The sequence below is a fragment of the Theropithecus gelada genome, chromosome 2, assembly GCF_003255815.1.
Source record: "Theropithecus gelada isolate Dixy chromosome 2, Tgel_1.0, whole genome shotgun sequence".
Lineage (NCBI taxonomy): Eukaryota > Metazoa > Chordata > Mammalia > Primates > Cercopithecidae > Theropithecus > Theropithecus gelada.
Window position 1 is genome coordinate 166,367,597 of NC_037669.1, and position 116,263 is coordinate 166,483,859.

Here is a 116,263-nt window from a genome sequence, read left to right on the forward strand (position 1 = left end):
GGGTGACAGAGTGAGACCCTGCCAAAAAAAAAAAAAAAAAACACTTTAAATTAACTTCAGTATTGGTGATATCTTTCTTTTAATAATCAACAGCTAAATAACAAAAAGTTTTAACGAAATACTATCTTACTTACAGACTTCAACAACAAAAGGGTTCACTGTGTTTATTACTAACTCAACTTACCCCATTGCCTAACCCCTTTGTAGATAGAAGGTCAACTCAAAGCACTCTATTAGGACAAAATGTGGGCCAGGTGCTGTGGCTCACACCTGTAATCCCAGCATTTTGGGAGGCTAAGGTGGGCGGATCACGAGGTCAGGAGCTTAAGACCAGCCTGGCCAAGAGACCAGCCTGGCCAATATGGTGAAATCCTGTCTCTACTAAAAATACAAAAATTAGCTGGGTGTGGTGGCAGGTGCCTATAATCCCAGCTACTCGGGAGGCTGAGGTAGGAGAATTGCTTGAACCCGGAAGGCGGAGGTTGCAGTGAGCCAAGATCACACCATTGCACTCCAGCACGGGCGACAGAGCGAGACTCTGACTCAAAAAAATAAAAAAGATAAAAGAAACAATGTATTCTTCCCTTAAAATTCTACATAAATTTTTTGCTCCTTTTTTTTCCTTGGAGATACAACCGAAACATAGATAGTTAGATCTATTTCCCTAGTCTGTGATTTCATGACTTGCTTGTGATTGAAAGCTTTCCAGAAATCATTTGGGCCTCTGTGCATCACTCCAATAACCACACATTAACCCTAGTAACTAGACTGCAGTAACATACCTCACACCTGTGTTTCCCCTGCCGCCAGTCTTTTCACACCCACAGCTTATTACCAAAGCAATTTAAAGAACTGTATTCTGAAAAGAAAAAAAAAATCTTTGTATTATTTTTTACTTCTGAATTTCTGGATTGAGCTGGATGAGAAATGTTTGCATTGGTCTCTCCTGACCAGGCTAATTGCCCTCTTGTGCTGCCCCATCTTTTTAAGAGTATATTCTATTGTCCCATTTGTTAGCCTGTAGTTGCAGTTATTCACTGACATGTCTATTGCTGCCCCCAAAGAGTTTAAGGAAAGGATTATTGCTGTGTCTCCCCAAAATTCATATAGTGAGCCTGTAAACCCCAAGGTGACGATATCTGGAGATAGGAGGTAATTTGAGGTAAATGAATTGGAGCCCTCATGATTGAATTAGTGCCCTTACAAGAAGAGACACCAAAGTGCTTGCTCTCTCTCTCTCTCTCTCTGTCTATCTCTCTCTGTCTATCTCTCTCCCCCGATGCATGAAGAAGAGGTCTGTGCTGTGTGCACACAGCAAGATGGCAGCTGCCTGTAAGCCAAGAGAAGAGACCACAGAATAAAACATACCTTGCCTACTCCTTGATCTTGGACTTCCTAGCCTCTAGAACTGTTAGAAATAAATTTCTGTTTCTTAAGCCTCAAGTCTATAGCATCTTGTTATGGTAGCCAGAGCTGACTATGCCAATCATCTCTCATATGTTTCTAAATCCCTAGTCATCTGACACAATGCCTGGCCCCCAAGAAATGCTTAAAAGTTTGTGTTAAATGAATGCACAACCTATACTACATACTGTCCAGTAAGTAAAACCATGTTTGATACATAGTATTTTCAAATCATCTTTGTTATTTTGAACTTTAATTGCAATATGCCTAAATATGGACATAAAATACATATTTATATTGCTCACTGGGCCCTTTCTGTCTTTTGTTCTGGGAAATTACTTTTACTTCTCCAAGTATATGTTTCATTCCATTTCTGATTCCACTGAATTCTCTCTCACTAGCAGGGGGAATGAGTAAGGAAAGATGGCTCTAAGGTTTTTCATCCCATCTATCCAGATAGGTCGATAAACTAAGGCCCACAAAAACCAAATGACTTGTGGAAGGTCTATTATCTCGACTAAACCTTAAAGGTATTTGGGAATTAGACAGGGTTATAAGATGACAATGTTAAGTCAAGGGACTTGGAAACAATCAAATCCTATCTTAGACCAACTAATTCTTTCCATCAAACTACCTTAGGAAAATATATCAACATAGAATAATCAGTGGTTATTCTTAGGCCTTGGCCCCCAATACCCAATACGGAAATATTTTGGCTGAGATTTTGGTAGCCATAAGTCTAGAACCAAAGTTGGCTAAGCTTACAGTCTCAAAATGTCTCCCCATGAGATACTTACTAACTACAAAATGGAAAATAGTCACCCTTCAGTGTTGAAATCTAGCAAGCATGACTTCAACCAAGTGGTCAAAGTTAACATCACAAAAATAAAATATTATTATTATATATCTCCTGACATGATGTGCTGAGAAAAATACATCACCTCTGTGGTTTACCTGATAAAAATATATAACCTAATTAAAACATGAGAAAACATGAAACAAGCACCAATTGAGAGATATTTTATGAAATAACTGACCAGGAATCCACAAAAGTGCAAGGTCATGAAATACAAAAAGAGACTAAGGAATTGTCAGAGATTGGAGGATTAAGGAGATAAAATAAACGAAAAGTAATTTGGAATCCTGAATTGGATTCTGGACCAGAAAAAGGACATTGGTGGAACAAGAGACAAATTCAAGTAAGGTCTATAAGTTAGTTGATATTGCAGCTATGTTATTTTCCTGATCAAGAGCATTGCACTGTGGTTATGTAACATATTAACAGGAAAATCTCAGTGAAGAACAGGAAAATCTCAATAAAGATCAGAAAAAAACTTTTTGAACTTTCTAAAAAAATTAAATAAAAATTACACGTTTAAAGTTGTACAAAGTGATGTTTTGATTACATATATGTAGATAGAGATACATGGTGAAATGATCACTACAGTCAAGCTAATTAACATACTCATCATCTTACATAGTTGCCTTGTGTTTTCAGGTGGGAGAGCAGTTGTAGTGAAAACATTGGAGATCTAGGCCGGGCACAGTGGCTCATGTCTATAATTCCAGCACTTTAGAAGGCCAGGGCCAGCGAATCACTTGAGCCCAGGAGTTGGAGACCAGCCTGAGCAACATGGTGAAATCCCATCCCTACAAAAAATACAAAATTAGCTGGGCGTGGTAGAGCACACCTACAGTGCAGCTACTTGGGTGACTGAAGTGGGATGACTGTTTGAGCCTGGAAGGTGGAGGTTGCAGTGAGTTGAGATCATACCACTGCACTCCAGCCTGGGCAACAAAGTGAGACCCTGTCTCAAAAACTAAAAATAAAGAAAGAAAACACTGGAGATATACTCTTAGCAAATTCCAAGTATACTCTACAGCATGATTAACTATAGTCACTATGCTATACATTAGCTCTCTAGAACTTATTTACCCTATGTAATTAAAACTTTGTATCCTTTGTCCAACATCTACCCATTTCCCCTACCCACCTCTTGTAACCACCATTCTACTCTCTTCTTCTATGAATTCAACTTTTTTAGATTCCATATATAAGTAAGACCATGCAGTATTTTCCTTTCTGTGTCTGGCTTATTTCACTGAGTAGCATATCTTCCAAGTTCATCTATGTTGTTGTAAATGGCAGGATTTTTCTTCTTTTGTAAGGCTTTACAGTGTCACATAAATCCTACAGGTTTTCTTCACTCTTTCATTATATTTTTTCCTTTCCTCCTCAGTCTGGACAATTTCAAGTTTACATATTCTTTCTTCTGCTTAACCAAATCTGCTGCTAAAGCTCTTTGTTGCCTTTTTTAATTTTAGTCATTGCATTCTTCAGCTCCAGAATTCCTGTTTGGTTCTTTTTTATGATTTTTATCTGTTTATTAAACTTCTCATTTTGTTCTTGTATTGTCTTTCTGATCTCATTGAGCCATCTATGTTCTGTTGTAGCCTGCTGAGTGTTTAAAACAATTATTTTGAATTCTTTGTTTGGCAACTCATAGATCTCCATTTATATGGGGTGGTTACTGGAGAGATGTTCCTTTGGTGGTGTCATGTTTCTCTGGTTTCTTATGTTGCTATAGCCTTATATTGTCACCTTTGATTCAAAGAAGGGATCACCCCTTCCAAACTTCAAGGACTGGCCTAGGTAGGGAAAGACTTCTTCCCATGGGTAGCTGTGAGAGTGCCAGCTGGGCAAAGTGCACAGTGGCTCCAGGTCTGGTTCTGTGTCTGGAGACATCAGTTCCAAGGACATGCAGGGGTTGGGTCTGCTGGGCTCATGAGCACACACATGGTTGTAGTAGAAGCCTTGTCCAGTAGGTCCACAGGCGTGCATGCACACTGTGGCAGTTGGGGCACAAGGGTTCAGTCTGCTGGGTAGCAGGTAGAGCTGCAGCATATGCCTGATTCTATAGGCATACATACTCAGCTTTGGCAGGTGCCTGGTCCTGTAGTTGTGCATGCACAGCTATGGTAGGCACCTAGTCCACTGGGCATATGGACACATGCATGGTGGCACTGGTGGGCACCAGGACCAGTGCACAGGAATGTGCTTGGTGGTAAGTGCCCATCTCCAGGTGCAGGCATGAATAGCCTGACCAGGATAAGGGTGAAGTAGCAGCTCTGACTCCAGAGGTGGGAAGTGGCAGCACTTGGAGGCTCTGATTTCACAGGACACAGCAGCTCTGGCTCTGGACAGCTCCAACAGCTGGGGTCCACATCAGCAAAAACCCAAAGAGTCCTCTGCAGCAGTGGTTAGGGCTGCTGGGATCCTCAATGGCACAGGTTGCTGAGGTGCCCTACTATCCTTCTTACCCTACATGAATTACTCATGGCCAAGGGAATTCCTTTTGATATCATGCTGGCCCAGGAGATGGACCACACAGGCAGAATTCTTCCTCACCCTTTCTCTGTGGCCATCCCCATTCTCTGTGCTCCTCTGGTCTACTGCAGCCCCCTAACTGCACTTCTAGGCTCTCACAAAGCTATCCTCATCTGTGGGTAGTTGATTTGATAATTGTTTTTGTGTAGGAGTGAGGGCTGGAATTTCCTAATCTGCCATCTTGCTCTCTCTGAACTATTTTTATAACATTTTATAAGTCTCAAGTTGTTTGAAAATATAAATTTAAACATATATATTCTAAGCAACTCAGAACCTAGTCTGAGTTTGTTTCCCCACATGAAATAGGCTAGTCCTTAGCTGCTTTGGAAACTAGTAAAGTTATGCATTGAATGTTAGCATGAATTAGGAGAGAAAAAAACAAAAAGTATGAACTTTGGAATAAAGCCAACTAGGATACCAATCTTAATGAGCCTAAATTATATTCCTATTCTGTGACTTAACAAGTAGTCTTTGTATGAAATCCCTCGTCTATAAATTGGAGATGACAAAAACTACTCAGCAGAGTTATACACAGAGGAGATATGATCTGTGTAAGAAACTAAAAAGGTTGCTTAATTCATAATGAACACTCTCAATAAGTGATTGCCCAGTTAGTTACAATAATCTTTCAACAAACTAGTGTTCTATTACTCAGAAAAAGACTATAACCGGACTTTTCTTCCACTTTTAAACATTCATTCCTATCTTTAGCTACGACTTAAGGCTTCCTATGGCAGTAATGTTTACAAACCAAGAGATATATATTGTGCTAATTTCCATACTGGGCATATTCTCTCTGTAGGGTCTAGAATGGAGGTTTAGATTATTTAAAGACTGGTAAAGAATTTCCAGGTAATTAGGTAATTACCTGCTACTCAATGGCATTTATTAGAGCACCTAGAAGAATAAAGATAGCTAGAAAAATCCAACACAACTGAAGTTTAGAAAATACTTTAGCAGATTTTCAAATGCTGGCTTAAATTCACTGGCAAAGTATCTCTGTGTAAATACTTCAATTAAGTTTATAAATTTAGATTACAAAAATGAGCACCACAAAGGAAAGGTATATATAGATTCTTGAACATGCTGGATATGTTTACGGAAGGCTGCATAGGGAACCAGTCACCACGGTTGCCTCTAAGAAAAAAGACAGCCACAGAGATCAGGAGCAGGAAAGAAAAACTTTTCACTGACTTCTGTGATGTTTTAAGCCATATTCATGTATTATCTGTTCAAACAAATTATTATATATATGTAATTTGAAAGAAATAAAAATATTTTCATAAGTATTAACAGTTCCATAAAGCAGCTAGGCAGATGAAGAGCCATTCCAGAGAAGGAAAGGGGTCATTGTTTAATCCCACGATCTTTCAGGGAAGAATTCTAGCTTCTACATACATAAATGCAGCTACTGTTTTATCTTATCTTGTATAACAAACTAAATAACTGGACTAATATTCAGGGTACTTCTAGTGTGTTTCTGCAACATCCTTTCTGCCATGTGCACGTGAGAAGATGCTGCCTTACAAACCAGTCATTTCAATATAAAAAAGAGTGTGCTGTACAAAGAGACGGTACATTTTATTCAAATGCCAATTTGTGACTGGAAATAATTGAAAACCTCCAGGATAATGCCAGTAGAGGTGAAAATAACAGAATAAAAATAGAAGATTGAGCACTGAAATTGGCTTCCAAGGGTGGTAAAAGAGTGTTTGCCTTTGGGAGGACATTAAATGGGCAGTGACTATCTGTGTGCTGTTCTGTCTGTAGTTTCTGTGGTTATGGCTCTTGTGAAGGTGGTGATTAAAGTCTACGTGAGATGCCTCAAAGCGGTCATCACTGAGGCCATCAAGAAAGACTTCAAATGAACGGAAGTCAAGACCTCCAATAGACAACTAGTTCTATGATACCAACGCCCTCTTCCCACCTAGGGCACAGAATCCCAACCTCTCCCAGCCTACTAAGGAAAAAACTGTTGCAAAGATCTAAGTTTCTTCTCCTCACCCCTGATGTTTACTGAGTGCTTGATGCAAATCATTTTGCATGGCGTTTAGTCCTATTTTAAGAATTAATCATACTCTTCCAATTCTGGTATTATAATTCTATGTTTATTATTTTCTGTAAATTAGCATTTCAGATGAGATAGATTCATAAAAGGAAAAAAAATACTTCAGGATGCAAACTTCCAGTTGCTCCTGGGAATTTGGAGCCTAAGGCCTTATCTTCAGATGTTGACTATAACATTAATCACCTGCCACAGTCTTCTCTGATGAGGGAATCTTTAAAAAATTACATTATAAGACACATAAAGTGTAAAGATCTGAAGTATACAACCTCGTCTACAGCATACCATCCTGAGTGCACCAGATCTGTCTGAAGTGTACCACCTGATGATTTTTCACATATGTATCCACCTGCATAACCACCACCCAGGTAAAGTTCTGATTTCTATGGCCAAAGAATCCACACTTTCCATTTAAACAATGTGAAAGAACAGAAAAAAATTAATACACTCATATAATCACCATCCAGATCAAAATAGAGAATGTTTCCAACATCTTAGATGGTTCCCTCTTGCATCATACTGGTTAATACTGTCTCTCAGAGGTAAGTGTGACTCTAACTCCATAGATTGCTTTTGCCTATTATTGAAATTCATGTACATGGAATCATACAGTATGAACCATTTGTGGCTGTGATTCATTTGTGCTGTTGCATGCATCAGTAGGCTGGTGGCTCACACCTGTAATCCCAGTACTTTGCAAGGCCAAGGCGGGCAGATCGCTTGAGCTCAGGAGTGCTCTGAGACCAGCCTGGCCAACATGGTGAAATCCCATCTCTAAGGAAATACAAAAAAGTAGCTGGGCATCGTGGCAGGTACCTGTGGTCCCAGCTACTTGGGACCCTGGGAGGCAAAGGTTGCAGTAAGCTGAGATCTCACTACTGCCCTCCAGCCTGGGTGACAGAGCAGGACCTTATCTCAAAAAAATTAAAAATAAATAAATATTAAGTATTTTTAGCAAAGAAAGGAGCCAAATGATGCTGTTCAGCTACAGAGATCAGGCTTTCAGGGGTAACACACCACAGAAAAGTGTGCCTAACCCACAAACTTGAAACTTCATCCTGCTACAACTTCAAATGTCCCAGTTGCCTACAAGTCCTTAAGGTACCCCTTCCTCCATTCCTCTATTCCCATGTTTCTGATACATGCAAACCAGGTTTTTCCTAAACTCTAACACCATTACGACAATTACTAATGCAAAAGAAGACTTCTGTCACCAAATATGTGGGGGGTTTTCCTCAAACACCAAGCAGTGGACATCAGCTGGGTGTCCTCCAATTTAATTCCAACACATCTACCTAGAGACAGGGTCAGATTGCACAGGGTGAGGGCTCAGTCCCCAGGACTGCACCCCACACCCCCAGACACCAGTCACAAGTCCGAGACTCCAGAACTTCTGACCGGCTTTAAATTGGGGGCTCTCCATTCCCTTCTTTGGGTTTGATTAATTTGCTGGAGTGGCTCACAGAACTCAGGGAAACACTTACTTACGTTTACCAATTTATTATAGAGGATGTTGCAAAAGATACAGATGAAGAGATGCACAGGGAGAGAACGGGGGAAGTGGCTCGGGGCTTCCATGACCCCGCGGGGTGTGCTGCCCTCCAAGAACCTCCACGTGTTTAGCCATTCAGAAGCTCGGCCAACCCTGTCCTCTTGGGTTTTTGTGGAGGCTTCATTACATAGGCGTGATTGATTAAGCCACAAAGTCAGCCTGCTAGAAATGTGAGGAAAAGAACAGGGCCACATTTTGCTACGTTTTACTTCTAAATGATTGGAAAAGCTCTGCAATTAGTCTCAAACAGTGGCTTTCAATTCTTGGTTGAGATCAGTAGCCAAAAAAAAAAAAAAAAAAAAAAAGTCTATACACATATACACACGTATATATGTAATAGAGAATATATTAATATATGTAATAGAGAATATAGTAAATGCATTTTTATATATATAATTTTTTACTATAAACCTTGACTTGGAAATGTCCCTAGGAAAAATACTCAGCAGCAAATAGTCCCTTAAAAGCCATTACATTTTAACAGGAGCCTTTTGGTACCAAGCAGGAAATTTAACTATATGACATACCTGGAATAAATCAAAAAAGAAATGGAATAAAATGAACTAAAATAGAAAATATCAGTGCATTCTACATCGTTAAAGGTTAGTATTGCTTTGTGAAATCTTTGCATCATTCATATGAGTGCGTTTGCTGCCTCTCAACATAAAATGTATTTTGTTCTTGGGCACCACAATTTAAAAAGTTTGAAAGGATTATTTAAAGCGTAGTTGTAGGACTTCTCCAGTCACTAAGCAGCAAGCTATATGTCTGAAACTTCAAGTGGGTGATCTAAAGCCATCAATTATTCTTTACAATAGAATCAGGGCATGTGAAGCTCTCTCTATCAATATGTTCATGAAATTAAACTGCCCTACCAAGAAGGTATCTTTGCTCTTTCCACCACTAACATCAACATTTTGTCTGACAGTAAACAAAACCTGTATGTCTCATCAAGAATGGAATCCAAGCATCCCAGATCATTTCATTTTTAAAAATGTGTAATATAAAGACGCTGGTTTCTTCGAATTTTTCAAAGAATATGAAAAAAAATTTGCTATCTATGAAAACTCTTTGTCCTCTTCTCTTGTAATTAAAATAAATTCAACCAATATTTTTCAGGATTTTTTTCTTAGATTTCTTATTAGTTTAAATCAATCCTGCTACACAGCGTAGCATGATTTTGAAGTCCCACTATGTCCTATTATAATACGTTCTCTGTAGAAAAATACATCCTCCCTGTACTCATTGCAACTTCTATTGGTTACTAACATGGTAAACATACACTTTGATTTCCCCTAATACCAAACTACAATCTTTTTTAAAAAAGAAAACTTTCATTTTAAATTCAGGTGTACATGTGTAACATGTTTGTTATATAGGCAAACTTGTGTCACGGGGGTTTGCTGTATGAATTATTTTTTCACTCAGGTATTGGTGACACTAAGCCTAGTACCCAACAGCCAAACTACGTACACATTCCTTTGAACTTTGAATACATAGACACAGTTCATTTAGCAGAAATGGAATTCTTCCACCAAAAGGTTTTTAACCTAGAGTTGGTCCACAAATTAAACAGAAACAAAAACATGCTCTTATTCTTACAATTAACAGAAGTTTAATACTTCCTTCAATTAGGAATACAGGCAACACACCTCAATACCATTTGCAGTACCTAAGACTGTTACAAATAGAAGCATAGATATTTTCACATCACATTAGAGGTGTTTCAGTATCTCAAAATATCATCTATGTTCATCTTTACTTTAAAATATGACAGTTATTTGACCTAGCATTGTTTTTTCATTTAATGTGTTATTAAAAATCATATACTTTATATCACAATATCATACCTAATAAATTTATTTCAACATGTTTGCTTTACTTTATAAACCTATATATTCTATTTTACACACTTAAAAACATTATTTTCAGAAGAAATCTACCGTATTCACCATATTTCTAAAGTTTACCAATGGCTTAGAATAGTGCCTAGCTTATATAGCACTGCATAAGTTTTAACTAAATATATAAGAATAATTAGATGGGCTACTGGGCTGACAGGGCAGATATGGCATCATGGACTAAGAAGGATAGGTGATGGAGGGAAGCAAGCTTTAAAAAATGGAAAAAAATTCACTGAATAAAACCTTACTGTGGATGATACAGTGCCATTAATCAATTTTATATTATTTTATGCTAATTTTAAAGCCAATTTAAAAAACCCAAAGAGGGGCAGGCATGGTGACTCATGCCTGTAATCTCAGAACTTTGGGAGGCCAACACAGGAGAATCACTTGAGCCCAGGAGTTTGAGACCAGCCTGGGCGGCATAGTGGGACTCTGTCTCTACAAAAAAAATAAATAAAATCAGAATGAACATGGTGGCTCACGCCTGTGGTACCAGCTACTCTGAAGGCTCAGGTGGGAGGATTGCTTAAGCCCAGAAGATTCAATCTGCAGTGAACCAAGATCACACTATTGCACTCTACCTTCAGCAACAGAGCAAGATCCTGTCTCAAAAAATAATAAAATGAAATAAAAATAAATTTTAAACAAAAAGCAAATTTTTTAAATCTCTGGTAGGTATTAGAAGTCACTTTTTTGTATTTTTATTAATATATCAAACTTGTACATATTTTAAATGTGATATTTTGATACATGTATACAATGTGTAACAAATCAGGGTAACTGGGCCAAGCACGGAGACGCCTGTAATCCCAGCACTTTGGGAAGCCAACGCAGGTGGATCACCTGAGGTCAGGAGTTCGAGACCAGCCTGACCAATATGATGAAACTCCATCTCTACTAAAAATACAAAAATTTGCCAGGTGAGGTGGCATGCACCTGTAGTCCCAGCTATTCAGGAGGCTGACACAGGAGAATAACTTGAACCCGGAGGTAGAGGTTGCACTGCACTTCTACCTGAGAGACAGAACGAGACTCTGTCACACACACACACACACACACACACACAAAAATCAGGGTAATTGCGATATCCATCACCTCAAATATTTATCTTTTCTTTTTTTTTTTTTTTTGAGGCAGAGTTTCACTCTTGTTGCCCAGGCTGGAGTGCAATGGCACGATCTTGGCTCACTGCAACCTCCGCCTCCCAGGTTCAAGCAATTCTCCTGCCTCAGCCTCCCTAGTAGCTGGGATTATAGGCATGTGCCACCAGGCCCAGCTAATTTTGTATTTTTAGTAGAAACAGGGTTTCTCTATGTTGGTCAGGCTGGTTTCGAACTCCCGACCTCAGGTGATCCACCCGCCTTGGCCTCCCAAAGTGCTGGGATTACAGGCGTGAGCCACTGCGCCCGGCAAATATTTATCTTTTCTTTGTGTTGGGAACATTACATTTTTATCTTCTAGCTATTTTGAAATGTACAATAAATTGTTATAAATTTTTAAATAAATGTGTGTTATAAATTGATAAGTAAATTTAAAATTTATGTTATAAATCATGCTATTGTTTACTGTAATTTCCCTAATTTCAAATACTAGAACTTATTTCTTCTATCTAACAGTATTTTTGCACGCATTAATCAACTTCTCTTCATCCCCTTACATTCCCTTCCCAGTCTCTGGTAACCACAATTTTACTCTCTATTGCCAAGAGATCTACTTGTTTAGCTCCCACATATGAGTGAGAACATGCAATATTTGTCTTTCTGTTCCTGGCTCATTTAATTTAAACTAGTGACCTCCAGTTCCATCCAGGTTGTGGCAGATGATAGGATTTCATTCTTCTTATGGCTGAATATCATTCCATTATATTTTTGGTTTTGCTACTGAGTTATTTGACTTCCTTATATACTGTGGCTGTTAGTCTTTTGTCAAATGGATAGCTTGTAAATATTTCCTCCCATTTGGTCTGTTTCCTCTTCGCTTTGTTGTTTCCTTTGCTGTGCAGAAGCTCTTCTAGCTTGCCATAATCCTATTTGTCTACTTTTGTTATTCTTGCCTATGCTTTTGAAGTCTTATGCAAAAAAAAACTCTTTGCTCAAACCAATGTCTTGCAGCATTTCCCCAATGTTTTCTTTCAGTGATTTCATAGTTTCAGGTCTTTAATCAATTTTGAGTTGATTTTTGTATATGATGTATATGATGAAAGATGGAGATCTAGTTTCATTATTCTGCATGTGGATATTCCACCTTCCCAGCATTCATTAAAGAGACTGTCCTAGATTCATTAAAGATACTGTCTTTTCCCCAATGTACGTTATTGGCACCGTTGTCAAAAATAAGTTGGCTGTAAGTACATGGATTTATTTTTGGGTTCTCTATCCTGTTCTATTGGTCTGTGTCTCTGTTTTTATGCCGGTACGGTACTGTTTCAGTTACAATCGTTTTGTAGTGTAATTTGAAATCTAGTAGTGTGATGCCTCCAGCTTTTTTCTTTTTGCTTAAGATTGCTTTGGCTATTTGGGGTCTTTTGTGAGCCCACACAAATTCTAGGATTGCTCTTCCTAATTCTGTGAAGAATGACATTGGTAGTTTGATAGGAATCGTTTTGAGTCTGTAGATCACTTCTGGTACTACAGATATTTTAATGACAATTCTTCCAATAAGTTTTTTCTTTTTTTCATTTTTTGTGTCCTCTTCAATTTCTCTCATCAGTATTTTACAGTTTTCCTTGAAGAGATCTTTTACTTCTTTTGTTAAATATATTCCCATGTTGTATTTTTTGTAGCTGCAGCAAATGGGATTGCTTCCTTGATATCTCTTTCACATTGATTGCTTAAGCATACAGATTTTTTGAGTTACCACTGCTGATTTTGTGTGTTGATTTTGTATCCTGCAACTTTACTAATTCATTTATCAGTTCTAAAAGTTTTTTGGTGGAGTCCTTAGGTTTTTGTAAATATAAGATCCTGTCATCTGCAAACAAGGATAATTTGACTTCTTCCTTTCCAATTTGGATACTTTTGCTTCTTTATTTTATCCAATTGCTCTGGCTAAGACTTCCAGTACTATGTTGAATAACAGTGGTGACAGTGGGCATCCTTGACTTGCTTCAGTTCTTAGAAGAGCTTTTGACTTTTCCCCATTCAGTATGATATTAGCTATGAGTTTGTCACATATGACCTTTGTTGTATTGAGATATGTTCCTTATATACCCAATTTGTTGAGGGTTTTTTATCATGAGGGGATGTTGAATTTTTGAATATTGAATATTGAATTTTGAATTTTGAGTTTTGAATGCTTTTTCTGCATCTATTGAAATGGTCATCTGATTTTTATCCTTGATTCTGCTCATGTGTTGCATCACATTTGTTAATTTGCATATGTTGAATTATTTTTGCATCCTGAGGATGAATCCCGCTTGATCATGGTGACTGATCTTTTTAATTTGTTATTTAATTTGGTTTGCTAGTATTTTGTTGAGGATATTTGCATCGATGTTTCATCAGGTATATTGGCCTAGAGTTTCGTTTCATTTTTTTGTGGTGTCTTTGTCTGGTTTGGTATCAGGGTAATATTGGCTTCATAGAATAAATTTGGAAGTGATATCTCTTCTTCAATTTTGTAAATTGTTTGAGAATAATTAGTATTATTTCCTCTGCAAATGTTTGGTAGAATTCAGCAGTGACTCCATCAGGTCCTGGAGTTTTCTTTAATGGGAGACTTTTTATTACTGCCTTGATCTTATTTTTCAATATTGATCTGCTCAGGTTTTCTATATCTTCATGGTTTGATCTTGGTAGGTTGTATGTGTCCAGGAATTTATTCATTTCTTCTTGGTTTTCAAATTTTTGGCATGTAGTTCTTCATAATAGCCTCTAATGATCCTTTGTATTTCTGTGGTATCAGTTGTAATGTTTCCTTTTTCATTTCTGATTTACTTATTTGATCTTCTCCCTTATTTTATTAGTCTAGCTAACGGTTTGTCAACTTTGTTTATCTTTTCAGAAAACAACTGTTCATTTTCCTAAACTTTTGTATTTTTTATCTCAATCTCATTTACTTCTACTCTGATTTTTATTATTCCTACTAATTTGAGGTTTGATTTGTTCTTGCTTTTTTATTTCCTTGTACCTTGTTAGATTGTTTATATCAAGTCTGCTTTTTCATGTAGGCATTTGTTGCTATAAACTTCTTCCCTCTTAGTACCACTTTTGCTCTATCACATAGGTCTTGGTATGTTGTGTTCCGTTTTCATTTGCTTTAAGACATGTCTACCTTTTCTACTTAATTTATTTATTGAACCATTGGTTGTTCAGCAGCATATTGTTTAATTTCCACATATTTGTACATGGAAATTAAAGTTTCCAAAGTTTATTTTGTTATTGATTTCTAGTTTTATTCCATTGTGATCAGAAAAGATTCTGGTAATTTTGACATTTTTTAACTTTTTGAAACCATTTTGTGGCCTAACATATAGTCTATCCTGGAGAGTGTTCCATGTGCTGATGAAAAGAATGTGTATTCTGCAGCTGTTGGATGAAATATTCTATAAATGTCTGTTAGGTCCATTTGTAAGTCACTCTTTTTGACACTATATTTAGAGTTTAAGAATAAAATACTCCTGAGAAATTTTAAAAGCCAGATACAGGGCATCTGCAAAAAGATCAACCATAGAAAATTCAATCACTGAGACAGCATCCTACCTTTCTCTTACTGTAAAAACCAGACCTAGTCATTGAATTTCAGTAGGTTTTTATTTTAAAATAAGACAGGTGGGAATTTAAAGAAACCATTATCATCTGTTCTATAAAAATATCATTCAAAAACATGGCTTTTTAGCTGCTCACTTAAGGACGAAAAAGTGGCAAGCAATGTCTTATAAAATATATTACAAAAATGCCAAAATGCTACCTTTAGGATCTACCAGTGACCTGCTGGCACATTGACACTCTGGACTCTCAATACCTGAGGACTGTTCAGATAGTCAAGTCCAAAGTGGGCCTCAGTCTTTCTGGGATATCCTTATTGCAAAGAAGAGAGCCTTCACTAAGGATTAAATGTAAGCATCACACACTAAACTTCCATTCACTTTCAATTTCTTTTCCTTACTGTACTCAAAATCATTATTTCTAAACTAAGATATGATTCTCTCAAACTCCTTCTCCATCCTAAAATATATGAGGCTACCCATTTCTGTTAGAATCTGGACAAAACTATTTCACATGACCTACAAGTCCCTGTGAGGGCTCACCTTGGCCCACCTCTTAAGTTTCACCACCACCATGCTCCCTTCTTCTATGTTCCAGCTATGCCAGTGCCCTCCAGTTCCCTGTACTTTGTGTTTCCCCCTTCTCAGGCCCTTTGCATGTGTTTGTGCCTTTGGCTGGAATGTTCTTCCCACCCTCTTCATTAAGGTAAGGCCAGCATCTTTCAGATCTCAACCTCAATCCAAGCATCACTGTGTCACCTTCCTATCACATTTTATCATGTCAATGATGCAAGTTTCTTCATACTTTAGGAGCTTTGGAATTACAATGTGTCTTATAAGTAAATGGAGTCTCACAGTCACTGTTAGCCTGGATCAAAGTCATATTATTCCAGCAAGATTTTGGAAGCCAGCAACGGGGCCAGCAGCAGGTCTGCACCTCCCTGTGACAAAGCTCCCAGAGAAAGGGACAGGCTGCCACTTGTGCTGTTTTGTAGCCTTCACTAGTGACACCACCAGGTTCTGGAAGATCCGAGGTGATTTGGGACTGGAGTGGATCCCAGGCATACCACAGCAGCCCTATGAAAATTGGCTAGACTGTTACATGGGTGGCTGTTCCCATATCTTGTCACTGGGCAGGTCCTCCAGGCCTGGGCCTCCAGCCACCCACCATAAGAGCTTCAGAGCCAGTACCAACTCAGCAACTTTCTGGACAGAGCCTCCACGGGCAACTGGAAGCCTCTTTGCCACTGCCTCTGCAGTTGAACTGCCCTTGCCACCCTTGAACTAACAAAGGAACTAACATCCTAAGTGCTTTATCCAAACCTCCAACAAGTTGCAATCAACCCGAGGAGAGGAGGCCAATCCAGCTCACATGGGTCCCACATACCCCCCATGGCTTATCACCAGAAAGGGAATCCCTGGCTTGGGCCCACAGTACAAACTCTTCATCTTGAGCTGATGGCACTGAGTGATTGCTAACCTGCATCTCTCTGGGATGGAGCCCCCAGCAGTCAAGCAAACAACCGTCAGCAATAATCACTACTAAGATCTCTTTCTCTGCTGCTGCTAAGCTGGGGAAAGAACATAGACACTGAGATCTCCCTAAAGCTGCAGTGGGAAGCCCAAGAGTGCCAAGTCATGAACTACAGCCAGTACTCAAGAGGGAGACAAGGCCACACCTTCAGAGCACTGAGAAGGAACATGGCTGCAACTGTGAGGAAACATATGGAAGCCACACAACCAAACAAGAGTCTACCAACTGGCCAATAGCTGAAATGTTACCTGCTGGATCACACCCCAAAGCTTCAACACCAAAAATACCTCACTAGCATACCCTCATCTAAAACCAGAGACAAGAAGTCAACTTCAAATAAAACCCTATACAAAGTTTTGGCCCAGTGAAAACATCAAGAAAAGAAGTCTATTGACGGTACTCAATCTACACTGCAGTTAAAGAAACAGCCACAGACATAGACAAGAACCAGCACAAGAACTCTGATAACTCAAATGGCCAGAATATCATATGTCTTCCAAATGACTACACAAGTTCTCTAACAAGAGTTCTTAACCAGGCCAAACTGGCTGGAAAGACAGAAAAAGAATTCAGAATATGGATCGAGATGAAGATCACTGACATTCAGGAGGACTGGAAAACCCAATCCAAGAAAAATAAGAATCACAGTAAAGTGATACAGCAACTGAAGGATGAAATAGTTAGTACAAAAAAGAACCTAATGGGTCTGACAGAGCTGAATAACATAAGAACTTTACAATGTAATCAAGTATTAACAGCAAAATAAACCAAACTAAAGAAAGAATATCAGAACTTGAAGACTGGTTCTCTGAAATAAGACAGTCAGACAAAAAATAAATTTAAAAAAAGAATGAACAAAACCTCTGAGAACTATAGGATTATATAAATAGGTCAAATCTAGGAATCATTGGCATCCAGGAAAGGGAAAGGGAGAAAGCAAACAACTTGGAAAATGTATTTCAAGATATAGCCCATGAAAAGTTCCCCAACATTGCTGGAGGGGCCAAAAGTCAAATTCAGAAAATACAGAGAACCCTTACAATATTTACATAAGGTCAACCCCAAGACACATAATCATCAGATTTTCCAAGGTCAAAATGAAAGAAAGAATGTTAAAGGCAGCTAGAGAGAAAGGGTAGGTCACCTACAAAGAAATTCCCATCAGGCTCAGCGCAGACCACTCAGCTGAAACCCTACAAGCCAGAAGAGATTGGGGTTTACATTCAACACTCTTAAAGAAAAAAAAAATTCTATCAAAAGTTTAATATCCAGCCAAACTAAGATTCTTAAGTGAAGGAGAAATAAGATCCTTTTCAGATAAGCAAATGTTGAAGGACTTCATTACCAACAGACCTGACTTATAAGAGATCTTGAAAGGAGCAGTAAATATAGAAAGAAAAGACCACTACCTGATATTAATAATACAAACACACACTTGAACACATAGAGCAATGTCACTGTAAAACAACCATATAAACAAGCCAAACTAATAACCAGCTAACAGCACAATGGCAAGATTAAATCTGCAAATATCAATACTAACCTTAAATGTAAATGAGCTAAATGCCCTCACTTAACAGGCACAGAGTAGCAAGCTGGATGAAAAACCAAGACCCAGTGATATGCTGTCTTCAAGAGATCCAGCTCATACAAAATGACACACAAAGGCTCAAAAAAAAAAGATGGAGAAAAATCTACTAAGCAAATAGAAAACAGACAAAAGAAGGGATTGCAATCCTAATTTCAGTCAAAACAGGTTTCAAACCAACGAAGTTGAAAAAAAAAAAAAGACAAGGAAGGGCATCACATAATAGTAAAGGGTTCAAATGAAGCAGAAGACCTAACTATTCTAAATATATGCGCAACCAACACAGAAGCAGCCAGATTCATAAACCAAGTTCTTAGAGACCTACAAAGGGACACAGACTCCCACAAAATAATAGTGGGAGACTTCACCATTCCACTGACAATATTAGACAGGTCATCAAGGCAGAAAATTAACAGATATTCAGGACCTAAACTCAGCATTGGAACAAATGGATCTGATAGACCTTTACAGAAGTCTCCACCCAGAAACAACAGAATATATATTTCTTTCATTGCCACATAGCACATACTGTAAAATTGACCACATAATTAGGCATAAAACAACCCTCAACAAATGTGAAAGAACCAAAATTACACCAAACACACTCTCAGATCATAGCAAAATAAAAAAGGAAGTCAACACAGTGAAAATCGCTCAAAACTATACAATTACATTCAAATTAAACAACATGCTCCTGAATGACATTTAGGTAGATAATGAAATTAAGGCAGAAATCAAGAAGTTCTTTGAAAATAATGAGAACAAAGATACAACATACCAGAATTTCTGGGACACAGCTAAGCCAGTGTTAAGAGGGAAACTCACACACTAAAATGCCCATATCAAAAAGTTAGAAATATCTCAAATTAACAACCTAAATTCACAATTGAAAGAATTAGAGAACCAAAAACATTTCAAACACAAAGCTAGGATAAGACAAAAAAATAACAAAAATTAGAGCAAAACTGAAGGAAACTGAGACACAAAAAACCATTCAAAAGACCAATAAGGCCAAAGCAGGTGAATCACGAGGTCAAGAGATCAAGACCATCCTGGCCAACACAGTGAAACCCGTCTCTATTAAAAACACAAAAATTGACCAGGTGCAGTGGCTCATGCCTATAATCCCAGCACTTTGGGAGGCCGAGGCAGGTGGATCACTTGAGGTCAGGAATTCGAGACTAGCCTGACCAACATGGAGAAACCCTGTCTCCACTAAAAATACAAAATTAGCTGGGCGTGGTGGCGCATGCCTGCAATCCCAGCTACTCGGGAGGCTGAGGCAGGAGAATCGCTTGAACCTGGGAGGCAGAGGTTGCAGTAAGCCAAGATGGCACCATTGCACTCCAGCTTGGGGGACAAGAATGAAACTCAGTCTCAAAAAAAAAAATACAAAAATTAGCTGAGCATGGTGACATGTGCCTGTAGTCCCAGATACTCAGGAGGCTGAGGAAGGAGAATCACTTGAACCCGGGAGGTGGAGGTTGCAATGAGCCAAGATGGCACCACTGCATTCCAGCCTGGAGACAAAATAAATAAATAAATAAATCCAAGAGTTGGTTTTTTGTAAAAATTAATAAAATAGGCCACTAGCTAGACTAATTAAGAAGAAAAGAGAAAAGAGACAAACACAATTAGAAATGATGATGGGAATGTTACTACTGACCCCACAGAAATAAAAACAACCATCAGAAACTACTATGAGCAACTCTACAAACACAAACTAGAAAACCTGGAAGAAATGGATGAATTCCTGGACACATATATGCTCTCAACACTGAGCCAGGGAGAAACTGACTCCCTGAACAGACCAATAATGAGCTCTGAAATTGAATCAGTAATAATAAATAGTCTAGCAACTGAAAAAAAAAGCCCAGGACCTGATTCACAGTCAAATTCTACCAGATGTAGGAAGAGCTAGTACCATTCCTACAGAAACTATTCAAAATAATTGAAGTGGAAGGATTTCTCCCCAACCCATTCTGAGGCCAGCATCATCTTGATACCAAAACCTGGCAGAGAAACAACAAAAAAAATGTCAGGCCAGGGCGCCCCACTGTCTGGGAAGTAAGCAGTGCCTCTGCCCAGCTGCCACCCTGTCTGGGAAATGAGGAGCACCTCTGCCTGGATGATGCACCGCACCATCTGGTAAGTGAGGAGCATTTCTCCCTGGCCACCCCAACATCTGGGAAGTGCGGAGCGCCCCTGCCCTGCCACCCACCATCTGGGAAGTGAGGAGTGCCTCTGCCCTGCCCCCGCCCACTCTAGGAAGTGAGGTGCACCTCTGCCCAGCCGCCCCACTGTCTGGGAAGTGAGGAAACCCTCTGCCTGGCTGCTTTGCAACCCTCCAAGTGTGAAGTGGCAGCCTTGTGTGTGATCTTTCTGCCCTCCCCAAGTTTACATTTTTGACATTAAAGTTTACTTTTAAATTAAAAAAAAAAAAGTCAGGCCAATATCCTTGATGAACATGAATGCAAAACTCCTCAACAAAATACTTGCAAACTGTATCCAGCAGCACATCAAAAAGCTAATCCACCATGATTAGCTAGGCTCATCCTTGAGATATAAGGGTGGTTCAACATACAAAAAGCAATAAATGTCATTCATCAAATAAACAGAACTAAAGACAAAAACCAAATGATTGTCTTAGAAAATACCGAAAAGGCTGAGATATGAAATCAACTTACGTGTCAAACAACAGATAAATGGGATTTGTATTTTTTTTTTTTTGTAAATCCTATTACACTACTGTTTTTCTAAATAGTTTTCTTCTTTTTTTATTATTATACGTTAAGTTCTGGGATACATGTGCAGAACATCTGGGTTTCTTACATAAGTACACATGTGCCATGGTGGTTTGATGCACCCATCAACCCATAATCTACATTAAGTATTTCTCCTAATGCTATCCCTCCCCATGCCCTCCACCCCTCAACAGCCCCTCGTGTGTGATGTTCTTCTCAGTGTGCCCATATGTTCTCATTGTTCAACTCCCACTTCTGAGTGAGAACATCTAGTGTTTGGTTTTCTGAGTTTTATTAGTTTGCTGAGAATGATGGCTTCATCCATGTTTCTGCAAAGGGCATGACCTCATTCTCTTTCATGGCTGCATAGTATTCCACAGTGTATCTGTGTCACATTTTCTTTATCCAGTCTATCCTTGATGGGCATTTGGGTTTGTTCCAAGTCTTTGCTATTGTAAATAGTGCCACAGTAAACATACGTGAGCATGTCTTTGTAGTAAAACGATTTCTAATCCTTTGGGTATATTCCCAGTAATGGGATTGCTGGTATTTCTAGTTCTAGATCCTTGAGGAATCACCACACTGTTTTCCACAATGGTTGAACTAATTTACATTCCCAGCAACAGTGTAAAAGCATTCCTTTTTCTCCACATCACCTCCAGCATCTGTTGCTTCCTGACTTTTTAATGATCATCATTCTAACTGGCATCAGATGGTATCTCATTGTGGTTTTGATTTGCATTTCTCTAATGACCAGTGATGACGAGTTTTTTTTCATATGTTTGTTGGCTGCAATTAAATGTCTTCTTTTGAGCAGGTTCTGTTCAAATCCTTTGACCACTTTTTGATGGGGTTGTTTGTTTTTTCTGGTAAATTTGTTTAAGTTCCTTGTAGATTCTGGATATTAGCCCTTTATCAGATGGATAGATTGGAAAAATTTTCTACCATTCTGTAGGTTGCCTGTTTGCTCTGATGATGTTTCTTTTGCTGTGCAGAAGCTCTTTAGTTTAATTAAATCCCATTTGTCAATTTTGGCTTTTGTTGCCATTGCTTTTATTGTTTTACTCATGAAGTCTTTGCCCATGCCTATGTCCTGAATGGTATTGCCTAGGTTTTCTTCTAGAGTTTTTATGGTTTTAGGTGTTACATTTAAATCTTTAATCCATCTTGAGTTAATTTTTGTATAAGGTGTAAGGAAGGGGTCCAGTTTCAGTTTTCTGCATCTAGCTAAATAGTTTTCCCAATACCATTTATTAAATAGGGAATCCTTTCCCCATTGCTTGTTTTGTCAGGTTTGTCAAAGTTCAGATGGTTGTAGATGTGTAGTGTTATTTCTGAGGTCTCTGTTCTGTTCCATTGGTCTATATATGTGTTTTGGTACCAGTACCATGCTGTTTTGGTTACTGTAGACTTGTAGTATAGTTTAAAGTCAGGTAGTGTGACGCCTCCAACTTTGTTCTTTTTGCCTAGGATTGTCTTGGCTACACGGGCTCTCTTTTGGTTCCATATGAAATTTAAAGTACTTTTTTCCATTTCTGTGAAGAAAGTCAGTGGTAGCTTGATGGGAATAGCATTGAATCTATAAATTACTTGGGCAGTATGGCCATTTTCACGCTATTGATTCCTCCTATTCATGAGCATGGAATTTTGTGTGTGTGTGTGTATCCTCTTATTTCCTTGAGCAGTGGTTTGTAGTTCTTGAAGAGGTCCTTCGCATCTCTTGTAAGTTGTATTCCTAGATACTTAATGCTCTTTGTAGCAATTGTGAATGGCGTTCACTTTTGATTTGGCTCTCTCTCTATTACTGATGTATAGGAATGCTTGTGATTTTTGCACATTGATTTTGTATCCTGAGACTTTGCTGAAGTTGCTTATCAGCTTAAGGAGGTTTGGGGCTCAGGCTATGGGGTTTTCTAATTATATAATCACGTCATCTGCGAACAGAGGTAATTTGACTTCCTCTTTTCCTATTTGAATACCCTTTATTTCTTTCTCTTGCCTGATTTCCCTGGCCAGAACTTCCAATACTATGTCAAATAGGAGTGGTGAAAGAGGGCATCCTTGTCTTGTGCCGGTTTCCAAAGGGAATGCTTCCAGCTTTTGCTCATTCAGTATGATATTGGCTATAGGTCTGTCATAAATAACTCTTATTATTTTGAGATACGTTCCATCAATACTTAGTTTACTGAGTGTTTTTAGCATGGAGGGGTCTTGAATTTTATCTAAGGCTTTTTGTGCATCTATTGAGATAATCACGTGGTTCCGTTTATGCGATGGATTACATTCATTGATTTGCATATGTTGAACCACCCTTGCATCTTGGGGATGAAGCTGACTTGATGGTGGTGCATAAGCTTTTTGATGTGCTGCTGGATTCGGTTTGCAAGTATTTTATTGAGGATTTTCACATCAATGTTCATCAGGGATATTGGCCTGAAATTTTTCTTTTTCTTTTTTTTTGGTACTATTTAAGTTCTGGGGTATATGTGCAGAACGTGCAGGTTTGTTACATAGGTATATGTGCAGAACTTTCAGGTTTGTTACATAGGTATACACGTGCCATGGTAGTTTGCTGTACCCATCAACCTGTCATCTACATTAGGTATTTCACCTAATGCTATCACTCCCATAGCCCCCCAACCCCTGACAGGCCCTGGTGCATGATGTTCACATCCCTGTGCCCATGTGTTCTCATTGTTCAACTCCCACTTATGAGTAAGAACATGCGGTGCTTGGTTTTCTGTTCTTGTGTTAGTTTGCTGAGAGTGATGGTTTCCAGCTTCATCCATGTCCCTGCAAAAGACATGAACTCATCCTTTTTTAGGGCTGCATAGTATTCCATGGTGTATATGTGCCACATTTTCTTTATCCAGTCTATCATTACTGGGCATTTGTGTTGGTTCCAAGTCTTTGCTATTGTGAACAGTGCCACAATAAACATGCATGTGCATGTGTCTTTATAATAGAATGATTTATAATCCTTTGGGTATATACCCAGTAATGGGATCACTGGGTCAAATGGTATTTCTAGTTCTAGATCCTTCAGGAATCACCACACTGTCTTCCACAATGATTGAACTAATTTACACTACCACTTTGTTGTTGTTGTTGTTGTTGTGTCTCTCCCAAGTTTTTGTATCAGGATGATGCTGGCCTCATAACCTGAGTTAGGGAGGGGTCCCTCTTTTTCTATTGTTTGGAAGAGTTTTAGAAGGAATGGTACCAGCTCCTCTTTGTACCTCTGGTAGAATTTGGCTGTGAATCCATCTGGTCCTGGACTTTTTTTTTGGTTGGCAGGGTATTAATTACTGCCTCAATTTCAAAACTTGTTATTGGTCTATTCAGGGATTTGACTTCTTCCTGGTTTAGTGTTGGGAGGGTGTATTTGTCCAGGAATTTATCCATTTCTCCTAAATTTTCTAGTTTATTTGTGTATAGGTGTTTATAGTATTCTCTGACGGTAGTTTGTACTTCTGTGGGCTTAATGGTGATATCCCCTTTATTATTTTTATTGTGTCTATTTGACTCTTCTCTCTTTTCTTCTTTATTAGTCTAGCTAGCAGTCTATTTTGTTAATATTTAAAAAAAAAAAAAAAAAAAAAAAAAACCAGCTCCAGGATTCATTGATTTTTTGAAGGGTTTTTTTGTGTCTCTATCTCCTTCAGTCCTGCTCTGATCTTAGTTATTTCTTGTCTTCTGCTAGCTTTTGAATTTGTTTGCCTTTCTTCTCTAGTTCTTTTAAGTGTGATGTTAGGGTGTCAATTTTAGATCTTTCCCACTTTCTCATGTGGATATTTAGTGGTATAAATTTCCCTCTAAACACTGCTTTAGCTGTGTCCCAGAGATTCTGGTACATTGTGTCTTTGTTCTCATTGGTTTCAAGGAACTTATTTATTGCTGCCTTAATTTTGCTATTTACCCAGTAGTCATTCAGAAGCAGGTTGTTCAGTTTCCCTGTAGTTGTGTGGTTTTGAGTTAGTTCTTAATCCTGAGTTCTAATTTATTGTACTGTGGTCTGAGAAATTGTTTGTTATGATGTTCATTCTTTTGCTGAGCAGTGTTTTACTTCAAATTATGTGGTCAATTTTAGAGTAAGTGCTATGTGGTGCTGAAAAGAATGTATATTCTGTTGGTTTGGGGTGGAGAGCTCTATAGATGTCTATTAGGCCTGCTTGGTCCAGAGCTGAGTTCAAGTCCTGAATATTGATTTTGTTAATTTTCTGTCCTGTCCTATTGATGTGTCTAATATTGACAGTGGGGTGTTAAAGTCTCCCACTATTATTGTGTGGGAGCCTAAGTCTCTTTGTAGGTCTCTAAGATCTTTCTTTATGAATCTGGGTGCTCCTGTGTTGGGTGCATATATATTTAGGATAGTTAGTTCTTCTTGTTTCATTGATCCCTTTACCATTATGTAATGACCTTCTTTGTCTTTTTTTTTAATCTTTGTTGGTTTAAAATCTGTTTTATCAGAGACTAGGATTGCAACCCTTGCTTGTTTTTTTTTTCTTTTGCTTTACATTTGCTTGGTAAATATTCCTCCATCCCTTTATTTTGAGCCTATGTGTGTCTGCACGTGAGATGGTTCTCCTGAATACAGCACACTAATGGCTCTTGACTCTATCCAATTTGCCAGTCTGTGTCTTTTAATTGGGGCATTTAGCCCATTTACATTTAAGGTTAATATTTTTATATGTGAATTTGATCCTGTCATTATGATGTAAGCTGGTTGTTTTCCCCATTCGTTGATGCTGTTTCTTCATAGTGTCAATGGTCTTACATTTTGGTATGTTTTTGTAGTGGCTGATACCTGTTTTTCCTTTCCATATTTAATGCTTCCTTCAGGAGCTCTCGTAAAGCAGGCCTGGTGGTGACAAAATCTCTCAGCTTTTGCTTGTCTGTAAAGGATTTTATTTCTCCTTCACAAATGAAGCTTAATTTGGCTGGATATGAAATTCTCAGTTGAAAATTCTTTTCTTTAAGTATGTTAAATATTGGCCTCCACTCTCTTCTGGCTTGTAGGGTTTCTGCAGAGAGATCCACTGTTAGTCTGATGGGCTTCCCTTTGTGGGTAACCCAACCTTTCTCTCTGGCTGCACTTAACATTTTTTCCTTCATTTCAACCTTGGTGAATCTGACAACTATGTGTCTTGGAGTTGCTTTTCTCAAGGAGTATCTTTGTAGTGTTCTCTGCATTTCCTGAATTTGAATGTTGACCAGTCTTGCTAGGTTGGGGAAGTTCCTGAAGTGTGTTTTCTAGCTTGGTTCCATTCTCCCCGTCACTTTCAGGTACATCAATCAAACGTAGGTTTGGTCTTTTCACATAGTCCCATATTTCTTGGAGGCTTTGTTTTTTCCTTTTTATTCTTTTTTCTCTAATGTTGTCTTCATGCTTTATTTCACTAAGTTGATCTTCAATCTCTGATATCCTTTCTTCTGCTTGATGGATTCGGCTATTGATACTTGTATGTGCTTCACGAAGTTTTCGTGCTGTGTTTTTCAGATCCATCAGGTCATTTATGTTCTTCTCTAAACTGGTTATTCCAGTTAGAAGTTCCTGTTACTTTTTATCAAGGTTCTTAGCTTCCTTGCATTGGGTTAGAACACGTTCCTTTAGCTCAGAGGATTTTATTATTACCCACCTCTGAAGCCTACTTCTGTCAATTCATCAAACTCCTTCTTCATCCAGTTTTGTTCTGTTGCTGGTGAGGAGATGTTATCCTTTGGAGGAGAAGAGGCATTCTGGTTTTTGGAATTTTTGGCCTTTTTGTGCTGGTTTTTCCTCATCTTCATGGATTTATCTACCTTTGGTCTTTGATGTTGGTCACCTTCAGATGGGGTATTTGCGTGGTTGCTTGTTGTTGTTGTTGATGTTGATGCTATTGATTTCTGTTTGTTAGTTTTCCTTGTAATAGTCAGGGCCCTCTTCTGCAGGTCTGCTGGAGTTTTCTGGAGGTCCACTCCAGACCCTGTTTGCCTGAGTATCACCAGCAGAGGCTGAAGAACAGCAAAGATTTCTACTTGCTGCTTCCTCTGGAGCTTTGTCCCAGATGAGCACCCGCCAGATGCCAGCCGGAGCTCTCCTGTATGAGCTGTCTGTCGACCCTTACTGGGAGGTGTCTCCCCGTCAGGAGGCACGGGGGTCAGGGACCCACTTGAGGAGGCAGTCTGTCCCTTAGCAGAGCTCGAGCACTGTGTTGGAAGATCCACTGCTCTCTTCGGAATTGGCAGGCAGGAACATTTAAGTCAGCTAAATCTGCACCACAGCCACCCTTTCATCCAGGTGTTCTGTCCCAGGGAGATGGGAGTTTTATCTATAAGCCCCTGACTCTGGTTGCTGCCTTTCTTTTAGAGATGCTCTGCCCAGAGAGGAGGAATCTAGAGTAAATGGATTTTTTAAAGTGGTATATAATACACACACACAATTGAATACTATTCCACCATTAAAAAAGAATAAAATCCTGTCATTCATGGCAATATGGATGGAACTGGAGGATATTATGTTAAGTCAAGTAAGCCAGAATTACTAAGACAGGTGGGCCTATAAAGTAATAATAAGGCCAGACACAATGGCTCATATCTGTAATCCCAGCATTTTCAGAGGTCAAAGTGGGAGGATCACTTGAACGCAGGAGTTTGAGACCAGCCTGGGCAACACAGGGAGACCCTGTCTCTACAAAAGACAGGGTGGCCAGGCCTTGTGGTGCATACCTATAGTCCTATCTACTACTCAGGAGGCTAAAGTATGAGGACTGCTTAAACCCAGGAGGTTGAGGCTATAGTGAACTGTAATCACACCACTGTACTCCAGCCTAAGTGACAGAGTGAGGTCCTGTCTTAAATAATAATAATAATCATCATCATCATTATCAACATCATCATCATCATCTAGGAACAGAAAATTGAACACTGTGGATTTTTACTCATGTATGGAAGCTTAAAAAGGTTGATTTCATATAAGTTAAAAGTAGAACAGAGGATACTAAAGTTTGGGAAGAGTAGGGAGAAGGGAGGGATAGGGAGAGGTTTTTTAGGGATACAATTACAGTGAGATAGGAGGAATAAGTGTCAGTATTCTATTCCACTGTATTACTATAGGTAACAATACATTACTATGCCATTTCAAATAGCTACAAGTACAACATTGTACATTGCCAAAACAAAGAAATGATAAATGTTTGAGATGATAAATATGCTAATTACTCTTATCTGATTACTATACACTATATGTATTGAAATATCACTGTTTCCCATGAATATGTACAATGGTTGTCAATGAAAAAAATTAAAATATTACATGAATAAATAAAATGTTCTTTAATATTATAAAATGTAATATTATAAATGAATGTTTTTTAGTAAATATAATGTTATTTAATATTCTTTTAAAAACTGGAAGCAACAAAGATAGCCTTCAATAGGTGAAAATGTGGTACATCCAGACAATGGAATGTTATTCATCAATAAAAAGAAATGAACAAAAAAGCTGGCTGGGCGCAGTGGCTCATGCCTGTAATTCTAGCACACTGGGAGGCCAAGGTGGGTGGATCACCTGAAGTCAGGAGTTTGAGACCAACGTGGTCAACATAGTGAAACCCTGTCTCTACTAAAAATACAATAATCAGCTGGCTGGGTGGTGGGTACTGTAATCTCAGCTACTCAGGAAGCTAAGGCAGGAGAATCACTTGAACCTGGGAGGTGGAGGTTGCAGTGAGCCAAGATTTCATTTCAACCTGGGTGACAGAGTGAGACTCTGTCTCAAAAAAAATTAAAAAATAATGCAGGATATGGATGAAAAATCTCCAGAGAAATAGATATTATAAATAGAAAACAATCACAACTTCTGGAAATGAAATACACACTTAGAGAAAGGCAAAATATACTGGAAAGTTTCAAAAATAGAAGCCAACAAATAGAAGAAAGAACTTCAGAGCTCAAAGACATGGCTTTCAAATTAATCCAATCTGACAAAGCCAAAAAAAAGAAAAACTTTAAAAAAAAATGAGTGAAGCCTCTAAGAAGTGTGGAGTTACGTTAAACAAGTAAACCTAAGAATAATTGGTGTTCCTGAGGAAGAAGAGAAATCTTAAAGTTTGGTAAATGTCTTTGAGGGAATAATCAAGGAAACCTTCCCTGGCCTTGCTGCAGATCTAGACATCCAAATACAAGAAGCTCAAAGAACACCTGGGAAATTCATCACAAAAAGATCATCACCTAGGTACATAGTCATCAGGTTATTTAAGGTAAACATGAAAGAGAGAGTCTTAGAGCTGTGAGGCAAAAGCATCAGGTAACCTATAAAGGGAAACCTATCAGATTAACAGTAGATTTCTCAGCAGAAACCCTACAGGCTAGAAGGAATTGGCGTTCTATCTTTAACCACCTTAAACAAAATAATTATCAGCCAAGAATGTTGTATCCAGCAAAACCAAGCTTCATAAATAAAGGAGGAACAAAGTCTTTTTCAGAAAAACAAATGCTGAGAGAATTCACCACTACCAAAGTCAGCACTACAAGAAATGCTAAAAGAAGTTCCAAATCTTGAAAGAAAAGTTCAAAACACACCAAAATAAAACTACCTTAAAGCATAAATCTCGGCCAGGCACGGTGGCTCAAGCCTGTAATCCCAGCACTTTGGGAGGCCGAGGCGGGTGGATCACGAGGTCAGGAGATCGAGACCATCCTGGCTAACATGGTGAAACCCCGTCTCTACTAAAAAATACAAAAAACTAGCCGGGCGTGGTGGCGGGCGCCTGTAGTCCCAGCTACTCGGAGGCTGAGGCGGGAGAATGGCGTGAACCCGGGAGGCGGAGCTTGCAGTGAGCCGAGATCGCGCCACTGCACTCCAGCCTGGGCGACACAGCGAGACTCCGTCTCAGAAAAAAAAAAAAAAGCATAAATCTCACAGGGCCTATAAAACAATAACACAATGGAAAAAGAAAAACAAAATGTTCAGGCAACAACTAGCATGATGAATAGAAGAGCATCTCAAATCTCAATACTAACATTGAATGGAAATGGCTTAAATGCTCCACTTAAAAGATATAGAATGGCAAAATGGATAAGAATTCACCAACCAAGTGTCTGCTTTCTTCAAGAGACTCACCTGACACATGACTCACATAAATGTAAGAGAAAGGGGAGGAAAAGATATTCCATGCAAATGGACACCAAAAGTGAGAAGGAGTAGCTAGTCAATGTAAGACAAAACAGACTTCAAAGCAATAATAGTTAAAAAACAAAACATTAAAATTAAAAATTAAAAAGCAACAACAGTTAAAAAGACAAATATAATGATAAAAGGATTAGACCAACAGGAAAATATCACAATCTTTCACCTAACACTAGAGCTCCCAAATTAATAAAACACATATGCATCTAACACTGGAGCTCCCAAATTTGTAAAGCAATTACTACTAGGCATAAGAAATAAGATAGACAGCAACACAATAATAGTGGGGGGACTTCAATGCTCCACTGACAACACTAGACAGGTCATAAAGACGGAAAGTCAACAAAGAACCAATGGACTTAAACTATACCTTAGAACAAATGGACTTAACAGTTATTTACAGAATACTTTACCCAACAACTGCAGAATGTATTCATCAGCACATGGAATATTCTCCAAGATAGATGATATAATAGGCCACAGAACAAACCTTAATAAATTTAAGAAAATCAGAATTATATCAAGTACTCCCTCAGACCCCAGTGGAATAAAACTGGAAATCAACTTCAGAAGGAACCCTCAATATCATGCAAATACATGGAAATTAAATGATCTGTTCCTGAATGATCTTTGGGTCAGCAATGAAAACAAGATGAAAATTTAAAAATTCTTCAAACTGAATGATAGTAGTGACACAACCTATCAAAACCTCTGGGATACAGCAAAAGCAGTGCTAAGAGGAAAGTTCATAGCATTAAACACCTACATCAAAAAATCTGAAGGAGCACAAATTGACAATCTAAGGTCACACCTCAAGGAACTAGAGAAACAAGGACAAACCAAACCCAAACCCAGCAGAAGAAAATAAATAAAGATCAAAGCAGAAATAAATAAAATTGAAACAAAACAAACAATACAAAAGATAAATGAAATGAAAACCTGCTTCCTTGAAAAGATAAATAAAACTGATAGACCATTACCGACATTAACCAAGAAAAGAAGAGAGAAGATCTAAATAAGCTTTATTAGAAATGAAACTGGAGATACTACAACTGATACCACAGAAACACAAAAGATCATTCAAAGCTGCTATGAATACCTTTATGCACACAAACTAGAAAACCTAAAGGTGCTGGATAAATTCCTGGAAATATACAACCCCCTAGATTAAGCCAAGAAGAAATAGAAACTCTCAACAGACCAATAACCAGCAGTGAGATTGAAATGGTAATAAATAAAAAAATTTATGTGTCTGTTGGCTCATCATCACTGGCCATCAGAGAAATGCAAATCAAAACCACAATGAGATACCATCTCACACCAGTTAGAATGGCAATCATTAAAAAGTCAGGAAACAACAGGTGCTAGAGAGGATGTGGAGAAATAGCAACACTTTTACACTGTTGGTGGGATTGTAAACTAGTTCAACCATTATGGAAAACAGTATGGCGATTCCTCAAGGATCTAGAACTGGAAGTAACATATGACCCAGCCATCCCATTACTGGGTATATACCCAAAGGATTATATAAATCATGCTGCTATAAAGACACATGCACACGTATGTTCATTGTGGCACTATTCACAATAGCAAAGACTTGGAATCAACCCAAATGTCCATCCGTGACAGACTGGATTAAGAAAATGTGGCACATATACACCATGGAATACTATGCAGCCATAAAAAAGGATGAGTTTGTGTCCTTTGTAGGGACATGGATGCAGCTGGAAACCATCATTCTCAGCAAACTACCACAAGAACAGAAAACCAAACATCACATGTTCTCACTCATAGGTGGGAATTGAACAATGAGATCACTTGGACTCTGGAAGGGGAACATCACACACCGGGGGCTATTATGGGGAGGGGGGAGGGAGGAGGGATGGCATTGGGAGTTATACCTGATGTAAATGACGAGTCGATGGGCGCTGACGAGTTGATGGGTGCAGCACACCAATATGGCACAAGTATACATATGTAACAAACCTGCACGTTATGCACATGTACCCTAGAACTTAAAGTATAATAATAAAAATAAATAAATAAATAAATAAATAAATAAATTTTTTTTAAAAAACTGCCAACAAAAGAAAGTCCAGGGCCAGATGGATTCACAGCTGAATTCGATCAGACAATAAAGGAAGAGTTGGTGCTACTGAAACTATTCCAAAAAATACAGGGAGAATCCTCCCTAAATCATTATATAAACCCATATTATCCTAATACCAAGACCAGGAAAGGACATAACAACAAAAAGAACAAAACAAAACAAAACAAAACAAAAACTACAGACCAATATCCTTGATGAACTTAAATGCAAAAATCCTTAACAAAATACTAGCTAAACAAATCCAACAGCATATCAAAAAGATAATTCACGATGATCAAATGGGTTTTATACCAGGGATGCAAGGATGGTTTAATGTACTCAAGTCAATAAATGTGACACACCACATAAATAGAATTAAAAAAAAAAATTATGTGATCATCCCAACAGATGCAGAAAAAACAGTTGACAAAATCCAGCATCGCTTTGTGATTAAAACCCTCAGCAAAATTAGCAGAGTGGGGCATACCCTAACGTAATAAAAGCCATCTATGACAAACCCATAGCCAACATTATGCTCAATGGGAAAAGTTGAAAGCATTCTCCCTGAAAAATGGAATAAAACAAGAATGCCAACTTTCACCACTTCTATTCAACATAGTAATGGAAGTCCTCACCAGAACAATCAGACTAGAGAAAAAAAATAAAGGGCATCCACATCAGTAAAGAGGAAGTCAATCTGCTGCTGTTTGCCAATGATATGATTGTATACCTAGAAAACTCTCAAGACTCATCCAAAAAGCTCCTAGATCTGATAAATAAATTCAGTAAAGTTTCAGAATACAAAATTGATGTAATCAGTAGCACTGCTATACATCAACAGCAACCAAGTTGAGAATCAAATCAGGAACTTATCCCCTTTAACAATAGCTGCAAAAAAAAAAAAAACAAAAAAAAAAAACTTATGAATATACCTAACCAAGGAGGTGAAAGACCTCTAGGAGGAAAACTACAAACACTGCTGAAAGAAATCATAGATGGGTTTTTTAAGCAAATCAAACACATCCCATACTCATGGATGGGTAGAATTAATATTGTGAAAATGACCATACTGCCAAAAGCAATCTACAAAATATCATTATCATTCTTCACAGATCTAGAAAAAGTAACCCTAAAATTCATATGGAACCAAAAATGAGCCTGCATAGCCAAAGCAAGACTAAGCAAAAAGAATAAATCTGGAGGCATCACATTACCTGACTTCAAACTATACTGCAAGGCTATAGTCACCAAAACAGCATGGTGCTGGTATAAAAATAGGCACATAGACCAATGGAACAGAATAGAGAACTGAGAAATAAAGCCAAATACTTACAGCCAACTGATCATCAACAAAGTAAGCAGAAATATAAAGTGGGGAAAGGACACCCTATTCAACAAATGGTGCTGGATATTTGGCAAGCCCCATGTAGAAGAAGGAAACTGATACTCATCTCTCATCTTACACAAAAATTAACTCGAGATGAATCAAAGACTTAAATCTAAAACCTGAAACCATAAAAATTCTAGAAGATAACTTTGGAAAAACTCTTCTAGACCTTGGCTTAGGCAAAGACTTCAGGACCAAGAACCCAAAAACAAATGCAACAAAAACAAAGATAAATAGATGGGACTTAATTAAACTAAAAAGCTTCTGCACAGAAAAAGAAAGAAGCATCAGAGTAAACACACAACCCACAGAGTGGGAGAAACTATTCACAAACAATGTGTCTGACAAAAGACTAACATCCAGAATCTACAAAGAACTCAAATAAATTAGCAAGAAAAAAACAACGCTACAAAAAGTGGGCAAAGGACGTGAATAGACAATTCTCAAAAGAAGATATACAAATGGAAACATATGAAAAAATGCTCAACATGGCCATAAATTTAAAAATCAAAAAATAATAGATGTTGATGTGAATGTGGTAGAAAGGGAACACTATTACTGCAGCAAACTTTTGCCTGGGCATCCATGCGTTTCCATGAATATTCTGAAATCTAGGTGGAGGTTCCCAAACCTCAATTCTTGACTTTTGTGTACCCGCAGGCTCAACACCACATGGAAGCTGCCAACGCTTGAGGCTTCCGCCCTCTGAAGTCACAGCCCGGGCTGTATGTTGGCCCCTCTCAGTCATGGCTGGAGCAGCTGGGACACAGGGCACCAGGTCCCTAGGTTGCACACAGCATGGGGACCTTGGGCCCAGCTCACAAAACCAATTTTCTTCCAGACATCCAGGCCTGTGATGGGAGAGGCTGCTGTGAAGATCTCTCACATGCCTGGTAATATTTTCTCCATGATATTGAGAATTAACATTAGGCTCCTTGAAATAGGAATGCTTTTACACTGTTGGTGGGACTTCAACCATTGTGGAAGACAGTGTGGCAATTCCTCAAGGATCTAGAACTAGAAATACCATTTGACCCAGTCATCCCATTACTGGGCTATATACCCGAAGGATTATAAATCATGCTGCTATAAAGACACATGCACACATATGTTTATTGCGGGACTATTCACAATAGCAAAGACTTGGAACCAACCCAAATGTCCATCAATGACAGACTGGATTAAGAAAATGTAGCACATATACGCCATGGAATACTATGCAGCCATAAAAAAGGGTGAGTTCATGTCCTTTGTAGGGACATGGATGAAGCTGGAAACCATCATTCTCAGCAAACTATCACAAGGACAGAAAACCAAACACCACATGTTCTCACTCATAGGTGGGAATTGAACAATGAGAACACTTGGATACAGGGTGGGGAATATCACACACCAGGGACTGTAGTGGGGTGGGGGCAGTGGGGAGGGATAGCATTAGGAGATATACCTAATGTAAATGACAAGTTAATGGGTACAGCACACCAACATGGCACATATATACATATGTAACAAACCTGCACATTGTGCACATGTACCCTAGAACTTAAAATATAATAATAATAACAATAAGAAGAAGAAGAACAACAACAACAACAACATTACGCTCCTTGCTACTTACGCCAATTTCTGCAGCCAGCTTGAATTTCTCCCCAGAAAATGGGATTTTCTTTTCTATCGCACAGACAGGCTGCACAGTTTCTGGGCTTTTATGCACTGCTTTCCTTATAAAACTAATGCTTTTAACACACCCAAGTCACCTCTTGAATGTTTTGCTGCTTAGAAATTTCTTCCACCAGATACCCTAAATCATCTTTCTCAAGTTCAAATTTCCACAAATCTCTAGGGCAGGGGCAAAATGTCACCAATCTCTTTGCTAAAACTTAACAAGAGTCATCTTTACTCCAGTTCCTAACAAGTTCCTTATCTCCATCTGAGACCACCTCAGCCTGAACCTTATTGTCCATATCGCTATCAGCATTTTGGGCAAAGCCATTCAACAAGTCAGGAAGTTCCACAGTTTCCCACATTTTCCTATCTTCTTCTGAGCCCTCCAAATTGTTCCAACAGCTGCCTGTTACCCAGTTCCAAAGTCACTTCCACATTTTTGGGTGTCTTTTCAGCAATGCTCCACTCTACTGGTACAAATATCTGTATTAGGGTTCTCTTGGAGGGACAGAACTAATAGAATAGATGAAAGATAGATAGATAGATAGATAGATAGATAGATAGATAGATAGATAGATAGATAGATAGATAGATAGATGATAGATAGATAATTAAGTATTAACTTACATGATCACAAGGTCCCACAACAAGCTGTCTGCAAGCTGAGGCGTCCGAGTCCCAAAACTGAAGAACTTGGAGTCCGATGTTCGAGCTCAGGAAACATCCAGCATGGGAGAAAGATGTAGGCTGGGAGGCTAGGCCCGTCTCTCCTTTTCACGTTTTTCTGCCTGCTTTACATTTGCTGGCAGCTGATTCGATTTTACTCACCAGATTAAGGGTGGATTTGCCTTTCCCAGCCCACTGATCAAAGGTTAATCTCTTTTGACAACACCTTCACAGACACACCCAGGATCAATACTTTGTATCCTTCAAGCCAATCAAGTTGACTCTCACTATTAACCATCACAAGTGTGAATAATTGTGAACATAGTCACATAAATGTTACAAAGCTTAAAGCCTTGTCGCTCAAAGTGAGATCCCTGAGCAGCTGCATCATATCACCTGGAAGCTTTGGAAATGCATAATCTCAGGCTCCACCCTGGCCATACTGAATCAGAATCTGCATTTTAACAAGATCTACAGGTGATTTATATGTACATTAAAATTTAAAACACACTAACTGAAAGGATATCAAATATAAATTTATTCATCCCCTATTGTCCCCAATTCACATTTCCTCCTAGCGAAATGTTTATATCTGTAAATCTTTTTTAAGTTTTTGCTATTCTTTTTCATTAATGGATGTGCTAGTCTATTTGTAAATCTCAGTAACTCAGATAGGTATACTTACTGCAGGAGTTGATTAATTTACCACTGACCAAAAATTCTAATCACGAAAATATTTCTAATGGGGCAAACTACAGGCTGAATCTCTGGACAAAGAGAGCATTCTTAGTCAGGCTAAATTACTACTTCACCACCACCTAACAACTGAGAGACTAGGTATGGGGAGTGCCTTTTTAAAAAGATAAGCGTATGTTAATCACTTCAGGGTATTAATATATATATAATTTACTCTGAGAGAATGAAAAAGACTTCTCCTCTGCTCAGGTGAAGGTGTGTTCACCTCTATATACAGAGTAGAAAATCTGGCAGAGTAATTACAGGTGGAATAAGAGCTATACGCTCCAGATTACTCTCAGGAAACATTTCTTAGTCTAAACGCACTTTTTAATTAGTTCTTCCAATAGCATCATGCTAATTGGCTAATTTGGGAATGATATGAGACCCCATGTGCTTTAAAGAAAATCTGTTTGTTGATATATCTATTTGCAAGTGAGTCTGTCTTATTGCTGGCAGTACAGATATTATTAAAACAGAATCACCTGCTTATTTTAACCAGGTTTTTTTTTTTTTCATGAACACACATGAATTGGATTATCCCTAGGGTTTCAGGAGGAAGTATTAGCATTTTGAGTGATGGGAAATTGCCACTTAGCTGGGAAATAAATGAGCTTTAAATAGATCCCATTATTTTTTACAAGGTTATTACTGTAAATGTTTTATAATAGAAGAAATGCCTTTCAAGTCTATCCTCATTGTTGGTTTATGACTGGGGTGTTAACCTCTAACTAGCCCAGCTCTTCACGTCAAGCCATGGTGAGCTTTCATAAGTGGTTATTACATAAAATAAAATTACCCTTTATTGGCCCATATAATATTTCCAACAAGTTCCTTGGTTAACCATGTTGTGAACAAAATGCATTAAGTTTATTTGCCTGAGCTAGGAAACAGTACTTTAAAACATTTTATAGGTTCAATATATTCTACTATTAACGAGACTATCCTGAACACTATGGAAACATAGTTTAAGTGAGAACATGGTGATATATTTGAATATTTATTTATATCTCACCTGACTATTTCACACTGTTTTACTTGTTTGTCTGAGAGATGACACTTGATGATCCAAGCAAACCTCCTCTCTAGGTTACTAGTACTGTGTAAAATGCGCCTTTTCAGCCTAATTACTGCCACTAAATAATAATTTTTAAAAAGAAAGTGCATAAATCATCCTGGATTTTGCAAAGTGTTGTGGTAGACTTCTTCTTCCAGCTTAACATCCTCTTTTCAGCTGCTGCTATTTCACACAGTTGGCTAAGGTTCATCGCTAAGTTTGGAAATGCTAGGGTGCCCCCTACCGTCAAAATGGGAAATCACGTTTCTTAGACACGCCATTCAAAGAACAAGATTCTCCCAAAAAGGATATTTAACCAAAGCACAGATAAGCAACAATTAGTCACACCAACGGATGGGTGGGTGGGTGGGTGGATGGATGGATGGATGGATGGATGGGAGACAGAGGCAGATAGTAAATCTACCTAAGGATAAATTTGAAATTTTGGAGTTAGAAGCTACTTGAATATTCACCTGGTCTAGAGATCTATCTATGGAGGATACGGTGACTGAATATCACAGGGTCAAAAGTATATGTGTATATGCATTTTTCTAAAATAATAGTGTGTATAGCTTTCATCATTATTTCAAATGTATATATAACCTGGGTCATTATCTCTCTGCTACCTTCCCTGTCATTAGTTGATTCTAAATCTAATTTAAAAACGAATCATTAGTTAATTCTAAAACTAATAAAAGCAAAGTAGCTAGAACAACCAAAATAATTCCAAATAAAGAACAAAGAGGATTCACACTGATTCTAAGACGTATTCTAAAGTTATAGTAATGAAGACAGTGTGGTATTGGTGAAAGTGTAAACACATAAATCAATAGAACAAAATAGTGAGTCTATAAATAGACTCATACAAATATAACCAATTGATTTATGGCCTAGGTACAAAGGCAATTAATTCAATGTAAGAATAACTGCTTCAAAAAATAGTGCTAACTCAACATTCACAAAAAAACTTTGAGATTTTGAATTAAGCTAATCTTTCATAGAGAAGACATCATGACCTATTAATGAAAATAATGAAAAATCGGGCTTCATCAAAATTTAAAACTTCTATTCTTTGAAAGACACTGTTAAGAAAATAAAAATCCAAGCTAAAGACAGGAGAAAATATCTGCAAAGCATATATCTGATAAATGACTTGTATCCAGAATACATAAATATTTCTCAAAACTCAGTAATAGGAAAATAAACAAGCCAATTTTAAAAATTGGCAAAATACTAAGATAGAAACTTTACCAAAGAAGACACATGCATGGCCAATAAGCTTATGAAAAGACATTCAACATCATTAGTCATTACAGAAATGCACATTAAAACTACTGTGTGCTATTATTGCATACCTATAGAATGACTTAAAACATTTTTTTAACTGATAATATGTGACAATACCACATGCTGGCAAGGATGTACTGGAATACTCATGAATTGCTGGTGAAAATGCAAAATGATGCAGCTGTTTTGGAAAACAGTCTTTTAATTTCTTATAAAGTTAACATATAGCCCAGCAATCCTACCTGATAGGTATTTTTTCAAGAGAAATGAAAAGTTATGGTCATACCAAACATATACATGAGAGTTCATAGCTGCTTTATTCAGAATTCCTCAAAATTTGAAGCAACCCAAGCGTCTTTAAATGGTAAGTAGATGAACAAATTGTAGTATATCTATGCAGTGAAATACTACTCAGCAATAAAAAGAATGTATGTATGTATGTAACCCATGCAATCACATGGTGTATCTTGAAAACATGTACTGAGTGAAAGAAGCCTGTCTCAAAAGGCTACACACTCCATGATTCCATTTATATGAGCTTCTTTTTAAGGCAAAACAATAGGAACAGAAAACAGATCATGGTTATGAGAGGCTGGGGTGGGGAAGAAGAGATATTTACTGCAAAAGAGCACAAGAGAATTTTAGAGAGTGATGGAACAGTCCTCTATTTTGTTTGTGATGGTAGTTACACAATCCATATGCATTTGTCAACACTCATAGAATTGCACACTAAAAAGGGTCCTTTTTACTGTGTGTAGATGATACCTCAATAACCCTATTTAAAAATTGATACGCAATTTTTAAATTTGTCACAACATCAAAAACATACCTAGGAATAAATCTAATGCAAGAGGTACAATATCTCAACATGGAAAACTAAAAAGCAATAAAGAAAAGCTAAATAAATGTATACGTGTACCATATTTAGTGTTTGGAAGTCAAAACATTGTTAAAAAAAAAAAAAAGCCAACTTCCCCAAATTGATCTGTGGATTCAATGCAATCACAATAAAAATCCTAGCAGATTGTGTGCATGCTTAAAAAACAAATAGAATGAGAGGCTGTGCTTAAAGTCTGAAACAAGTGATAGAAATGCCGTGATAGCAATAAGTCAATGGGAATTGTCAAATCTATCAAAATCAACAAAGGACAACCAATTAAGAAAAACAGGAATTATGGAGACGAGAAAAAAAAAACAAGAAGAGGTCAATACAATGCTTCTATAAATAGATGGAGAAACACTATTACTTAGAAGTGGCTGAGATGAGCCAAGACCTAAACTAGGCGCCTTGATTAATATTTACTAAGCTAAACGGGTGCTAGTTACTTATATATCCATTATCTCCATAACCATTGAAACAAACTTACAAGTTGAAAAGGCAGCCATTATCTCCATTTTATAAATACAAAAGACACAGTTTTGTAAGGTTAGATGTCTTTATAAGGTTGTAAGTGCAGTGAATGACAAATTTATTACTCACATCTAATGCTCTCAGTTTGCTTCTCAGGAGGGGTCCGATTGGTGATCTATAATTACTAAGCACTTTGCAGTTTGACTGAGTAAAATATGAGGGCTGAAAGACTGCATCATGCTAGGAACTACAACTTTTGCAAATGGGAATCAAGAAATCAGCATTACTTATATGATGTAATACAATTTGGGAAGGAGGTATCATAGCAAATAGAAAAAAAGTAAATGATGAATTAGAAATCACTGAAGCATGAAACTTGATTGAAATTACAGTTCTTCAGACTTTATTAACACAGCCAAAGGTAAGAAATGTACATGACAAGATGTTAATATTCTATGTGAAAAAAAAGTTGCTAGCATCATGCACCTTGCAACATCCTTAGCACCATGTTGAGACATACAACTTTTTTTTTTTAGTCTATGTGGTGCAATGCATCTGGTTTCACAGACCACTGACTTTTTGCTGAGCCGCACTCAAGGATGACTGTGGCTATGGTAGCTAGGTTCACACGTTGAAGGCTGCTTCTTCCGTAACAGGACGGTGTATGTAAATAGCATCAAGCAAACAGCAGAGATGCTGGCCTTAACGAAAGATAAGCTGGAAAGCTACCAATTGCTCAGACATTAGGAAAGACAACCTTCAAAAAGATCCAAGAGGGCTTTGGTGAAGTTCTCAGGCAGACATCTAGCAGCCAATGCCAGCCAGCAGGCCTATAATAGGCATAGGAGACCTCTGGGTGCTGCCTGCTCCAACTTAACTGTAAATTGCAGCTAGAGCACTAGGCATACTCTGTGGATGGCAGTGATCTGAGCTAATGGCTGGCTGCCATGACCCAGTAAAAAGTAACTGAGGCAAAAATCTGATTTTAGAGAAGAGAGTATTTCCATGTATCCAAATCTTCTAGACACTAAGAGGCAAAGCTTTTAAATGATGCCAGTTCAGCTACCCTAATTTTTATTAAAAGGCTCAAACTTTTTTTTTTTTTTTTTTTTTGAGACAGAGTCTGGCTGTATCGCCCAGGCTGGAGTGCAGCGGCGCGATCTCAGCTCACTGCAAGCTCCGCCTCTCGGGTTCACGCCATTCTCCTGCCTCAGCCTCCTGAGTAGCTGGGACTACAGGGGCCCGCCACCACACCCGGCTAATTTTTTGAATATTTAGTAGAGACACGGTTTCACTGTGTTAGCCACGATGGTCTCCATCTCCTGACCTCGTGATCTGCCCGCTTCGGCCTCCCAAAGAAAAGGTTCAAACTTTTAAACCGGGTTTGCCCAAATAAGCAGCACTAGGTCCCTTGCCCCAAAGCCATTCTGCATTCAGGGCAGGGAGCTAACCCCTCAGTCAGCTAAACTGGAATTCGTGTGGCTCAAGGATCACCTCCATCACATGTGCCACTTTGATTCCAGCTGGTTTAACTCACAGAAGAAACCTTAACAGGAGGTAGGTTTCTGAATCCTAGGCAATTCCAAAACAAGAAGCAATGGAAGCAGCTCCTAGGCACAGAATTGAAGGGGTGCACTTAAAAAGAATATTGACAATAGGCTGCTAAATAGCACCTGCACTCTATTCAGTCCCTAGCACCTCAAAGAATAATGAAAAGTATAAAATAGGCTGAGTGGGGAAGAGAGATACTTCATAATAACAAGTAATGACCAGCCAGGCACAGTAGTTCACACCTGTAATCCCACCACCTTGGGAGGTCAAGGCGGTGGATCACCTGAGGTCAGGAGTTTAAGACCAATCTGGCCAATATAGTGAAACCCCATACCTACGAAAAATACAAAAAATTAGCCCATCATGGTGGCACACGCCTGTGAGGCACAAGAATCACTTGAACCTGGGAGGGAGAGGTGAGCTGAGATCGCACTACTGCACTCCAGCCACGGCAACAGAGTGAGACTCCATATTAAAAAAATAATAATAATAATAATAATAATAATGACTGGGCTGCTGTCCAAAATTTCTAAATTGCAAGAAGGAAATAATGTTTTAAATGTCATGCCCCAAAAAGAGAAGACAGTATACATAAAGTAGATTTTTAGGCCAGATATAGTAAATGCATAGTATCAAAATTAACTTCATTTCTCCCAAATTAGTTTAAGTCCATAGGTCATAAATTCTAGCTAATGCACACATATGAGCATCTTGGTAAGGCTCAAATCAAGATTTTCTCCATCTCCCTCCTTCACTCAGATACCATGTAATTTCTTCTGTGGCTTCGGTGACATAGAGATACTGGGTTGTAGAAACACAATTTTTGCTGAGAAAATTGCTCTGAGATAACTGCTTTCAGAGCTAAGCATTGGCTTATTTCCTAAATTTGGTGGAAGCTGTGAAATCTTGTATATCTTGTTACATCTTTGACTTCCTAAAATTGAAGCTCAGCGGAGGCTTCAGTTAAGCGACTATGACTTTAAGAGCCAGGATGGAATTGTTGTCTTCCCAGTGAGAAGCAGCTTGAGACGCAGCTGCTTAAAGGAACCACACCTCTCCCCAGGTCTTCCAAACACCTTGGCTGAAACTCGGCAGAAGCAGAAAAAAGGGAGACATAATTTCCTTGGATTTTTAACTCACTGGACACTAGATAATTTGATTTCAGTCTTGAATTACTTTGAATTTTATCTTCAGATTTTAACTGGCAGGGAAATTTAACATTTGGGTATTATTTATTCCTGTGAATTTGACACTAGAAAGTTTATTCAAATTTTATCATCTTCATGTTTATCATCTTTATGCTGGCATTTTATTACCAGCGTATCTTATTTATTCTCATTCTAGAATTCTCATTGTAGAATCCCTTATACACCATGTTGGACAACGTGGCTGGGCATAAGTTGGAATGTGAGATAGAATAAAAAGATAACTTTTTTATTTGTCAATGGAGTTTCCTTGAAGTTGAAAATGTACAGTTCTGACCCATTTTATAGCCTACCGGGGACAAAATATAAAGAACCCACCAGAGATAAGAGGAGGATACACAACAGAACCTCAATTGGTACTTTCAGAGTAGATTTTGGAAAGTGGATCAGGACCATCCCGAATGATGTCTTACCTCCTCCCTTAGGGGTAATGGCCCCATGCCTGCTTGACCATAGTTCAATGACTTAAGCCAAATGTGTTAAGAAAGCATGAGTTTAGAGATCATTTGGAAAAGATTGCTTATTCCCCAAACCTTATAATGTTTTCTTTTGTCTTGTTTTTGCTGTCTTAAAAGCTTTAAATTTGTGGTTTTTAATATATGCAAAGAGCTCCTCTAGCTGTATTCTTCATTTGTTCTTTTAAAGAATTAGTTTTTAAAAGACAAGTAACTTTTCAATTAAAAAGGAAATGTAAGGAAGTTAAGACTGCTTTTTTTTTTTTTTTTCCTTAAAATTTTTCACCTGTAGCCAGGCGCAGTGGCTCACGCCTGTAATCCCAGCACTTTGGGAGGCTGAGGGAGGCAGATCACGAGGTCAGGAGATCGAGACCAGCCTGGCTAACGCGGTGAAACCCCATCTCTATGAAAAATATGAAAAATTAGCCTGGCATGGTGGCGGGTGCCTATAGTCCCAGCTACTCAGGAAGCTGAGGCAGGAGAATCGCTTGAACCCAGGAGGTAAAAGTTGCAGTGAGCCAACATTGCGCCACTGCACTCCAGCCTGGACAACAGAGTGAGACTCTGTCTCAAAAAAAAAAAAAAAAATTCACCTGTAGTTCCATGCACAAGAGCCAGCTTTTAGTCCACTACACAAACATGAATCTCTCTACTCTTGGTGTGTTACGACATTTTAATCACCTGTGACAGAAACTGCAGCCCAAGTTGGCTTAACCAACAAAGAAAATTAAACTTGGCATCACAAATCACACTACGAATTCGGACGGCCCACTAAAATGGATGGAATTCTTAGGCCTACAAAACTTCTAATATCATTCTGAACTATGTCTTCGCTGGGGCTGCATGTTAACCCTTCAATCACTTGTCAAGCTCTTAGGTGCTTTATGGAAAACAATAAATTTTAAAATCCAAAATCTAATTTATTAGCAACACATACAGGCATATGAGTCTTACCACTGTGATTGCTGAACTCTAACGTAATAGCTAAAGCCAGAATGGACTGAACATTTTAGATAAACACAGTTAATAATTCTTTTGCTTGAATGAAGGAAGTCCAAAAATATCACATGGGTGTTTTACACTTGATCCTGTCTGCATGCCGCAGCTCATCTAGAACATTTCTGATGTTCTCAACACAAACTTCTCCTCTGTGATGCTTTTTTGATGCAAGATTCCATACATTTTCAAATTCTTCATCAGAAAGCTTGACACCAATGTTACACAATATCTCTGCAATCTAGAAAAAGGCATTTAAAATAAATAGGTCATTATTTATATGTTTTAAAATTTGTAATGAAAACTACCTTTATAATATCTAAGACTATGGATTTTTTTCCAAAAAAGTATGTGTGTGTATATATTTGTGTGTGTGCATGTGCTTGTGTGTATATATATATATATATAAAAAATAAGGAAATATCAAAATTCTAATGCTGTCAGCTCACAAATAATTTTGTTATTATAAACATGAGGGTGTTCAAATACACTAGCCAATATATAAAGTTACTTTCAACTTTAAATGTCTCAGTATTTTAAGGAGAGGTAGCAAAATTCAAGTAAAAAGGGTGAAAAAAGTAAAGAAGACTTGCTAGGTTTGAGTTTCATTTCAATCATTTATTGTCATTTTGGTCTTGTGTATGTCACCTAAGCCACTTGAACATTAGTTTTGTTTGTTTATTTATTTATTTATTTATTTTTGAGACAGAGTCTCACTCTGTTGCCCAGGCTGGAGTGCAGTGGCGTGATCTTGGCTCACTGCAGCCTCTGCCTCCTGGGTACAAGTGATTCTCCTGCATCAGCCTCCTGAGTAGCTGGGATTACAGGTGTGTGCTACCACACCTGGTCAATTTTTTTCTATTTTTAGTAGAGATGAAGTTACACCATGCTGGCCAGGCTGGTCTTGAACTCCCGACCTCAGATGATCCACCCACCTCAGCCTCCCAAAGTGCTGGGATTACAGGCATGAGCCACTAGGCGTGGCCAAGTTTTATATTCTTTATAATACGAACATTTATAAAATGTATCTAACTGGCCTGTTGGAACTTTAACTACGTGTGCAAATGGCAGACAGATAGTGTACTCATGATTAAGAGAGTACACTAAAAGCGGAGCACACTGAAAACCAACAACCTTTGGTTACTAATAATCCCTCTACAGTGATAATTATTAAAACAGATGAAGGTGGGGAAAAACATGCTTCTTATGTCTTAAGAAAAATATCAGAAAAGAAAGTAAGAACTAGTAGTGGGAATAAAATATGTGAAAACAAAATTTTTAAATGAAACTAAATTTAAAAGAAGAAGCATTTACTATGAAGCATTCAGGAAAAAAAAGGGGGGAGGGGAATGAAAAGGTTAGACAGCGAATAGCCAAAGAAATAAAATAGTTGCCGAATACATTTATTAAACAGAATCTCAACAATTAAAAAATCCCCTAGAAATGATGTACCCTTGTGGGAAATTAGTGTAATTAAATACAAATTAAGTACTATTCAAATACAAATCAAATTCTGAAATTCAGAAGAGCAGAGCTGCTAGCAACTGCAGCTATAAAGCAAAAACACAATACCCTATGCATAGCTGGTAGTTCCCCACCCACTGGTAGTTTAAAAAGGCCCCTGCAGAGTGAGCTCCGGAATGGTTTGAGTCAGTCTTGAGCATCCCCTACCTTCTCCTCTGCTTTCTCCCCTACTCCTTGGGAAACTTTGCTCCAGTGGTTTGGCATTCTATCAGTAGTATGCTGACTACCTAACACGTCTACTGAAATCTATCCATCCTCAAGTCAACGTTATTATTCCAAGCAGGTCTTTGACTTCTTACTTTTTGCCTAGAATTGTGGGATAAAGGATGACTTCCTAGTTAAAAGAATGTTTAGGCATTATGAAACAAGCAGGAGATTTCTGTTTCTTTTGGAAACCCTAAAGTTCTATTTCATAGGCCTTTTAGAGTGATTGAGGGAAGTGAAAACACAATCAGGAGGTTTTCTTCTTCGATCCGCAGGAAGGATACCGGGTTCCTCCTTTGGAGCCAGGCATCAGCCTCTGTCTCCCCTTCCTCTCTGCCCTGCCTCCATGTGAAAGAATTGCTGGAATGCGTCTGCCATTAATTTGGTTAGTATTTAATAAGTTTCCGAGCCATCAATCCTTCATCTGAAGTCCGAGAAGGCATCGTATGTCTTTTCCTATATCATTTCTAGCTCCAGCTATGAAGGTTCTGAAGAAGCAAGTACTCCCTGAATTACACCTGCTTTCCATAAGCACAGATGTAGACAGGCTAGTCTAACTGAGCACTGCTATAAATCTCTAGCCCTCAGCACCCCAGTGGCTATTCAGACCTAGCCGGTTGTATAACCCTGGCTTTATAACCCATCTACAAAGAGGATCATCTCGGATATGGCATCATGTTTTCTGAGTCATAAATAAATAAATAAATAAATAAGACAGATGTATGACTACCTGGGGTGTGGCAACAAGACAGAATATTTTAAATCAATGCTTGTCACAGATAATCTGAGACATATGATACCAGTGGACAAGAAGGGTGGCAGAGTGACCATCTTCATGCCCACTCTTAGTTCTAGAGGCCCAAGGCCATCAGGATGCTTACATAAGGAAGGGATTGATCCTGTTCCTTTTCTCAACTAGAATAGTATCAAATGTTTTAGAAAAATATTTTTCTTCTTTACATGGACCATATTGAATGTACAATATGAATTTACTATTCCTATCACAGTCTAAATTCTACCTCAAGAATTGTACCAGATGTCACAACCAAGTTGAGCATTATTCATCAAGAATCCTATACTTGGGGATCCTGTAGACTTTTGTAAATATAAAAACCCAAGTTTTGAAAAGTCTAAAATAGTAGTCGTTGATAGATAAAACATTTCCATTTTTGTATGCTCATATGTTATACCTCTTCTTTTGATCTGGTCTTGAAGAAGTCTCTTTCAAACACTCCTTTCTGGGCAAAGATGGTAGGATATAATAGTGAATACGCACTACCTTCTTCACCATAATTAGTTCTGTCACTGATGCGACGAATTCGGGGAGCAGGAATGTCAGATCGAATGGTTGGAACTCCACAAATGGGGTAACCTAGGTCATTGATGAGGAAAGAAAACCGACATTCTAAAACAAAGCTGTGTAATACAGCCACCAGTCACATGTGCATACTGAGCACTTAAAACGTGGCTAGGAAGAATTTTGGTGTAATCCAAATGTAAAATTCAAACATCTTAGTACAAAAAAGCAAAATATTTAATAATTTTATATTGATTAGTTATTGAAATAATATTTTGAATATATATAGTATTAAAATAAATTTCACCTGTTTCTTTTTTTTTTAACATGGCTTTTTTTTTTTTTTTTCTTTTTCTTTTTCTTTTTTGAGGCAGAGTCTTACTCTGTCACCCAGGTTAGAATGCAGTGGCCTGATCACAGCTCACTGCAGCCTTGAACTCCTGGACTCAAGTGATCCTCCCACCTCAGCCTCCCAGGTTGCTGAGACTACAGGAGTTTGCCACCATGCCCAGCTAATTTTTGTAATTTTTGTAATTTTTCTAGAGACAGAGTCTCACTATGTTGCCCAGGCTGGTCTTGAACTCCTCACCTCAAGTGATCCTCCCACCTTGGCCTCCCAAGGTGCTGGGATTACAGGCATGAGCCACCATGCCCAGCATGATTTTCTTTAATGCTAAAAAGTTTGTAAATGCACAGATGACTTCAATTTTATTTCTACTGGACAACACAGTGTAAAGAGAGTAACAAGATTTCATTACTCTAGAATATATAGCATGTCTATAAAAATCCAGTTGAGAAAAATATGTAAATCCTCAGTCATGTCCTTATTCCAATGATGTGATCTTGATCAACATAAAATAGTTTTTCTAAATCACCAATATTCATCATGCTTCATATTGATATATGGATGTTATAGGTTGAATTGTCTCCTCCCAAAACATATATGGTGAAGTCCTAACCTCCACTACCTCAGAGTGTGACGTTATTTGGAAATAAGGTCATTTCAGGTGTAATTAATTAAGATGACGTCACACTGGAGTATGGTGGGCCCCTAACCTAATATGGCTAGAGTTCTTGTAAAACGGAGAAATTTGGACACAGACATGAAAATGGGGAGAACACCACGTGAAGATGAAGGCAGAGATCAGGGTGATGCTGAAGGAGCCAAGTGGTGCCAAAGACTGCTAGTAAATCATCAGAAACCAGGGGAGAGGCATGGACAGATTCTCCTTTACAGTCCACCAGAGGAACCAATCCTACTGACACCTTGCATTTCAAGCCTCCAGAACTGTGAGACCATAAAATTCTGTTAAGACACCGGTTTGTGGTGCTGTGATATAGCAGCTCCAGCAAACTAACATGGGGAATGAATATGCAGAGAAATGTTATGTAAAAGCTCTTTAAATATTTGAAGGCAGATATGTATGGAGCTAAGAATCATATGGTTTTAAAATCATCTAATATTAATACTTGGTGGAATCTGAATTACTACGATGTATAACATTTGATGTTCTGATCTATAATGGTTTCCATTTCATTAATATGCAAAGAATCGTTTTACTTTGGTCATCATTGGCAATTCAGTTCAATCAACATTTATATGTGGGCCTCTCCTCCCCAGGTAGTTAGAATACGAATTAAATGCAAGGTACAAGGCTTTAAGAAACTTAGTCTAAGGAGAAAGGCAGGGGACAATGCAAGGACAAAGGACAGTTTGCTTCCACGTTTGTTGATGCTTTTAAAACTTGACAAATAAGTGACATACAAGTAGCAGGAACGGCTCCTACAACTGCATTGATCTCAGAAGAAGTTGTCTTATAGTAGTTGGAAACTTTATCACTTGGTCTCAGAAGTGTCTGAAGAGTCTTTTCTGTGCTCCCTGGTTCTTTTAAGACAATATCTTCTGGCTTTATGAGGAGAGCTGGTTCAGGTTCTTCAACATTAGCCTCAGTAGGGTTTACACAATCTGGTTTTCTACCTTTAAGAAAAAAAAAAAAAGGAAAGAAAAAATGCAGGAATACATTACTACTTAGTGCTTGCTGCTCTGCAACAGGATAAGTTTTCCCATCTAGTTTCCTCTTGCAAATGGAAACAGCTGGCATGACCCCTCCACTGACCCAACACCCAACTGTGGAAGAGTAAGTTCAGGCCAATGTCATACACCAAGAAATCTGAACATGGCCTAATGTTTTCTTCTGCCACTCTACTCACTTTATTCTAGAATAAAGCTTTGAAATATGAGAGACCAAATGTAAACATAGAATCCATTCATTTCTTTTCTTAAAAAAAAAAAAAATAGAGCAGGCGGGCATGGTGGCCCACACCTGTAATCCCAACACTGTGGGAGGCCGGGGGGGGGGGGGCGGGGCAGATCACCTGAGGTCAGGAGTTCGAGACCAGCCTGGCCAACATGATGAAACCCTGTCTCTACTAAAAATATAAAAATTAGCCGGACGTGGTGGCGGGCGCCTGTAATCCCAGCTACTCGGGAGGCTGAGACAGGAGAATTGCTTGAATCCGGGAGGTGGAGGTTGCAGTGAGCCGAGATTACGCCATTGCACTCCAGCCTGAGGGACAAGAGCGAGACTTCGTCTCAAAAAAAAAAAAAAAAAAAAAGTATATTTTAATATTTAACTTGAACTACAGAGTTTTTCCTAGCACTATGCCCTAGGGAGAAATAAGACAAGACATGCTTGTAGTTGAAAATTCCACACGTACTTGACTGGGGGGAGCGTGCATTACAACATCGAGATGATAAGAACTCACTATGAGCTCAAGAACTGTTTCTACAACTAATTCCTGACAAGTCAGTGTACAAAAGAAAACCCTGAGATAGAACTGAAGTTGTAAGACTCTGTCCTCCTTTGCAGATTTGCTTTGCTGAGTCAATTCTGAAATTTAGGAATAAATTCCTGCAATCTTTTTCCGATCTGGTTACTACATATGTACCACTAGAGAGCGCTGTGGTGTTTCCATCTTCAGAAAAATTCTAAAGGTTCTGGGGGAGCCCAAGTAAGGGTTGCAAAGGCAAGTGGCCTGCTGGTATTAGAGAAGGGTGGATACCCTGGCAAACTAGAAAAGACTTACCTCTCTGAAGAACGCATTCTTCCCCACAACCCCACCTCTCCCCACACTCAGTTCCTGCCAACGGCTGCTATGAAAATGCTCAGGCCTACCGTTCCAGATCCTCTAATCCTCCCCCTCACCAAAAGTGGAAATCTGGACAAAGTTTGAAAAAGAATTTCTCAAAAAAATTGAAAGATTACTTACCCATTTTTCTTCAAAAGTCAACAGTAAGATAGAATTTGGTATCAGAAAAATTTTGGCAGAACATTCCTGGGCCCCCTCTAGACCTAGTGACCACAAACTTAACAGTTTCTACCCTAAAATCATACAAGATGAAAATCCTCAAAAACTCTATTGAAAATGGCTGAAGAAATTAGGATCCAAAAACCAGAAACAATTCGAAGAATTATCTGGTCTGAAATAAGCTTTTCGTTCTACCATTACTTCATGAGTTGTGCCAAGAAGGAAGCTCTGTCAGCCCGTTTATGAAAGAGTCGGAGTACAGCTGTTTTCTATAAAAAGCTTCATTAGGTAGGGAAGATTCTGATGCCTTCCTAGTGGATAGAATAGAAAGGCTAACCCATAAGGGCTCGCATCATCAGGAGAGACCAAAATTTGGTTTTGACTTCACAGAAAGGCATGACTCAAGAGTAAAAGTGAAAATAGTAGTTATCTCCACTTTTTAGAAAAGAGACATCCCAAGAGGAAATAAAAATGTAAACATCTTTTTAAAAAGTTGAACCTCTAATAATTAAGATACAAAAATTAGGGTAGGCCGGGTGCAGTGGCTCATGCCTGTAATCCCAGCATATTGGGAGGCCGAGGAGGGAAGATCCCTCAAGTCAGGAGTTTACAACCAGCATGGGCAACACAGCCACTCAAGAGGCTGAGGCAGGAGAATCACCTGAGCCCAGGAGTTCAAGGCTGCAGTCAGCTATGATTGCACCACTGCACTCCAGCCTGGGCAAGTAGAGTGAGACATTGTCTCAAAAAAAAAAAAAAAAAAAAAAAAAGGTAAGGCAAATGAGGTATTATTATAAACCAACTGAAGTACAAGAATGTAAGAATGTTTGACATAACACTCAATGGTAGTGAGATTGGAGTAAAACCTCACAGACTTAGCTGATAAAATTGCAAATCAGTAAAATCATTTAGAAAAGCAAAATGAAAATAGAGTTACTTCTGAGACAATAATAACGGTCATAAGAAATGAGAAATAAAAAGCTTTTTGAGATATGATCATTATAACATTGTGCATACTACTTTTAAAATATCTAGAAACAGCCTAAATTTCAGAAAGTGAAGAAATGGCTTAGTAAATCATAATATATCAGCATGAGGGAACTGAAATGTAGTTCATAGAAACCAAAAAAGCATTTCTTCATTCCTTAGAAATATGAAAGCTGGCTGGGCATGTTGGCTCATGTCGGTCATCCTAGCACTTTGGGAGGCCAAGACAGGAGGATCACTTGAGGCCAGGAGTTCAAGGCCAGCCTAGGCAACATGGTGAAACCCTGTCTCTGCTAAAAATACAAAAAAATTAGCCAGGCATGGTGGCACGCACCTCCCATAATCCCAGCTACTCTGGAGGCTGAGGCACAAGAATCACTTGAGCCCGGGAGGCAGAGAGTGCAGTGAACCGAGATCACACCACTGCACTCCAGCCTGGGTAACAGAGCAAGACCCTGTCAAAAAAAAAAAAAAAAAAAAAAAGAAAGAAAGAAGAAGAAGAGAAATGTGAAAGCTAAATTTTAAAAAGCCTTATATAGTACGTTCAGTGTTATTTTACACATGCTTAAAATATGTACATGTACACGTATGTATATATGTATATCTATACATGTAATGATACAAGAAGATAAAATGTAGGCCAGAGGTATCCAACCATTTGCCTTCCCTGGGCCTCACTGGAAGAAGAAGACTTGTCTTGGGCCACACATAAAATACATTAACAGTAAGGACAGCTGATGAGCTGAAAAAAAAACTGCAAAAAAACTCACAGCGTTTTAAGAGAGTTTACAAATGTGTGTCGGGCAGCATTCAAAGCTGTCTTGAACCACGGGTTAGGCAAGCTTGACGTCAACATCATAATATTTGAATCAAAAGTAAAGATTATGCTGTTTTTCCTTTTTATACAAAATTTTTAAAATCTAATTTTGTGTCAAATTCTGTGTTTCTGGGGAAAGGGAACTAATTACTCAGATAATCATTTTTAAACAGGTTTCTGAGAAACTGTCTTTCATATTTTGAGCTTCAGTGTAAGTTTTGTGCTTTTAATGTTTTTGAATAAATAATACATGGTTCCAAACTCAAAAGATACAAAAACATAGGTTAAAAAGTGAGTCTCATTGCCACCCTGTCCCTCAGCCATCCAACTGCCTCTTCCTGGAAATAATAAATGTTATTGATTCTTTCCTACACTACCACAGATAGTCTATGCACAAACAAGCAAATAAACACTATGTATATGTGTATATTTTTATTTTTCATATAATATTAAAGTTGAATATAGCTGAGCTCCTAGCAAAATTAAAATACAGAAGTCCATTTAAGAATTCAGTAAATGGCTAAGCATGCTGGCTCACACCAATAATCCCAGCCCTTTGGGAGGCCAAAGCAAGAGAATCCCTTGAACCCAGGAGTTTGAGACCAGCCTGGGCAACATAGTGAGACCTCGTCTGTATTAAAAATAATAATAATAAACTTTCAATTATTTTGAAAAAATAATTCATCAAACCTTCAAGAATTAAATACCTTTAATAATGACCCTCTCTTCATACTCTTTAAGAAGCATTTTGTCTTTCCAGTTAAGAAAATTTGCAAATTCCAGATAGTTAATGAAGCCATCATTATCCACATCACAGTAGTCAAATAGCTGGTCCAGGAGCTTGTCATCTAAACTCAAGTTGGCCTGGTCACAAGCTTCCCGCAGCTCGGCTTTATCGATCATCCCATCTCCCTTCTGTTACACAGGAAGCAAAAGAACAGAAAATGGGAGTTGTCTTCAAGAGCAGAGTGGGCAACATTATTTAGTTTAAGAAAAAATCTGTTTCATCACATACATTCAAATTTGTCCCAATTTTCACAGAAGAGGAGTCAAATATGCTGTTTAGACCGTGGTAGAGCAGTGTTACCATGATAAGGGCTTGACGTTTCATGTGACCAATGGGTGTGTACTTTTGACAGCTCTCTACAATTGTTTATCCTTACAAAGTTTTTAACACCTTCTGTGTTTTCACCCGGCAGTAAATGGTCCTTCATTTCACTGCCTGTTATTGAGGAGAAATTGGGGAGATAGTTGCAGGACAAGTTCACGGAGGTGGGTTCAAAGACAGTTGTCTGGTTTTGATAACACTCCTATGGGCAAGAGGGACAGGCTCCCAGTCTGATGGTCAGCCCCACTGTAACAAGTAACACAAAGATTCATCCTGGTAAGTAGGGGGAGGAGGGTGGAGGGAAAAAGTCTCATCTCTTTTCAGACAGCATTTAAAGGCAGAAGTACCCACACTGAGTATGAACAGAGGGAAAGGTATAAGGGCTCTCAGCAGAAACTGGCTGATTCACTTGGGAGATGAAGGGGCAGAGCACACAATGCTTGTTAAGGAAGAATGTTAACAACTGGGACATCTTAGCACTCAGCCCCTCCTACAGTCTATCAAGCCAACCTTAAACCCATTCAGAGATGATGGCAAGGTCCCAGTTTTCTTGTTTGTTTCTGCAGTGGATTCTGGCTGCTATAGGGGAGCTTTGGCCCCCACGAAGAGACTTCCCTGAGAGGAAATAACTCCCAAGAGAAATCATAAATGAGTCACTGCATAGTATTTAAGCTCTTACTGCCCAGGACTGGATTTACAATGCTGATGGAGGCAATCCCCTGGAGAATGAGAAACTGACTTGATGAATTATAAATTCTTGCAGTCAGACCCTGGAAAACTTCCCTACTTAACCCTTGTATTCAAACAGAATGAGAACTTAAAACATATGGTCTTGACAATAGAGCTGCAAATGCCCTGGATTAAAGTAGACTCCTTTATAAAAGTTTCTACTACAGGCCAGGTGCAGTGGCTCACGCCTGTAATCCCAGCACTTTGGAAGCCTGACCAACATGGAGAAACCCTGTCTCTACTGAAAATACAAAATTAGCCAGGCATGGTGGCGCATGCCTGTAATCCTAGCTACTCAGGAGGCTGAGGCAGGAGAATCGCTTGAACCCAGGAGGCAGAGGTTGCAGTGAGCCGAGATCACACCATTGCACTCCAGACTGGGCAACAAGAGCGAAACTCCGTCTCAAAAACAAACAAACAAAAGTCTCTACTACAACCAAAATGCAAACCCACACTCATCCCTAGCTGAAAAGCAATGTGGGATGTGGTCGTTGAATCAAGAGACCTCCAAAACTGAAACAGATGCTGTCAATGATAACTTACTGCCTAATACGCAGGGCTTTGTGCACACTGAGGACACTGGTGGTTTGTTTCATGGAGCTACCATGCCACCATCACGCCACTCAAAATCAAAGTAAATATTTCTTATTTACTGGTGCAAAGCCATTAATCCCTCCCTCCCACAAGCTCTGATCTCAACTGCTTTAGGAAGAAAGATGATTAGAAGTAGGACCAAGGGCTCCAGGTCTTCAAGAGGGATGCATCTGTTCAGTGGGGTGAGATTCTTACATTTTTATGGTTTGGATACAGTTCCGGAAATCGTCATCATAGCCAGTCCTGGGAGAGGGTGGTAGGGAGGGATGTCCGAATTCTATTAATGGGGTTTGGGCAGAGGTTGCAGAGACGAATTAAAGATAACAATGTATTATTGCTATGGCTTCCCAGGCTGAATGTTTAATTGGTATTGATGTTTTCCATGTCTGTATAGTGAATGTTCATACGTGACAGAGGGGATTATCCTGATCAAGAAGAGCCATGTATAGACAATTGTTAGTACCTTTGGGACCCCACAGCCCTAATGACTCCTTTGAGTTATGAGTCTACAACCGGTGGTTTTGCCAATTAGAGCCTCTGGAAAAGAAAGGCAACCTTCACTTGGAGGTGCACCATGAAGTTTAGAACTCATCGCCTCCCTAACTTAGTTACCAGGTAGACCTGTTTTGAAAAGCGGCTACTAGCCTGTCACTGAGCTCTTCTGGAAACCGAACACTAGACCCATGGAGGCCTTCTGACTCGCCAGCCGATAATCATTTTGAGGTGGGCCAACTTGGACTCAATGACTAACAGAATGAAAAAGGAGCAAACAAGCCTCTATGTCAAATGGAAATGGCATATTGAAGAACACAGCCACCCCAACTCCAGTAACATCTCAGCTTTACATGTAAAAGGGTAGCAATATTTTTGTTGTTGTTATTGCTGCTGCTGCTCCTGAGACAGGCTTCAATCTGTTGTCCAGGCTGGAGTGCAGTGGCATGATCATAATTCACTGTAGCCTCAAACTCCTGGGCTCAGGTGATCCTCCTGCCTCAGCCTACCGAGTAGCTGGCACTACCCCTCCTGGCTAATTATTTTTGTTTACTTATAGAGATGGGGTCTCACTATGTTACCCAGGCCAGTTTCAAACTCCCAGCCTCAAACTATCCTCCTGCCTCAGCCTCCCAAAATGCTAGAATTGTAGATGTGAGCCACAACACTCAGTTGAGAAGTGATCCCTTAGAAATAAAAAAACAAAACTTATTCAACACTCTGTCACCTGAAGCAAAGCCACTGGCTCAAGAGGGCCCTCAATTCACAGAACCTCCTCTAAATGCCTGCGCCTGGTTCACTTATAATTTGGCTAAGCTGAAACCTGGTGGTCTTCACTGAGCTAAACTAAAGGCCATTCTCACGGCTCTGGCCAATACTCCCCTTGATAAACCTGTTATATTTTTACTGACTCTCGGGCTGTTGACTGTGGCCTACCTGTTTGATTTGCCACTTGGAAAACAATAGACTAGCAGATTGAAGACACCCCCTTAAGGGACTGCAAACTACAGGATAAAAATTATGGCTAGTGATTGAACTATCTGGGTAGTTCATGTAGATACTCACCATAAGCATGGCAATAATGGGAATCAAGTTGCTGATGAAGCCTGAACCATGCAGATTGCCAACATTGCTGCCTGTACATACGTGGCAACAGACCCCCATTACGCACAGGGCACAAGGCAAAGGACTCTATGCTTCTAATGCAGAAGCCACCACGACATGCCAAACTTGTGACTGCCAGAAGTTGACTCATTTGTCTCGTGGTGAGAGAGGACACATCCCACATAGGGATCTCCCTCATGCTCCTGACAGACTGACTATAGTGAACTTCTGACCCCTCCCCCCTCAGAGCTATCAGTGGTGCCACACCAATATTGACACTTATTCAAATTATGGAATTGCCGTTCCAGTCCAATCAGATGGCTCTAGTCCCAGCAGTAGGACCCATAAAGTTAAGTTAATCTGGGTTACACATTTTGCTTTCTGGAACATTTTCAGTCTGTCAGTGGGGTGCACCCTATAGCAGCACAAAAGCTATTCAGCAATGAGCTATCAGTCAAGGTATTCAATGAACCTTTCTTACTCCCTACCATCCGTTGTCATATGGTATTACTGAGCATTGGAATGGCCTTCTCAACCAGCTCCTGGTGCCCACATTTTAGTAAAGCTGTTTGGTCACTCAATGCAGCTGTCCCCAGAAAGGACTCATTCTATCTCAGCTGCTTCCTGAATAATAATCCGAATAAAAGGGACAGGGGTTATAAAGACTTCTTTTGAAAATTGGGGTTACTGCCATGACCATTCCTGGACATGGTGCATCTTTTCTCCCCCTAACAGCAATTCCGTGCCAGTAGGGTTGGTCCACCCTTTTGGTAGCAACCAGGCATAAAAAGGATTCTAGGAGGTTCAAAGTTAATTCTATTTCAGCCACCTGATTTTCTTGTTGGGTTGACAGTCCTTGATCATAGGATAATAACCACTTGGTTGAGTATATCTCTCAAAAATCAGCATGAGAGCTGGGAGCAGTAGCTTACATCTGTAACCCCAGCAACATGGGAGGCTGAGGCAGAAGGATCACTTATGGCTCAGAGTTCAAGGCTGCAGTGAGCTATGATGGTGCCACTGCACTCCAACCTGAGCAACAGAGTGAGACCCCCATCTCTAAAATAAAATAAAATAATAAAATAAAATCAGTATGTTCCATCCCAGTAGTTGTAACTTCACTTTTTTCCCAATCATATTCTCTATTTTCTTTTTTTTTTTTTTTTTTTTAGATGGAGTCTCACTTTGTCGCCTAGGCTGGAGTACAGTGGTATGATCTCAGCTCACTGCAACCTCCGCATCCCAAGTTCAAGCAATCTCCTGCGTCAGCTTCCCGAGTAGCTAGGATTACAGGCATGTGCCACCATACCCGGCTAATTTTTGTATTTTTAGTAGAGATGGGGTTTCACCATGTTGGTCAGTATGGTCTCGAACTCATGACCTCAGGTGATCAGCCTCCCAAAGTGCTGGGATTACAGGCGTGAGCCACCATGCCCAGCCCATATTCTCTATTTTCACCTAGACCTTTTGTTTGTAAAGGTCAGGTATAACAGGGACCAGGGATTTCTTAGAAAAGTTCCAGAGATCTGTTTTATTCTCTTTTATGCCTGACCTTTCCAGACAAAGGTTCTAGGTGAAAATAGGAGATAAATACGAAAAAGGTGAAGTTATAGCTACTGGAATGAGATACCCTGATTTTGTAGCAATAGGGGGAGAGCAGCAACCAAGCTCTTGGAGAGAGAACACCAGGATGTTCAGGGGGGCGAGGGACACCATGATATTCTGATTTCCAGCCCACTCCTGAACACTGCATCATAAGGGAAAATGCCTTGGTGCAGCTCTCTCAAACCGTTGGTGACATCTTAGTTTTAACTGACTGCCAGGCAGTTCTGACCACAATTTAAAAGACATCCACCTCAACTTTCCCGAGAAATCTATTGGAAACAGCAGAGAATGACCCTAGTTACTGCACCTCCACACTGAACAACTTTGGGTATCTTCCCCAGCCCCAGTGCAGTCATTCCACAAGGGGAGCAAATACCATCAGCTGGTGGCATGGACAGACAGGAAGTTGGACTTACTGACCTCATGCAGCCCCTCCAAAAACAAGGACTATACACAATTATTGGACTTAACTGAGACCCCTATAACCTGGGAGCAAAATGTATTTTAGGAAACTATTCTAGTTTTAAGTTAACAATGTTTACATATTGACAACAAATGTGCTGCTTAAGTGAGCACAAATCTACACATGCTTAATTAGACAATTAATTAAAAGAGAAAATCATCAGCTGACTTGCATTGCTAAGAACATCTGTTATGAATTACATAGTCTATGATAGCTAGGAGCCAAAATCCCTGATTGCAATTCTGAGTTTATCATAGTACCTGGGCCTCACTCTACTTCAGTGTTGTGTTACATATGTTCAACAACTGGCTCTTTGGCAGTGTGGTGGAAGAAAGCCCTGATTTGTAGCAGGTGCTGCTTTCCATGGTGTTCATACTCTCATCATGGTAATTTCTAGCTACCATTGTGTTGTCAACTGGCTTGTAAGCTTCCTGCAAACTGAACAGTATGCTCTCCCAAGCCAATTCTAGCACACTACTGCTACCCCATGTGTAACTCTTCCTCTAGATTTTCCGTTCCCTATATGGAATGTCTACACATTATCTGGAATAATGCTTGATGTACTATGAGTATTCAATAAATAACAGAATTAATTTCATAAGCCAAGAAGATTCATTTGGAAAATCATAGTTTATTTGCTCCGTGGTGTTTTGTTTTTCCATTAAATTAAATGTGGCACCCAATAATATAAGATTTAAATAATCAAAAATTAACCTACAGCTGTACTAGACCCACATCTTATTACCCTTTCAGAAAAAAAGCTCCTTATGGACACTGAATGCTACATTGTGCATATTAACAATTTAAAAAGTATATCAAGGCCGGGCGCAGTGGCTCACGCCTGTAATCCCAACACTTTGGGAGGCCGAGGCAGGCAGATCACCTGAGGTCAGGAGTTCAAGACCGGCCTGGCCAACATGGTGAAACCCCGTCTCTACTAAAAATACAAAATTAGCTGGGCGTGGTGGTGGGCGCCTGTAATCCCAGCTACTTGGGAGGCTGGAGCAGGAGAATCCCTTGAACCCAGGAGGCAGAGGTTGCAGTGAGCCAAGATCATGCCATTGCACTCCAGCCTGGGGAACAAGAGGGAGACTTCATTTCAAAATATATATATATATATATAAAATATATATATATAATTTATATATATATAAGGCATATCAGCATTAAATAATTCTCAGTAATTTCCTCCCTGCTTAATTTATCATAAGGAATGTGCCTGGTGATTTACTTAGATAATCAACAGCTATTAAGATGATCATCTTTTCTTTAATTACATTTAAAATGAAAAATTCTTAAAAGCAGGGCACTACGTATTGTGACAGTTTCTCTTATTCATGTCACTACCACTATTTATTGAGTTGGCTCCAAGCTTCCTGGTAACCAAAGTAAAAAGGTGTGCATAATCAATACAAAATATATGCTATCCATGAGATAAAAACCAGTCGTCAGATACTTAGATGAAGTGCAATTATTTCCTTTGTCAAGACTGAGTTGCTTATAAAGAGGATGCATCTGACCAAAATAAAAGCCTCATGGGCATACTAACAAAAAATATACCAAGTTTCAATGGCAGTTTCTTATAGTGCTCCTTAGCATAAGCTAAAGGCAGTGCAACTTGGTAAAAGCAATTCTATGATGGCCTAAAATGGTGCGAGGTAACTACGTAGCCCTAGATTGATCTGATTTTCTCAAACAATAAAATTTAGGGTAGCTTGAACACTGAATATCTCATACTCTCAAAACTAAAGCCACACCGTGCTCCCACGGAAAAGACATTCTAAGCTTGACTTGGACCTAGAATGCAGGTACTCTGTGTGCAAATGCAGATTTAGGTATAGATTGTCAAGTCTTCCCCAGGGATCCCTAGTGCTACCCACTGCCCCTCACTCCCAGCACACTGCAGTTTAATAATCCGTAACAGTGATTCTCAAACTTGAATGTGCATCAGAATCACTAGAGTGCTTGCTAAAATTGCTGGGCCCCACCCCAGAGTTCCTAAACTCAGTATTTTCTGAAATGGGCCTTGTAATGTGCGTTTCTAACAAGTTCCCACGTGATGATGATGGTGGTAGTGGAACCACACTTTGACAACCAATAATCTACAAAAGGGGTCAGCAAACGTCTTCTGTTAAGGGGCAAATAGTAAATATTTTAGGTTTTGAAGGTCATATAGTTTTTGTTGCTACTACCTAACTCTGCATTCATAGTGCAAAAGCAGCCACAGACAATACTAAAAACAACACAGGCATGATTGTGTTCCAGTAAAACTTTACTTATGCAAACAAACAGTGGGCCGGATTTGGCCCACAGGCTATAGTTTGCTGACCCCTGATCTACATCAAACTGCTGGGATCTGTAAGCCCATGCATTACCAAAAAGCTCTCCCCCATTACTGGCCTTGTCATAGTGCCTGAAGGCTGCCAACAAAGTGTCAAATTTTTGGTAATTAACTTTCTTCAAGTGATGCTGAACTGCTGCAATTAGGGCTCGCTGTCTATCCTTGCCTCGAAGATATTCACCCGGAAGTCTATTATGGATGAGATCACCAACTCCTATTGAAGACAGAAAAAAGTTTTTTACATAAGTTTAAAGTCTTTCTATATTATTTCTATCTTTTAAAAAAAGAGAGTGAGAGAGATCTAGCAACCTCTGTGAATGAAAGGATCATCTAACTCTGACATGATTATGCAGCATGTCAGAAAATCCTTATGTACTATAAAGAAAAGTACATAAATTAATTGATAAAAATTAATATTTCTGTTTTATGTTACCTCTCTGCTCAAGAAGAAAATCTAAAAAAATGAATTTTGTGTGGACATCACCAACCGCACTCAGCTGTAAATTATTTTCCTTAGACAGTGAAGTCCTTGCTTGACTACTTCTTGGCCATTTGTCTACAATGCTGAGGATCTGAAAGCTAGGGCTGAGTTCAGGTGGGGACCACTCAGCGTGCCTTGAAACTGACTAAACTGGGAGAGCCTTGTAAAAATCAAACTCAAATTATCTACTCTCTCCTATGTAAGTTTCCAGTTGGCTGTCAGTCTGCATACCAAGTTCCCATTTCTCAGCCTTGCTTCCACTCATGCCACCACCAGCACTGGAGGCCTGCCTCCCTTCATAGCTCCATTAACTAAGACAGTCCTGACCCACACCCCAACTAGAGTTGACCATGCTGCTCCAGATGTGGCAGCTTGGTGGATATCACCAGAGGAGACCTCCTGCCTCTGTTCATTTTCCCCAGCCTACACACACCTCCCATCTTCCTGCCAGGACTCTCAGCTTTCTCTTATTCTTTTAATTCATCAATTCATGCTATAAATATTGGTGAAAGATGTCCTATGTGCTGGACCCTGAGGATCCAACAGACAGCACGACACAGCACCCACCAGCATGAAGCTTGCCCTCAAACAGGCAGAATTTACCATGATTACCTACTTCTTTTTCAAGCTAATTGATGGTTTCCTAATCATCCCTTACCCTCTTCAAAAGATATCAAAGCCTCTAAGATGGATAGGCATCCATTAGTAGTTTGTGTAAAAACAGAACCCAAATACAATTTCCTAATGTAGTAATTAATGATGCTCCAAACCACTGTCTTGCAAAAGCTCAATAAATATTTATTCTATTTATCAATGGGTGGACTTTAGCTAAAACATTTTTCATAGTGGTTCTTAAACCTTAGTGTATATAAGAACCTACTGAATCAGAATATCTAGGGCATGGGTCCCAGGAATGTGCAGATTTAATAAACTCCCTGGATGATTTTAATGCAGGTAGTCTGCAGCCCATGTTTTGAGAATCACTGATACACAGCCCAATCCTGATAAGCTGTAGCATATTTTTCCCTTTGGGTATCTGCTATTTAGATTGCCTAGAAATAGAGACAAAATACAAGTAAGTTTCTTCTGCTACTTTATGTATTGATTGACTGATTAACTCACTGACTAGCTGGCTGGCTGGTAGGAAAAGAGTGGTTCTTAATTATGTGGTTGTAGAGTACAGTGCTTTCTCATATTTGAATGTGCTTACAATTCACTCGGAAATACAGTTAAAATGCAGTTTCTGGCCGGGCGCGGTGGCTCAAGCCTGTAATCCCAGCACTTTGGGAGGCCGAGACGGGCGGATCACGAGGTCAGGAGATCGAGACCATCCTGGCGAACACGGTGAAACCCCGTCTCTACTAAAAAATACAAAAAACTAGCCGGGCGAGGCGGCGGGCGCCTGTAGTCCCAGCTACTCGGGAGGCTGAGGCAGGAGAATGGCGTGAACCCGGGAGGCGGAGCTTGCAGTGAGCTGAGATCCGGCCACTGCACTCCAGCCCGGGCGACAGAGCCAGACTCCGTCTCAAAAAAAAAAAAAAAAAAAATGCAGTTTCTGATTCAATAATTCTGGGACGGGGCCTGAGATTCTGTATTTCTAAGATGCTCCCAGGGGATGCCAATACTGGCAGTCTGCAGACCACACTTTGAGAAGTTAGGACCTAGGACAATATCCGACTTCATTAAAAAGCTGCTCCATTTCACTTTGGCTTGTTTAATATAAGCCATATTTATTTTTCTTAAATAAAAGTCAAAGCCTTAACTACACTTACAGTACTCATTACAAGGGCTTCCAACTGTACCTATTTCAAACACAATATGAAAAAAAAATTTCTGTTATATAATTTTCCCATTAATGTTAATGCAACATTTTAAGCCTTTAAAATTAGAAGTTTTTGAAATAAGGAGATGGTGAGCTTAACTGTGTAACTTTGCAGGGATTTTGTTGCTGTTTGTTTGGGGTTTTTTACAGAGAAAGTGTGTATATTTACCATACTCCTCAGGACGGAGACAAGCTCCAAATGTGTAGTCTGGGGGAACATTCATTGTTTCTGCAATGCTATCAAAGAAAACAAATCCTTAGTTAAAATACCCACCACATAGCATCTCTGGAATTTAAAATATGTTTGCCATATGTTCTTAGTAGCCCATATTTTATCTCATAACCAAACTATGAAGATCAAACAAAAGTTCTCCAATAGATCTTTTGTCTGATCTTCCACTTGCATTAACAATGACTGAATGCTTTCACCCTCTTTCAGAAGCCCAGAATTACAAAGGAAAAACAGAACACATTCAAAGCAAAATTACCAAAGTATAAAGACAGAGCAAGACAGACAGACAGGAAAGACAAAGAAAAACGTAAACACAGTAAGTTAAATCTCTGATATCCCACAAATAATGCTTTATGCAAAATTATCCCTCTCTCTTCTCCAGGGCCCTCTGCATTTTGGAGAACTCACTGCTTTCCTGGAATCCCAAATTCTATAGACATTAACAGATTAACTGATTAACAATAAAATACTGATTTTCTTATTTAATAGATAGAATCTAATAGGCACACCAACAGTTACCACAAGAGTACTTTTTAAATTCTATGCAAAGAAACTATCAATTTGAAGTTAATCATTAACTTACGGATCTAAAACTCTTCCAAGTTTATGTTGAAACTTCTCTTTGAAATCATCTGCTCTCTTGGATACAAACTTAGCTCCTCTTTTCCTGCAAAATTAGAACATTATCAGGTATCTCTATTACCTAAAGTATTATTGGCTGCCAAATACACGTAAAGTGAAGAATACCATAGTATCATTAGGCCTTGAAGGAACAAATGTAGTTTCAAAAGAAACTCTCCGCTAAAAATAAAGTTTTATGTGTTCATTTTTCTTTCATTTACACTAAAATAAAATAAACCTTGATTAATGAATAAGGTAAGCAAACAATATTTTTAGTAAATAAAAACAAGGTGTTAATATCACTATTGTAAGTGTAGCTCCTGGCCAGGCACAGTGACTCACTGCCGTAATCCCAACACTTTGGGAGGCCGAGCTGGGCAGATGGCTTCAGCTCAGGAATTTGAGACTAGCCTGGGCAACATGGCGAAACCCTGTCTCTTAAAAAAAATACAAAAACTAGCTTGGTGTGGTGGCATGCACCTGTAGTCCCAGCTACTCGAGAGGCTGAGCTAGGAGGATGGCTTGAGCCTGGGAGGCTGAGGTTGCAGTGAGCTGAGGTGATGCCACTGTACTCCAGCCTGGGTGACAGAGTGAGACCCTGTCTCAAAAAATATATATAAAGTAAGTGTAGCTCATAAAATTGCTAGAAGAAAATTAAGCATCAGGCCAGGCACAGTGGTTCATGCCTGTAATCTCAACACTTTAGGAAGCTAAAGCTGGAGGATCAGCTGAGGCCAGGAATTTGAGATGAGCCTGGGTAACATAGTGAGATCCCATCTCTACAAAAAATAAAAATAAAAATAAAAAAATTTAGCATCAAATAAATAGCCAAAGGATATAAACAAATAACTCACATCTAGTAAGCAAATACATGGGGAATTTATAATACTCTCTAGTAATAAAATAAATGTAAAATAAAAGAATAACAAAGTGCCACTTCTAACCTAGTAAACAAGCAAATATATGTAAGTATATTGAGAGAGAGAATATCTAACTTTGGCAAAAAGTATAGTAAAACATTTACAGATTGCTAGTGCAAATTCCTACAGTCCTTTTGAAAACAATTGGGCAATATGAATCAAAAAGCATAAAAACACTCATGCCCTTTTATCCACATCTGGGAACCAATAATAATGATATAATCCAGATAGCAACTAAAAATGTAGAAAAGAGGCTGGGCACGGTGGCTCACACCTGTAATCCCACCACTTTGGGAGGCTAAAGTGGGCAGATCACTTGAGGTCAGGAGTTCGAGACCAGCCTGACCAACATGGTAAAACCCTAGCTCTACTAAAAATACAAAAATTATCCAGGTGTGGTGGAACATGCCCGTAATCCCAGGTACTTGGGAGGCTGAGGCAGGACAGTCACTTGAACCTGGGAGTCAGAGGCTGCACTAAGCCAAGACCATGCCACGGCACTCCAGCCTGGGCAACAGAGTGAGCCTGTCTCAAAAAAAAAAAAAAATGTAGACACGTTATATGTATAAAAAATGTTTGTAGCTTATTGACTACAATGGAATAAAGAAAAGAATCAAAATATTCAGTTGTGGAGGGTGATTAAATTATATCACATTAATAAGAATACATTGCATGCATTTTCAATGCTGGCATATACAGCAATATATAATTATTTTGTGTTAGGTGGAAAACAGGATATAAAATGGGATTGCACTCTGGTGAAAACTATGCAAAAATCTACGTAGGAAGCCACACTAGGATAAAATACATTAAAATGATAATAATGGCTGAATTAAAGTGAATAGGATTATGAGTGATTTTATTTTGCCAGTTTTTTGCAAAATAATTTTGTTACTTCTACTGTTGTGATTAAATGAATAAAATTTCTTTTGAAACCTGTAAAATTACAACACTATTATTTAATAACATTAAAATTAATAAATTATCTATTGTTTTGCTAAGACTAAAGACAATGAACATTACATTCTTAAACTCCATTTGCTTTTCAAAGTATCTCCTGTGCTATTGAACTACTGAGCTGAATAAATTTCTGGAGAAGAGTAACACTCTGTGGAGGAACAAAAGAAGAAATATAAGTAATTCATCTCATTTCTTCATTTCCTTCCCATTTGTTGGTGGGGGGAAGAATGTAGGTGGAGTCAGAATAAATCAATGCAGTTTAGGGCTATAACTTGAACAAACCGAGTTAACAATCTAAAAATCCGCTCCAGGCCAGGTGCGGTGGCTCACGCCTGTAATCCCAGCATTTTGGGAGGCTGAAGTGGGTGGATCATCCTGAGGTCAGGAGTTCGAGACCAGCCTGGCCAACATGGTGAAACCCCGTCTCTACTAAAAATACAAAAATTAGCCAGGAGTGGTGGCAGGTACCTGTAATCCCAGCTACTTGGGAGGCTGAGGCAGGAGAATCACTTGAACCTGGGAGGCAGAGGTTGCAGTGAGCCAACATCACACCACTGCACTCCAGCCTAGGTGACAGAGTGAAACTCCGTCTAAAAAAAAAAAAAAATCAGCTCCAAGGTACATAATTAAGAACATGCAGAGATAGGAAAAAGAATTGTAAGGCACAGAGCCAACTCTTTTTAGTCAAGAACCGCCTGGAGTATGCTTCTGCAACAATCAGGAAGTATCTGTTGGCAACCATGTATGTCAGAATATCAATAACTGCAATATCATTACACAACCTCTTAGCATTCACGAACCAACTCAGATAAAGCTCTTTGTGTGCCAGTGAATTCATTCATTCACACACGCGCACAAACACGTGCACTCGCACATGCATGCCTACCATCTGATGACTCAAACCAAAGTTTGATTTGACTTTGCTTTGATTGTTCAAACCAAAGGTCATAAGCAGAATATAGATAGAGATCCTTTTTGTTTGTTTGTTTTTGTTCTTGTTTTTGTTTTTTGAGACAGTCTTGCTCTGTCACCCAGGCTGGAGTGCAATGGTGCCATCTCAGCTCACTGAAACCTCTGCCTCCCGGGTTCAAGTGATTCTCCTGCCTCAGCCTCCCAAGTAGCTGGGACTATAGGTGTGTGCCACCACACTCAGCTAATTTTTGTATTTTTAGTAGAGGCAGGGTTTCACTATGTTGGCCAGGCTGGTCTCGAATTCCTGACCTCGTGATCTGCCTGCCTCAGCCTCCCAAAGTGCTGGGATTATAGGCATGAGCCACATGCCCAGCCAATAGAGATCCTCTTTTACAGAGGAAATGTATCCCATAAAAGTTGAAAGTAAACCAAATTTGTATGTTAAATTGTGCATATAAAATTAGATGCCTCAAAATGTAAACTAACACACTTGACTCCAAGTTTATAACAGAAATCAAACCGAATGAAGTAGTGAGCTCTTTTTAAATTGCAACAAAAAGAATAAAGAATTTATCTACTGCTAGCAATAACATTCCAATTAAGTTTCAAAATACAAAAAGGGTCAGGTGCAGTGGCTCATGCCTGTAATCCCAGCATTTTGGGAGGCTGAGGTGGGCGGATCACCTGAGGTCATGAGTTCGAGACCAGCCTGACAAACATGATGAAACTCCATCTCTACTAAAAATACAAAAATTAACCAGGCATGGTAGTGCACACCTGTAATCCCAGCTACTCGGGAGGCTGAGGCATGAGAATTGCTTGAACCCAGAAGGTAGAGTTTGCAGTGAGCCGAGATTATGCCACTGCATTCCAGCCTGGGTGACAGAGGGAGACTCCATCTCAAAAAAAAAAGAAAAAATGTATGATCATATAAAACACTGTTCCATAAACAATGTCCCCTTGGGGGTAGAGACAAGTTGGAGGGAAGCATGCCCTGCTCACTGTTTGCCCTTATAAACTTTGTGTGTTTTTCTGTGGCAACACTAAATCATTGATATTTGCTCTGCTCTTAGGATGTTCTTGAGGACCACATTGTTGTTAATGTGTTTACCTCATATGTTTTACAAACGGATAGCAAGTTTATATTTCTAACCCACTGAAAATGGATAAACCATATCTGTCTCCTTTTAAGTATCAATTTATTATATTTAATTATAAATCTTTATAGTCCTTAAATATTTAAATAATATCTTTATACTTTATACATAGTTTAACTATTTTAATAATAAGAAATTTATGTTAAATTGTGCATATAAAATTAGATGCCTCAAAATGTAAACTAATAAGAAATATTTATTATGTAAATGCTTCATCTATATCCTAAATAAAAACTGTCTCATGCAGGGTTACTATGATACTGAAAAATTTATTCTATGTGTGTGTTTTACCATCCTTATTTTGAATAATTCAAGTATCAGAAACCCATGTAATAAAGGAGGGAAAGAGGAATGGAAATCATTTTTGAAGCCCATAAACAGGTGATCAAGAATCAAGTGCCTATAGATCCGGTGCAGTGGTTAGGGCTGCCTCTAGAGCCAACACTGCCTGGATTTCATTCTTACCCCTGATACATCTGAGCTGCATGATCTTAGGCAAATGATTTAACCCCTCTGTACCTCAGCTTTTTCACCTGTAAAATGGGAAGAATAAAAATTAGAATACACCTATCCTGTGGAGTTCTTAGTAGGATTAAACTAATAATATATAAAGTGCTCAGAATTTTGCCTGTATAACTGAGAGCTGTTATTGTCACAGAGACAAAATAGGCATAAGAGTGAGGCAGGTTGAATACCTGCAGGAATGCTAAGTCTGTGTGCATGCTGCGCCTATGGAAACCTAAAGGGCCATTGTCTCCTTTAAAAAGGGCAGAGGTCAGAACAAATCTACCCCTATCATTGACAAATGTGAATGCAAGGCCCATGCATTAGCTTCATGTGGTTGCTATAAGAAATTACCAAAAACTGATGGCTTTAAAAAATGTATTATCTCACAGTTCTAGAAGCCAGAAGTCTGAAATCAAACTGTCAGCGAGGTAACATTTCCTCTAACAGCTTTAGGGGAGAATTCATTTCTTGCTTTTTTTGTTGTTTTCCCTAGAGACAGTGTCTTGCTATGTTGCCCAGACTGGCCTCTAGCTCCTGGGCTCAAGCCATCCTCCCACCTGAGCCTCCGAAAGCACTGGGACTACAGGCATATGCCACCACACCCAGCCCATTCCTTGCTTCTTCCAGGTCTGATGGCTGTTGGCATTACTTCGCATTCCTTGGTTATAGGCACATCACACCAATACCTATCTCCATCTTCACATACCTTCCCTTCTGCATATCTTTTCCTGTTGTGCATCAGATTTTCTTCTTCCCCTCTATAGATACTGATCATTGGATTTAACACCCACTCAGATAATCCAGAATGATCTCTTCATCTCAAGATTCTTAATTACGTCTGCAAAGACCCTTTTTCCACACAAAGTAACATTCATAGGTTCTGGGCATCAGGACATAGACATATCTTTTTGGGGAGGGTTGGACAGCACCAGTATTTACAATCTTCAACCCATGGCACCAGTATCCACAATCTTCTGATTTTTTTAAGCATAATGAGAAATCTAGACTTTTATGAACAACCTTCCAAAGTTTATGTGTTGGCTCAGATATAAAATATAACGCAGGAAATGAAAAACTAAGGACCCAATTTTGTTTTCTAGGGAAGTAGTTTTTACAGCATGAAGACATAAAAAGGTCACAATTTGAAAAAGTTGAGTCTGATGCTCAGGTGCCCAAATAACTATTCAACAAAGCTGAGTAACAAATATCAGGTCAAGACAGGATGGTTATCCATGCCTTTATTCCCAGCTATTCAGAAGGCTGAGGTGGATAGCTTGAGTCCAGGAGTTCAAGGTTGCAGTGAGCTATGATGGCCCTACTACACTCCAGCCTGGGTAATAGAGCAACATGCTGTCTCAATAAATAAATAAACAAATTTCAAGTCGATTACAATTGTCTTGGTAGAGTTTTGAAAGTCCATTGTATTTAAGAAACACAAATAAAGTTGATCCCAGAGAGTTAAAACATGCATATATGTCTTTATATTTGCTTGTAACTTCAGAATAAAGACAGTAAAAACAAAAGTCAGAAGTGAAATACATTACACTGTTTTTTTCTATTTTTTTCTAATCATTTTATTTGAACCATATCATTTTATTACCTCTTCAAAAAATAAATTTTAAAAATCAACTTTTCTTTAAGTCCAAATGTCTAACACTTGCTCCTGGGCACAGTGTAATTAAACTTACATTTGTAGTTCATGGAGCCAATATAAAGATTTTGCCATGGCTCGTCCATCATTAAAATGTGGTGTTGGTACTCCATACACATTAAACCTATGGAAACTTGATGGGTTATACTTTCGGTTCTTTGCCTCTCCTGTGGAAAAAGAAAGGAAGACTTATGACTTAAGCAACACAAATAACCTTATCTTGCAAGATGCACATTATGTTCTCATTGACATTGAAAATAAGAATGGAACAAAAAATGAAATTGTAACAGTGCAGAAACTGCACAGATTTAGCTACCAAAGACATAAGTATTCCCCCATGTGAGCTGGGAGACTGGTGGGATGCTACACACAACAATACCTTGTATTAATATTTGAAAAGCTATATGTAAAAAACTCCAAAGTCTCCATCATAAAACTCTTAGAACTAATGAATTTGGCCAGGCACACCAGTGGCTCATGCCTATAATCCCAGCCATTTGAGAGGCCGAGGCTGGTGGATCACTTGAGGCCAGGAGTTTGAGACCAGTCTGGCCAACATGGTGAAACCCCGTCTTCTCTAAAAATACAAAAATTAGCTGGTCGTGATGGCATGCACCTGTAATCCCAGCTATTTGGGAGGCTGAGGCACGAGAATCGCTTGAACCCAGGAGGCAGAGGTTGCAATGAGCTGAGATCATGCCACTGCACTCCAGCCTGGGCAACAGAGTAAGGCTCTTTCTCAAAAAAAAAAAAAAGAACTAATAAATGAATTAAGTAAAGTCAAAGAATACAAAATCAACACATAAAAATCCATGGCATTTCTATAAAAAATAACAACCTAGACAAAAAAGAAATCAAGAAAATAATTCAATTTATGATAGCCTAAAAAAAAAATACTTAGGAATAAACTTAACCAAGGAAGTAAAAGACCTGTACACTGAAAACTATAAAATAGTGATGAAAGAAATTGAAGAGGACACAAATAAATGAAAAGATATTCCATGCTCATCGATCAGAATAATTAATTTTCTTAAAATGTTCATACTACCCAAAGCAAAATACAGATTCAAAGTGATCCCTATCAAAATTCCAGTAGCATTCTTCACAGAAACAGAAAAAAAAATCCTAAAATTTATACAGAACCACAAAAGGCTCTGGATAGCCAAAGTAATTATAAGGAAAAAGAAAAAAGTTAGAGGCATTACACATCCGGATTTAAATTATATTACAGAGCTGTAGTAATTAGAACAGTATGGTACTGGCAACAGACATACAGACTAGTGGAACAGAATGGAGAGCCCAGAAATAAATCCAAACATATACAATGCACTAATTTTCAACAATGGCAGCAAGAAGAAACAATGGAGCAAGGATAGTCTCTTCAATAAATGGTCCTGGGAAACCTGATTTCCACATGCAGCACCATACATAAAAATCAACTCAAAACAGATTTTAAAAAAATAAATGTAGGACCTGAAACCATAAAACTCATAGAAGAAAAAACAGAGGAAAAATTTATTGACATTGGCCTTGGCAATGATGTCTTAGATACAAAAGCTCAGACTACAAAAGCAGAAATAAATAAATGAGACTACATCAAATTTAAAACCTTCTGCACAGCAAAGGAAACAACCACCAAAATGAAAAGGCAACCTATGAGTTGGGAAAAAAATACTTGCAAACTATGTATCTGATAGAGGGTTAATATTCAAAATTTATAGAAAATATATAACTCAATTCTTTTTTTTTCTTTTCTTTTTGAGACAGTCTTGCTCTGTCGCCCAGGCTGGAGTGCAGTGGCGTGGTCTTGGCTCACTGCAACCTCCACCTCCTGAGCTCACGCCATTCTCCTGCCTCAGCCTCCCAAGTAGCTGGAACTACAGACGCCTGCCACCACGCCACGCCTGGCTAATTTTTGTTTTTTTAGTAGAGACAAGGTTTCACTGTGTTAGCCAGGATGGTCTCCATCTCCTGACCTCATGATCCGCCCGCCTTGGCCCCCCAAAGTGCTGGGATTACAGGCGTGAGCCACCGCACCCCGCCATGTAACTCAATTCTTAAAATGGGTGAAGAACTTTAATATTTAGAAAGTAAGTAAGGACATTGTATGGGAAAAAGACATATCAATGATGAAAAACGCAGGGTCTCCACCATTGTTATGGAATTCCTGAAGATCAAGGGAGGTATGACAATGATTTAGGTCCCTGGCAGCACTTTCAACTACGCTAAGATTTGAGAGGTTTGGTGTTTTGCACTTGTTCAATTTTGTGCGATCATCAGAACATTGCGACCCTCATATTTCATTGTAATAATTTACCTCATATTAGAAACATTCAAAGGGCGACTGAGGGCTAAGAACCCACCAGAGGAGTCTTTTTATTTAAAATTGAATACTGTGCTTTTTTCTTTTCAAGTCTTGATGTGGTGTTAGTTTTCAATTTCGAGATAAGAAAGTAGGACTGAAACTAGAGAACAACCAAGAAGGTAAGAAATGATGGAGTAAAGACATTCAGCCTCACTAGTAATTCAAATAATATAAATAAAAACAGTAAATGTCGTGTTAATGAAGTAACAAGAAATTATAATTGTCTCTTAGTTAGACAAAAATAAGATTGGATAAGCTCATTATTGGGAAGCGTGTGGAGAAATGATGATATTCTCATACTCTGGGTCTAAGGGCAAATTGGGCAGTAATTTGAGCTGATAGTTTGGCTCTAAGAGTAAAAATTTCTCAGAAATCTAGGAATGTAACCTAAGGAAATAGCCAATCACATTTACAAAGGTATATAAACAATATGTTTTTGTAATAGTGAAAATATAATGTAGATACTGACATGAAAAGATATTCCAAAATACTTCATAAGACAAAAAAAAAGCAAAAGGAGAAAAGTATATATGATGTGGAATAAAATGAACACACATACTGATATATATAACAGTGCAAAGAAAAACATCTATGAAAGTATTATCAGCCGGGTGCGGTGGCTCACACCAGTAATCCTATCACTTTAGGAGGCCAAGGCAGATGGATCACCTGAGGTCAGAAGCTCGAGACCAGCCTGATCAACATGGTGAAACCCTGTCTCCACTAAAAATACAGAAATAGCTAGGCGTGGTGGCAGGCACCTATAATCCCAGCTACTTGGGAAGCTGAGGCAGGAGAATTGCTTGAACCCAGGTGGCGGAGGTTGCAGTAAGCCGAGATCATGCCACTTCACTCCAGCCTGGACGAAAGAGCAAAACTCCATCTCAAAAAAAACGAGAAAAGAAAAGAAAAGAAAAGAAAAGAAAAAGAAAGAAAGAAAGAGAAAGAAAGAAAGAAAGAGAATCATCAGTGTGAGATAGAGAATTGTGGGAACTTTTTTGTATATTGTATATTTCTATATAGCTTTCATTTTATAAAAGTATCACTTTAGTCAAGATTAAAATTAAGTTATTTTATAGTATTAAGTGTATTTTAAATGTTGTATATCCGTATTTATTGCTATTTACGTATTATTTAAGCAAAACATTTAAAATATATAGAGCAGGCTCCCTAAAAGCATGGAGAATAATATCCCGTTTATTTAATGATTAGTGATTTAATGGCTCAAGGATGGGGGTTAGAAAAAATGTTCAGAGAGAGGAAGTGGAGTAAGATGGCAGAATAGAAAGGTCCACTGATCATGTCCCAGTCCTGTGTCCCAGACCCACACCCGCCCCCCACCCCCTACAAGGACACCAAGTTGACAACTATCTACACAGATATGAGTACCCATCTCAAAAATCAGGTGGGCAACTCATAGTACCTGGTTTTAACTTCATAGCACTGAAAAAAAAAAAAAGGCACTGAAGAGACAGAAAAAAGAGTTTTGAATCACGAACACCACCCCTCCCCAACCCTGGCAGCAGCAGAGTGGTGTAGAGAGCTTCTCCTGGCACCAGAGTAGGGAGAACACAGCAATTGTGAGGTATTAAACCCAGTGCTTTCCTGTTAGAGCAGAATGGAAAACTGAACCAAACTCAGCTGATGCCTGTCCACAGAGGCAGCATTTAAATCAGCCCTATCAAAAAAGGAATTGCCAATCCCAGTAGTCCGAACTTGAGTGCCCACAAACTTCGCCACCAAGGGCTACAGCACTGTGTCTCCAAGTAACCTTGAAAGGTGGTCTAGGCCGTGAGGACTGGAACTCTTAGGCGACTGCCAGAGCAGAACCAGGCCCAGAGACAGTGGACTGGGGGCGGGACACATGTCATACTGGGACACCAGCTGGGGCAGCCAAGGGAATGCTGGCATCACCCCTCCCCTCACCCCAGGCTGCACAACTCAGCTCATGGCTCCAAAAGGGACCCCTTCCTTCCGCTTGAGGAGAGGAGAGGGAAGAGCAGGGAAGACATCACCTTGCATCTAGGATACCACCTCAGCCACAGCAAGATAGGGCACTGGTGGGACACAGGAGGCCGCCATTCCAGGGTCTGGTTTGCAGATGACATTTCTAGACACATCTGGGGCCAAAAGGGAACCCACTGCTTTGAAGGAAAGAACCCAATCCTGCCAGCATTCATCACCTGCTAACTGAAGAGCTCTTGGGCCCTGAATAACCAGCTGTCGTTATTCAGGGCCCAGGTAGTACACCAAGGGTCTTGGGTAAGCCTCTCAGACTTCCTGGCTTCAGAAGAGACTTAGCACATTATCAGCTGTGGTAGCTACAGAGCAAAACTCCTTCTGCTTGAGAAAAGTACAGGGAAAAGTATAGTAAAGAGGACTTTGTCTTACACCTTGGGTACCAGCATGCCCACAGGGGAGTAGAGCACCAAGTAGGCTCTTCGGGTTCCCAATTCCAGGACTTGGCTCTTGAAAATAACATTTCTGGACCTGCTCTGGGCCAGAGGGGAACCCACTGACCTGAAGGGTAAGTACCAGGCCATTAACCTCAAGCTGACTTAAGAGACCTTGGGCCTTAAGAGAACATTGGTGATAGTCTGGCATTATTCCTCATGGCCTGGGGTGGCGGTGGCTACCCAGTGAGGTTCCTCTGCCTTTGGGAAGGTGAGGGAAGAGTGGGAAAGACTGTATCTTGTGGTTTGAGTGCCAGCTCAGCTGCAATACAGTAGAATACCTGGTAGACGTCTAACGTTTTTGACTCTAGTCCTTGACTCCCAGACAGTACTTCTGTACCCACCCAAGCCCTGGGGGACCTCACCACCCTGAAGGGAAGGACACAGGCCTGGCGGGCTTTGCCACCTGTTAATTATAGAGCCCCAGGACCTTGAGTGAACATAGGCTGCAGCCAGAGATTGAGTACAGCAGGACTTGGGTGAGACCAAATGCTACACTAGCTTCAAGTGTGATCCAATACAGTTAGCAGTGGTGGCCACAGGGGTACTTGTGTCACTCAACCCCCAGCTTTAGGTGGCTCAGAACAGAGAGAAAGACTGTATGTTTAGGGGAAAGTAAAGGAAAAGAACATGAGTTTCTGCCTTGTAACCCAGGGAATTCTCCCGGATCTTGTCCAAGTTCATCAAGGCAGTACCTCTACAAGTTTGCAAAAACTAGGGTTACTGGGCTTGGGGTGCCTCCTAAAGCAGATACAGCTTAGATCACCACACCCAAGTCCTTTCATATATCTGGAAAGCATTTCCAAGATGAACGGGTACAAATAAGCACAGACAGTGAGAACTACAATAAATATCTAACTGTTCAATGCCAGACACCAGGAACATCTACAAGTATCAACACCATCTAGGAAAATATGACTTCACTAAATAAACTAAATAAGACACCAGGGACCAATCACGGAGCAACAGAGCTATATGTCCTTTCAGACAGATAATTCAAAATAGTTGTGTTGAGGAAACTCAAAAGACATTTAAGATAACACAGAGAAGGAATTCAAAATTCTATCAGGTAAATTTAAGAAAGAGACTGAAATAATTAAAAAGAATCAAGCAAAGGCCAAGCGTGGTAGCTCACACCTATAATTTCAGCACTTTGGGAGGCCGAGGCGGGTAAATCACCTAAAGCTACGAGTTCAAGACCAGCCTGGCCAACATGGTGAAACCCCATCTCTACTAAAAATACAAAAATTAGCCAGGCGTGATGGTGCCTATAATCCCTGCTACTGGGGAGGCTGAGACAAGAGAATCACTTGAACCTAGGAGAGGGAGGTTGCAGTGAGCCAAGATCACACCACTGCACTCCAGGCTGGGCAACAGAGTGAGACTTCATTTCAAAAAACAAAAACAAAAACAACAACAAACAAAAAAAGAATCAAGCAGAAATTCTGGAGCTGAAAAATTCAATTGACAAACTGAAAAGTACATCAGTCTCTCAATAGCAGAACTGATCAAGCAGAAGAAAGAGTTAATGAGCTTGAAGACAGGCTATTTGAAAATACAATCAGAGAAGACAAAAGAAAAAAAATTTAAAAATGAAGTACAACTAAAAGATATAGAAAAATAGTCTCAAAGGGGCAAATCTAAGAGTTATTGGCCTTGCCAAGCAAGGTGGCTCACGTTTGTAATCCCAGTACTTTGGGAGGCCAAGGTGCAAAGATGACTTAAGCCCAGGAATTTGAGTCTAGCCTGAGCAACATAGTGAGACTAAATTTATTATTTTTTTATTTTATTTTTAAAGTTATTACCCTTAAAAATAGACAAAGAGATAGCAGTAGAAAGTTTATTCAAAGAGATAGCAGAGAACTTCCCAAATCTAGAGAAAGATATCAATATCCAAGTACAAGAAGGTTATAGAACACCAAGTAGATTTAACCCAAAGAAGATTACCTCAAGACATTGAATAATCAAAACCCTAAAGGTCAAGGATGAAGAAAGGATTCTAAAAGCAGTGAGAGAAAAGAAACAACATACAATGGAGCTTCAATAAATCTGGCAGTAGACTTTTCAGTGGAAACTTTACAGGAGAGAGTGCCATGACATATTTAAAGTGCTGAAGAAAAGAAACTTTTATTCTAGAATAGTATATCTTATCTGGTGAAAATATCCTTCACACATGATGAAGAAATAAAGACTCTCTCAGGCCAAAAAATAAAAATAAAAATAAAAAGCAGAGGAATCTCATAAATACCAGACCTGTCCTATAAGAAATGCTTAAGGGAGTACTTCAATTTCAATCAGAAAGAAAAAAATATTAATAAGCAATGAATAATCACCTGAAGGTGCAAAACTCACTGATAATAGTAAGCACACAGAAACACACAGAGTAGTATAGCACTATAACTGTGGTATCCAAACTACTCTTATCCTGAGTAGATAGACTAAACAATGAACCAATAAAAAATAATAACTACAACAACTTTTCAAGACATAGAGATTATAATAACATATAAATAGAAACAACAGAGTTAAAAAGGTAAGGGGAGAAAGTTAAGACATAGAGTTTTTATTTTTCCTTGTTTGTTGTTTATGCAAATAGTGTTAAGTTGTTATCAGGTTAAAATAATGGGTTTAAGATAATATTTGCAAGTCTCATGGGATTCATCTTTGGGACCCAAGTATTTTTCAATATACGCAAATCAATCAATGGGATATATCATATCAACAGAATGAAGAGTAAAAAAACCATATGATCATTTCAATTGATGCTGAAAAAGCATTTGATAAAATTCAACATCCCTTCAACATTAGCAGTGGCTAATGCCTGTAATAATAATAGTAGCAATTCAATATTAGTAGTGGCTAATGCCTGTAATAATAAAAACCCTCAACACAGTGGATATAGAAGGAACACACCTCAGTATAATAATAGCTGTACACAACAGAATCCCAGCTAGGATGATACTGAATGGGAAAAGACTGAAAGTTCTTCCTTCATACTGGAAGTCCAAGCTACAGCAATCAGACAAGAGAAAGATATAAAGGGCATGAGAATTGGAAAGAAAGAGGTCAAATTACCCTTATTTGCAGATGATATGATCTTATATTTAGAAAAACCTAAAGAATCCACAAGAGGCCGGGCGCGGTGGCTCAAGCCTGTAATCCCAGCACTTTGGGAGGCCGAGGCGGGTGGATCACGAGGTCAGGAGATCGAGACCATCCTGGCTAACATGGTGAAACCCCGGCTCTACTAAAAATACAAAAAACTAGCCAGGCGTGGTGGCGGGCGCCTGTAGTCCCAGCTACTCGGAGGCTGAGGCGGGAGAATGGCGTGAACCCGGGAGGCGGAGCTTGCAGTGAGCCGAGATCGCGCCACTGCACTCCAGCCTGGGCGACACAGCGAGACTCCGTCTCAAAAAAAAATAAAAAAAAAAAAAAGAATCCACAAGAAAATTATTAGAACTGATAAATTCAGTAAAGTTACAAGATGCAAAATAAACATACAAAAATCAGTAGCATTTCTATATACCAACAGTGAATGCTGTGAAAAAGAAATTTAAAAAGTAATCCCATGTATTAAACACAATAGCCACACATAAAATTAAATATCTAGGAATTAACTTAATCAAAGATTTCTATAATGAAAACTATAAAACACTGATGAAAGAAATTGAACAGGACACCAAAAACTCAAAAACCATTTTATGTTCATGGATTGGAAGAATCAATATTGTTAAAATGTCCATACTACCAAAAGCAATCTACAGATTCAATGCAATACCTACAAAAATACCAATGACATTCTTCACAGAAATAGAAAAATATCCTAAAGTGCATATGAAACCACAAAATATCCAGAAAAGCCAAAGTAAAAAGATCAAAACTGGAGTAATCACGTTACCTGACTTCAAATTATACTACAGAGCTGTAGTAACCAAAACAGCATGGCACTAGCAGAAAAACAGACACATAGACCAATGGAACAGAATAAGAATCCAAACAAATCCAAACACCTACAGTGAAGTCATTTTTGGCAAAGGTGCCAAGAACATACACTGAGGAAAAGACAGTCTCTTCAACAAATGGTGCTGGGAAAACTGGATATTCATATGCAAAAGAATGAAACTAGACCCCTATCTCTTGCCATATACAAAAATAAAATCAAAATGAATTAAAAACATAAATCTAAGACCTCAAACTATGAAACTACTACAAGAAAAAATTGGGGAAAATCTCCAGGACATTGATCTGGGCAAAATTTCTGGAGTAATATCCCACAAGCACAGGCAACCAAAGCAAAAAAGGACAAATGGGATCACGTCAAGTTAAAAAGCTTCTGCACTGCAAAGGATAAAATCAACAAAGTGAAAAGACAACCCACAGAATGGGAGAATATACTTGCCAACTACCCATCTGACAAGAGATTAATAACCAGGATATACAAGGAACTCAACTCTATAGAAAAAATAATAATAATCTGATCAAAAAAGTGGACAAAACATTTAAATAGACATTTCACACACACACACACAAAATACAAATAGCAGACATATGAAAAGGTGCTCAACATCACTGATCATCAGAGAAATGCAAATCAGAAGTACGATGAGATATCATCTCACCCCAGTTAAAATGGCTTATATCCAAAATACAGGCAATAACAAATGCTGGTGAGGGTGTGGAGAAATAGGAACCCTTGTACACTGTTGGTGGGAAGGCAAATTAGTACAACCACTATGGAGAACAATTCGGAGGTTCCTCAAAAAACTAAAAGTTGAGCTACCATATGGTCCAGCAATCCCACTGCTGGGTATATACCCATAAGAAAGGAAATCAGGCTGGGAGCAGTGGCCAATGCCTGTAATCTCAGCACTTTGGGATACCAAGATGGGTGGATCACCTGAGGTCAGGAGTTCAAGACCAGCCTGGTAAACATGGCAAAACCCCGTCTCTACTAAAAATACAAAAATTAACCAGGCATGGTGGCAGGCACCTGTAATCCCAACTACTTGTAAGGCTGAGACTGGAGAATGGCTTGAATCCAGGAGGTGGAGGTTGCAGTGAGCCGAGATCACACCACTGCACTCCAGCCTGGGCAACAGAGCAAGAATTCGTCTCAAAAAAAGAAAAAAAAAAAAAAAAAAGAAAAGAAAAGAAAAAAGAAAGAAAATCAGTATATCAGAGAGATTACAGGCACTCCTGTGTTTGTTTCAGCACTGTTTACAGTGAGATTTGGAAACAGCCTATGTATCCATCAACAGATGAATGGATAAATTACGATGAACCTATAAAGAAAATGTGGTACATTTACACAATGGAGTACTATTCAGCCATAAGGGAGAATGAATTCCAGTCTTTTGCAACAATAGGGATTGAACTGGAGATCATTATGTTAAGTGAAATAAGCAAGGCATAGAAAGACAAACGTTGCATGTTCTCACTTATTTGTGAGATCTAAAAATAAAAACAATTGAACTCATTGACATAAAGAGTAGACGGATGATTATCAGAGGCTGAGAAGGATAGTGGGGGTGGTAGGGAAAAAAACTAGAAAGAATGAATAAGAACTACTACTTCATAGCACAATAGGGTGACTACAGTCAATAATAACTTAATTGTACATTTTTAAATAACTTAAAGAGTATAATTTGATTGTTTGTAACTCAAAGTATAAATGCTTGAGGGGACGGATGCACCATTCTCCAAGATGCACTTATTTCATGTTGCATGCCCATGTCAAAACATCTCATGTACCCCATAAATATATATACCTACTATGTACCCACAAAAAAAAAAAAGAATAAGAATAATTTTTAAAATGTTCAACTTCTCAACTGTAGTTATCCCTAGCTAATGGGATTTCAAGGTTATATTTACTCTTTCTTCATTTTTTAATATTTAAGTTATCTACAATTATAATGTATTTCTATAATTAAAAAGCTACTTTTCTTATGAAGGAAAAATTAAGATCATATTTAAAAGATCAGATTCTACAACTTTTCAAGATGCCATTGAAACTTCCATAAAAATAGCAAACGAAGGAAATTATAGTCATGTTACGGTCCATTAGAGCTCTTCTTTTTTTTTTTTTTTTGAGACGGAGTCTCGCGCTGTGTCACCCAGGCTGGAGTGCAGTGGCGCGATCTCGGCTCACTGCAAGCTCCGCCTCCCAGGTTCAGGCCATTCTCCTGCCTCAGCCTCCGAGTAGCTGGGACTACAGGCGCCCGCCACCACGCCCGGCTAGTTTTTTTCGTATTTTTAGTAGAGACGGGGTTTCACCATGTTAGCCAGGATGGTCTCGATCTCCTGACCTCGTGATCCGCCCGCCTCGGCCTCCCAAAGTGCTGGGATTACAGGCTTGAGCCACCGCGCCCGGCCGAGCTCTTCTAAATATAAAAAACTACACTTATTTTTCTCAGACTGTTAAATGCTTATAAGGTATCTCATTATAGGTTGTCTATACATTGTATATATTTATTGACGTAGTTCTTTTTGCTTTTTATTTTATTTTGAGACAGGGTCTCACTCATGCCCAGGCCTAGAGTGCAGTAGCGCAATCGTGGCTCACTGCAACCTGGAACTCCTGGGCTCAAGCAATCCTCCCATCTTAGCCTCCCAAGTAGCCGAAACTACAGACATGCGCCACCGTGCCTGGCTAATTTTTTAATTTATTTTTCATAGATACAGATTCTCCCTATGTTGCCCAAGCTGGTCTCAAACTCCTGGGCTCAAGTAATCCACCTGCCTCAGCCTCCCAAAGCGCTGAGATTACAAGAGTGAGCCACTGAACTCAGACCAAAGTTCTTTTTAAAACAATTAAAGAGCATTGGATTAGACTGTGCAATAGACATGAAACTTTTTCAAACATGAATAAAATATTTTCACAAGACAGAGAAGGAAGAAAGGAGGGAATGAATGAAAGAAAGGGAGGAAAGAACAAAAGAAAGGAGGGAAAGAGCAAAAGAAAAGAATGGGCTAGGGAAGTAGAGGAGTAAAGATATGGAGAGAAGTCAAGACTGTGAGAAGAAATATGGCATCTGTGCAGATAGCAACAGGGGCAGTGTGAGAGTAGAGACAATCTTAGACAATCTGGGAACATGTTGGGGCATGTAAAGAACCAGCAGATACTTCTTTATCACTGACAAAAAAAGAAAAGAAAAAGAAAAAGGAAAAAAAAAGGAAAAGGAAAAAGGAAAGGAAAGGAAAGAAAGAGGCGGGAGAGAGGGAAGGAAAGGGAAAGGGGAAAAGAAATAAAAAAGGAAAGGAGAGGGGAGGGAAGGGGAGGGGACGGAAAAGGAGGGGAGGGAAGGAAGGAAGGAAGGAAGGAAGGAAGGAAGGAAGGAAGGAAGGAAGGAAGGAAGGAAGGAAGGAAGGAAGGAAGGAAGGGAGGAAGAGGAGAACCAACACACATTGGCTATGACAGAAGCAAATGGCAGACTCCAAACATGAAGCTATGAACAGAAATTTGGGAGGAGAGCATAGAAAGGGAGTCTAGTGTTAGACAGCAGTGGAGGAGAAAAAGTAAAGAAATAAGAAATGAGGAGCAAGAAAGCCCCCCCTTTCTTGCAGTGGAGGAGAAAAGTAAAGAAATAAGAAATAAGGAGCACAACCCCCCTGCTGTGCGGCAGTGAAGGGCAGCTCTTCTAGCTAATAAAGACTGAGTTTATGAACCATGCACAATCCATAGGCTTTCTCAGGACATGTATCAGAGTCTACTTCTCAATCCTTTATTTTATCAAGACTTTACTTAACATCAACATATTGGCAATTGAGTTTTATTTTATAGCACTATAAACAACTAATGCCTTTTTAGTTGTGTTATGGAATAATTCTAGTAATATGCTACTAGATATGAAACTTTAAGACAAGATCACTAAAAATAATAATAATAATAACAGCTAATAATTTTGAGTACTTAACTATGTTCCAGGTACTACATTAAGCATCTGACATCTAATCAATCCTCACAATATTACTATACCCATTTAAGAGATAAGAATATATAATGATCAAATAAGTAAATTGCCCAAGTTTTAAAAGATAGTAAATAGTTGAGCTAGGATTTGAACCTGATCTGATTCAAAAATTTGTGAACTTGACCATCACCCAATATTCTTATATAAAATTAAGCACTTAGAATAAGTATTGAGCCGAGTGCAGTGGTGCATGCCTGTAATCACAGAACTTTGGGAGGCTAAGATGGGAGGATCGCTTGAGCTCAGGAGTTTGAGACCAGCCTGGACAACATAGGAAGACCTCATCTCTATTTAAAAACTCAAAAAATTAGCCAGGCGTGGTGATGCACACCTGTAGTCTCAGCTGTTCAGGAGGCTGAGGTGAAAGGATTGCTTGAGCCTAGGAGGTGCAGACTGCAATGAGCCATGATCACACCACTGCACTCCAGCCTGGGCAACAGAGACCCCTGTCTGGAAAAAAAAAAAAAAAAAATTAAAATTAAATTTTTTTAAAACCATAAGTATATGCGGTACAGGTTTTCCCAGCTATCATGGTTTATGACCTTATGAATAAGATTGTATTAATCACCTATTACATGCCAGGCATTTAATTTTATGTACTTATCTCCTTTATTCCTCTTCACAAATCCGAGAGTCCCATATCCTCAGGCCCATTTTGCATTGGAGGACACTTACCTGCATAATAATCATTATGAGAAACAACATACAAATCATGTCCTTCATTTCCTTCTTTAAATACTTCTTCATAGGATTTTGGTGGATTCACCACGTCTTTAGCAGAGTATTCTGAAGGAAGAATTAATAAAATCAGTTCCAAGGTACTTTTTAATCTATTTATAACACGTTTATATTGACTAGAACAAATGAGAAATTAGGTATGCTGGATGCAAGTCTACACAGACATCCCGAGAGATCACAAAGCCAACATAAATGACTTATCAAGAAAGGGAAGCCCGCTTGACCTGGCTCACCCCCTAGAAGTCTGAAGCATGTTAGAACTTTATTATCAGTTGGCTGGGAGCAGTGGTTCACGCATGTAATCCCAGCACTTTGAGAAGCCAAAGAGGGTGGATCACCTGAAGTCAGGAGTCTGAGATCAGCCTGGTCAACATGATGAAACCCTATTCCTACTAAAAAAAAAAAAAAAAAAATTCCAGCCTGGCCAACATGGTGAAACCCCATTTCTACGAAAAATACAAAAATAAGCCAGGTGTGGTAGCATGTGCCTGTGGTCCCAGCTACTCTACTCGGGAGGTTGAAGCAGGAAAATCACTTGATCCCAGGAGGCAGACGTTGCAGTGAACCCAGATGGCACCACTGTACTCCAGCCTGGGTGACAGAGCGAGACTTTCATCTCAAAAAGAAAAAAAAAAGAACTCTATTATCAGTTAACTGTTTAGTTGTGGTAAGCCATATTCCAAGCACAGTTAAATTCCTGGTCCTGAGAATCTCTGTACAATTTTTATTTTAGTTTACTGCAGACTTCTCAAGATGATCTAAACAAATCTGAACCACAAATTAGAACCCCTAACGCCCTATGGGGTAGCCATGGTGTAAATTTTGGCAGTTTTAGATGGAAGCATACACCCTGTGTCTGTTTGGATCTGAATCTGTATTCCCAGGCCAGGCTCAGTGGCTCAGGTCTGTAATCCCAGTACTTTGGGAGGCTGAGGTGGGTGGATCATCTGAGGTCGGGAATTTGAGACCAGCCTGAGCAACATGGTGAAACCCTGTCTCTACTAAAAACACAAAAATTAGACGGGTGTGGTGGCACACGCCTATAATCCCAGCTACTCGGGGGGCTGAGGCAGGAGAATCACTTGAACCTGGGAGGCAGAGGTTGCAGGGAGCTGAGATCGCAACACTGCACTGCAGCTTGGGCAACAGAGTGAGACTCCGTCTCAAAAAATTAATTAACTAATTAATTAATTTTTAAAAATGAATCTGTATCCTCAGTGTAGCCAGAGGTACCAGGGAAATCACTGGAATCAGGGAGAAATTCTTCTACTGGTCCTAAATCTAGAAGAGATGTTTGTTTAATAGCTGCATTCCCATGACTAGTGGTACCCAGTTTTGTGTACAGTGAATAATTTTGTTTTTACTGCTTTAGATAATAATTTGTAAATGTAACTCCATTTACAATTTCACTCTTCCCTTTTGACCTAACAACATAGATTAAGAAGTTTCCTTTATTTTGGCCTTTCTGCCAAGAATTAAGGTATATAAACTAATAGTTAAGAATATCAGAAGATGATTCCAATCAAAATAATCCTGTAAAGCAGAACTTCTTTTTGATATATGAACATTACACTTAATGATACACATATATACATGTTTTGAAACATTGTTTCTTTTTATATATTTAAATGAGGAACACTTAGAGAATACTTTCCACATTAAATAAACTAATCCTAGGTAGCAGTTATGATATAATGGCTATAATGCCATGTCTAACAGTTCATATACATAGGATTTCTTAAACCTATCAAAAAGAAGAGGTGGGAAATAGTCACTCACATCTGTAATCCCAGCCGTTTGGGAGGCCAAGGTGGGAGAATCACTTGAGTCCAGGAGCTTGAGGCCAGCCTGGAAACATGGTGAGACCCCAGTCTCTATATAAATATAAATATATATAGTTTATAAATATAAGTATATATGTTTCATACGTTTATGAAACATAAAAAGGAGAGGATATTTAATCTACTCTAAAATACATTTTTCATGTGTCAAATTTTTAAAAACTTTAGATCTGATGTAATAAGGTACAACTCCAGATTTTACATTCCAAAGTATAATCTATCTTCAGAGTAGATGTCACTACCTTAAGGAAAATAATCTAGTGAGCCTTTCGGTGAACAAAGCTAAGGTTCCTGGAAGAGAGCCTCAATGGGTATGGAAAGACAAAGAGAGAATTTCTCCACAAAAATAAAGAAAGATGGAATTTGAGATCTCCTACGGTAAGACTCCTAGAGGGAGGGGATAACCTCAAAAAGAGTAAAGGAGAGAAATCTGAGAAAGGTGTAAAGAAAGGCACTCAACAACATGGCAGGAACCTGGGTCTTCAGAACGAAGAATGGCCTATGACCAGTTCTAACGAGTTATTTATTGAAAGATGGTACTCTACTCCCCCTCAGAATCAGAGTGGAAGTCACTCTGCCCTGTGATTGGTTAATATGCACGTAGACCTCATGGATCTGCATGAATGGAGTGTGGTATACAGCATTTACCAAACTTACCTGTGCCATGAACTCTGTTTCATAAAGAGTTCAGAGTCACAAACACATGTGAAGCACTGATGGAAACAGAACACACGAATGGATGTCCAAGGCAAAGGGATTGCAGTTCTCTAGCTAGTCCCAGAGCCAATTTTTGTTGAGTACTTTCCTGTCTTTACACCATACCTACTATGCTCACTATATCTGGACTCCAATACCTGAATTTTTCCTGCTTCTGCATACATACATGTCAAGGATTTTGGTTCTGAGAATAACTTTCTTGCTACAATCCCATCTTTCCTTCTTGAGTCATTGTTTACACCATCACCAAACATCATACAAATAAGATATTTGATCAAATTTTCCAAAGAAACTTATTTTACCAGCCCCTTCCCACCCCCTTTTTTTTTTTTTTTTTTTTTACTACCTCTGATGATTGCTGTCCCAAATGTCGTATTGATTGTGTCCATTCCTTTAGGTAATCCTGGTGCTTGATCATGAGATTTTCCTAATGGTGCTCGTCGATTGCTAAGATATATAGATTCTTTTTTATCTTTAATTTTCTGTTGAAATGTGGTAATAGGCTGTGGGTTTATCAATGTGTTTGCCTAAAAGAAATCATACAATGCACAAATACATCAACAAAAATAGTACCAATATGAAAATGGAAACCCTAATCAACAGCTAGGGAGAGGAGACTGTACGATTGTGGGAAAACATTTCATTATCATCACTGGCTTTGCTCACCTTCAAATGAACTGTCGGAATTGGCTATAAAGTTTAAACATGCCTAGAAGAACTTTCTAATGAGTTAAAAGGTTTCAGTGATACTAAAAGGTTTACAACGATAGCTTCCAGGTTACTCGACTCAAATATTTAAGAAAGGTGATGCCAGGTGCAGTGGCTCACGCCTGTTATCCCAGCACTTTGGGAGGCTGAGGAGGGCGGATCACCTGAGGTCAGGAGTTTGAGACGAGCCTAGCCAACATGGTGAAACTCCGTATCTACTAAAAATAAAAAAATAAAAAATCAGTCAGGTGTGGTGGCACGCGCCTGTAGTCCCAGCTACTGAGGAGTCTGAGGCAGGAAAATTGCTTGAGCCCGGGAAGTGGAGGTTACAATGAATCAAGATCATGCCACTGCACTCCAGCCTGGGCAACAGAGTGAGACTCAGTCTCAAAAAAAAAAAAAAAAGAAAGAAAGAAAAGTGAAAATGAAAAGCACAAGAATCACTTGACTTCCAAAAGTTCTCTTCAGATACAGAGATCAGGTCTTCTGAATCTAGGGTGTCCATTCAATCAGTAGCAGATAACAAACATTTTGACTCCACCTCTACTCAATGTCCATATAGGTATTCCACAGGGCCTCTAGGCAAGTCACTAAGGCAGCCTTTTTTTTTTTTTTTTTTTTTTTTTGAGATGGAGTCTCAGTCTGTTGCCCAGGCTGGATTGCAGTGGCATGATCTCGGCTCACAGCAATCTTCGCCTCCTGGCTTCAAGCGATTCTCCTGCCTCAGCCTCCCAAGTAGCTGGGATTACAGGTGCCCGCTACTATGCCCCAGGTATTTTTTTTTTTTTTTTTAATTTTTAGTAGAGACAGGATTTCGTCATGTTGGCCAGGCTGGTCTCAAATTCCTGATCTTAGGTGATCCTCCTGCCTCAGCCTCCCAAAGTGCTGGGATACAGGCATGAGCCACCACACCCCACCAAGGCAGTCTTCTTTATTGTCTAACAAAGCCTGACAGCATTTCTCTTCATTGTGAGAAAATGGAATGCAACTAGGCTTTTATCATTTGAGAGGAGAAGAGATAGTTTTTGGCTTAAACTATTAATTTCTTCACACCGCCTTGGCTGCTGCTGCTTGGATTTTTTCTACTGCTCAAGATAAAGGCTTTTGGAAGATAGATTGAGAAAAGGCTAGTAAAAAATATGGGTGGGAAGGAGATTGGAACTCATGAATTTCACTAATACCTGATTTGTGCATTTTCACCTTGGTAAATTAATAATGTACAAGGAAAAAAAGAAAATAAGTTACCGGTATTGAAATTTTAGATCTAATTCCATGTGTCAAATAAGGTGCAATTTGGGGATCATTTGCTCTTCCATAAAATACTCTTTCTACTCCAGCAGGTGGATATCTGAAGTTGAAATACTTTTTTGACGCAGGTGGAGTAATTAGCTACAAAGAGTGAGGCAAGAAAATAGTAGTAAGTACAGTTTCTAAAAATATTAACAGGACTGATCTATACCAATCAATCAACAACCTTAAGTGTATGTATGTAGTAAGCACATTTGGAACTACAGCCCCAAATAATGAACATCCCACTAAAACGTATTTAATTATTAATGGAAGTAAACATTTTTTTCCATGACACAGATCCTGAGAACATGTGCCCTGAACAACCTATTTTAAATGTTGCATTTAGAAAACAACCAGGAAGTATCCAGGTTACAAAGTATACCATTATTCCCACTGAAATAAATTGAATCCCCTGTAATTGAATCCCTGTAGAGCTAGAAACTGGAAGCCTGGGATTTTCACTTTCTTGGACAAAATCAATAGAAGGCCTCAAAATACAGTAAAGAATCCAAATTGACCACATTAAATGTATACCACTTTCATAAGAAACGTTGAGTTGCCTATTTCTTAATGTTCACACACAAGGTAAAAATAGAAACATAAAGGTATATTGAAAGTGCTCACCCTGGGAAGTTTTTCAGTCACGCAGCTTGCAACTCTGTAACCAACTGGAATAACTTTTCCTGCCTTTGGGAGAAAAAAATGGGTTGATCATTGTCAGGGTGGAAGAGGAGCATTTGGAAGAATGAAATTTATTTCAAACTTGTCCTATGCCTCTGATGCTACAAAGTTCCTTTTGACTAACATAAAAAAGGAAGAACCGATAGTAAATATAAAGCAATCTTCACATGTAACAAACATTAAATGCTATGTATATATTATAAACATTTATAAAATTGTAAGCATATATTTTTACAGCACTAACATTGTTAGTGATTCATCCAGTTACAGGAATTCTGTGATGTGTTGAGGAATTCAGCTTTCGGAACAATCTTCTCATAGATCACAGGTTAATTATTCATTGTCCTGTACAACAGTGAAATAGAAGTATCATCTTTGGAAGGCCAAGAAGGGAGGGTTTCTCAAGGCCAGGAGTTCAAGGCTACAGTGAGCTATGATCACATCACTGCACTCCATCCTTGGCAATGGAGTGAGACCTTGCCTCTGAAAATAAATAAATAAATAAATAAAATTTAAAACTAAGAGAAAAAAACTAACTTCCCATAGTGTTCTGGGTATCTGGAAAGAGGAGAGAGAGAGAGAGAGAAAGAGAGAAAGAGAGAGAACAAACAGACAAAAGCAGAAATTGAGAATGGAGTGGAGTGGATGGATGAATGAGTAGATGTGCGTGAACATATGAATGAATACATATGGGTAGGTGAAGTTTGTTATTATGTTAAGTGTTGAGTGTGGAATTCCTTTTAGTAACAGAGTCATTAGGGTTTAAGAGACTGTCTTGCTGACATCTCTAGGTATAAAAGAGGAAGCCCACAGACATAGCCAGGCAGAAAACTGAATTGCTTTGTTCAAAAAAAAAAAAGGGAGAAAATATGATCTTTGTAATGTCTAACGTTTTGATACGAATTATTAGACTCCAGTTTGAAAGGGAGGGGCAAAACAACTTCTGATTAGATACACTAAGAAGGAAAAATCAAGGAGATGACAAATAAATTGAGAAGGTGTGTGGAGTCCAAGGTCTAGCAACAGGGTGAGAGGCTGGAGGGCGCCAAGATGGCAAATAAGACAGCGAGAAGCAGCCCAGTCTTAATGCTGTATCTTCAGTAAATTCTACCCACGCAATTACATTATGTGAGAAGAACTCTGTGTAAAAAAAAGAAAGGAACTGTGTTCTAACCTGGGCAAAAGCAAGACTGAGAAGATGGAGAAGAGATACAGTGAGTTTTTTTTAATTCAGTTGGAAGTTACAAGAAATCTCACAGATACCAGGGAATACTGTCTCTCTTGCTATACTTAGGATAGGAACTTAAGTCATTTTAAAAAATATGAAGGCTCCAGGCAAGGTGGCTCATACCTGTAATCCCAGCACTTTGGGAGGCCAAAGGTGGGTGGATCATTTGGGGTCAGGAGTTCAAGACCAGCCTGGCCAACATGGTGAAACCCCGTCCCTTCTAAAACTACAAAAATTAGGTAGGCATGGTGGCACGTGCCTGCAATCCCAGCTACTCGGGAAGCTGAGGCAAGACAATTGCTTGAACCCAGGAGGCAGAAGTTGCAGTGACCCAAGGTCAAGCCATTGCACTTCAGCCTGGGTGACAAGAGCAAAACTCCATCTCAAAAAAGAAAAATAAAATTATGAAGGGGATCAGAATATGCCACCCAAAAATACGCCACTTTTGCATGTGGATTATTTTGAGCTGAAGGCAGTTGAGAATCAACAGATACAGGAAAAGTTCAACACTTAGAAGAAGGTGTGGTAAAGCTATGAAAATAGAAAGATTGGTTGAAAGTTTGTATTCAGGGCAATTGGATCCCCAGTTCTTCTCCATCCTATGTTATCCTTGTCTTCACACAAGCTCTCAACCCCTCTTGCCAAACTGTGGATTTGTTTTCATAAAGCGGTTTTGTAGCCAGAAACATCAAGCCCAAGGTAAAGTAGTGGGACATTAATAAAGTATACTTTCTGTAACGCATTTCCTCTAGCTTCCTCTCCCACTGGGCCCTGGAAAGCAAGCAGCCAGGAGTCAAGCCAGCCCTCTAGCCCGTGGGCAGTGCATAGGAAAGGCAGTAGGGCATCAATGAATATAAATAGAGATTTGGAAGCCAGCCTGCTTGGGTTCAAATATCTGCCAATAAATAAGCTGTGTCACCCTATTACTCAGCCTCAATTTGCTCACAATGGAGATGGTGATAACAATACCAACCTCATAGAGATCACTGTGAGAATTAAATGAGTTAATACATATAAAATGCTTAGAACAGTGTCCACATACACTGTGTGCTATCTAAGTTTCAACTATTATTACCATTATCAATATTCTCTGGAAAATCTGAATAACCTAGAGGGAAAAAAAAATTAGTATTGGGGACTCTCCCAAAATAAAAGCTGCCTCATCACTTGATCACCTTATAACAATGCCCCAGACAGATGCGGTGGCTCACACCTGTAATCCCAGCACTTTGGGAGGCAAAGGCGGGCGGATCATGAGGTCAGGAGTTCAAGAGCAGCCTGACCAACATGATGAAACCCCGTTGCTACAAAAAAAATACAAAAATTAGCCAGGCGTGGTGGCACATGCCTGTAGTCCCAGCTACTCAGGAGGCCAAGGCAGGAGACTCACTGGAACCCAGGAGGCGGAGGCTGAGTGAGCCAAGATCGCGCCACTGCACTCCAGCCTGAGCAACAAGAGCAAAACCTTATCTCAAAAAAAAAAAAAAAAAAAAAAAAAAAGCCCCAGGGTAAACAAGCCATGTAACACACATACAGCTACTAATTTGTTTTGTTTTGTTTGTTTTTGAGACAGGGTCTGATTCGGTCGTCTAGGCTGGAGTGCAGTAGTGTAGATCTCAGCTCACTGCAATCTCTGCCTTTCAACATCGGCTCAGTACAACCTCCACCATCCTCCCGCATCAGCCTCCCTAGTAACTGGGACTACAAGTGTGGGCCACCATGCCTAGCTAATTTTTGTAAATTTTTTTTGTAGAGACGAGTTTTTGTCATGTTGCCCAGGCTGGTCTCAAACTTCTGAGCTCAAGTGATATGCCCACCTTGGCCTCCCAAAGTAGTGGAATTACAGGTGTGAGCCACCATGCCCAGTCTGCTTAATGTTTTAATATGAGTTATCAGACTCCAATTTGAAAGGGAGGGGCAAAACAAGCTAATAAAAAACAAACACAAACATAGAGGGAATAGGAAAACGTAAACAAACAAAAGAGATTACCTGACAGATATAATAAGATGTTGCATTTATTGCATTCATAAAACAAGATTAGAAATTTTAAAAGACAACCTGAGAAGAAATAACTTTTTAGAATTTAAACACGATAATCTAAATAAAATTTCTACTTTTCACCTATTGTTTTAATAGGTACTGATGAGCTGGGTGTGGTGGCCCATGCCTATCATCCCAACACTTTGGGGGGCTCCAGTTCCACTGCTGGAGCCCAGGGTTCAAGACCAGCCTGGGCAACAAAGTGAGACCCTTTTCTCTTAAAAAAAAAAAAAAAAAAAAAACTAATGATGATTCGTTCCTAAATTGTTATTATTATGATGGCTGCCAAATGAAGATTTTCTAAATGTAGCATTCTTTCTACATTTATTAATTGCATTATACTTATACTGCAAGGAAGTTTTCTTTCTCTCTTTTTTTTTTTTTTTTTTTTTTTGAGACAGAGTCTTGCTCTGTTGCCTAGGCTGGATTGCCCAGGCTGGAGTGCAGTGGTATGATCTCGGCTCATCATAACCTCTGCCTCCCAGGTTCAAGCCATTCTCCTGCCTCAACCTCCCGAGTAGCTGGTACTACAGGCACATGCCACCATGCCCGGATAATTTTTGTATTTTTAGTAGAGACAGGGTTTCACTACGTTGGTCAGGCTGGTCTCGAACTCCTGACCTCGTGATCCTCCCATCTCGACCTCCCAAAGTACTGGGATTACAGGCATAAACCACCACGCCAGGCCTTTTCTCACTATTTATTCACACATGTATGTATTTACATCCCAATGTACTCATGGATTTCTATTTTATTCAAAGGCAATTTTATTCAATACTCAATGTACACCAGTTTGGGCTAGGGGAAGACTCATCACATTTGTTTCTTCAAATTTGTTTTATATATGCATGATTCTTTAGGATTCTTCTCACTTTTTTGCTCACAAAGATGTTCCATGTTCATATCGTACTAGCCTGTGCAAGTCTTAGAGTCAGCCATTTCTCCAAGGAGCTTAATTTCTTTTCATAGAGAATAGTATTAAGAAATAAAGATCTGGATTTTGGTGTGCTCATTGCTACTAGAGAAATACTGCTTCTAAACTCTCTTAAATAGAGTTAGGAAACATATGAATAGACAAACACTCCCATACACTTGCATGTATATCGATCCTATAATATCCTGTCTAGTTAAATGCATGTAGTTAGAATCCATGGACATAGATATATAGATATATCATAAATGTATATGAATACCTCTTATCACAATCCAACACAACAATTCATTCTATTCTTCTCCTTTCCATATTTGTAACCCTTTTCTCCGTCGGTGAGAAAAGGGTTATTGTCCTAACTAACCCTGGCATTATTGTCCTAAATATTTTTACTTATCTGCTTAGGCTTTCTGTCTGTAACCCAACTCCCAACTGCAACAACCATCTCCTTGCTCAGCTGCCTCTTTGTTCAGTCCCTAACCACACCGGAGACACCTTGCTTGGCCACCTCCTCAGTCAACCCCCAGTGTTACAGCCTTTAATGGCCAAGTACCTCTTTCATTTCTCATACAAGTGAGTCCCAAGATTCAAGTCAACTCAGGAAGGTTGATATAAGACCATTTTCAGCTGCTCAGGACCCACAGACCCATAATCATCACACCACCTTCCACTCTTCAAATTTAATGTGGGTTAGCATAATGGTTACAGCTCTCCCACTTGCCCTTGGTCAAGATCCCTCTGTTTTGCCCAGAGAGATCCCCAATTCTAAACATCTCAGAGAGAATTAGGAGTGATGGTACCCATTCCCTTTCTGCCCAGAAGACATTGAATCCATTATGCAAATAAAAACACCCAATTCCCAGAATTCTGCAGAGATTAGCTTTGCAAATGCATACAAAATAAATCTTTGTACCTGGTATTTTCTCCAATACCAGGGCCTGCATAACTAGGAAGGTCCCACAAGATTTATTAATGGGGGGCACCTTTCCCTCCACCTATTCCCAAAATAGCTGTCAGGTTCTACTAGTACAGAACAGGAAAAAGCAAGGCACCCCTTTGCATGACATTTACCATATTAAAAAGTCATTTGTCTATTGGTCTCCAGTCTCTAGACTCTAAGCTCCTTGAATGCAAGTGCTATGTAATTTTTCATCTATGTAGCCCCAGCGTTTGTTTGTGTGTGGGTTTTTGGGTTTTTTTTTTTATTTTTTATTTTTATTTTTGAGATGGAGTTTCACTCTTGTTGCCCAGGCTGGAGTGCAATGGCACGATCTCAGCTCACCACAACCTCCACTTCCCGGGCTCAAGCGATTCACCCACCTCAGCCTCCTGAGTAGCTGGGATTACAGGCCCTGTCACCACACCTGGCTAATTTTGTATTTTTAGTAGAGGTGGGGTTTCTCTATTTTGGTCAGGTTGGTCTCGAACTCCCAACCTCAGGTGATCCGCCCGCCTCGGCCTCCCAAAGTGCTGGGATTACAGGCGTGAGCCACCCACCGGGCCTTGTTTTTGTTTTTTAAGTAGGATCTCACTCTGTCAACCAGGCTGGAGTGAAGTGATACCATCACGGTTCACTGCAGCCTCAACCTCCCATGGCACTACGCTATCGTGGACACTGTAATTTTTGTAAACTTGCCCTTGAAGCTCTCTTCCCTTCTTCCTCTTTCTATTCCAGGGCTCAATATCATTTACCAATGCACTTTGTATGCTTCAGATGTTTTGTCTTAATAACTCCAGGTTTCTGCCATAGTCAGTGCATTGATGGAAATCAACGGACAGTCTTGGGATATCTTAGAAAATGACCATTGTAGAGATTTTGATCTCTGATAGTGTTTTTCAAAAGTCAAGTGCTCTTTCAAGGGCTACCAGGCCTCCACACAGAGGACCTCCTTTCACAAGAATCTTTTTGATTAAGGACACACCAGAAATCTCTCCTTAAGCCAGTATTTCTTGGAAACTTTTCCTTGCTGCACTGGTTCCATATCCACGACTGCTTTAATAGAAGAACTTGCCTGATGGGTCTCATAAATCCATCAGAGCAAACCTTCACCCGCAACTAAACACCAACTTTGGGCAGCAACTTCAAACCACAGGATAAGTATTCCTAAAATGAGGTGTATCTACTTTTCCTTGCTCAAAACTGGAAAGCTCTCTCACTAAAATAAGCTCTTCCAGTTCCCTGAATGCACCCTGATGCAAAGTGATTATCCTCAAGGATTGATCTTGCAGGTTATTCACAATGGGGATTTTCATCTAAACTCTCCTCACAGCCATGCTTGACACTGGGTTTCAACCTCACCCAAATGCACTTCCTTCCTACTCTGAGACTCAGGGGCATCAAATACCTTACCATCCCATCCCCTGGTCAGGATGTTAGGGATTTCCTTCCCTTCCTTTTTCAGCTGTTTGAGTTTAACCAAGCTTACAAGAAGTAGATAATACTATAAATAAATACTGTAGTATATATAAATAAATAACTGTAGTGTATATGCTGTATATATATAGTATATAGTATATATAGTATACAATATTATATAGTATTATATAGTATATACTATATATTATTTAATATTTATCTAATTTAATATTTTATTAAATATTTAATATAATAATTTATTATAAGTATATACTTTATAATATATACTATATACCATAATACTACATATATACTATATGATACTGTATATACTATAATATAGTATATAGTATAAATATAGTACATACTAAATATAGTATATACTATATATAGTACTATATTATTTACTATATAGTAGCTAATACTATAAATAACATACAAAGAAAGCATAAAGACAGTTGGAAAGATGAGAAGCTTCTCAATTCTTTTTATACACTAGCATTACCTTAATACCAAACACAAAAAGAAAAAATACTGTCTAAATTTACAGAGAACCACAAATACAAAAATCCTAGTGAAACACTGGCAAGTCAAATCCAGGGATATATTATGAACATAATATATCAAAACAAGTAGGGCTTAGGCCAAAAATATGAAGATGGTTTACCCTTAGAAAATGAACTATTTTTTCTGAGGGCTCTGTTCTGTTCCATTGGTCTATATCTCTGTTTTGGTACCAGAACCATGCTGTTTTGGTTACTGTAGCCTTGCAGTATAGTTTGAAGTCAGGTAGCGTGATGCCTCCAGCTTTGTTCTTTTGGCCTAGGATTGTCTTGGCAATGCGGGGTCTTTTTTGGTTCCATATGAACTTTAAAGCAGTTTTTTCCAATTCTGTGAAGAAAGTCATTGGTAGCTTAATGGGGATGGCATTGAATCTATAAATTACCTTGGGCAGTATGGCCATTTTCACAATATTGATTCTTCCTATTCATGAGCATGGTATGTTCTTCCATTTGTTTGTGTCCTCTTTTATTTCACTGAGCAGTGGTTTGTAGCTCTCCTTGAAGAGGTCCTTTACCTCCCTGTAAGTTGGATTCCTAGGTATTTTATTCTCTTTGAAGCTATTGTGAATGGAAGTTCATTCATGATTTGGCTCTCTGTTACTGGTGTATAAGAATGTTTGTGATTTTTGCACATTGATTTTGTATCCTGAGACTTTGCTGAAGTTGCTTATCAGCTTAAGAAGATTTTGGGCTGAGACAATGGGGTTTTCTAAATATGCAATCATGTCATCTGCAAACAGGGACAATTTGACTTCTTCTTTTCCTAACTGAATACCCTTTATTTCTTTCTCTTGCCTGATTGCCCTAGCCAGAACTTCCAACACTATGTTGAATAGGAGTGGTGAGAGAGGGCATCCCTGTCTTGTGCCAGTTTTCAAATACCACACATCTATAGCCATCTGATCTTTGACAAACCTGACAGAAACAAGAAATGAGGAAAGGATTCCCTATTTAATAAATGGTGCTGGGAAAATTGGCTAGCCATAAGTAGAAAGCTGAAACTGGATCCTTTCCTTACTCCTTATATGAAAATTAATTCAAGATGGATTAGAGACTTAAATGTTAGACCTAAAACCATAAAAACCCTAGAAGAAAACTTAGGTAATACCATTCAGGACATAGGCATGGGCAAGGACTTCATGTCTAAAACACCAAAAGCAACGGCAACAAAAGCCAAAATTGACAAATGGGATCTAATTAAACTAAAGAGCTTCTGCACAGCAAAAGAAACTACCATCAGAGTGAACAGGCAACCTACAGAATGGGAGAACATTTTTGCAATCTACTTATCTGATAAAGGGCTAATATCCAGAACCTATAAAGAACTCAATCAAATTTACAAGAAAAACAAACAAACAACCCCATCAAAAAATGGGCAAAGGATATGAACAGACACTTCTCAAAAGAAGACATTTATGCAGCCGACACATGAAAAAATGCTCATCATCACTGGCCATCAGAGAAATGCGAATCAAAACCACAATGAGATACCATCTCACACCAGTTAGAATGGCAATCATTAAAAAAATCAGGAAACAACAGGTGTGGAGAGGATGTGGAGAAACAGGAACATTTTTACACTGTTGGTGGGACTGTAAACTAGTTCAACCATTGTGGAAAACAATGTGGCGATTCCTCAAGGATCTAGAACTAGAAATACCATTTGACCCAGCCATGCCATTACTGGGGATATACCCAAAGGATTGTAAGTCATGCTGCTATAAAGACACATGCACACGTCTGTTCATTGCGGCACTATTCACAATAGCAAAGACTTGGAATCAACCCAAATGTCCATCAGTGACAGACTGGATTAAGAAAATGTGACACATATATCCCATGGAATACTATGCAGCTGTAAAAAAGGATGAATTCGTGTCCTTTGTAGGGACATAGATGTAGCTGGAAACCATCATTCTCAGCAAACTATCGCAAGAACAGAAAACCAAATACCACATGTTCTCACTCACAGGTGGGAATTGAACAATGAGATTACTTGGACACAGGAAGGGGAACATCACACACCGGGTCCTATTGTGGGGAGGGGGGAGGGGGGAGGGATAGCATTAGGAGATATACCTAATGTAAATGACGAGTTAATGGGTGCAGCACACCAACATGGCACATGTATACAGATGTAACAAACCTGCATGTTGTGCACATGTACCCTAGAACTTAAAGTATAATTAAAAAAAAAAAAAAGAAAATGAACTATTTTAATTCAGAAAAATATATATATTTCAATAAACACAGGGAAAGCTTTTCACAGATTGTTTAGTCCTGAATTTTAAACTTTCTTAGCAAACTGGAAATGGATACAAGCATTCTTAACTTTAAATATCAGAAATCTCCCACAAAATCATAGGTAATAGTGAAACATTAGAATCATTCCCATTAAAATCAGAAACGAGACCTTGTTGTTGTTATTGTTGTTGTTTTGTTTGTTTGTTTGAGACGGAGTCTCGCTCTGTCGCCCAGGCCAGTGGTGCGATCTTGGTTCACTGCAACCTCCACCACCCAGGCTCAAGTGATTCTCCTGCCTCAGCCTCCCAAGTAGCTGGGATTACAGGCGCCTGCCACCACACCCAGCTAAGTCTTGCATTTTTTAGTAGAGACAGAGTTTTGCCATGTTGGCCAGGCTGGTCTCAAACTCCTGACCTCAGATGATCCACCTGCCTTGGCCTCCCAAAGTGCTGGGATTTCAGGGGTAAGCCACCATGCCCAGCCAAGAGACCTTGTTTTTAATACTGTATTTTTTTTTAAATCATAGCCAATGCAATGAGGTAGGAAATAGAGACAGATGAAAGGTATAGGTACCAAAGAGAAAAGGAAAAAGTGTCAATATGATTGTCTACCTAAAATATCCATATACAAGCAAAATAGTCATAAACAAACAAAGGAAATAATGATAAGCAATTATGACTAATAAGAGTTCAGCAAGGTGACCACATACAAGGACAACAAAAACAATAAAAACAAACATATGAAGCAATTTCCAATCTAATTATAAGTCAAAGAAACGTAAATTAAAACAATGCCTAACAAATCATTATGATTTTTTAAATTTATTTCTACAATCTTTTAGGAAGAGATTTGGCAATAGAAACTAGAAAAAGATCCATGCTTTTGCCTTCTGCTGAAACTCTTTCCTTAAGAAAATATTCCAACACATATAAAAAGACTTTTTTTTTTTTTAACTTTTTTTTTTTTTTTTTTGAGAGACAAGGTGTCACTATGTTGCCCAGGTGGAACTCAAACTCCTGGACTCAAGCAGTCCTCCCACCTCAGCCTCACAAAATGCTGGGATTACAGACATGAGCCACCATGCCTGGCTGACAAACTGTTTTGTAGAAAATTCTGGAAAAATAAAAAATAAATGCCCAAAAATAGAGGGAAAGAGTTAACTAAAGAATTGGCTTGACCAGGTGCAGTGGCTCATGCCTATAATCCCTGCACTTTGGAAGGCTGAGGTGGGTGGATCACAAAGTCAGGAGTTCAAGACCAGCCTAGCCAATATGATGAAACCCCGTCCATCTCTACTAAAAACACAAAAAAATTAGCCGGGCGTGGGGGCAGACACCTATAATTCCAGCTACTCAGGAGGCTGAGGCAGGAGAATTGCTTGAACCCAGGAGGCAGAGGTTGCAGTGAGCTGAGATGGTGCCACTGCACTCCAGCATGGGTGACAGCGCGAGACTCTGTCTCAACAACAAAAAAAAAGAATTGGCTTAAATATTTTTTATCATTAAAAGATCTTTTTGAAGTCTTTGTAGTAATAGTGAAATCTTATAAATAACAAATGAAAAATCAAAACAAATTTTACACTCAATATAACAACTACATAAAAGTGCATTTGGATAAAAGTGTCATAAGAAGTATAGAGTAATTAAGAACTCAGGCTCTCAAATAGGAATTTGAGACTTCAAATTCCACCACTTTTTAGCTATATGACTTTAGCCGAATTACCTAAATTTGCTTCCATTTCCTTACCTGTAAAATAGGATTTAGTAATAGTAGATACCTCACAGGTTGCAATAAGGGCAAACGAATTAATACCTGCAAAGGTCTATGAATAGCCATATTAATATAGTGAGCCACCAATAAATATTAATAATCACGAAACAGTAAAGTGCTAATAGGCATTGTGTTGAGGTGATAAGATTATAGGCATTTTCATCCCTGTTTTCTAAATTTTCTATAATGTCATTATTCTTGTATTATAATCAAAATAAATATTTTAACATCTTAAAAATTATTTTTAAATGAAGCCTTGTTTCTAATGAAGTTAGATTCCCTCCTCTTGCCTATACTCCTAATTCCATTCCCTTCCACTCATCTAGAATCTGGTTCCACCCATTCTCTTCCTTTGTGTTATCTCAAACTCCTCCACTGATTCACTAAATAATAAGATTCTTAAGTGGAATGTTTACTCTTTCTCTTTCTGCCGTATTTCTTAAGGGAAAAAAATTTCATGATAGCTTTCTCTGATTCTAATAACCCATTTGCTCTTCAATACATTATAATCTGAATTCTTTTTCTATTATGTCATTCTAACAATGTTGGTAATTTCTTAATGTCCAAAGTTAATCAATCTTATTTTTACTTTGTGTTTGGAGACAGGCTCTCATTTTGTCACCCAGACTGGAATGCAGTGGCGCGATCATAGCTCACTGGAACCTTGAACTCCCAGGCTCAAATGATCTTCACACCTCTCCCAAGTAGCTGGGACTACAGGCACACGCTACCACACTGGGCTAATTTTTCTTTTTTGTATAGGCAGAGTCTTGCTATGTTGCCCAGGCTGATGACAAACTCCTGGCCTTGAGAAATCCTCTTGCCTGCTGGGTGTGGTGGCTCATGCCTGTAATCCCAGCACTTTGGGAGGCCAAGGTGGGCCGGACACTTGAGGTCAGGAGTAGGGGACCAGCCTGGCCAACATGGCGAAACCCCTTCTCAATTGAAAATACAAAACTTAAATTTTTTTTTAAAAAAAAAAAAAGAAGAAAAAAAAAATTAGCCGGGTGTGGTGGCATGCTCCCAGAATTCCAGCTACTGGGAGGCTGAGGCACAAGAATCACTTAAGCCCAGGGAGCCGAGTTTGCAGCGAGCTGAGATCACACCACTGCACTCTAGCCTGGGTGATGGAGTGAGACTCTGTCTCAAAAAAAAACAAAAAACAAAAAACCTCCTGCCTCAGCCTCCCAAAGTGCTGGGATTACAGGTAGTGCCACTGCACAAGGCCCATCAGAGATGATTTAACACTGCTGGTCACTCTCTCCTCAACACTCTCTTTCCTGTCCTATCATATTTAGAAAGGAAGGTATGAGAAGTGGGAGGAAGCAGAGGTTTTAGAATTGCCTGTGCTGGAAACTGGAAGCTGGTGTCTGCATGTGTGTGAGATCAGATCAGATCAGATCAGAAGCTATAAACTGCAGAACCAATCCAGAAATGGGAACAGGTGTGGTCAAGTAAAGTGGCTGAGAAAATCCAAAGAGGAAATCAGAAAGCAATGTGAGACACAGAAGAAAAGAACATTCTGAGTCTGAAGGGGAAAAGTCTTCAAACCCAGACAAAATTCCGTGGAAGCCCTGTGACCTCTTCAGTTGAGTTTTATTCTCAAATTTCAGTGTGTGGAATATTTTATTCATATTATATCTTAAGGACACTTTCTTATGTTCCTCAATACCAGTGTCTCAGACTTACCTTTTTCTTTTCTGACTGGTCTTTCTCCCATTTAATCATCCAGGCTTCCTTCTATTTATCAAACGTGTATTTATTGACTGACCACCATCAGCCAGGTATTGTGGTATGACATGAAGGTAAACAATAAACAAGATATAGTCTTTGCCCTCAAGAACTCACCTTATTGACATCTTTTTCACTGATTACCTCTTGTCAATGTTTCCCAAGATTCTTGCCTTGACTTTCTTCTCCCATTCACACCCACAGGGCATCAATTGTTTCATATTACCAAGTGTCTCCCTGGCTTCTTCACCTGTTATCTCATACTGAAGATAGCCAACACTGGACATTCATTTGCCACCAAACCCAAAGAGATCATTATCAACACAGAAACTCCTGAGTCATCCATCAACCTTCCCAAACTCACCACATAGATCCACAACCGAATGGCAATTTTTTTAAATATCATCTAAAAACCTCTCAAAAGTGCAGTCTCCTTTCTATTCTTTCTAACTCTACATTAATTCCAGTCCATCAGAACTTTGGAATGTTCTTCTAACTACCTACTTGTCATTCAGTAGCTTCCCCTTCCCGTTCATCATAACTACTGATATCAGAATTATCTTTCTAAAAGCCAAATTTTATTTATTTCTACCCTCATTAAGATCCACCATTGATACTGTATCCATATGTTTTATCCCTACACTCTGGGCCTTTAGATGTCTTCTACATATTTCTTCTTCATCTTCATCTCTCAACACCCTGCTGGCTGAATAGAATTGTTCATGCCTCTCAAACATAGGAAACATTGGTCGTGCTCTGTACCTTTTTATGCCTAAAATGCTCTAACCTCATTCTTTCTTCAAATACTGACACCTTTCAATGTTAGCTCAAATAGTACTTTTCCTATTAAGCCTTTCCCATCTCCTCTAAACAGAATTGTGCAATCTTTACACTGAGCTCTGTATTCAGAGTGTACTTCTATAAAGGAAGAATAGTGTGATTTTTATTCATTTAGATAACCGTATACTATTCCTTTAGTTATCTGTCTCCATTACTGGAGTGAGCCTAAACCTAGAAGTAGGGATCATGTACTTTTCATTTTATTTTGTCCTGTACCTGGCACAATGGCCACCACAAGTCTTTGCTGAAAGAACAAATAACTCACAGACTAAACAATGAATGGAAAAAGAAAAGTGTGAATATTAGGACACAGCATGTGTCTTCATGTATCTCAATATGTGAGAGGCTTGAGGAAAATGAAATGAAGGTTAAAGGAGAAAAGAGAAAGAAATCAGAACAAACCACTGGTGTGCACAGAAAACAAAGCTGACATCTAGGAAGGGAGGCAGAGAATCAGAAATCTAAGTAACATCTGCAAGGAGTCCAGTGGAGCAAGAAATTTACGAATCTTATGAAATCTTCGTAATTTGTCTCTTCAAAACAAGTTTCATCACTTTATCATCTCAATAAAGACATAGCTATACACAGTTTAGTTCCTAGGGAAAGTGGAAAAAACTTACACTTGGCCAGCAAGGTGTTCGATCAAAAAATTTCCCAGAGTATATGGGTCTGATGCGATCTGGAGGTTCCACTCCTGATTCAATGTTTCCAGCCTCCTTTCTCTCTTCAGGTTGTTGGGCAAACTGGCATTGGGGAGGTTCTATCACCAAGCCCATTTGGGGCTCTGTATTCTTAGTCTCATCTGGCTCCTGGGCTTGGGTTAGTCCAATGTCCACCTCCACAGGAGGCTTAATCTCTGTGCCGGGTTTCATTACAACACAGGTAGACTCTTTTTCCATTTCCTGTCTTGGTTCCATATCCAAAGCAGGCTTTCCCACTAACTGCTCTACCCTTTCAGAGCCACTAGCCAAAGGAGCTCTGCTGCTCCCTACAGCCTGTGGACTTCCACACACCCTGCCCAAAGGAGGCTGTATTATCCGTCCATGGGTATATCTTGCAAGAAGACTTTCATTTTCTAACCCCATTCTTCCTGGCAACAGAGAAGGTTTTGTTCCCTCTGAGGCTGAGACACTGTCGACTCCTAAACTTCCCCTCTGCATGAGAGTCTTAGAAATATTCTGTCTTTCTGATGCCATTTCAAGCCCCTTGCTCAATGGAAATTTTGTTTCTGGTGATGCCATCCTTCCCTCACACTTATTACTAACCACAGGGCTCTCCCCGCATCGGGAATCTTCTTTTCCTAATCCCACTCTGATCCCCAACTCCATGGGAAATTTTGTTCCCATGATGACCCTCCTGTCTCCTAAATCATCCTTCCCTTCGTTGGGGTGTCCAATCTCCACGTTCAGGGACGATTTCTCCCCACTCTCATTTCTCCAAGAGCACTCATCTCTAAGGGAAAACTGTACCTGGCTCGAGGGACGTTTCCAAACCCTTGAGGAACCCCACTCTCAGGAAAGAGCACAACCTCACTCGTACTTCCTGCCCACTGCTTCCTGCCTGCCTCTTAACACCTAGCTGAGTTCACCGAGGAGAAGATGGAGTCTGTTTATCCGGTTACCTGGGAAACAGGGGCGGGACTTGGCGCTCAAGTCTTCCTTGGACAGATCCCCGCACATCTCTCATTTCTCTCTCTCTCTCTCTCTCTCTCTCTCCCCCCCCTCCCCCCCCGCCCTTTCCTCTCTCTCCCCCCCTCTCCTCTCCCCTCCCCCTCTCTCCCACTCTCCTCTCCCCTCCCCCCTCCCCCTCTCTCTTTCTGTCTCTCTCTTGCCTTTCTTCTCTCCCTTCTCCCCCTCTCCTATCCCTCCTCCTCCTCCCCTCTATCCCTGCTTCCTCTCTTTCTTTGTTAGATTTGGAGGGCAAGAAAACTTGAGTGATGTGGCGTTGGGCGCTAGATCAAATGTTCACCAACTTCTCTGGTTTCCCAAGCAATGCAGTCCTTTTAGGATGGTTTCAACGATTGGCTTCTTCCTGGCCATTGGCCTCTTCATGTTGGTGATGATGAACAAATAAACTTTCTGGTGATGATCCCTTTTTTTAGGTCGTTCCTTGTCCAAGTACCTCCGCCCTGCATGTAGTTATTTTAGTACTAACAAACAACTGTAAATTCTAGAAATATTATATTTGACAACTGTGGCATAAAGACATCGTAAAGTCATTGAGAACATTTACACTTTAATAACTAGGCTTTAAATCACATTTAAAGTGCTTTTTTGTTTTTTGTTTTGTTTTGTTTTGTTTTTGAGATTGAGTCTCCCTCTGTCGCCCAGGCTGGAGTGCAGTGACACAATCTCGGCTCACTGCAACCTCTGCCTCCTGGGTCCAAGCAATTCTCCTGCCTTAGCCTTCCGGGTAGCTGGGATTACAGGCATGCGCCACCACGCTAGGCTAATTTTTGTATTTTTAGTAGAAACGGGGTTTTACCATGTTGGTGAAACCAGGTGGTGGTTTGAGACCAGCCGGCTGGTCTCCTAACTCCTAACCTCAAGTGATCGACCCACCTCAGCCTTCCAAAGTGCTGGGATTACAGGTGTGAGCCAGTGCACCTGGCCTAAAGTAAATATTTTAAAGTTTGAGATATGCTACACAATAAGGCATATTGTATTTTAAAGATAATGTGGCAACTAAAACTTTATTGTTTTTAAGTAGGAGTTTTTTCTTAATTGGGGTTTCACCCCTCAGATTTTAATGAAAGTATATTTGGTAAATATTTGTCATGTTCTACACATATAGGTTATAAAACACTTAGCTTAGAATTTGAACTGAATTAGGCTGGGCACGGTGGCTCACACCTTTAATCCCAGCACTTTGGGAGGCTGAGGCAGGCGGATGACTTGAGGTCAGGAGTTTGAGACCAGCCTGGCCAACATCGTGAAACCCTGTCTCTACTAAAAATATGAAAATTAGCTGGGCATGGAGGCCAGCGCCTGTAATCCCAGCTACTCAGAAGGCTGAGGCAAGAGAATCACTTAAACCCGGAGGCAGAGGTTGCAGTGAGCCGAGATGGCGCCACGACACTCTACCCTGAACAACAGTGAGACTCCATTAAAAAAAAAAGAAAAAAAAAAAAAACGGCTGGGCACGGTGGTTCATGCCTGTAATCCCAGCACTTTGGGAGGTGGAGGCGTGTAGATTACGAGGTCAGGAGTTCGAGACCATCCTGGTCAACATGGTAAAGCCCCGTTTCTACTTAAAATACAAAAATTAGCTGGGCCTGGTGGCAGGCACCTGTAGTCCCAGCTACTTGGAAGGCTGAGGCAGGAGAATCACTTGAACCTGGGAGGCGGAGGTTGCAGTGAGCCAAGATCATACCACTGCACTCCAGCCTGACGACAGGGTGAGATTCCATCTCAAAAAAAAAAAAAAAAAAAAAACAGAATTTGAAAAGAATTTACAGGATTCCAGAACTCTACGAAAAGCCCTTAAAATCCAAAAATATTTTTTAAAAGTGTGTAGGAGTCTGGGCACAGTCACTCATACCTGTAATCCCAACACTTTGGGAAGCCAAGGCAGGAGAATTGCTTAACACTAAAAATCCAATTAGCCCAGCGTGGTGGCTCACATCTGTAGTCTCAGCTATCTGAGAGGCTGAAGTGGGAGGATCACTTGAGCCCAGGAGGTCTACACTGCAGTGAGCCATCATTGCACCATTGTATGCCAGCCTGGGCAACAGAGTGAAAAAATAAATAAATAAATAAATAAATAAATAAATAAATGTCCAGGAGTTCAAGACAAGCATGGGCAATACAGTGAGACCTGTCTCTACAAAAAATTTCAAAAATCAGCCAGGTGTAGTGGTACATGCCTGTATTCCTAGCTACTCAGGAGGCTGGGAGGATCACTTGAGCCCAGGAATTCAGGCTGTAGTGAGATATGATAATGCCACTGCACTCTAGCCTGGGTGATGGAGTGAGATCCTGTCTCAAAAAATAAAAATAAAAAATAAGGCCAGGTGCAGTGGCTCACACCTGTAATCCCAGCACTTTGGGAGGCCTAGGTGGGCAGATCATTTGAGGTCGGGAGTTCGAGACCAGCCTGACCAACATAGTGAAACCCTGTCTCTACTAAAAATACAAAAATTAGCTGGGCATGGTGGCCGGTGCTTGTAATCCCAGCTACTTGGAAGGCTGAGGCAGAAGAATCACTTGAACCCAGGAGGTAGAGATTGCAGTAAGCCAAGATCGTGCCATTGCACTCCAGCCTGGGTGACAAGAGTGAAACTCCGTCTCAAAATAATAAATAAATAAATAATTAAAAGTGAGTAGGGTATACTAGGGAGGCCAAGGCAGGAGGATCACTTGAGTTCAAGACCAGCCTGGCCAACATGACGAAACCCCACCTCTACTAAAAATACAAAAATTAGCTGGGTGTGGTGATGCTTACTTGTAGTCTCAGCTACTCAGGAGGCTGAGGCAGGAGAATCACTTGAACCAGGGAGGCAGAGGTTTCAGTGAGCCGAGATCGCACCACTGCACTCCAGCCTGGATGACAGAACGAGACTTTGTCTCAAAAAAAAAAAACCAAAAAACTATTTTCTACAACTTTCTAGAAGGCTAATATAAATATTCTTCTCCTTAGTTCTTTTTTTATGGTGCCAAATTTAAAGTTTTATTTGAGACATTGCATTTTCCATTTGCAATAGTGTTTATAAAGTGCAATGTTATTTCCTTCCACGAGCACATGTTCCATACTCAAGTATTGAGAATGCCCAAGAATTTACTATAGCAGCTCAATTTTTAAACTGCTACAAACAGTCATATTGTGACCGTGAAGAAGTATCCCGAAGACAAAAGCTAACACACACAAAATAGGACAGCAGTGAGATCATCAGGACCAAAGCTCTGATCAAACTGTACCTAAAACTCACATAACTCTAGACTTACAGTTACACGGGCCAGTGTCCCTGTTTGACTCGCATTTTCTGTTAACTATAACTGAGACATCTTTATGTCTACCACACTTAACAGTCAACATCCCTTAAGACTTTACTTACAGAAAACTTTTCATGGCTGGTAAATACTCTTCTCTCTTTTCCTTTGAGCTCCTCCAGTACCAAGAGTCTGAGTCACTCACTTTATCACTTCTCTCTCTCTCTCAGACATACACACATACAACAAACCCTTGTGGCATATTTGTGGTGTTTTACCTAACTTTCTGCCCTTCCCTTGGTTATAGCCCTGACCCTGGTACAAGATAACATTTAACATTTGTTACACTGAATTGTGACTGTCAGTGCTTCTGTCTCCTCCTCCCCTGAAGACTGTCAGCTCCTGAGGGCCTGACAGTCCCTTGACTCAACTCCTCTCTACTTCAATGTTTTATGCTTTGACCCCAAAAGATTCGGCTTCATAGGGAGAGAGGTGGAAGGCTGAAGGGCATCCATCCAAACTTGTTTACTAACATTTGTATGTTCTTCCCTAGTTAACTGCCTCTATGCCTTGGCTGGAGAGGGAGCCACCTAGGTTCCCTTCACCTGGAATGTCTATTTTCACACATTCCAAACTCAAGGTCAACTCTGAAAGGAGTAAGGGCTGTAATTGACTGGGAAAGGACATGTGGCAACTTTCTGAGATTATGGTAATGTTCTGTATCTCAGTAGGGATGTGGGTTACACAGGTAACATGTTTTGACATTTGTCAAAATATGAAATTATGCTCTTAAGACACGTGCATTTATTTCATTTTATGGATATTTGACCTTTAAAAAGGTTCACATATTGAACTCTAGTAAATGGCATGCATGATGAAATGTTTAAAGGAATGTCTACACATGTTCATAATTTTGAAATGCATAAAGTGTTGATACATGGCTGGACATACGTGATAAAGTCAAGTGTAGTAAAATGCTAGTTGTAGAATCTGGGTGGTGGATATTTGGGTGTTCACAGTACAATTACTTTGATGTTCTGAATGTTTGAAAATGTTCATCATTAAATGTTAGGAAAAAAATAAGAAATGTGGGCTAACATCTCTGATGTCTTCACAGTCACAGACTTGGTTTAGACCTCATTACATCTTAACTGGAATCTTGCAATCACCCTTACACTGGCCTTCATGTTAGCCCACTGCAGTCTCTCCTCACCGCAAGGATCGCCAGAGAGAACCTTCAGAAACATAAATTGGACCTCTGTGATCCGGTCCCTGCCAACCTCTTCAGCTTCATCCCTGACGCTTGCCGCCTTACTGCAGCCTGTACTACAGCTCAACCCAGGGCTTGCAGTTCCACTCACACACTGGGCTATGTTATGACTTTCTGGTTTTGTTTTGTTTTGTTTTTGAGACGAAGTCTCACTCTGTCACCCAGGCTGGAGTGCAGTGGTGCAATCTTGGCTCACTGCAACCTCTGTCTCTGGGGCTCAAGCGATTCTCCTGCCTCAGCCTCCCGAGCAGCTGAGATTACAGGCACCCGCCAACATGCCCAGCTATTTTTTGTACTTTCAGTAGAGACAGGGTTTCACCGTGTTGGCCAGGCTGGTCTCGAACTCCTGACCTCAGGTGATCCACCCGCCTTGGCCTGCCAAAGTGCTAGGATTACAGGTATGAGTCACCACACCCAGCCTACTTTATGACTTTCTACTTTTGCTCCTATTGTCCCCTTTGCTTGGAATGCTTTATTCCAACACATCCTCTGCCCTCCTTGCCTGGTAAATACTCTTCAAGACTCAACCCAGGGATTAGTTCTTCCCAGTGGCACGTCTTCCCAGTAGCACGTCTTCCCAGTAGCACGTCCTGGGTTGGGTCTCCTCCTTTTTTTTTTTTTTTTTTTTTTTTTTTGAGACGGAGTCTCACTCTGTCACCAAGGCTGGAGTGAAGTGGCATGATCTCGGCTCACTGCAACCTCTGCCTCCTGGGTTCACGCCATTCTCCTGCCTCAGTCTCCTGAGTAGCTGGGACTACAGGCACCTGCCACCACGCCCAGCTAATTTTTTGTGTTTTTAATAGAGACGGGATTTCACCATGTTAGCCAGGATGGTCTCGATCTCCTGACCTTGTGATACACCAGCCTCAGCCTCCCAGAGTGCTGGGATTACAGGCATGAACCACCACACCCAGCCATGGGTCTCCTTCTTTCATGCTCCCATAGCACCTCAAACTTATTTGTAACATAGTATTTATCCTACTATGATCTATGTGGGTTTCCATGTCTGTATACTAAACTAGATGCTTCTTGAAGAGCAAGCCTTCTAAAGGCATGCACAGGGTCTGATCTAAAAGAGGCTTTGATAAGCCACTGTAGAACTGAACAATTGATATTGAACTGGCATGGATGACATTCTGGCACTCTCCAACAACTTCGTGTTATAGATATGATTGTATCTCCTCTACAGGAGTTTAAGGCCCACTGCCCCTATTGACTCAGCCATCTTTCTATGTCTCTCAAACACCATCTTCCTCATGAAGTCAACTCAATTTCCTGCCCCAGTTTGGAATGATCTCTCCAATTCCTTTAAAGGCTTACTTTCTATGTACTTCTTTTTTTTTTTTTTTTTATGAGATTATGCACCTTTTGGGGCAAATTTTGACTGGGAAAAATTAAACTACATTGACTGATCAAAAAAAAAAAAAAAAAAACTGCCACAGAATTTGCTACATACTTGGGTCCTTCAATGTTTCAAGTGTGTGGAACGGCGCTGCATCTATACTTGGGTTATCTTACTCAGTGGTGGGCCCTGAGAAAGCACCACCAGAGGGAGAAGATCCACCAACAGTGAATCCCCTAGGCATTCCTCCTGCACGCTGCTACAGCTTGGTAATGATGGGATTGCAGACTTTCTCCAGCCCTTTCTGCTGATGTTCAAATTCTTCCTTCTCAACAGCCTGATTCTTATCTATCCAGTTAATAATTTCATTCTGCCTGACAAGAATCTTCTGTTTGTCTTCATCATGAATCTTGCCTTGAAGTTTCTCATCTTCAACAGTTGCTTCCATGTTGAATTCATAGGATTCAAGGGAATTCTTGGATGACACCTGTCTCTGCTTCTCATCTTCAGCTTTGTACTGCTCAGCCTCCTGGACCATACGCTTAATATCTTTCTTGCTAAAATGGCCCTTGTCATTAGTGACAGTACTCTTGTTCTCTTTGCCTGTACACTTGTGCACAGCAGAGACATTGAAGGTGCCATTGGCACCAATATCAAATGTGACTTCAATGTGAGGAACACCTTGGAGTGCAAAAGGTATGCCTATGAGTTGAAACTTGCCAAGCAGGTTGGTATCCTTGGTCATGACATGCTCACCCTTCATAAACCTGCATAAGCACATCAGGATGCTTGTTAGGGTAGGTAGTAAAGGTCTGTCTGCTTGGAAGGAATGGTATTATGCTTAATGAGAACAGTCATGACTACACCAGCAGTTTCAATACCATGGAAAGGAAGAATGACATACAAGAGCAACAAATCTTGAGCATTTTCAGATTTGTTGCCAGACAGAATGGCTGCTTGAACAGCTGCACCATAAGCAACAGCTTCTTTAGGGCTGATGCTCTTATTCAGTTATTTTCCATTGAAAAAGTCTTAGAGAAGCTTCTGAATCTTTGGGATACAAGTAGAACCATCATCCAGGAAAATATCATGAATCTGTGACTTGTCTAGTTTGGCATCTTGAAGGGCTTTCACTACGGGGTCCAGGTGTCACAGAAAAGGTCAGCATTCAGTTCTTCAAATCGGGCATCTGTAAAAGGTATAGAAGTTGATTCCTTCATAGAGAAAATGGATCTCAATACTAGCCTGGTTGCTCAAGAGAGAGTGTACTTTGCATGTTCACAAGCAGTATGGAGATGTTAGATAGCTCTCTTATTCTCACTGATATCTTTTGTATGCTTGTGCTTGAACTCGGCAATAAAATGGTGGACCACTTGGTTGTCAAAGTCTTTTCCACCTAAGTTAGTGTCTCCTGCTGTAGATTTCACCTCAAAGATTCCATCTTCAACAGTGAGGACTGACACATTTAAAGTGCCACTTCCAGGCCAAGTGCAGTGGCTCACGCCTGTAATCCCAGTACTTTGGGAGGCTGAGGCAGGTGGATCACCTGAGGTCAAGAGTTCGAGACCAGCCTGGCCAACATGGCAAAACTCTGTCTCTATTAAAAATACAAAAATTAGCTGAGGATGGTGGCACATGCCTGTAATCTCAGCTACTTGGGAGGCTGAGGCACAAGAATGGCTTGAACCCTGGAGGCAGAGGTTGCAGTGAGCTAAGATTGCACCACTGCACTCCAGCCTGGGCAACAGAGTGAGATTCTGTCTTACAAAAAAAAAAAAGCCAGGAATGGTGGCTCACGCCTGTAATCCCAGCACTTTGGGGGGCTGAGGGGGGCAGATCACCTGAAGTCAGGAGTTCGAGACCAGCCTGGCCAACACGGTGAAACCACATCTCTACTAAAAATATTTTAAAAATTAGTCAGGTGTGGTGGTGGGCGCCTGTAATCCCAGCTACTCAGGAGGCTGAGGCAGGAGAATCACTTGAACCCAGGAGGCAGAGATTACAGTGAGCCAAGATCACACCACTCCAGCCTGGGTAACAGAGTGAGAATCCATCTCAAAAAAATAAATAAATAAAAATTCAAAAATACCACTTCCAAGGTCAAAGATCGGCACGTTTCTTTGAGCTCCAACCTTCTGTCTAAGGCATAAGCAATAGAAGCAGCAGTTTGCTCACTGATAATTCTCAGTACATTGAGATAATAGTTCCAGCATCTTTGGTAGCCTGATGCTGAGAATCATTAAACTAAGCTGATATTGTGACCACAGCATTGGTAACACTCTTCCCAAGGTAGGCTTCTGCCATTTCCTTCATCTTTGTCAGAACAACAGAGCAGCTGTCCCCAACCTTTTTGGCACCAGGGACCAGCTTCATGGAAGAAAATTTTTCCACAGACCAAGTTGCAGGGGGTAGGATGGGGGGAAGATAGTTTTAGGATGATTCAAGCACATTACATTTATTGTGCACTTTATATTATTATTACATTGTAATATATAATGAAATAATTATATAACTCATCATAATGTACCATCAGTAGGAGCCCCGAACTTGTTTTCTCACAACTAGACTGTCCCATCTGGAGGTGATGGAAGACAGTGACAGATCATCAGGCATTAGATTCTCATAAGAAGTGCTAGATCCCTTGCGTGTGCAATTCACAATAGGGTTGACACTCTTATGAGAATCTAATGCTGCCACTGACCTGACAGGAGCTCAGGTGATAATGTGAATGATGGGGAGCCACTGTAAATACAGATGAAGATTCACTGACTTGCTGCCACTCACCTCCTGCTGCGCAGCCAGTTCCTAACAGGCCACAGCCCGGTACCAGTCCGTGGCCTGGGGATTGAGGACCCGTGCCCTAGAGGACACCTTTCTGGACAGAAGTTTTTTTTATCTCTCCCTTGTATTCTACTTGGACCTTGGGCCTGCCAGCATTATTCACTACCATGAAGGGCCAATGCTTCATATCAGACTGGACAACAGCATAATCAAGTCTGTGTCCAATCAGCAATCAGATTTGGCATCAAAAAGTGCGTTCATGGGGTACATTGCAACTTGATTCTTTGTGGCATCACTGAGCAATTGTTCAGTATCAGTAAAGGTGACATAGCTTGGAGTGATTGGATTTCCCTGATCACTGGCAATTACCTCTATTTTTCCATGCTGGAAAACAACCACACAAGAGTAGATGGTGCCAAGATGAATACCTACTGCAGGTCCCTTAAACATGGTTGTTTGCATGTAGGCTGGATTGGATTGTGAAGAAAGACATGGGAACCCCAAAAGTGGCCACTGCATTTAATAAATCCCAATAAATTCTTCAAATGACTTTGCAGTATGTAAATCAAGGTAAGGCCTCGTTCAATTCATTCAGTCATTCTACACATAGGTATTGAGTCCCTCCCTATTTTGTGTCAGTGTTGGGAATACAGTTAGCCCTCTGTATTCCATAGAAAGTATTTGAGTTAAAAAATGAAAAAACACAAAATAATACAAATTAAAAAACAATTTAAAAACAAATTAAAAAACAATACAACTATTTACATATCATTTACATTGTATTACTTATTATAAGTAATCTGAAGATGATTTAAAGCATACAGAATAGCCTACATGCAAATACTACACCATTTTACATGAGACTAGAGCATCTGCAAATTTTGGTACCCTCATGGTGGGGGAATAGGGGAGTGTCCTTGAACCAGTCACCAGCAGATGGACTGACTATATAACCCAACCCCTATTTCATGGAGCTTATCGTCTAGTAAGGATAGATAACCATCAAGTGGAACGATGCAAACTATCGTATCAAATGGTGCTAAGTGTTATGAAGACTGCATAATATCATGTCAAATGGTGCTGTTATGAAGACAACAGACCGCTTCGACATGTAAGAAAGCACTTTAGAATTAGTGGGCTTAGAAGTCCCTTAGGCAGATGACATTTGAGCTGAAGCCTGAATGATGCCCTCCAAAGACACAAACTTTTTAAACATGACTAGCTTAAGTTTTCACAGCCTTTTATTCACTCACTTGCTGCCATGCCAATGTTTGAGTTACTGTTGGTTTGTCTCCAGGAAAAATTTTGAATTGTCTCCAGATAGTTCCAATTAAAAGTAAATGTAAACTTTCATTATCATCTATGCAAAGATTCATTCTTTAGCTACACAAGGGAGGACAGATTTCCTGGAAGAGAAGGAAAAGGGTATGGGGACCTGTGAATGGTTGAGAGGCGCCTGCCACTGGGAATTTGCTATTGAGTATTTAGAGATTTGAGGGCAGTATAAGCACCAAAGACAGTGTTTAAGTCTTTATGATTATTTCTCCATTTTGTACCTTCCGTAACAAATTCTATCAACTGGTAGGACTCCACATTTGACACTAAAATATATACAATTATCAGTCCTCCTCAGTTATCTGGGGCTATGAAAAAGAAAACACAAGCATATTGCAAGTGGCAATACAACAACAGAACTTTACTGTAGCATTTTAATTCCTCTAAAATTACTACTGGATCTTTAGAAATGCCAGCCACCAGGGCAGCACTCTTCCAGGCAAACATTATGACTAAACTGTAAAATATTGTGAAATGTATTCATGAAGGAGGTGAAGACAAAATCAGTAAACAGGAATGAGTGAGGAAGCAACATACTGGAACGATGAAACAGGGAGTTTTTTGCAATTTGTAAACTTCAGCATCAGATGTTTCGTTGTGAGGTCGTTAGTCTAATGTTCACAATTCTAAATGTAATTAAGTTCACCAATACTTTGGGGGTTCCTATTATAGCAGTCAAAGGTCTTTTGTGAAGAACTGAAATGATGAATAACTGATGGTCACAGCCCTTAAAAACCTTAAAATTGAAGGAAAGGCTAAGGAGTAAAGTCCAGGTGCTCATTAAAATAAGGCAGATTTTAAGACAGATATTATAGAGAGTAAGGCAAAGTATTGTGAAATTACAGAAAAAATAATAATTAAATCCAGTAGAAGTATCTGCAGATGCTGTCCAGAGGAATTGGTGTCCTGGCTGAGATGGAGCCAGCAGTTACATGGGCAATAATAGTGTTCCAGGTGGAGGAAAAAAAAAGTGATCAGACACCAAGATGGCAACACACAGGCAATATTCAGGGAACACAGATACGTGTGGTCAGAGGACAACTAAAGAGTTTGGGGAGAGGGATTCTATAGAAATAGAATGAAAGAAACATGGGTTGGGACTAGAGTTAAAGAACTTTAGACTGGCAAGTAATGAGATAGCATTGAACATTTTTTTAGTAGAGTGGCTACTGTAAAGAATGGACAGAAAGAGCAGCAGTATGCATTAATTTCAGTTTATATAAACACTACCATGGACCAGGTGTTGAGATTAGACCTCAAATTTGGGGATTAATTTGTTGATAGAATGGACAATGGTTTGTGAGAAGAAAGAGTTGAAGATGATTCTGCAGTTCCAAGTCTGGGTGACTGGGAGGATGTTAATGCCATTCTCTAAGCAGAAGCAGGTTTGGAGTGGAATAGGTTTGGTTTTGGGCATGCTGTTGACATGACAAAACTGATGTCACATATCCTATTTCCTGATTCCTCCTGGGATTGTTCCAGAGCTATCACCATGATTAATAGTTAATATTGGAACAACTCCTTGAGAATAAAATGCCACATGTACCATTTACGTATGACACATTACGTTCTTCTGGCCAACTGGGTAGTTGATCTGAAAGACTGGCTGTTCAAAGTTCAAATCATCTTCATTACACAATGCCGCCGACTGCACGCCCACAGGATACCTTAACCCGGTATGCTTCAAGGACAATATTCTCGCCATCACAACAGAGCTATACATTGTAAACTGCAAACTGAAAAGTTGCCTTTATTCTGAAGGAAAATCAATTTAATATTCTTCTACCAAATTACCAAAAC

General features: G+C 39.4%; 1 protein-coding gene and 1 pseudogene across 2 annotated transcripts; both read right to left on the bottom strand.

Annotated features, from left to right (window-relative positions):
• Positions 1-44,403: 44,403 nt before the first annotated feature.
• Positions 44,404-106,510, bottom strand: EFHB (EF-hand domain family member B). Of its 2 annotated transcripts, XM_025376850.1 has the most exons (14): positions 106,348-106,510; positions 103,428-103,663; positions 89,047-89,109; positions 88,378-88,521; positions 86,771-86,951; positions 83,804-83,914; positions 70,375-70,504; positions 64,193-64,276; positions 63,547-63,614; positions 61,134-61,288; positions 53,346-53,553; positions 49,291-49,503; positions 47,419-47,600; positions 44,404-44,741 (listed from the first exon to the last, which is right to left on the bottom strand). In XM_025376850.1, the coding sequence occupies exons 1-14, from the start codon at positions 106,508-106,510 to the stop codon at positions 44,568-44,570; spliced, it is 2,112 nt and encodes a 703-aa protein (XP_025232635.1). In that variant the 3' UTR covers positions 44,404-44,567. The 2 variants fall into 2 exon arrangements, with proteins under 2 accessions (XP_025232635.1, XP_025232634.1); XM_025376849.1 differs by lacking the exon at positions 106,348-106,510 and having other exon boundaries at positions 103,428-104,424.
• Positions 106,511-110,606: 4,096 nt separating this feature from the next.
• Positions 110,607-113,578, bottom strand: LOC112619037 (annotated as a pseudogene).
• Positions 113,579-116,263: the final 2,685 nt, after the last annotated feature.

Coding starts and splice junctions, on each gene's coding strand:
- EFHB (XM_025376849.1), bottom strand. CDS start 104,153: ATGGGAACAAAATTTCCCATGGAGTTGGGGATCAGAGTGGGATTAGGA. Junction 64,277..70,374: donor TGGCTCCATGAACTACAAAT/GTAAGTTTAATT, acceptor CTAATTTTGCAG/GAAAAGAGGAGCTAAGTTTG. Junction 63,615..64,192: donor CTTGGAAGAGTTTTAGATCC/GTAAGTTAATGA, acceptor TTTCTTTGATAG/CATTGCAGAAACAATGAATG.